Source organism: Phaethon aethereus, assembly GCF_964289735.1.
Source record: "Phaethon aethereus genome assembly, chromosome: W".
Lineage (NCBI taxonomy): Eukaryota > Metazoa > Chordata > Aves > Phaethontiformes > Phaethontidae > Phaethon > Phaethon aethereus.
In genome coordinates this window covers 7038816-7182994 of record NC_138581.1, presented here as the reverse complement: position 1 = coordinate 7182994, position 144179 = coordinate 7038816, and positions in this window count along the sequence as shown.

The window sequence follows — 144179 nt, the reverse complement described above, 5'->3', positions numbered from 1 at the left end:
CTACAAAAATATATTCTAAAACCCTTAAAAGTCGGTCTGTTGGCCATCAGTGGAGCAGGTGGTAAGTCCGATGAGGCTTTCCATCTTGAAGGTCACATGATGTCCTCCTTCTTTTTAACTCTGCAGAGCCCCAAAAATTAATAGCAACAAAGGATTTTACTCCAGTAGAAAGTAATGGTTTTAGTAGATTACACAGCAAAGAGTTTAAATTGGAAGATGAGAGCCCTGACTGAGGTGACATGTTACTGAATTAATCAAATGTGAGAGGTAGGGCATCTTCTGGTTAAAGTGTGAGATAATCAGAGTCAACATTCTGAGTCTTTGCTGCTGAATCACAAAGGCCGGGAACAGATTCTTAAGCTCTCTTTGAAAGGGATTTAATTTATGTAAGCAAATACAAACTGTATATATTCCTCAGATCCACAGGCCTCATTCTCCTACGATGATATTTGGGTATCCAAACATTTTGTTTTATACATATCCATGGAAAGTAGGACTCCATATGTTGTCAAAACTGTCTTCAAAATTTGTCTTCAATGTAATTTACTGACTTAGATTATTGACATCAAACACAAGTACAAACAGGCAGTTAATGCTTGAAAATATGGGCAAAGTTGTGGCTTTATGGGATTCACAGGGATTTCAAAACTAGTCTTTTTTTTCTCATTACCTCTGTTTCCCTAAATATAAAATAATGTTATATTTATTAATATAATTATTAAACCATTCTGTTTGAAAGGATTATGCATAATGCAAATTGTCCATTAAAATAATCACTGATATTTTGTATTTTGCAAAATAGGGTTAAGTAGGTGTTTATCAAAATTGAAACCTCTAATTTGATTATCTCTACTTTTATCTGATTGCCTGTTGTCCAGAAGGGTGACATGAAATTCCATTTAACAACTGTAAATCTATAAAGCCCTAGTCCCCTAGACAATAAGATAATTAGGGTCTCTGGTCTTCTGGTTCATTCCTTAGCCCCAGAAAAAATATGAGCTCAAATATGAGGGCCTTTTAGATAGATGTGTGTATAGTCTGTTCTTAAAATCCTCCCATGATGGAGTTTTCACAGCTTCCTCAGGCAAACTGCACCAATGTTTCCCTACCCTTACCATGAGATTTGGTTTGATTATATATATGGTCTTCATTATATATATGTGTTCAAATAATTTCATGTGTTATTTTAAATCTTTTCAACTTCAATTTATTTTATAAAGTCAGGAATCGGAAATAGGTAGATAGGTTTGGGGAAAAAAAATAAAAGAAGAATGAGAAAACCTGAATGGGAGAAATTTTAATCTATTAAAGGAATTTTCCAAGTCTCATATGATCAACTTAGTCATGGCTTTCAACTATTTAAAGGCACCAAACCTCTTCACAGTGTGCGATTTCTCCAAGTGAGTCTCTGGAGGCACATGTTTTTCTCCATTAGCTATAAGCAGAGACAGTTGGCACTGAAGATGACATTAGATGACCAAATTATATGCCTGAAGTTGCACAGACCCACCATCCCTTTCTGATCTTCAGTAAAACTGTTATTCATCTAAAGGCAGTTTTCAGTCTGTATTCTGCTGGCCTCAGAGGTTTTGACTGTCAAAGAGTATTCCCAGACTCTGGAGTTTTATTTTTTAAGCTTTTTTTTTTGGTAAAAGGTTTACCTTGTGTCACTTTGGCCTGGGCTGACTTGCATTCTTACAAACAAGTCCCAGAACAGCCTGGAAGTTTTCATGGGCAAGAAACCAAACTCAGTTGGCACTTTGCATACAGCCACTCTGTTCTCAGCAGTAAGAAACGTTCCTTGTGTGAACGTGGGCTCATCCTTGCCTGTTGGTGTCACTGTCAGACAGTACCAGAAACTTCTGATTTACCAGGACAGACATAGCCTATAGTCCATTGTTTAATTCCAAGAGTTCCAGGAAAGGCCACAGAGAAAAGTCAAGTTTGGACATTTGACATAGTAATCTATGTACATTAAATTTGGTCAGGGATCTGCACACCAGTCTGAAAAGTTTTAGGGGATTCATCTGTTGGAAAAAAATAAAAAGAAAAAACCCTGAAAACATACCCCAGTTCATTATTCTTCTCTTTCAGTCATTCCACAAGGCAGATTAAAACCCTTGCCATATGATTCAGATGGGCAATCACAGAACAGCATTCTGGGCTATAAGCACTGAATAATTTCACTGGGAACTTGCCAAAAGGCTGAAAATTATGGAATGAAAAATGGATGATGAATAAATGAATAAACAAATCTGTTTGCAGAAATTAGGGTTGATTGCTAAATGATTTGCTGCCTCACAAATGGGGCTAAATTAATCTTGAGATTTGTTCCGTAATAGAATGATTTGGCCTTTATAGCACCTGATTGAATCATGTTGAATTCGGCTGAAAGATTCTCAGCTACTTCAGTGGACTTTGAATTAGACTCATGCAACATTATTCACTGTCATATTGTCCTATGCCCTTGGAAAGAAAGTTGTCATTATTTTCACTGCACAAGTGAGGAAATTGCAATACAAACAGAGAATGGCCATGGTCATAGAAAAGGTCATTGGTACAGCTCACCGACATGAGACACAGATGGGAAATGAGAAGACAACAGTCATGCCCATAAGGTTTTATTGCTATATACACAGAAGTAATAATAATCCATAATATTCTGGGATTGATTCATTTGCTATGGGTGTGAGAAGCAGGGTTTTGAGGACAAAAAGTGAACTGTGGATTACCTACAATTTCCCATCAAAGTTGTAATTTTTCTTCAAGAGCATTTTTTTCTTCCCACAAATTAATTTTTCATCTACAGTATGAGAAAAAAAGTCATCTGACACCTGAAGTTCTGGGTAATCCTTTCCCAAACCCTCATTTTAAACCAGCAGATGACAGTTGTACTATTTCACCCAAATTCATCTGTCCTTTTAACCTGAGGGTGCCAAATAAGAAGCAAAATAGCTTTTTCTTTTAACAGATCAAACCAAAGGAAAATAGTGGTGAGAAATGGATTGTGTGCTGAGCTCACTCACTCATTTGAGGGAGGGGAGATTTATTAACTGCAGGAGTCAATAAAATTGCAGCACAATCTGAGTTTTCATTCTGAGTCCTGAAGTAACTTCTGAACTTTGGCAGAAACTTGCTGCAAACAAGTTAGCTTCTAAAGTGTTTGCTAGCTTAAACTATGGCTAAGCTAAAGCAGACATGAAAGGACTAAGGGGAATAAAACATCCCACCCCTGCATGAGAAAAACCTACCTTATTCTGCTGCTAGTGTAGAGGGTAGAGCATGGTGCCAGCTGGTGCATCCTCCTGTGAGCCTGCGGGTGAAGGTGATGGGGAGGGTGTGGGGATTTAGTTCAAACTTTAATTTTCCACTGTTGTGGAATGTCTTATGCATCCACGACCATCTCAAGCAGTGTCAGGGGCCTATGGAGGTAACTGAGTCACTCAACTCTTCAATGACTCTGCTAGCCGTTAAAGCATCAGAATACCTTTGCTTACATTCAACTTGATTTCAATGTTAATAGTTGTTCTGGAGGGAAAATCATTATCTTACATGCAGAATGGTACAGAGATAGAGTGGCCTTCTTGGAAAAACTAAATCTTCTTTTAAGAGATACACACACTTGAGAAAGGCCGGGCCGGGGGCAGAGGAAAAGGGAGACCCATCATTGGACTTACTAGTAGGACTTAAAAGATCAAAAGTATCTGAACAATAGGTCAAAGGCTTCAAACTTGTAAGCCTAAGGTTAAATATGACAGCATTTTAAATTCTCTGAAAATCAAAACTCCTATTAGGTTCCTAGTGCTAGGGAGCCAAATTTGTTGACAACTGAGCTGTGCAGGACTGGAATTAGAGTCAAACCATGGAATCATCTTAGCATGGTGTTACCATTATTTACTATCTGACAGCTCTGAAAGTAGTCCATCTTAGATGTTTATATTACACCACAATCAGTCCTTTCCTCTTCAGCTTTCAAAAAATATACATCTAAGTGTTATTCAATGGATTTTGCACCCTATTTAAAAAATCATTCTTTAGATTTTAGAATTAAGAAAATGATAAAAGAAAGGCCCATTTTCTCTCTATATTGGTACAGCTTTTTCAGTCAATGCAACTATATCCGTTTAGACCTGGCCTACATGCCTATCTTTCCCAAACTGTACAATCTAATTAAAAGCAAGACAAATGAAAAAAAAATCAAATGATGGAAAGAACAGCAGATGAGAATAAAAATTATTCAGTGGTGCAGCTGCTTAGATTTGTTATCTTCACACCTTAGAGATTCCATTAGGTTTCCAACACAGACTGCCTGGCTGCTTTTTTCACAGTCTGCTAGTGCACTAAATATCCATAGATATAAAAGTACAAAAAAAGTCTTCTAAGCCAGAGGGATTAGAACTGTAAATGTGTAAAACTCCGTGTCTGCGTATATATGTCACATCAGTTAAAAAGGAAAGTATAGTTTCTTGATTGCCTATACAAGCTCCATTTACTAAACAGCAAAAGTACCAGACATATATTTTTCAGGGAGCATTACATTGGCCAAAGGTCATGAAAACAATTTCAGAGGCAGCCTGCCCACATTAGTTTCTTGAGATCTTGATTACAAATTTATAAGAGACATACCCTAGACATTGAGAGATGGTCTCAAAGATTACTGTCCTTCCTGCCATCTGTACACTCCACTGGGAACATTAGAAACCCTGTCCATCAACCAAAATAAACAGCTCTTCTCATGAACAGGCCCAAAGAATGTCCTATAAATCATACCTGTCAAAAATGCTAGTAGCATTGCGGAAGACAGAAATCAATCCAAAACTCATTAGTTCGCCTGACAAGTGCTTAATCTTATATTGTTTAATGCCGACCTGAACAACTCAGATAGAATAGAACCATGCAAAGCAGTGGCTGGATTTTCTATTATAGAAACTTTTGCAGTGATTATAGCTTAATCTTTCTCTCAAGCCTTCTTCCTTTTCATTCTCCTTTTCTCTATACCACCTGCCAAAAGATATTGACTCCAACAGAGTTTTCTTACTTCTGAAGGGAGAGATATATCATGCTCGCCTCATTCAGTAGTGTGCAAGACTGTACATCTACATTTAGCAAATGTCTTCTAAGCAGGATAAACAAGTATGGATTGGATTATATATGGTATTGTTTGAAGAGCTTGCCAAGCAGAATGGGTATACTACTACCTTTTTATTAGATTTGTACTAAATCTTTTAATTTGCCAACATGGAATAAAGTATGAAATAATTCCTAGGTCATGTTGGATAACAAGAAAATGCAAGTACAGAAAGTAAATGTTGTAAGTCAATGTATTCTTCATCCACAGATTTGGGGAACAAGACATATTACAGTCCCACATGGAGCTCTTATTTTGTGAATCCCTTAAAATATTGGAGGAATGTGTAGTTTGGTTTCAGTGGCTTTATTCAAGTGCTTTAAATATGACAAGGGACTGTTCTTCAGCACTCAGATCTGCTGATTTGGAATAGCTTACACCCATACTGTTGGACTCCCTGGTTCTCCAAGAAAGCATGCATGCCTATTACTACTACTTCAAGGGCTGTTTAGGAGAGCCTAAATGGCAGTGACCAAAACTGTGCCCAACATGATTCCAACAGTTTTAGCAAAATATATGGTTGACTTCCAGTGTAGAGCTGAATTTACTAATATATCCTTAGTCTCACTGTTTCTCTTTAGTTTACCAGCATATGCAGAGCCATAGTATCTAAGATCACAAAAGTGAAAATACTACATCCCAATATAAGAAAACATCAAATTTTAGGAATAATGACATTATTCTGAAATGGCCTTCAAAGTGACACTAACAACATCCACATGATGTGTAAGTGGTGGTTTTATTTCTCAGTCTGCACAAAATATAAACTGAAACTTCAGAAGCCGTATCGCCTCTGGATAATGTATTATGTTGTTATGAGCTCAAGTGGTGAGTGACACGGTGCTCAGCGCTCTGATATCAGGTGGCCCTTTGAATCTATGGACATCAAAAAAGACGCAGAAATTCAAATCTGAAACAAGGAATGCATACAGCCAGTCACAAGCAAAGCTAACAGCACTGCGCAGTAACTTCCCATATAAATCCAGTGAAGAGCCAACTTGTAAGGAACATGCTCCAGTCAGGCCACAAGACACGTGTCTTGTCTGCCTTGGTGTAATCACTCTGGACTTTGAATGTCAGAGCATATGTTGTAGGGCGAAGAAGTAGCCCTGTCTTTTACTGTGCGCTTGTAAGTATTGTGCATACAGCTAAAATTGCAATCTGGAGTTACAGCAAGGATGAAATCAGCTTTTTTTTTTTCTCACATTAAAGGGTCAGTTCAATTTTTGAAGCAAGTGAACTCTTTGTCAGTGTTGTGCATCCTTGCACAACATACCTTCCCCGCATAAGTTTTGATAGGTCAATAGGTCATAGATTTTGCTGGAGTGAGTGATTAGATCCAAATCTGGAATTGTAGCTCCTACAGAGCTACAGAACAGAATTTTCTCCTGCAGAACATAATTTCTTCTCTTCTTTTAGTCTAAGTGGTCCAAGTTGTGTGAAAAGAAACGAGCTGTTACGAAGACTGATTATCTAAGCCATGTTTTAGGATGGTGAGAAGATAAATAAGTTTTCTGGAAAAGAACATGGTTTATTATTCCCAAACCCATGGGAATATTGCGTTTGGAACTGGGAAAAACAAAGAAAGGGATCTGGGTAGATTTGGGAGTCATTGAGGGGAAAACAGATGAAAGGAGATGGAGACATAAGGGAGGAGATTGGTGCAAGTGCTGGACCGGAACAGGGTGAGAAAGCATATTCAATGTTGACTTCACAGGGATTGTATCAAACGGCTAAGGGCATCCATCAGAATCTGATAGGAGATGCTCAGGAATAATTTAAAGCCTTTGTTAGTTTAGGAACAACAAATTCTGTAAATATATCCCTTGTCTGCTTTTTTATGGAGCAAAAGGAAGAGAGAGAAACAGAACAATACAATGGGATTATAAAATGCTATAGCAGCAGGAGTGAAGGAAATGGAAATAGTGGGTGGTTTCTGTGATAGGCCCAGGAGAGCATGAAAATCCTGCCTGATGATGTAGCTTCCGGATCAATGGGTGATTTTTAGTTCACTATGATTCCCCTTCTCACATGGCTTATTTTAAAGGGGAGTGGGGCAGGAAATGGCACTTCCAATTTAACAATCCTTACAGTCTTTACAGGTCTTGTACTCTCTCTCCTTTGCTCCCATCTCTATTTCTAAGTCATCTTCTCCCCCATATTCTTCAGGTTTCCTTTAGGAGCTGCTTTCCCAGGGGATCTGACCACTGGTGCCCCTAATTTCTCAGTTACTATTTCCCCAGGCTCACGTCCACCACCATCTTACAACTTGCCATTCCAAGAAAGGGTTTGTATGGGTTGCCTCCCCTTGTTTATACCCTTCCTAAGGTCCCTTGTGGCCTGCTCTTTCTTCCCTCCATGCAATCATAGAATCATAGCACGGTTTGAGTTGGAAGGGACCTTAAAGATAATCTAGTTCCAAACCCCCTGCCGTGGGCAGGGACACCTTCCACTAGAACAGGTTGCTCAAAGCCCCATCCAACCCCCTTCCAGGGATGGGGCATCCACAACTTCTCTGGGTAACCTGTCCCAGTGCTTCACCACCCTCATAGTGAAGAATTTCTTATATCAAACCTAAATCTACCCTCTTTCAGTTTAAAACCAATACTCCTTGCCCGATCACTATATGCCTTCTCTTCTACAGGCTGAACAACCCCAACTCTCTTAGCCTGTGTTCATAGGAGAGGTGCTCCAACCCATCTTCGTGGCATTCTTGTGGACTTGCTACAACAGGTTCATGTCCTTCTTATGTTGGGGGCCCCATTGCTGAACACAGTATTCCAGGTTGGGTCTCACCAGAGTGGAGTAGAGGGCAGAATCACCTCCTTCGACCTGCTGGCCATGCTGCTTTGGATGCAGCCCAGGATACAGTTGGCCTTCTGGGCTGCAAACGCACATTGTTTGTAATGTTCAACTTCTCATTACCCAACACCCCCAAGTACTTCTCCTCAGGGCTGCTCTCAATCCGTTCTCTGCCCAGCCTGTATTTGTGCTTGGGATTGTCCTGATCCATGTGCAGGACCTTGCACTTGGCCTTGTTGAACTTCATGAGGTTCTCACAGGCTGACCTCTCAAGCTTTTCAAGGTCCCTCTGGATGACATTTCTTCCCTCCAGCGTATCAACCGCACCACTCAGCTTGGTGTCAGCTGCAAACCTGCTGATGGTGCACTCAATCCCACTGTCCATATTGCTGACATAGATGTTGAACAACGATGGTCCCAATAGTGACCCTTGAGGAATGCTACTCATCACGGGTTTCCACCTGGACATTGAGCCATTGACTCCAACACTTTGAGTGCAACCATCCAGACAATTCCTCATCCACCAAGTAGTCCATCCGTTAAATCCATGTCTCTCCAATTTAGAGACAACTATGTCATGTGGGAGAGTGTCAAATGCTTTGCACAAGTCCAGGTAGATGACCATGATCATCACTCACCTTACCTCTGTCCCTTTTAATGGGGAAGTTTGCCAGGAGTTTTGGGATATTATGAACTCCCATTTACCTGGAAGGGGGCAGGGAGGGCAAGGACATGTAAATGCACATATATGTTATAGTTTCAGATAAAACAATGCCTTTTTTGTTTCAATTGTAGCTCCTTAAATAACAAATTTTCCCTGCATTTTTGGGGAGAACATCCAACTTAAGGATGGATTAAAAGCTCATATGGGTCACTGATGACAAAACTGGGAGTTTTTAGAGTAGCTAGAAAATTTGGTCTCAACTTTTGCTTCCTCTTTTTTCAGTATGCAATTTTGATAGCAACAAGAGCAAAAATAAAAAGAATAGTAGAACTTCCATCCTTGGAGATATTCAGAACTCAACTGGACAAGTCCTGTGCAACTTGATTTAATTAAGCCCCCATTTAGCATCAGGCTAGTTTAGAAAACATCCAGAGGTCCCTTCTGACCTTAATTATTATATGAATCCATGATTAGTAGCTGTTAATAGCAACGGCCCTGAAAATGAAGATTTGAAAGACGCATGGTGAATAAGATTATTATTTACTTATTATTTATCGATATGTATGTATAATGTTCTTTAAATCAGGCGATAATTTCTTTTCTCAAAGGGGAGAAGGAACTATAATTTTACTTTAAGCAGATGCCCGAATGTCATAGAAATCAATGGGATTTGAAAATGTGCCTAATGTTAGGCACATGTTACATATTTTCTGGAGTTGTAGCCTATGGTGGGGAAGCAATATTAATAACAGAAAAAGGCAGTTCCTAGAAATTAGAAAGAGATTACATCTCTCAGTACTTCACCTTGGAAAGTCTTTTACCATTCCTCAGAAAACAAGACCGTCATAATGAAAAGTCTTCCCTTGGTGACCCTTGAAATCTTATTAGTAAATGGGATCTTTCCTTCCCCAAGGGCTTTACTGACTGACAGCAATGGAGCAATTCCTGCAAGGTTCACAGGGAGGGAGCCTAAGTCTTGTGTTGTTACTTGTTTTGTGGGTAATAGGGAAAAAAAAAGTGCCTGTGGGTTTATGTCTCATGTTTCACTTTATGCTCCTCCATTTCCAACCAGATTCAAGAGATAGTCCTCTAACGCTGGAAAAACTTTAAGCATCCTGCTTTGTAATTGAAAGAGAAAATTCACATCTACTAACATTAAGCAATAATTGTTTTGTTTTTTCTAGGGAGGATTCAGTAAGATAAACACTTCACAGATAAATAAAGTTCCAGGGCTTCAGGACAAGATTTTTATTGACTTAGAAGGTACTTATCTCTTAGTTCACACCCATGTAAAAAATATAATGGCAGTAATTATGTTAAAAAATAGATCACTTTTTAAATTATTTAGAAGTGCTCTTCCAGAATTTAACAGGATGATAATTGCTCCAGCAACGTTTATGATCTGTGGGGAAAAAATTAGCCATGGGGAAAAGGAAGAACCCAACCTGTTCTTGGTATTTCTTTCTTATTTATTTATTTAGTTATTTTTATTATGGCATCTTCATTTCAAATACATGTGACATTTGGGGAAATAGACTGAATTCTGAGGACAGGAAAAGATTCAAACCCCTTGAAAATGATGGTTACACTAAAAGCCCCAGAAGAGAGAGATATCAGAGAACTGTGAGATTGAGTACCTAGATAAAACTTAAACATAACTAATACTTGTAGCTCAGAACTTCAGTATCTCAGAAAAAAGTCAGACTCCTGAATTTTTTGTTCTCATTCCAAAATAGAACAATATGTCACAGTATAAAAATTTCCATAATGTTTTTATGTATAATTAAAATATATCCTCTTCTGATTTTTTTTAGCTGCTCCATATTATCACTAATAGTGTAAAGTAAATGTTGTAACAAAGATCATGTTGTTCTTTGAACTTGCCTTCTCAAATCCAACACTCAAATGTCCTGGGAAGTACAAAACAAAATGTTTTGCTTTTATTTTTATATATCTGTGAAAAATAAAAAGTAATCCATATGGACATGTATAGATAGGGAAGAGATCAGAGGATCAAGCTCATAGACATTCCCTCAAAGGGACTAGAAAGCCTGTGAACTACCTTTTTCCCATGACATCCTTCACATTTCCCCTTTGCTTTTATGAATTGCACTTATGCTTTTATTAAACATGTTCTGAAAGGAATTTAATCAGATTATCTCAGGTTGAGGTAAATACTCAGCCCAAACTAAATTGTTTCAATTTGCTGAACATTATAAATAAATAAATAAAAATGCTGATCCTAAGTGATGTTTGCTGTTCCTATTTGATTTCATTTCTGGCCTGAAAAAATCAATTACTTCCACAGTCAAGTTTTATCCCCCCTTCTTCTCTAACTTCATACTTAGGTTAATGGACTGTTGAGTCAGAAGGGACCACTGTGTTAATGTAATCTGACTGCTTGTGTAGCACCGACCATGGGATTTCCTTGCACTAATTCCTGCCTGTACTAAAATATTTCTTTGTTAAAAAGGGGGGAAAAAAATCCAGAAAACCACCTAGTCTTAATTCAATTTTATTTGTCATTGCAAGAAGCTCATCACTACTCTGAGTAATTCCTTCCAGCCAGAACTACCTCTGTACGCAAGTAGGTGTAAGAATTTTAAAATATATGTTTATTTACTAATCAAAATAAATTGGTTTTGGATTGTGGGTTTAGTGGGTTTTTTTGGGGGGGTGCATTTTTTTGTGGTTTTTTTAATGCATCGAGCACAGGTTTGTTTAGCTGTTCTCGAGGAACATTAGCCTACTTTGCCAACTAAATCCACAGTGGAAAAAATAGTCTCTCTCCCCTAAATTCTCTCCTGAGTCTGACAATTTTAAACTTTAGTTGTTATTTTTTCTATTCTGTTTAGGTAGCAATTTTAAAGACTAGGTCTGCACAGTAAAATGCAGTTTCAGAGATAACTAAAACTGGAAGCATTGTAGCTGTCAGTTTATACATTATTTACAGCAAATTTAGCCGAGATATAGGTCTGTAGTGATGTAACTACGCTGCTTCCAGGACAGAGCATCTCCGCATGGCATTATACTATACTACATAAATGTATCATCTCCTTTAGAGACAACCTGGGCATCTCTGCATGGGGTGCTGTTGTATCAGGTAGGTAGCTCTATGCTGAGCGCTTCAGGGCAAGAACTGTCTTTTCATTATATGCATGTATGTGTAACTGCCTTTCCCTGGGGCCTCTAGGTATTGCTGTGCTAGAAATAAATTATAATAATGAATAAGTGACCTGGACACATACAGGCCAGGAATCTCTGATGTATGCAAATGGTGTTCAGTGCAAAGGGCTAACACTAAATCCAGACGATAAAGTTAACTTACAGTTCTATCCTCTGCATTTTAAATTTTATGTGAGCTTGTTATGCAGAACATTTTGCCCCACCAGCAAATAAAAGAAATGTGAAATGATAGCATCTACCTGTTTACTATTAGCAAGGGCACAAGAAAAATCCTGAATGCTCCCAGTAAGCTGTGATAGAGGAATAGTCTGACTGTAAACCCCATTGACAGAAACCAAGTAAATTATTCTGTTCCAAATAGTCAGCCATATATTTGCAAACCATCCGCTTGTGAATTTTACAGCATGCACAGCTCAGAGACATCAGCCTATAATTATGCAACATCTGAGCGTATGTAAGGGCTGGAATAAATAGCCAGCACAGTCTCAGATGGACTTCAGTGGGTCTGTGTTATTGTAGGGCTGCAGTCGTAGCAGGGAACGTGGGGTACCAAGTATGTTAGCTGGCCAAAGTCCTGTAAGTGTGATCCTCCTCCTCCTTTTTGCTCTTGATATTGGGTTGAAACATACACACCTTCAAAGCAGAGTTTACAGGTCCAGTACTAGTGTTCTGGTGTTTGAAGAAGATAATTGAATTTCATGTAATTCCTGGGAACGTTGGGTGACTACCACCAGATTTTATAAATTACAACCCAGTAGTTTCTGTTGTATGTATGGATGTTGAAAGTCCTGTGATATTTTTATAAGATCCATGAGTTTCTACAGTGTGTTGGCCTCCTCCCTACTTGTTTCTTTAAAAAAAAATCCCATTAAAGCAAAATCTCCCATTTTTTGAGTGAGCTGAACAAGAACAAAGGGAGAAGCAATAGCTATCTGCATGAATCACACATTCACCTGATAAGTGTCTGCTAGAGGTCCCCTTAGCAGTCTTCCCACAAATAATTTGTTGTTGTTTTGGGTTTTTTTTATTTGTTTGTTGTGTTGTTGGGGTTTTTTTTTTACAGACTCAAATGCATGTCAAACCATTAAGAGCTGTTTCTTCTTGTTCAGCAAACACCCAGGTCAGACTTTCATCCACCAGTCAACATTGAGGCTGCCTCTGTCCAAAGATCATCTGAGAGCATCTTTTCTTTATGTCTTTTGGGTAAGAAGCCTTTTAGTATTGATATTAATAGAAGTGGTAAATCATTCCAGTCTTTGTACTTTGCATTTCAGATCAAGGATACCACTGTGATATGAGTAATTATGGTGGTAAAAACCTTGTGTACACCAAAGAGCTCCCTACATGGGTTTACAAAAAGTGCTGCAGAAGGAAGAAAAAGCTAACAAAGATGAAGTAGAATAGAAGTCACCCTCTCTGCATATCAGAGCAATTTGCTGGTCAGGAATCACTGGCCAGTATGTTTTGTTGGGCATAAAGTATGCGGTCTCAAAGAAGCACTGTCAGGAGTTCCCTGTGTGATAGTAATACTTCCCCCATACTGATGCATTGAGCCTGTAGCAACAGGAACCATCAAAATATCCAGCAGTGTTTCAGCTGATAAAAGAAAAAAAAAAAGATGGTTAAGAAACATACTGTTATTATTCGTGTTTTGAATTCAAGTTTAATTTTAACAGTAAATATGTGAGGAGAAGTGGTCTGAGGAAATCAATCTTAGCAGTTCCATTTCCATAAAGGCTGAACTTGCACTGAAACACAGGTGTTGTGTTAAAGAGTTTTAACTTCTTTTGAAGCTGTTGGTCAGAAGTGCAATCCATATCTCTGTCAGATGGTTGGTGTTACAGTGTAGGAGATACTTTTTATACTACTTTCTGGATAATCGCTAGTCCTCTGAGTTAAAATCCACAATTTTGGCTCCAAATATCGGAGACATTTAAAAATCCATGCCTTACTAATTAACTAGGCAGGGGGAGTTCCCTAATTTGTCAGCATTCAGATATTGGAGCTAGAAAGATAAACCTGTTCTTCTAACAAACTGTAAGGTAAATTTTGGTGAATTTGGTGAACAGCTTCAAAATATTTATATCTCTGTTCTCAGTCTATCCTGTTTGCCTTAGATTGCGTGCATGTGTGTGTTCATATATATCTGTACTTTACAGGAAATGTAAAGGGTTAAAACTAGCTTGAAATCCTGACTGATGCTCGAAATCACTTTAGTAATAAATACCGATGAAACAATCATCTTATAGTGATGATTAAAGCTCCTGAGTAGCTGAAGTAGGAATCAGGGCTTTTTAAAACAATTCAGCCCCAGCGCTTTGCGTTATTATCTGAAAACATATTATTCTTCATTGCACAAAGTGTCTGTTCCTTCTGTGCTGCAGAAACTCATCCTTTAGCCTGCAAATGTGCTATTTGTGCTCTTTTACAACAGAAGCCGCTCTATAGCAGATACAGCGGGAATCACTAACGGGAAAGAGATAAGCCCAGTTCCTCTGGCGCTGTGAGAGTGGATCTCGCTATCTTCTGGTGAGACCCAGCGTGACCCAGGGTGATTTCATTTTCCATTAGAAGAAAAGTGCAAGGGATTTCTGTAGTGAGAGAATGAAGAATAATAACTTGCGTCCAAAGGATTAAAGGGGTACCAAGCAATGTATGGGGTTTGCATGGCAAGGGTTTGGGAGCGGGAGAGCTACAGGGGTGGCTGCTGTGAGAAGCTGCCAGAAGCTTCCCCCATGTCTGATGGAGCCAGTGCCAGCGGCTCCAAGATGGACCCACCGCTGGCCACAGCCGAGCCCATCGGTGATGGTGGCAGCACCTCTGGGGGAACAGAGTTAAGTTAACGGGAACAGAGACCATGTGAGAGGAGCAGCCCCGCAGCCCCCAGCCCAGAGCAGGAGGGGCAGGAGGGCTCCGGGTGCCGGAGCAGAGGGTCCCCGGCAGCCCCCGGGGAAGCCCACGGGGAGGCCGGCTGTGCCGCTGCGGCCATGGAGCTCCACGGGGGAGCAGATCTGCACCCGCACCCGGGGAGGGCCCCACGCCGGAGCAGGGGGATGCCCGAAGGAGGCCGTGACCCCGTGGGCAGCCCGCGCTGGGGCCGGCTCCTGGCAGGGCCTGTGGCCCCGTGGGGAGAGAGAGGAGCCCCGGCTGGAGCAGGTTTGCTGGCAGGACCTGGGACCCCGCGGGGGCCAGGCTGGAGCAGCCTGTTCCTGAAGGCCGGCACCCGTGGGGGACCCAGGCTGGAGCAGCTGGTGAAGAACTGCAGCCCGTGGGAAGGACTCACGCTGGAGAAGTCCATGGAGGATGGTCTCCTGTGGGAGGGACCCCAGGCTGGAGCAGGGCAGAGGGTGAGGAGTCCTCCCCCTGAGGAGGAAGGAGTGGCAGAGACAGCGTGTGATGAACTGACCACAACCCCCATTCCCCGACCCCCTGCGCCACTTGGGGGGAGCAGGGAGAGAAATCGGGAGTGAAGTTGAGCCCGGGAAGAAGGGAGGGGTGGGTGGAAGGTGGTTTAAGATTTGGTTTTGTTTCTCATTACCCTACTCTGATTTGATTGGTAATAAATTAAACTGATTTCCCCAAGTTGAGTTGGTAACTGAGTGACGATAATTGCTGGGTGATCTCTCCCTGTCCCTATCTCGACCCATGAGCTTTTCGTTCTATTCTCTCTCCCCTGCCCAGCTGAGCAGGGCAGTGATAAGGCGGCTTTGGTGGTGTCGTGGTTTAGCCCCAGCCGGCAACTAAGCCCCAGGCAGCCGCTCACTCACTCCCCCCTCCCACAGTGGGACAGGGGAGAGAATTGGCAAAAAAACTCCTGGGTTGAGATAAGCACGGTTTGATAGGACAGCAAGAGAGAAGGAAACAACAATGATAACAACAATGATAATACCAACAAAGGAATGTACAAGAACAAGTGATGCCCAATACAGCGATTGCTCACCACCCAGTGATCGACAGCCCGTCCCCGAGCAGCGATTCCCACCCCCCGGCCAACTCCAGTTTATGTACTGGGCATGACGTCGTATGGTATGGAATGTCCCTTTACCCAGCCTGGGTCAGCTGTCCTGGCTGTGTCCCCCCCCCCAGCTCCCCGTGCACCCCCAGTCTTCTCCTGGCAGCCCAGCACGAGAAGCTGGATTGTCCTTGACTGCTGAGCAACAACACAAAACATCAGCGCCTTATGAACATTTTCTCATCCCAAATCCAAAACAGCCTCACACGAGCTTCTGTGAAGAAAATTAACTCCATCCTGGCTGAAACTAAACAGGTGGGCACCTGGCATCCAGCCAGGGTCAACCCATCACAAGCAGGAACGTAGTGTGCTATGAGGAAAGTGGTAACTCCTGCATCTCCTTAGCAAAGCATCCTCTTTTCTCTCCGGCAGCTATGACTTTATGTTAGAGCTCATCAAGACCTTTAATACTGTCTGACACCAAAAATCCCTTATATTTTTCAATAAAGTTTTCTGGGTGTTTGAAATCTTTCTATAGGTAGTATGGTGGTAAAACACAACAACACCCTAACCAGAAACCTTTGAAATGAGAAAGCAAGCAAATCAGCAATTGTAGTGGACACCCAAGATTAATCACCTTCAGTGCCTTGTGGCCACAGTTTCGGAGTCAGCAAGCAGAGCAGGGTGGTGGCAGAGGAGGGAGAGGTGTGATGAGGGAGGGAGAGATCCTGATATGCACATTATCTCAGCTAGCCTAGCATGAAGCTTCCTTGACTCAGCAACCAGCCATCAGGGATTTACTTAACCCCAGGCAGCTCTTGAAAACTCAGTGGGGTTTTGTATGGTGGGAGCCTCACCCACCTTTGTCCAGCTTGAGATGTGGTTCTCTTGGCCAGTGCCTTCCAACAACAGGACCGATCTGTTCTTTTCTACCTTCAGTCCTGTGAGGTTACGTGTGTGCTATACATTAATGTACATTTCACCATACATGAAAATCTCTTTTTAATAGGGAGCTCTTATGCTGCCTGTGATAAGTCCTGTATTTTGAACACCTCCTCGAAAACATCACCGTTCAAAATGCCACAACCGAGTCCAGTCTGGTCTGTGTGGGAGGGACATGTGCAGCCCTGACTGAAGAAGCTCTTGATGCTAGGCTATAGCTAGGGAAAAGAGGTGCATTTCTGTGTGTTTACCCTCCACAAAGCCAGTGCAGGGGATCCCAGAGCAAGAGATTGGCTGGAACTCTCACTGGCAGGGAGGGAGATGGGAGCCATGAGGGACATGGTGTGGGATCCAGCTAAGTGACTCGGGTGCTCAGTCCTGAATCATGACTGTTGCACTGGAAAAAAAGGACAATTATAGATAACTCTTTAAACTCTAAAAAATAATATGCTCAAACCAGGAATCAGTCCTTCTTACCACCTAGTTCCTTGCTGTAAAGGTATTGCAGTTGAAGATGAGACAATACAGCGGATGAACAGCGGGCACTTAGCTAACAGCGAAATAATTGTGATCAGTGCGATAAGTACTGCTGAAATTACTCCTCCTTTCCCACCTCTTTCAAAGATAAAGACCTTACGATAAGAAAGCAGCTAGGAAAACTAAATTTATTTTGCTGGCTAGAAATACCTGTAATTTATTCCTGAAAAGTATAGAGATCATGCTGATACTTTAGCACAGAGTGGGGAAGGAAGAAACCCTGCTAAGATCCCCGTACATTTCTTACGTCCTCCTATGGTTTTCCTGCAGGGGCTGAAATCACAGCCTTGGTGTACAAGGGGTACAGGAGCAGTGTTGACAATGACTTTGCTTGAGACAGATTTCCACTTCCCATAGCAAAGTCAAGGGCTTTTCTGGTTTTGGGTATTTTTATTGATTTCACTCTTTTCCTCTCCTCTCTTAATAATACCTAGTTTACGCAGGACAATAACTCTAATTCCTTCTCCGCTAGCATCCTGCACACCCTCACTGCCCTCATTGTCACTCATCTTTCTTCTGGGAAGACCTTCCTGGACAGATCCATGAATTCTGTATCAAGCAATCAGACAGGTAGAAGATGTGTGTGGGAAGAGGGGTGGATTTTGTTTCAAGAGTGGCTGTTGTTAATAGTATGTGGATAAAACACTTGTTCATGATCAATAATCTCTGCTTACACTGAATAATGCAGTTTTCTGTAGAGCCCTTGGCACTAATTCTGACTGACAGATCTTCCTACCTGGAGCAATGAGTCTGAGCTGGTGTGGTCCTTCCTAGCAGAACTAGTGCAAGGCTGAGCTTCTAACACATGTACAATGCTCAGAGTGTGTGGTCTTACCTGTTTGTGGCTAGTTTAAACACTTCTCTGCTGCACCCTCAAATATAGGTGAGTAGAAAAGGTTGAGGTTTTGGGGTTGATTTTTTGTTTTTGTTGTTGTTGTTTGTTTGGTTTTATTTAGAAACAAACTTGATCTGTGGACCAAATGCCATCTTTAAATCTTTTTTTTCCGACCCTTGATTCTGGTCCAAGCATCCTTATGTGCCCTGGGGACAGCAGCACTCCTGGGGGGGCAAGAATTGGAGAAAAGTCACGTTTAAGGTTGCTCCCTACTGCATATGCACAAACCCTGACTTTCCATTTGCTAAAAAGACCTTTCTGCAAACAGAAAAGGAGTGGGAGCCTCTTATCTAAGGGAAGCTGCAGGAAGCCTCAGCAAAATGTGGCATTTGGCAACCAAAACGGAGATCACTGCAATTCCCACCAAGAAGAATGAGAGTGGGAATCACCATCTCCCGCGGGATGCAATGTGCCTGAGGGGCGAGGGGGGGCTTCGGGCAACGCCAAGCCCTCCCTTCAGCCCAGCAGCCTGCTACAAGGTAGTTTGGGGAGCAAAGTTAGCAGGGCGGCTGCCATTTGTCTTGCAGCAAGCATCAGCTTGGAAATTTCCACTCGAGCAGGCGTGGGGCCAGCAGGTGGCACTGCCAAGTAGCCCAAGACAGAGCGCGGAGCGCCGCAGGCAGCGCGGCTGCATCGCTGTGTGGGCTGCCTTCTCTCTCGGGGCTCAAACTGCTCACAAACCACAGACTTCATTATTATTATTATTCTCTTCCTGCCACCCCCCCCCCACACACACACACCTCAAGATGAAAAACGCAGTAATCCGCACGGACAGAAATGAAAAGCAAGACTGTCTGAAAATTGGGTTATTCCCCTCTTTGAATCAATGGCTGTGCAATGATAGGAAGATTTCTTTAACCCCCCAAACTGCCTTCGGGTCTCAGGTTAATCCTGAGAAAGCTACCTTTTCTTCTCTTTGTTTGGTTTGGGTTTTTCTCGCCCCACTTGAATCTGCCTCTCTACCCGCTCTCTCTGCTTGCTTCAGTCGGACAACCCAGCACAAAAAGTTTGCTTCCACCATGTGCATCAGGAATATTTTTCCCCTAGTCAGAGCTAGAGTGTTCCCTGTGCTTCTGGTTGCTTTGAGGATGTGAGACCTCAGTTTTACCCTCTGCTTTGGGCACTGAGAGCCACAGGTGTCATTATGAGACAATCTGTAGCCCCAGTACTGCTACTGGCCTGTTGTGTGACTTCATCATCTTCATTTTCCTATTTACGCTTGGGAAAAGTTTCTCTGTTCCATCTGCTCAAAGGAGAAGCAGTCTCTTACATGCCACACAGCCTAGTACCATGAAGATCTGATCTTATCTTACCTGGAGATATCACCATTTCAGTAGTAATTACTCTTCAGGTTAATCATCAACTTTCTTTTTATATATAAAGCTTGTATTTACTTTGAGACGTGGCACAGGGAAATGAGAATGCAAATAGAATACTTTTCACTTAGAAACCATGTAACATGTTTTAATTTTTTTTTTTTTTTACATTATTGTGTACACAAAGAAGTTCATCAGCTTGCTAAATAGGCTTTTAAAAAAGCACCTGTGCAACCTGTCTCTAGGCAAAACAAGCCCTGCCATCATATAATGAGATTTGCATTTGCAGAGCTGTTTGGAGCTGCGGCTCACCGGCACAGCATGCTGTCCGAGAGAGCAGCCCTGGTCTGGAGCAATGCTTTGTGCACGGAGAGGAGGTTTCCTCTCCATTCCCACGTGGAGCCTGAAGCTCCAAACCGACGGCCTGAGTTCCACGCAGGATCCCCATGTTGCCTTGGGACTGCTACATTGCAGGATTTGATGTCCTTCAAAGCCACCAAGGTTGTTTTGGCCCCACAAATGCCATGTGACAGATCACCACGATCTGAGGCTCCCAGAGCCTCTGTTACAATGGTGTGACTCCATCCCCTGATAAAGAACGGAAGTCCCAGATGCTCACTTGTGATAAATATATTGCATATGGGAAAAGGGAGGGATTAGCCTTAGATCACCAAGGCTGCTCATTCGGTGTTTATGAGCAGCAGAGGAAACATAACAGAAAGGGGTTTTCTAGAGAAAGAATAGCAGGTGTCTATGGTGCTGTGGAAGATCGCTACCCTCAGCACCAGCCTTGTCCTGTATTGAGCTACATTTATGGGACTGATTCATGGATGTATTATCCCAGTTTTACGCATTTGTTAGCTCAATAAAGAAGTCAGCCCTGGGGTGAATGGGAAAAGTTAAACTGGCGACATCTCTCAGCGAGTGGGAAATCAATGCAATGAACCACCGGCTCCTTGGCTCGGTGAAAGACCTTGAGGGTGGCAGAAAAAAAAAACCTGTTTGCATAAGGAAAGAAACTCTCAGGCTGCATTTATACAGTCTCATCCTCCTTTGATATTTTGTGGCATTTCTACGGGTCTTGCTCTGGTTAACATGTTTAAACGCACACATTTTCAAGGTTAGTTTGACATTAGCGCATTTACTGCTTAGGGCATGCGGTAGTCTAAAACGCTCGTTCGGCTCAACCCGCCCGGTGTCCCGATGTGTTGCACAGTTCACTCATCTAATCTCCCGGCAATCTGAGCCGCGGAGCGTGTTATTGCTAATAGAGCAATATTTGCACCTTCCCAGGGGAACCTGAAATCTTCAGACTGCCAAGTGCCAACGTGTGTGGCCTGAATGTTACGACACGTCAATCAAGGTCCTTTCATTAACTTCAGCGGAGTTACAGAGAGGTTTTCATCTTCTGGTCACCTGACACAACGCCTAGTCTATCGGCTTAGTTTACTTCATCCATGGTTTTCTGTTATTAGGATTAAATAAGTTTATTAGGGTTAAAACAGGTAAGCATCTACACTCTTTTCCAGTCCTGGCTGGTTTTTCCCAGAAAGTGAAGGCAATTTGGTGGGAATTCTGTCTTCTATCTCTGTTGATAGCCTCACTACAGTCTTGTTAGGAATCTTTTATTCTGGAATTTAACATGTATAGCCTTACAATTTCTGCCTGGTATAATTTCACAGTTGGGGAAACTGAGCCGCAATAAGATTAAAGGCTTTTTTTCAAAGGGAATGAATAGGTTAATAATACTAGTAGGAACAGAACAGAGAATAAAACTCTTTGTTTCCTGCTGTACCCAATTAGCAATTTCCTCTTACAGTATGAGTGGCTGTAATTAGGGAAATGGGTGGCTTTGCACAAACAAGTTATTTCCATTCAGTATTGAAAATATTGCCTAGCAGAAGTTCAGTGTCTATATAGCTTCTCAGCACTGTCCAAATATGGGTAGGAAAATAACAATTTAGGTATATACATACGCATACACTTACCAGCACTCAGTTTTAATGGAACATTAAGCTAATGCCACGTTAAGTTACAATGCACTGCTTATGGAAGCAAAAGCAGCATCTGTATAAATATCAGATGGATGTATTATGATCTGCACAATTGCAGATGGTTATGCAGTAATAGGACACTAAAAAATATTAATCACATCTTCTGAGAGTACCGTTGCTCCTATTTGTTGTCAGGGTGTGTGGCTAAGCTTGATGCGTGGCCTTTGGTACGGCTCCTTTCCAAATGTACGGCGTCATGGCAAATCATGCGGGGGGATCACTGAAAATGACCTGGGCCTTGTACAATCATACAGGTTACCCAAACTAATGCTGCTCGGGGTCTAGAAGAAGCGTGTGTAGGGACTATGGTGTGGCTTTTTGTGTCCGCTCAACAGGGGTGTGGATTAATTGCTTAATAATATCCCTAAAACTCTTTTCCTTTGTCCTGCCAGACCGAATTTCAGAAAGGGCTTCCTTCTGGAGTAGGAGTTTCCATGTGTAAAATTTTCTCTCACAGATCTGGCAGCTCTTCCGTCTGTGTCTGCACCTGTCTGAACTCATGGACGTGTCCCATGAGAGGGGGATTTATAGTTGAAATTCAGACTGACGAAGAAAAAGAGAGGCTCAAATTGCACCCACATAAAGTTCTTGTTAGAATCAGTTTGAACCTTCGTGGCGTCTTTCTTACGTTCCTATTTTCTGTCTTGAAGTACAACTTGTCTTTCGTTTTCTGCCTCTGCATTAATTCGTTTTTCATTGTTTAGCTGAGTTTTTTATCCTCACCTTCTGTCTGTCTCTCTCCTTCCTATTTCTTTTTCATCTTATGACCTACTTGACTTCCTTGTTCACTTTAGCATCCTCGTGTATGTTATCATCAGGGCTTATGGACTTCTGACTGTTCGGTGACCTGTGCCATTTTAGTGTTCCAGTTTTTCTCTACCAGATATCCAGGTGCACCCCACTGACAAATGTGTCTTTCTGCTCTGTGCTCTTCCAGAGATGAAGTGTGATAGTATCGTTCTCAGCCTTGGTAGACTGTGGCTCTTTAGACTGATGAAACAACCTGAGGTCACCATTTTGGTTCATTAGTCATGACACAAGCTGTTGGCCCTTACACTAGGCAAAGTTAGTCTGAAGCTTTGCTGAATCTGCCTATTTATAACCAAATATAAGTACTGAATGCAAGAATATGTTTCTAAGGGTAGACAGACAGGCATATACATCAGATATACTTATCCGTTATCTATATTAGTTGTATTCTGGGTAGTAAAGTAGACTTAAGAAAAAAATAAGTAAGACTGGTTCAGGTCATGTCCGTAGCTGCCCATCCTGAAGCAAATATCTCCTTATGACTTCCTCACTTCTCAGCCCACATCAGTCTCATAGCCTCACCTTCTCCACGGTTGTTAATAAAACCAAGTTCCCAAGCATATTGCGTAGGGAAAGATACCTGCTCTGAAGTTGTTGCTAAAGATGAGGTCTCAGTAAGGAGATTTCAGCCTTGCAAAGCAAATCTCAGCTCAGCACTACATGAAATCAGAAATCCAGAGTGACTTCAGCAGAAGGCCTTTCCTGATCTTTTATAGAAAGGTCTGGCAACTAGCTGCCCTGTGTTGTTTTTCTGATTTGTGTGGCTCTGGTAACATGTGATGTATCAAAATCTGAAGCTTATAATATAAATAGAGAATGGAGACAAAACCATCTCATGGGAAGATCAGGAGAAACCTAACTTTTATTACTGTTCCAGCCACTGACTTTTTCTGTGATCCTGGGAAACTTACTTTTCCTATCCACACCAGTGTTACCATCCTATAACACCGACAAAGACATTTCTCTATCATAAAACGTTACTTGAGACTTGTGCTTCAAGCAGGTGTGGTAAGAGTGTTTTTGGACACTTGGGGAATTCAGAAAACCCTGCGTGGGAAAGTATTATTTTCTTGAAGAGTGGTGGAAACTGTGTGCGTGGGGAAGGAAGGGTTAAAACCTGCTGCTTCCTTTTAGCATGATGGCAGGTACCTCAACCTCGTTGTGTGTGCGGAGCAGCCACACAGCCCAGAGTGCTTCACCACTTAGTTACTGCTCACATTTCCCTTGTTTCACAAATCACAGCCTTATAAGGCCTGGCCACAGAATACCAGCAGAACATGGTTATAATGTTTTTATTTGAAGGGGGGGAAAGGAAGAAAAAAGAGGAAGAATTAAGTGTGCTTATAGTATGCACCTTTTCTTTTTTTCTGACGCACACCAAAAATGGAAGCAAGTTATTCTCAATACTCAGAGGTTGAATAATTATGTCTGTTCCTTAAGGCAGTATTATCATATACAATGTATTTTTTCATTAAGTGTATCAGACAGAGATCAATGAATGCAGAAAAAGTCTAGAGCTTCTATAAGCCAACATGGAACAAAATACTTCAGTTTCTGGCCAAAAGGAAAAAGATAGCTTTTGTTTGGTATTCATGTCGTCTTTCCCATTTCACCAATAACATCTCAGAATTAACTTTTAGCTCGTAAAACTTTTACTGTTACAGAAAGAAAATAAATCAAAGTTACCTCATGAAGTGTCAGCAATAGAATTTATCCTGTACACAAAGACTGTACCACCGAGATGGGTACATTTGAATTATTTACATCAGTCAATATAGAAAAAATGGGCATTTCTGCAGTATAGTTCATCTGGGTTTTGTGCCTACATTTACACATGTGAAACCCAACCAGTGAGGTTGGGGACTCAACAATGAGTCCTTCTGAAAGAGCACAAACTCATGTGCGTATCTTCTAATTAACTAACTGAAAAATGACTTTCCACTGCTGGAAACATTAATTCAAGATTCATAAAGACAAAACAGATATTAGTTTTAATTCATCTATATCATTAAACATGGTGAATTATACATCTGCTATGAAAGGTCCCAAGAACAGAAACATGAAAAAAATTGTGTGTCTTTTCAACAGCTTTGCTCACAGGCCTTAGATTAATGACTAGACTAAGGAGTCATGGATCCACTGACTTCAATAGTGCAATTATAGATTCTATAAACAGGGGATGTCCTGGAGTTTGTTAAATAAATACCATATAAAAAAGAGGGTGAGGAGAAACTTTGTTGTTTGGCACAAAATATTCCCGTGAGACTCCCACTGAAATATTTCAGAGTAATTCAGGGAAAGAAGGAAAGATTGCACAAAAGTGGTTTTCCCTTGAAATGTAAACTGTCTCCCTGCAGCGCCTTGGCACTTGTAACCATTCCTGAAGTAAGAAGTAGTCTTGGGATTATTCAGCCATCACGTTTAAATAACTGGGTTAGGTAGTTTACTGTTCTCTTTTGTAGTTAGATTGAGAGCAAATGCTGCCATTTCCCAGTTTGTCAAATTTAACTTTGCTTTTGCTTTGGCTGAGGGGTCCCTTGTGAAAACGCCAGGTAGTTTATTTGCACTTCATTTGTAAAGCAGATAGATTTGGATAAATAGACACAAGTTAAAAGTGAACTGATGTGGAAGCGAGCGTGCATATTTTTCCCCACTTAAATTACATTTAACCTCTATTCACAAGACTTCAGTGGCCTGCAGATGCTCTGTTGGCACTCTGCAGCTACATTTTATGCCCTGAATAAACCCATATATTAGTGGATATTTTTCCTAGCTGGACTATATCCATGCATCCCAGTTTTCTCTATCATGACAAACTGTGCCTTCTCTGCCTTTGTCTTTTCTACCATTGTCATCTCCTCACCACACACAAAACACCTGGTTCTGCACTAACTAAAAGGCTCAGGCTGATCCCTGCTACAGTTACCTTTTATTTTCTTTCCCTGAACAGATCTGGTCATCTTGATTCTGTTGTGTGAGTACATTTGATATCTTATATAGCAAACAACATTACTGATGCTAATTGAAGGCGGTTTGGCTTGGTTAGGAATACGAAACCAAAGGAAATCAAACAAGGCTTTAAAGCCCTCCAAAAAGGCATGCTGAATGCTGAAAAGAAGTTAATGATTTTAGCACTATTGAAGGCACTCTGTTAAACAGAAAGATTTGGGCTTTTGAAACAATGGCCGGTATGTATGTGAATTAAACATCTGGAGAGAATATAAAAAAAGAAACTCATTTAGAGGGAAATGAATCCCCTATAGAAAGTGTGCTAGTCATAAGGACAGAATGTAGTCTGTAACTCATGCTGAGGAAGGGATACATTAACGCATTAATTTTAAGAGTCTTAATTTCGCTTTTATTTATATTTAAGCTTTTAATCCTCAAATAATTAGTCATTACTAGTATTTAACTACTGGTTTGCTAATTGGGTATCCCTAGATGGAACTAAAGGCAGTTAAACCCTAAAAAACTGATCATTAACTACAGTAATGATCAAATTTGCTGGGATTATTACTATTATAAACCATAATTAACAGTTTATAACAGCTATATTTTATTTTGTATTTTGTTTCCTCTAAAGAAAACATCCTGGAGTACTGCTGTGAGGCTCTCTTAAAATTTTAACTATTAGAAATATTCTGTTGAAAGCACCCATTTCCTCCAGTTACAGGGGGAAGTATTTAAATAACTAAAATAACTGTTATAGTAGGTGGTTTGTTGTTAGATGCTGGCTGACGAAAACATCAGCGATGCATTCCAGCAGTTGGGGAAAAAAAATCAACAAAACTAACAACAACCTGGAAGATGGGGAGTGAATGAAATTCTAACTCAGATTCTGTAAATTTGCAGTTAACCTTTCAAATGGGTCAAGTCCTAAACTCCTTTCATTTTTGTCCCATTTCCAACCACAAATAACCCCTCCTGTAGTTTGCCAGGAAGCTGAACCTGCTTTTAGTGCCAAACCATCAGACCTGAGGAATGGAGCTGACTTGACTCTTTTGCCAGTAGTTGCAGTGGCCTTTTCTTTGGCAGGGGTAGGACAACAGTGAGGATAATTAGCTCAATTAACTCACCCAACCAGCTAGCTAACTCATTTTTAGCTTTGAACCAAGATGGGTGCCTTTTCTCTTAAGAAAGCCTCAGTCAGAGTGTGCGCTTTCAGAAACACATGGGTAAATATTGCATTCTGTCCAGAAAATCAGACACCTACATTTGACCAGCTGAGTAGTAGCTGCCTATATTTAATTTTATACATTGACCTGATGTCCATTGATGATAATGGTAGTTTTGATACCCAAGTTTTATGCTGACAACTTTTTGTAGCTAGGTATCTACTATTTTTAGATGCTTGTATTTAAGGAATTAATCTCCCTGTGGGTGAGTGATCTGCAGACCTTCCAGGAAAGACTAGTTGATCAGTAACATCTCACCCTTTCTTATTCACTTACATGGTGTCTTGGTTTAGCCCACCTCCAGGCTAAATACTAGCTCTTGCTCTGTCCCCCTGAAAACCCCCTCTCAGCCAAGAAAGGGACACTGGGGGAGACAAGGAAAGTCATGGGTTCAAAGGGGTCGAAATAGAAACAGATTTAATAAAACAATAAAACTAATATCAATACTAAAGCAATATGAAGTACACAGAGCTACACTCAGCCCAGATAGCGGCCGCGAGCTGCGCGCTCCCAGCAGCGAACGCTGGTCGGCGAACACTGCGAGCGGCACGGCTCCCGCGCAGGGAGAGCCGGGCTCGGGAGCGGAGCCACGGGCGAGACCCTCCGGGGATGGCAGCCATGGAGGGAGAGAGAGATTCCCAGCCGGCTCCCCAGCTTACGGTGACGTTCGCGGCATGGAGTACTTCTGTTGGCCAGCCGGGGTCAGCTCCCCTGGCCTCCCTTCCTCCCAGCCTCAGCACCCGGCTGTCTCGAGACTGCTGGGGACCTTGATCTCTGTGGAAACCCGCACACCACGGCTGGCCGTGAACTAAAACAAAGTGTCTTACCCACTTGGCTCTCACAGTCTTCTCTGAAATGCGGCTTTCCCGAACAGAAAACTGATTTTATGATTCTTCCCCAGCAAAACCAGGAAACATGGTTGTATTCACAACTCAGCACCACGTGTACTATTTGTTAGTACGTCTTCCTGATGTTACTTGAATCAGTGTATTCATATTTAAATACCTCACGTTGTTGCGATTGTTATTCCTTAAATTCATCTAAAATGCTTTGACCCAAGCATCTGGACTCTTAAAAAATCTATCAGTTTCTTAACATATGCGCTTTCGTATTTTCTCCAACAAAAAAACAATTGCTGATTGAATGCCAGAGTCTTTTTGTGGCTCTCTTCTTGTTTCATGTCCCAGGCACTGTGTTCCCAGACTTTGTGATCATAAACTGGGCCCGAAAGCAAAATGTTATTATTATTTATTTTTTCCTTTATTTAGCTCCTGATTTTATTTCTTAATACAAGAGGAATTATATTCTGCTTTTCACTTCTGAGGTGTAACCTACATTAATCAGCACAGACTCAATTCCTTTATCTTATCTGAGGATGTGGATTAAGGAATCTAGACTTGCTCCATGATTAACCTTTCCTATTCCTCTCCTACTCCTCACATTTTCCTGTGTGCTTCAGCCACCAGTAAAGGTTAAATCTAAGAGCTACATGGATTTGTTTGAAGGTCCCTAGGCCCTTCAGTTGTCTGTCCACAGCTGTCTAGTTTACCCAGGACTTATCTCTGCCAACTTAGAGGTCTAACCTTAACCTAAGTCAAACTATAATTCACTTGCTTTTTCCCCAACAGTCATGTTAAGTGTAGTGGACTCCGGACTATGACAAATGTGCTCAGGCAGTACAGAAAAAAATGAGCCATGAATTGTCCTGTCACAAGTATAAAACCACCAGTTTTACTCATTAGCAGAAATCCTGAACAGAAAGAAGGGAAAATAGAGAGAACAGAGTGGGGGTTGTCTTTCTGTTGTTTTGTTTTCAAAATTACAATTTTGCTTTGCTTCTTAGTTTATTTAGGTTATGAAATATCTTAAAGTGGGATAGGCTGACAAACAGAGTAGTGAAGACTGTTTTTGTGGTGGGTGGAGTAGAGAGGGACCAGGAACAGGGATGGAAATATAATTCAAGGGATAAGCTTAAAGTATATGGGTGTCCAGGATGATTTCAAGGATGTACTCTAGGAGCTCATACTGTCTGTACAGTCTGAATTTTGACAGAAGAACTAAATAGATATATGTCCAGGAATCAGTCCTGAAATAAGAAGGTGCCAAAAATGATCCCTAAGAGACATGCAGATCTGTGGGTTTCCCTGATGTGAAAAAGGTTGCTGGAGTTCTGCTCCCATTTAATCCTCATCACTTCAGAGAAAAATAACACAACTAGTCTGGTAGGTCCATTTTCATAAATGTAGGACATGTTACAAAAGAGAAGGGTGAAAAATTAAACCCAATCAAAGATATTGCCCAGATTTTGAGGTATGTAGAGGTTGTAAGAAGCAGCTAGGGAGCACTTGTGACCAGAGCCCTAATTTTGCCAGAGAGAATTGTTAGAATAGCAAAGAATGAGGGAGTGTGGCAACCAGTGGTGTAGCAGCCAGAATAACATGGTTCAAGGAGACAGTGTAGTAGTAGACATGCCCTAAAGCGTACTATAACCTTCAGGTTGCTGAGCCATTCATATTTAAAGAATGGCTCAGCAACCACAGAACAGCCTGCAAGGAGAATTTACTGATCCATTAACTGGGGTTTACAACCAAAAATCAGCTAGTTAATTTGGGAAAATATTCGACTGTACTTTGGATAGCTAAAGTAAAGGGGTGAAAACACAAATTTGGGTTTTAGACTGGAGTCTATCTCTGACCTTAGATCATCAGTTTGTGTCACACTGATTGATGGGTGATGGTGCAGATGGCAGTAGCAGGTCCAGAAGCAGTGTGGAGGAACTGGTGAAGTACTTCAGAGAAGTTAACCCTGTCATAAGGTCATAACTGTCCAACTACAGATTTAACCTGAAATACCAGGATCAGAACTATAAACTCCAAGTACTAAACTGAAATTCATAAATATATCAACTTGTTCAGCATAAGCTGATGCAGTTGATTCAGAGAGGAGTACGCACGGTGCAGCATTGTTGTCCAATACGTTGCAAAATACCAGACCAGCTGTGGAGCACCAGCGGCGTTGGAGGTAGCTCAAACCAACTCTGCTGTCTTCCCCCTTGAGTCACTATGTTGTCCTGTGATTCACTGAGACAGCACAAAATCTATGCTGAAAACCTAGTTTGCATCAGTGTCCTGGTTTCAGCTGGGCTAGAGTTAATTTTCTTCACAGAAGCTCGTGTGAGGCTGTTTTGGATTTGGGATGAGAAAATGTTGATAAGGTGCTGATGTTTCGGGTTGTTGCTCCGCAGTCAAGGACAGTCCAGCTTCTCGTGCTGGGCTGCCAGGAGAAGGCTGGGTGTGCACGGGGAGCTGGGGGGGGGCACAGCCAGGACAGCTGACCCAGGCTGGCCAGAGGGACATTCCATACCATACGACGTCATGCTTGGTATATAAAGCTGGGACGAAGAAGAAGGAAGGGGTGGAGGGACGTTCGGAGTGATGACATCTGTCTTCCCAGGTGACCATTACGCGTGACGGAGCCCGGCTTCCCTGGAGATGGCTGAACCCCCGCCTGCCCATGGGGAGTGGGGAATGGATTCCTTGTTTTGCTTTGCTTGCGTGCGTGGCTTTTGCTTTACCTGTTAAACTGCCTTTATCTCAACCCATGAGTTTCCTCACTCTTACCCTTCTGATTCTCTCCCCTGTCCCACCGTGGGGGAGTGAGCGAGCGGCTGCGTGGGGCTGAGTTGGTGTCTGGGGCTAAACCACGACAATCAGGTAAGAATCTGCCTAACTGAACACAGAATGCAAATGCTTTTGCACTTATTTACGGTGGGACTACATCTACATGGGCAGCCCACCTGTCGCAGTGCAACCACTGATTTTTGTGGGCATGTTTCTGATTCCATAGAAACTAATAGCAAAAGCTGCATGTTTAGAGGGTAGAAGATCAGAAGCTGTGTCAGAGCACATTATTTTCCTCAATATTCCTTGGCAGTCAAAGAATTTATTGAAACAGGAGACTGTCTTAATCTAACTTTACAGAAAATTGTAGGTACCACGCACAGACTGCTGAAATATAATGTGCAGCAGTATCAGATAAGAAAAGTAGCCCAGTGCCCTAACTTTTACCGTTATGAAGGGATTTGTCAAAGTTCCCCAGGGTATCCTTGTGTTTCTCACCATGTTCCACAACAGGGAACGCTAGTGTTATAGCTATCCGTTCACGATTAGTACATAAAGGTTGTATGCTTTTAAATGCAGTTTGTATCTGTGAAATGCAAGTGTTTAAGTGAGAGAAACTGGTTAGCTCTGAGATTTTATTAAAGAGAGCTTGATGCTTGACAATAGTCTTGTGTTTACATAATTAAGACAGATGTTACCACTGCTATAGGCTCTCTGGTACATTGTTATTTTTTCTTGTGTTATCATTATATCAGTTTGGAAGATCTAGAGCTGACATTTTTTTAAACCCTAGTATACAGTCATGGCCAGGTCTGGGATTGTTGCTTTCTTATTTCACTTTTATTTTAAACCATGTCCTAGATCCTGCTGTGCACTATGAAGTTCAGGAAGAGGAAGAAAGTTCTAAATTAGGAAGGAAATAAGCAATTTATAAATTAAAAGTCCTACTGTAACACTGCAGTTTAAGGAACAGTAACTGACTACTGGGGTATTATCCCAAATGGAACATCTTTCATCATTAAATGAGTGGTTCATTTTCAGTCCAAGTCAAACCAGACTAAACATCATTGTCAGCATCAAGACTGGTTAACAGCTTTGCTAGGAAGGTCTCACTTCTACGCTCGCTTATACTGGCATGAAACTAATCTGATCCCTTCATATCAAAGGGTCATACACTCAGTGACCACGTTTTTGTCATTAGTAAACGTTTATCGTATCTAAACCCATATCAGATTCAGCAGTGAGAATTAAATAGGTTTCTAGCAAATAGCCTTGCTTTTACTGATGGAAATGGTCTTTTGGGAGCTAATAAGCTGCTGGCAAAAGATACACTTTCTCTGCTTGGGTTGTGCGTGCTTGTAAATAGAGTAGGTTGGACCTTTTTTACTAGAAATTCGTAATGAATGAGTTTGGTTTATTATGCAGCAGCAGGAGTTCATGCTCAGGGTCTCTGTCCCCAGGACTGCTCATCACAGCAGTGTCACATCAAAATTAAAGTTACGTAGAGCTAAAAGCCTCTCTGAAACGCACAAACAAAACCCCCCAGGTTTGCTTCCCCTACCTGTTTGCATTTCTGTCTCATTACTGTCCCAGAATGAAGAAGTGCAGGGAAGGATCTGACAGCAGATCTCATTGTAGCTCTGGTACCACAGCCCGTGCAGAGGGCTGAAACATTTGGAGTGTGGGGTAAGACTGTGTGCCCGAGGGCACCGCGGCCTCCTGCACAAAACAGTAAACCATGTATTTAATAAGAGCACTTTTTCCACAAGGATCCTGCAGAGCTGTGTAGAACGCCTCTTTGCTTAGCAGGACTTCTCATTATGAAAGACAATAATTGGAAATCTTATTAAGCTATTAAATGTCTACAAGGTGATCATGCTGTTGTAATCACAAATGTTCTCTGGGTAAAGATGACTGTTGGGTATCAGGCTGTCCCAGGTTATGTATGTTAACGGTTGTGTCATTAAAGGCTAATCAAAGACCGAGAAAGGATGAGAGGAGCAATTTCAGGGGAAGGAACCCTGTAACTTTGCCAGTGAAAAGGGAGCACCCAGAACCCCTCACTCCCTGAGACCATCAAAGGGTAATGAGTAGACAATTGTCCCTGGTGTGAAACCCAACAAGATGAGTCAATGGGAAAGGTCTCTCCCTGAATGCATTGCAACCCTCCCCACCCCAATTCATTGGAGCCAGGTAGATCGACACCTATAAAACACAGAAGTATACAAACAAATTGCAGTTCAGGAAATCTGTCAGCTGCAAATTGCTGGAAGGGTGGCTTTCTGCTTATCCTTTCATTCATTTTACTTTTTATAAAATGGTGGCAGGTGAAGCTATTAGCTGTTAGCTGCTGTCCCCAAAGAATCCAGCAGATGAGTTACCAGTACAGTAATAATGTAGATATGAAAACCACATAGTGTGGAGCAAGTTTTCAAAGGCTTGGAGAACATCTGATGACCTTCTCAGTGTAGACTAGCATATAGGACAGAAACAAGTGTGAGAATGTGCTGTTATGGGGAAACTGGAGGTGGAGAATAGTTCCAGATTAAGACAATTGTACTCATTTTTCTTCAATTGTGTACTTGGTTTCCAAGCTGCTATTACAGTCACCAAAGAGGTCTAGGACTTGATTAAAGTGGCTTTTACATGAACATGTAATGCAATTTGAAAACCCTCAGCATGTAAGAGCTATCTATGTAGGACAAATAGCCCTACATATGTCCTACCTTTTCAGGAGGGCAGCAATGATACATCAAAAATGACACTAGGAACCTCTGTTTTGGTAAAGACTTTGAGTTTCTAGTCCATGGAAGCTTGAACTGAAAATAGTTCAGCCCCTACAGGAAACCCTTCTTGGCAGAGCAGCTGAACCCCAAACAGATTTCTGTGTCTGTGGTGACAGTGGGAAGAATTTTACTGCCCAAACATCTCCATTTTGAACACCTTAGTGTAAGTGTTAGTGTAGCCTAATTATAATATAGCATGGACTATATTATATAGCCTTCCTGCCTCCAGCCGCTCCTCCAGAAAAGCACTGCTCCCTCATAAATCACAGCGCATGTTTGCTAGAGCCCTGGGGACGCGTGGGCTATCATAGGGTATCTGAAGTGACGCTAAGGGGCTATGTGCTGACAACAACAGGGGCTTAGACCCTAAACCTACATGTAATCTTGGGGCAGACATTTACAGGAAGATGTTTTGATCTGGGGTTAAATCCCATCCAAGCTTGCTGTTCTACCAAGTCAGGGCATAACGTGTTGGACCAACAACCAACAAAATAAAGCCTATGTGTTTGTATATGTATAGTGTTGAATGTAAAGCATTGTACCTTCGACACTGGATTAATGGTTGGACTTGATGATCTTGAAGGTCCTTTCCAACCTAGTGATTCTGTGATTCTGTGATTCTGTAAATAATAGCAGGTTAGCAGGATCTCCAAGTTCAGATCTGTTCGCTGAAGGTTTTCTTCAAATTCATACACTTTTTACAGTTATGTCAGCTGCTATGTGCTTCTGGTTTTCAGCTACAGAGAGGGTTCTGATCTAATTTGAAGGAGTAATAGAAAGAAAGTGGAGGAGCAGAGAGCGTAGTGAGCAACATGGGACCTCAGGGATTCAGTACTAACTTGGGAAAATGGATGCAATAATGTCATGCAGCTGCTCCAATAAATCAAAGCCATAAATACTCAAAATTGTGGGTTTTTTTCAGATGGTTTCAGTGAGCAGTCAGGTCATACTTGTGTTCCCCCTTTGAAAGATTGAGACCACAGGAGTCTGCAATTCAGAGCAAAACTCAGAACTGTGATCTGTTGTGTACCAAATCTCAGAAAGCCTTTACATTATGTTTTTAAAAACATTGGAGCCTAACCATATTTTTGTTATCTAGATATATTTCTCTCATATACAAAGTTTGAATTAATCCATTTATTTAAAGCTTTTCAGTGAAGATTGAAAAACTGTAATTAATTATTCTTACTGTTCTTTTTCATTTTGAGGTACATTATTCCTTGCTTCAATACTACATCATATGGGATAGTTTGATCTTGTATCGCTATTATTTAGAAAACAAGCAATTTCACACTTAAAGCCTTTAGTAAATGAGTTTTACAGGAGATGAATTGCACTGTGAATTCTTTCTCTTTATTGAATATATATAAAGACTGTGTAGACCAGCCTCCAAACAAATATATGTAAGTAAAATTTTCAAAGTTAAGCAGAGCTAGTAGCCTTATTTTTTCCTCCACTCAACCTGAATTGCAGTTGCAAAGCATTTTTACTGACAACTTTTAACTGTTTGGGAATGTGTTGATGTATTTCTCCTTTACTGAAATATAATTACTTACAAAGAAAACAGTACATATATGAACATTCATTTCAGCCAATATGATGTTCTGAAAAGAAAAAGAAAAGGAAAGGCCTTCTTGGTTTTGTTTTTCTCCCTACTCAAAATACAACTATGCAAATAAGTTTAGAGTTTTGTTTAGTCTGATTTTTCAACCTTTGACATTTTACCTAGGCAATAAAGAAACAAAGATCCAAAATATAATAAGAATTTGATGCAACTCAAACCTCTTCTCCAACTCGTCAGAAATCTCTCAAGGAAGGCTTCTCATCTTTCTCTCATAGTTGTTTGTTTGGGGTTTTTTTGTCATCTTGATCTCTCATCTGTAAATAAATATGAAATTACTTCAAAGACACTACAGCAAAAATTAAGAAGTTGGGCATATGGAGTTTTAATTGGTTGCCAGAGACAAATTGTATGCACTGTATCAGAAAGTATGGAAAAATAAAACTTCAAGATCAGCCAAGTCTGTTTAACATACATTATGCATTTATTATTATGGAAGCAATTGAGCAAGCAAGGGAAACAGAGAGAAATCAATACTGTTCACCGCTGAATAACCACAAATCATTTTATAAAAAATGCTATTCCATTTTATAAAATGGTGGCAAGTGAAGCTATTAGCTGCTCAAGTCTTTTGTTTAACTAGAAACTGTCTGACTTCTGAAAGAAAACCCAGTTTAAGGAGTATTTTGTAGATAGAGTAGTAGAAATTCTCAGCATTCATGTCTTCAATGTAAAGAGGACTGAAGGAAGGGCACCACATATGCAAAACGGGTATGCTGGTAAGGACTTTCTAAAAGCCCTATGGAGACCACCAGTGATGCTGACAGACCCTCTGCAGGTTCAGAGCCTACAGTCTGCACCTGTAGGAAGTGCAACACGTTTTTACCCCCACTTTCTGGATACCTGAATAAGATAGTATCTTCCTAAATGCTTAACCTTTGGTAGAGAGATCTCCAACTGGAGGTCTGCAGTAGACATCTTCCTCCTCCTATCCACAGATCAGGGAAACATGACACCTGCTTTCAGAGATTATTTCACTAAGTGCCCAAAAAAATAAGCACAGTTTAGGTGCCTAAATTAAATGAATTAAATCCACTGAGCATACAAATATATTAATATATGTATACATATGTGAATATGTAAAAGTAATTAAGGATGGTGAATGAGAAAATGAAAATCTGTTCCTTTCAGACAGGAGTTGTGACTGTCTCCATGCTGAAAGCTTGCTAGTGACTGTAGACAATCATCTCAGTCGCAAAATGTGGCTGCAGCTTCCTTGAAGGATCTTTCCTTCAAGGCAGCCAGCCAGGAGGGCTGGCCCTGGTGCCGTACTGACACTGGCTTTGTCTTTACCGTTGAATCCAGGCAGCTGAATGTCTTCTCCATGTGTGCACTGAGGTAGGCATCTCTGAGACATTTGTAGTACAGAAGCCAGTCAAGCTGGAGCTAAAAGATGTTGTCTCTTAAATGGCTGTGTACACAGTCTTTAGACGTGTAATAACATGTTCGTATGTGAACGGTTCAGAGACGAAATAAAATAACTGGTTAGAGTTAGGGCTGTCTGTGTTACCTGCCTGTTGATATACCTATACCTGTCGAGACAACAATAAATGGACTAAGCTTTCAAACCCCTGTAAGACTAATTCCAGTACAGTTAGCAACACCTAACTTTGTCAAAAGTCTTCTGTAACAAATATTTTGATATAAAATTTGACACAAAATTGGATATCCAACCTAGTTATTTTAATGCTTGTGTCCCATGAAAATTAACATTTGCACTGGGAGAAAGAGCAAGTATAAAATCTGGTTTTTGTTTTTTTGTTAATGGTTTTTTTTTGGTTTTTTTTTGGTTTTTTTTGATGGGGGGGCTTTTCCATGAAGAGCAAGGGAGATTTGGAGGCGAAAAGACTGTGGTTGGGAAAGAAGACCATGGTTGGGGCAGTAGGTCTATGCAAGAGATGCAATCAATAAAACAGTCAAACTACAGCATTACAAAAAACACACAAAAAAAATCCCCTCTATTATAAACCTAAGGATGTTTCAGTTTTATTTTATTTTACTTTTGTGTTTTCCACTTTCACTTTTTAGATTCTCTGTTGAAGAACAGGGAGTCCAAGCAGCAGCAATCCTAGATCAGCCCAGTGACAACTTCATATAAAAATCATGACCTAAATTTCAGTGATGGCATGACTCCCTTCAAGTATCCCAAAGCCCAATCATTTAGGAAAACCCAAAGTAATTTCATTAACTTGACTTACCTTCTTTTAACTTCTTTTAATTTACTAAAGTACTCTGAAATCCCATTATGACAGAGATCACAGCGATAAAATATTGCCTTCCCTCTGTGAGGGATATGCTGCTCTAGTCTGTTAAATAAAAATAATTCAGTCAGTGCATTGCTGAGGATTATGAATTCCATAGTGGAAAATATATATTTAGCTTAGGAAAAATAAATCCCCAAACCCTAGAGAGTCTATACTGAACCGATATGAATCGATATAAATTGAGCTTTTTGCTAGATAATCCTAACCAGGATTCCTGCCTTTGAGAGCTTTCACTCTGACATAAACAGATACAGATCTGTGGGAAAGTAAAGCAACTCACAGCTCAAACTCCCAAATAGATTTCATTGTTGCCAAGAGAATGTAACGCATGGTAGAGCAAAACTTCACAAAACACTTGATTTCAGTTACTGGGGTGGAAAAGTAATAATTCTCATTTAATGCCAATGGCTTAGAAGTCTTCCCAGCTAAAATTAATTTTGCAGTTAGCATTATGAATCAACACTCTAACAAATTCCAGTTGTATAAACCACTGGAAGAAAAGACATGGCTAATTATAATTGTTAGGGTGGAGCACCTTAGCAGCCTGCTTTCTTAAGGAGCTAAAGCAGGAACATGGCTGTAAGAGAGCTGTGGTTTTTCTAGTAATTGCTGTTTTCCAGATCTGGAAAAGTAGGTGAACTGCATTAACAGCAGGAGATTGCATCTAACCTTAGTATTCATGCCATGTGATGATGATTGCACACATCCCTGCCTTAAAGAGGTAAAAGTACAATCAAAGTGTTTAAAATTAAATTGTGTGTAGGATCTATGCCGTGACCTATGCTCAACAGGGTGAACAGGCAGCAGCCGTGCTCATCCCTGACTTGCTACTGAGTCTGGGTTTTGCTGAATGTCCTGGTTTGGAGTTTCCAGTGTCAACTAAGTCCCAGAAATGGGCCACAGGGCTTTGGAAACAGCAAAATGATGTGAATGAATTGTTTAAGGACATGCTGGTGTCTGGGCAGAAACAGAGTACTGTGTACTCTGCACCTTCACCTCCTGCTGACCTGGCATATAGCAGATGGCATGAGGAATATTGCACGCTTCTGCAACTTAAACTTGTTCCCAGTCTTTCCCAAGAAGTGGATAAATGGAATGGAGCTTAAACAAACATAAAAGATTTTCTTGTCCACAAAGAGCTTAAAACATTATTGAGAATTTTTTCTGCTACCATGCCCTATGGACACATCTGACACATTTTACTCTGTTAATAAAGTTATGACTAAAGCATAGAAATGATCATGAATAATTAAAAAGGAATCATGGCTTTTAGATGTAGTGATACTTCATGAAGTCCAGAATGACCTCCCATAACTTATGGTAGCAGCTAGTTAGCCCAACTTTACAAGGTAGTTTAGGACTTGTGTGCGTTGAAGAAGTCCAGAACAGTTATTCCGCATCTCTTATGCCTTCCTGAAATCCTTAAAGGCAGTGAAAGTGCATACTCACACTTGAGGTTCTGGAGATCCTGTTCTACCACTGTTCCTGGTTCAGTCCATTACACAGCTTAAACTGAACTGGTACTAAGGCAAAAACTTGCATTTACTAACTTCCATCATCTCCACAGAAGGAAGATGACCACTCTGGTCAATAAAGACAGTGGAGTACATTCACAAATTTCTAAAGAAGACTCATGGATTCAAATGAATTGCAATCTCATGTCCATTGACTTTACAAAAGTTTTTTTCAGGGTAGTATGTCAACAATTTTAGAGTTTTGAACTTCAATTTTGTCCTGTTATTTTGAGGGTTTGGCGGGGGGGGTGGGAAATCAGTCACGATGGAAGATACTTATTTTTCCACTCTGACTACCTTTATCTTCATTAAATAAACATCAGATTCTGAATACAACATTTAAAATGGAGTCAATATTCATTAGAAGACATGTTTTGGCTGAAATGACAGAAGAAAATGTTCAAACATTCCTATTTGCCGTAGAATCATTGATATCATTTAATCATTCCCAAAAGATTTGCTTGTGCTGCTACTGTTCTTTTCTTACTTTTTCTAGCTTTTTTTTTCTTTTTTTGTTTTTTGTTTGGTTTTCTCATTGACTCATACAAGACTGGATGAAATTTTAGCACATGAAGCTAAGGGAGCAATCCCACACTGGGAATTGCACCAGATGATCTCTCTCATGTTCTCCATCTGTTCTGTCCCTCGTAATGTACTTCTCACTGACTGGCTTCATTGACTGTCAGTATAAACTGAAGGAGTGGCACGGATGTGGGTGTATTTGTAAAAATGTTCCCATGCTTTGTCATAGCCTGTTCTCCGGTGCTCTTTTGCTATTTCATTCTATGATGAAATGATGCAGGAATTGGCTGGATGGCCGAGCCCAGAGAGTTGTGGTCAATGGCGTTAAATCCGGCTGGCGGCCGGTCACAAGCGGTGTTCCCCAGGGCCCGGTTCTGGGGCCGGTCTTGTTCAATATCTTTATAGATGATCAGGATGAGGGGATTGAGTGCTCCCTCAGTAAGTTTGCAGATGACACCAAGTTGGGTGGGAGTGTTGATCCACTTGAGGGTAGGAGGGCTCTGCAGAGGGATCTGGACAGGCTGGACCGATGGGCAGACGTCAACTGTATGAGGTTTAATAAGGCCAAGTGCCGGGTCCTGCACTTCGGCCACAACAACCCCGTGCAAGGCTACAGGCTTGGGGAGGAGTGGCTGGAGAGCTGCCCGGCGGAAAGGGACCTGGGGGTGCTGGTTGACAGCCGGCTGAACATGAGCCGGCAGTGTGCCCAGGTGGCCAAGAAGGCCAACAGTGTCCTGGCCTGTATCAGCACTAGTGTGGCCAGCAGGAGCAGGGAAGTGATCGTGCCCCTGTACTCGGCACTGGTGAGGCCGCACCTCGAATCCTGTGTTCAGTGTTGGGCCCCTCACTACGAGAAGGATGTTGAGGTGCTGGAGCGTGTCCAGAGAAGGGCAATGAAGCTGGTGAGGGGTCTGGAGAACAAGTCTGATGAGGAGCGGCTGAGGGAACTGGGCTTGTTCAGTCTGGAGAAGAGGAGGCTGAGGGGAGACCTCATCACTCTCTACAACTACCTGAAAGGGGGTTGTGGCGAGGTGGGTGTTGGCCTCTTCTCCCAAGTAACCAGCGGTAGCACAAGAGGAAATGGCCTCAAGTTGCGCCAGGGGAGGTTTAGATTGGATATTAGGAAAAATTTCTTCACTGAGAGGGTGGTCAGGCATTGGAACAGGCTGCCCAGGGAGGTGGTGGAGTCGCCATCTCTGGAAGTGTTCAAAAAACGTGTGGATGTGGCACTTCAGGACATGGTTTAGGGAACATGGTGGCGCTGGATTAGTGGTTGGACTTGATGATCTTGAAGGTCCTTTCCAACCTAGTGATTCTGTGATCCTGTGATACTGTGATTCTGTGATGCGCTAATGGCAGCCATTTCAATTTAGAAATAGCAATGAGAAAGAAAAGATGGCATCTGTGGTACTTAGCGAGGCCCTTCTACACTGCGTCAGAGCTGAAGCAGAGCTGACACTAACCACCATGAAGGCACAAGGTGTGAAGAAGTCTTTCTCTTGCCAGCAGTGAACCAACATGGTGGCTTCACCACCTTTGTCTTGCAACCAGAGGTCATGTTGGGAGTATCCCCTCCAGGCTGCTGTTAGTCCATTCAAGTTAAAAAAAGTTAATAGGAATTTGCTTCGAGGTCATACCCCAGAGTACTGTAGTCTCTAAACCTCTGCTATCACAGGGCTAATTTAAAGCTCCCTGTGTTGAAGAGCTCCAAAACCTTCTCTGCTGATGCCTCAAATCCCTGAGGATTTACTGTACCGTACTGTTAAAATCAGAAAAATGGTTTGGCTTTCTAAATTTCCATTGCCTTTTAAAAACTTTAGTTTGTTATTAGATGAAGATACAGCAAAAGAAAAGATGTTAAAGATTCCTGCAGACCTTTACAACTTTACAGGTGGAAACTGTTACCTCTGTGTACGCACATGTAGAGTTCTTCACACTTTGCAATTCTTTCTTAAACAAGAAAGGCAACTGCTGAAGGGTCTTTGGGAATTTTAAAAATTTTTTTCCCCTGTATTTTGCTCCCCACCCGTATTACCAAATCATTACAGACTGGGAAGCTGACAGAGGAGGTTATGAATTAGTTATCAAATTAACATTTTACATCTTTATACCAATTTGACTTTCACAGGAGGAAGATATTTCTGGCTATCACTTGTATTGAACTTGTAATTTTAATTTCTCAGCATGAAGAAAGAAATGATCAGATAGCTGAGCAGCAGTTTCCCATCCAAACTGTCTGTGTGAACACTGCTAAGGTTCTGCTGTACTGGAAGACACCCTGCTCTCTGCTTCATTTTGACCTTCATGTAGCACAGCTGCCCTCTGATAAAAGACACCTGTATGAGCCTGCACTGAGGGCAAGTGCTCCTTTATGCACTCTATCTGGTGACGGCGTTTCAGCAGTAGTAAGAAAAAAAGTAAAACTTCTTCCATGCCCCCAGGATATAGTGAGTTTTTAATACTGCTGTCTCTTAATTCTGGCCTATTGCATGCTCCCTAAATCTCAAACTTAACTTTGCCCAGTAGAAATGCTCAGGACATATTTATCGTGATCTCAGCTTGATGTAATACCTGATTTATGTGTTTTTGTTCAGGCTTCTCTCAATTCTGTCTCTGTTAGCTTCAATCTATCATAGTACAGCTCTGCTCTGGGTTCCCCAATAAGTTAACACTGTTAGCATTTTCTATCTGAAAGTAAAATCCATTCTTCTTCTCATTTTTTCTTTAATCTGAAAGACAGTTGATAGCTACCTTATGTAAGCATCAATCTCACTTATTTGGAGTGCAATAATCTTATCTCATTGTGCTAGTCAGCTAGTTAGAGACTTCCTCCTCACTTTCCATCTAACATTGAGTCTCCTCTTAATTTTTTTTATTCCATCTGGACTGGTATCTTGGTCTTGCTTTGCATTGTAGAGCTTTCTAGGAGTTTATGCACAGGATTACCTTGCCACAGTTGTGCATTCCTACTGTCTCCCCTGAGCAAAAAGTATGTGCAGTGGCATGCTCAGTTTTTTCAGAGTTTGTCTGGGTTGGATCAAATCCATGGAGTACTTTTTATGACTCTTAGATTAATGGAACAAAAGCTTTAGGATGATCTTTAACTCCATCTATAGCATACGACACCATTGTGCACTAATACGGTCTCCAAAATACTACAGATCACAGAATCACAGAATCACTAGGTTGGAAAGGACCTTCAAGATCATCAAGTCCAATCATTAATCCAGCACCACCATGTTCCCTAAACCATGTCCTGAAGTGCCACATCCACACGTTTTTTGAACACTTCCAGAGATGGCGACTCCACCACCTCCCTGGGCAGCCTGTTCCAATGCCTGACCACCCTCTCAGTGAAGAAATTTTTCCTAATATCCAATCTAAACCTCCCCTGGTGCAACTTGAGGCCATTTCCTCTCGTCCTATCACTAGTTACTTGGGAGAAGAGACCAACACCCTCGTCACCACAACCTCCTTTCAGGTAGTTGTAGAGAGCGATGAGGTCTCCCCTCAGCCTCCTCTTCTCCAGACTGAACAACCCCAGTTCCCTCAGCCGCTCCTCATCAGACTTGTGCTCCAGACCCCTCACCAGCTTCATTGCCCTTCTCTGGACACGCTCCAGCACCTCAACATCCTTCTCGTAGTGAGGGGCCCAAAACTGAACACAGGATTTGAGGTGCGGCCTCACCAGTGCCGAGTACAGGGGCACGATCACTTCCCTGGTCCTGCTGGCCACACTAGTGCTGATACAGGCCAGGACACTGTTGGCCTTCTTGGCCACCTGGGCACACTGCCGGCTCATGTTCAGCCGGCTGCCAACCAGCATCCCCAGGTCCTTTTCTGCCGGGCAGCTCTCCAGCCACTCCTCCCCAAGCCTGTAGCCTTGCATGGGGTTGTTGTGGCCAAAGTGCAGGACCCGGCACTTGACCTTATTAAACCTCATACAGTTGACTTCTGCCCATCAATCCAGCCTGTCCAGATCCCTCTGCAGAGCCCTCCTACCCTCAAGTGGATCAACACTCCCACCCAACTTGGTGTCATCCGCAAACTTGCTGAGGGAGTACTCGATCCCCTCATCCAGATCATCAATAAAGATATTGAACAAGACCGGCCCCAGAACCGAGCCCTGGGGAACACCGCTTGTGACCGGCCGCCAGCCGGATTTAACGCCATTCACCACAACTCTCTGGGCTCGGCCATCCAGCCAGTTCTTTACCCAGCGAAGAGTAAATCTGTCTAAGCCATAAGCCGCCAGTTTCTCCAGGAGAATGCTGTGGGAGACACTGTCAAAGGCTTTACTAAAGTCCAGGTAAACAACATCCACAACCTTTCCCTCATCCACTAGGAGGGCCACCTGGTCATAGAAGGAGATCAGGTTGGTCAAGTCAGTCCAGTGCTGTCCTTGAGCTAATCATCCCTGATCTCTCAAAATACAGAATGCATTACACAATTACAATACAGAATCTCAGATGAGGTGTTTTATTCTCATGTGTATAAGGATTTATGGTTTGCTTAGCTATCTGCATTATTTTCCACTGTGCCACATGGACTTGGTCCAGGATATGTATCAAACTTGCACAGTGCTGTAAGTGCCCCTGTGATAGGCAGAGTTTTGGCTGAACTAGACCTGAAAGTCTGTACTATGGCAGCTTGTGCTGAAGAACCACAAATATCTAGTAACGAATATTAACACCCTGTTGACAGTGGGTGGCAATTATATGATCCATTCAGTCCTTTACCCTGATCCTTACTACATGTGTAGGACAAGCTCGGATAAGGGGGGGTAAAAGAAGAAGAAGAAAAAAGAAAAAAGAAGGGAAAATAAAGCATTTAGTTCTTGAAAAAGCTACACAGCCTGCAAATCAAGTTTTGGAAGCAAAACATTGCCATCAGGAAGTAAGATCATGAAAACTTGCACCGGGAAGTCAGAAAGCAAATGCATGCTATTGCAAAGCCCTGCTGCACCCTCTATCCATCTGTTGATGGTTATCACTTAGGCAGATACGTGATGATATGAAAACTAAAAAGGGAAAGAAAGAAGTGGGATAAACTTAATCCGTCAGCTAGATGAATAGTCTAGAGAGCAGTATTTGACAAGTGTTTGTCACATAAAATGACTGTAGGTGGAAACCTAGTCCTGAAGCCAACTGGAAACCTCTTGTTGACTCCACGGTGATATACCCTATGTTCCTGTGTCAGCAAGATACCCCACCCTCCCTTATCCTCTCCCTTAGTGTAGAAAATAGTGAGGGCATGTCTGTATTGCTCAGAGAATATCTCACTCTTCATGGTAGTTCAGAGACTGATCAGTCTGTTGCGGCTGCTCACTGATGCCAGCCATGGATGTCAGTGGAAGGTGCACATCTGTCTGCAAGAAAGAGGTCTGGCACCACCAGCTTGTTACACATAGCCCACAGAGTGGCTGCCAGATGGCAGACATGGCTCGTGTCCATCCTAGTTTAGTTCTGGATGCTGGCTGGGTTCAATAATATCTGTATAGAAACTGTGCTAGGAGTGAATCTTTCATTAAGATTTAGGTGCTGGTTAAGGTGGTGACCACATCCTATGGCAGGGAAGAAATCTGTCTTTGCAAAGAAATCACATTCTTTGCAAGTATAAAAGAATGTATGTATGTCTACATTTACATATATATATTTACATACATATAAAAGAATATATGGATATATATAAGCATAAATGTGTATATATATATGTATGCTTACACCACATGTACCTCACAGATTAACTAGGAGAAAATATTTGATGTAATTCATATCTATTTCTCCTATTTCACCTCCTTCAAAGTTTATAATGTTGCAGAGTTTTGGGGGATAACCATATAAGAGGAATGGAAATAATTCTGCAGGTAACACAAATTGCTCCAGTTTCTGGTTTGCGATTAATGAGGAACAAATGTCAGAAAAGGTTTGTTTCAGATGGATGTCCAAACCTTCAAGTGGTTATTTGGAGCAAGTCCAAAAATCTGATCTGGAAAAGAGAGTTTTGTTTTTCTTTCTTTACTGCTTTGCCATCATTTTGCAGTATATGTGTATTAATATTCCCCAGCTAATGTGGGAAAAGAGCGGGAATCACTTTTAGCCCTTAGTAACAAAGACATTTACAAGGAGTTTCCACAAAGGATGTAGAAACTGTGGAAGATTTATAAATCACTGAATGAAAAATTTTCCCAGAATTCCCTTTACAAGCTTTTCATGAATTGTGTTCACTGGCAGTCCCTCATCCCACACCTCTCAAGTGGATGGCCCACAAGACAGGACTGGAGAAACAAAGTAGGACTGGTTCGTGACCACCTGAGGAACCTGAACATGCACAAGTCTATAGGACCTGATGGTCCTGAGGGAACTGGCTGATATAGTTGCCAAGCCACCTTCCATAATATTTGAAAAGTCCTGGTAGTCAGGTGAAGTCCCTGGTGACTGGAAAAAGGGAAACATTGCACCCATCTTTAAAAAGTGTGGCAAGAAGGACCCTGGGAACTACCGACCCGTCAGCCTCACCTCTGTGCCTGGGAAGATGATGGAACAGATCCTCCTAGAAGCTATGCTAAGGCATATGGAGGACAGGGAGGGGATTCGAGACAGCCAGTATGGCTTCACCAAGGCCCAGTCCTGCCTGATCAACATAGTGGCCTTCTATGATGGAGTGACGACATCAGTGGATAATGGAAGAGCACGGATGTCATCTCTTTGGATTTGTGTAAGACCTTTGACACAGTCCCCGACAACATCCTTCTCTCTCAATTGGAGAGATATGGATTTGATGGGTGGACTGTTGGGTGGATGAGGAACTGGTTGGATGGTCGCATCCAGAGGGTAGTGGTCAATGTCTCAATGTCCAGATGGAGATCAGTGATGAGTGGTGTCCCTCAGGGGTCTGTATTGAGACCAGCACTGTTTAACATCTTCATCAATGACATAGACTTTGGGATCGAGTGCACCCCCAGCAAGTTTGCAGGTGACACCAAGCTGAGTGGTGTGGTTGACACGCCTGAGGGATGGGATGGCATCCAGAGGGAGCTGGACAAGCTTGAGGAATGGGCCCGTGTGAACCTCATGAGGTTCAACAAGGCCAAGGGCAGGGTCCTGCACCTGGGTCAGGGCAAGCCTCAGGTATCAGTACAGGCTGGGGGATGAAGGGATGGAGAGCAGCCCTGCTGAGAAGGACTTGGTGCACTGGTGGATGAAAAGCTGGACATGAGCTGGCAACGTGCACTCCCAGCCCAGAAGGCCAACCATGTCCTGGGCTGCCCCCAAAGCCGTGTGGCCAGCAGGGCGAGGGAGGGGATTCTGCCCCTCTGCTCTGCTCTGGTGAGACCTCCCTGCAGTGCTGCATCCATCTCTGGAGCCCTTGGCACAGGAGAGACATGGACCTGCTGGAGCGGGGCCAGAGGAGGCCACAAAAATGATCAGAAGAGTGGAACACTTCTCCCATAAAGACAGGCTGATAGAGTTGGGGTTGTTCAGCCTGGAGAAGAGAAGGCTCAGGGGAGACCTTATTGCAGCTGCCAGTACTTAAAAGGGGCTTAGAAGAAGGATGGGGACAAACTTTTAGCAGGACTTGTTATGATAGCACAAGGGGTGATGTTTTAAACTAAAAGAGGGCAGATTCAGACTAGATCTAATGGAGAAATTTTTCACACTGAGGGTGATGAAACCCTGGCACAGGTTGCCCATAGAGGTGATAGATGCTCCATTCCTGGAAACATCCCAGGTCAGACTGGATGGGGCTCTGAGCAACCTGATCTAGTTGAAGATGTCCCTGCTCATTACAGGGATGTTGGACTAGACGACCTTTCCAACTAAACTGTTCTATGATTCTGTGAATTCCTTCATATGTGAAAAAATGTTGAAGAATTTATATTTTAAAGCTATTATTATTTTACATGTCAGTAGTCCATAAAATAGTACATAAAAAGTAAGCACCAGTAGAACAAGTTCTCACGCTGTTTGCAATTAGTTCATCTAATAAGAAATAACCTCTGCCCCAAAGAGAACACAGTTAAAGCAGAGAAGGCAGAAAAAAATGAGAGTAAGAAGAAATTATTATCTTCATCACAAATCTGAATGTCCACACTATGGAAAATTCCAGAATCCACGTTAGAGGATAAAATATTAATGTTCATTGTGGAAAGAAAAGCTATGAAGAGACTTGACATGGTAACACTGAATCTTTTTGGTGTCACATTTCCAACTGAAATGATGTTTCCAGCGTTACTGAAGCAAGTTGTTTTCTTTCACCATGTTGAACCAAATAGAAAGGTTCAAGTTTGATATTAAACACCATTTTCTTTCTGGTAAGGAGAATTTAGAATTTAGTGGTAAAAGTGTTAATAAAAATCTTATTTGCTGTTATACCACGTAACATTGAAACATACTCTAAAGTTTTTTGATAACAAGTCTTTATATTTGTGAAAGTCCTCTGCCAACTAAGCAGGTATGGGACAAGAAATCATGGGCCATGTAGTAAGACACATTCAGAGCAGATGGGATGGAATGACTTCCTGAAATCCCCTGCAGGATATTTCTAGCTTGCTGTTACTTCTAGTTTATTCCCATTGCAAAATGCAGTAATAAAATCTTTTTGACTTTTTGTTAAAGATAAAGAAGGAAATAAAAAAAGAACAGTCTAACAACATAAAAAGTAAAGCATTAAAAAATATTATATCTAATAATATCTCTGTTCCCTTTTGAAATGTCAGAACTTTTTAAAAAGAACTTCTGTCGGTTGACAGACTTCTAGATAGCAGGAAAAAAATGTAATGGAAGCCTTTTTTAGTGAGAAAGAGAAGATAAGTGATTGAGATGGGCCAAAATTTTGTTTCACCTGTTATTATTGTTAGATCATTTTTCCTTAATGATAATTGAAAAAAATAAAGAAAAGTTTAACGATGAAACAAAAGGAATAACAAAAAGAAATATGGCTTTGACACTGACACTTTGAGTGTGTGGACAGTGCTACGTAGTTTCATGGCGTTTCCCTCAGCCAGCCTGAGCCAACCTGCCACCTTTCTACGCTGTGTCTGATGCTCATGGACTTCTAAACACAAATCCTGAAGCATAAGCATTTCAATCTCACTGATGGAGTTGCTGAGTCCAGGTTGCCCAGATGCTCTGGAGAGCTTCTTGTGTTGCACTGGACAACTAAGGTTTTACATGTTATATCTGGCTGGTTATGAGCTTTGAGGCAACCTGAAGGTCTCAAGACCTCAGCTAGAAATGTGTGCCCCTCACACAAGCTTTCCCAAAGGCACAAAGACCTCGCGCATCTCTGTCAATGTCGGATTTATAGGTCATGGCTTAAGCTACGTTTGTGCTGGGGCTCACAGAATTATGGCAGAAGATGGACTCCTTGATGCAGCTTTGAAGACAAAAGGAGAAAGAAAAGAGGATAAATCAGGGAAGAGAAGGTAACTCAGAATAGTGAGTGTGACAAGAGGACTTCTTTTCTCCTGAAGATAAATGTCGTGGTTTAGCCCCAGCCGGCAACTAAGCCCCACGCAGCCGCTCACTCACTCCCCACTCCTGCAGTGGGACGGGGGAGACAATTAGAAAAAAAACCTCGTGGGTTGAGATAAACACAGTTTAATAGGACAGAAAGAAAGAAGGGAACAATAATGATAATACCAACAAAGGAATGTAGAAGAACAAGTGATGCCCAATACAGCAATTGCTCACCACCCGGCGATCGACAGCCCGTCCCCGAGCAGCGATTCCTGCCCTCTGGCCAACTCCAGTTTATGTACTGGGCATGACGTCGTATGGTATGGAATGTCCCTTTGGCCAGCCTGGGTCAGCTGTCCTGGCCGTGTCCCCCCCCAGCTCCCCATGCACCCCCAGCCTTCTCCTGGCAGCCCAGCACGAGAAGCTGGACTGTCCTTGACTGCTGAGCAACAACCCAAAACATCAGCACCTTATCAACATTTTCTCATCCCAAATCCAAAACAGCCTCACACGAGCTTCTGTGAAGAAAACCAGCTCTATCCTGGCTGAAACCAGGACAATAAATTAGCCAAAGTAGGTAGTGGTGGCAGTGTCACTGGCTCTCCTTTGACCTCGGATAAAGCAGTCTAACAGCTTCCCTCTTCCACCAGGTGAATGGAGCAAAGTGAAGGTCTCCAGAGCCTTAATTTAGACAGAATCCTCCTGTGGAGGCATTTACACACACATGTTTAAACAGATATCTTGGGTGCTTATTTTGGAATAACTGCTTGTTTAGGTAGACACATTCCTACCTCCTACCAATTTAGACAAATTGGAGCATAGTTTTGCAACATGGAAAAAAGAAGTTAAATGTTTGACATCCTTGCTGTGTTTTCTCCCAGGGCCATGGTTCTTGTGTGGTACTCCTGGAGATTTAGGGATAACGAAGCTGCAGAGAGTCATGAGAGATGAGACCCACTGAAGGAAAGACTCTGGGGTATTGCCCGTGCCTTCTTTGAGCTATCATAATGCCATAGGCTAACCTAAACAAAAATGTTTTCATTTAGTGAAGCATGAAAGAAAATTCACCCTAACAGGCACTGAAAAACTGTTTGGAATATGTAACCTTAACGTCTGGGTGAAGATCAAGCAGGAAAACTGCAGGAGAATTTGGAGCACAGCTCTGAAGCTTAAATGCATTGTCCAAACATTTAAAACATCATTTTTCTCTAGACGAATCTTTCTTTCTAAATGTGGGAATACATTCTCTGTTAGAACGTCATCTTCCTCCTTTAGAGTAAGAAAGAAGAAATAATGTGTCAGCATTATAAAAACTAGGTTGTGCTCAGCATTATCTTCCTATTCCTAGATGAGTCTGTGTACGTCAGGTTTCATTCCCAAGCCCAGTGTTGCAAAACCAGGTTTAGTCAGAAAATTCTCAGTGTGCAAGTGACACAATTTCTAAAAGAGAAAAAACAGGCGATGTGTGTGTTTATTTTTTTCAGACAAGAGGTGGTTGAGCGCTATGCCACCGGGGGCCTCCTTCCTCTAGGGTATCTAGAAAATAAGTTCACAAATGAATAGATATTAAAAAAGCAAAGAAAATTCAATGCATCAGCACATAGCAAATATTTGAACAATGAAGTGAATGAAATGCCAGATGGAGGATTTATGACACTATAAAAGATCCCCTGTGGGAACCAGTAATCTTTTATCATCCAGAGAAAGTATGGTCTTGGTTTCTGTCCACTAATAAAAGTCCAGGTTGACCTCTCAGCTTATTTATATGTGTTTTTCCAGAACATCTGGTTACTCCTATATGAACAGGAAGTAAATTCACACTCATAAAGTTGTTAACATTGATCATTAAACCCTACTTCAAAGTTAAAGAGACAAAAAGTAAATGAATTAATCTACTATATTTTCTGCTGCACCGCACAGTCCGATATATGATGCAAATCTGCCACAGATTCCCTTTTTGCCTCTGTGGCTTCCATGCCCACCACTGCTAAGGACAGATTTTTGTTGGTGGTATCGTCTCTGGTAGAGGTACCTGGGGCAAGAGCAGATGCTATGGGTATGTAAGGTGCACTCTTACTTTCCACTGCCAGACTCGGAAGAGGGAGAATAAATCCTTTATAGTAAAATACACAGTAGGACTTACATGAACTGGGACCAGCTCTGCTTTGCTTTGCTTTAAAAGAAAGTAGCAAACACTTTCTAAGAAACTGAGTAACAAAACCAAAGAAGCAAACAAACAATCAAACAAACAAAAAAACCAGAAAAAGACAAACACAAACAAAAGACAAAAAATCAAAACCTTAATCCCATCAGGAGATTCTGTCCCTTCTATTTAAAGTATTTGTGAATATAGATCCAAAGGGTTCCACTGGTCTCTCCCAGGATCGTAATTAGTGTTGTGAAACGTGTCTTTGGTACACAGCATTCATCTGAGCAAGAGACCCGCTGTCCCGAAAATTCACGGTTTCATTTACTTGCTTTTCCTACACGTTCCCATCGGCGTTGAATCCAGTCCTGGATCCCTGCTCCGAAAGAGCGCTCCGTGTCTCTGAAGAGGAGGAGAGCCACGCGGATGCCCAGCAGCTCCGGCTGCGGCTTCCAAGGCCAGGCAGCCAGCAGGTCCCGTGGCACGTCTGCTGGCCGCATGAAGGCACCTTCGATGGTTCCATATACCTCAAATATATTGTGACACTTGTCACTCCTGAGGTCTCTCTCGCTGAGTTTAACAAGAGACAAAAGTGCTTTCTGTGCCCAAAGAAAAATAGCTGTGTTTCCATTTTCAAAGCAATTCTCTCTCTCTCCCTGATGGTAGCCTTTTGAGGCTGTCTGTGCTTCTTTTTCTTGCCTCGGTTCCCCAGTATGAAACAAAAGATAATTTCCAAAGATTTTCCTGAGACTTTCTCCGTACAAAGTCACAATATCCCAGGGTAAAAATACTCTGTGTTATATATCATCATTGTTTAACCTAAAGAAATTAATAGATTATATTCTCTTCCACAGCTAAGTAAACCTTCTAAGTCTTTATCATGGAAACAACTTTGTCTTTTTTTCTGTTTTGCTTATTTGCTTTCCAGATGTTTGCTGATGGATAACATTCAGCTCAGAGTCTGATTTTATGAGAAATCGCGCTTTTTAATGCAAAGGCTAAATGTGGTCTACCAACTTCTGCGCGACTGCAGAGCTCTGATGGCACGCACAGCAAATAGTAGCTTCTTATCACTTCTGATTCTGTCATGAGGCAGAAAATTGCAGAGTTTTAGTTATTTGGTAATGCATTGGCTGTTTCCAGAATTCCAGCTGGAATGGGTAAAGCAAGTGCATCAAAACTGTCACAGAGTCATTTTGGATAACAAAGAAAAACAGAAACGTTTTTGTGTGAAAATGAGACAGTCGTACGGGAGAATATGAGCAAAATAGAGAGAACTGAGTGCAGTCTCAGCCTTAATCACTCGCTAGAGTTAGCAGAGTGACAATTATTTGCAATAGGAAGCAATACTGCATAACAAACAAAGTTTGTCACATTTCAGTGAGAATCAAAGCAAAAACCAATTCCTGAAAACATTGTGGAAGTCCATAAAGCCGTATTTATGTACTTTAGGAAAATATGCATGTGCCTCAATGTGTCATGGGTTTAAAATAAAGCACAGCCACTGCGTTTTGTGTATTTCGTGGGCACTATTTTCTCTCACTATGAAAATCTGAACTTATTGTTATTTTATTCTAAGCCTGTCCCAGCAGAATGTGTGTACAGAAACCTTCAGGACAGCGTACCACACTGACCGGTGCTTGCCCTCTGAGTTGACCAGACATAGCCGAAGGTCTCATTACGTGTTTAAGAGCTCATGTTCTAGAGGAGGCCTTGCTGAATAGACCTGCTGCCTATCCTAGCCTATGCAACACTTTTTTTTTACATCTCAGAGTAAAATCTAGCTGGCAGGTTTCGTAAAGCAAAAGGGGAACACTTAAAAAGCTTTAACAGTAAGACCTAAATAAAAGACCAATCTTTCTTGATCCTGGGGTGAGTTTCAAGTTTCTTTTTTTTTTTTTCATTATTTTCTTTTTTTTTTTTTTAAATAATATTGATATTCATTTCCGGTGAATTATTTCAAGATTAATGCAGAGACGTTATTCAGCTGCAGTTTAACATTATCGACTGTGTCATTATATGAGGCATTGCTGGTTGACCGTTACGTCTTGTTTGCAGTTTATAAAGATGCTGAACGGGATGTGAAACTCAATAATGCATCAGCAGCAAATGCAAATTTTCTGTATTTACTAGCGGGGGGAGGGAACCCACTACCAACAAACCAAAGACAAGGAAAAGATTAGGCCATGCTTTAATGGGTTTCTTTGGCAGCCTCCATCATTTTGCTTTTCCAGAACTGCCAAGCTGACAGAAACCTGCGCGGTGATGTGGCCCTCTCCAGGCTCCTGACGCCCCAGCATCGCCAGCTGCTGCCGTTGAGTCAGTGACAGGCTCTGACTTCTCTGTGAAAGCCGAAGGGCCAACTCATGGCTCCAAACCTCCCTTTTCCAGGTCACAGCTTCTTTCAGGAGTGTAAATCCTCCGCTGGGATGCGGTAGTTGATATTCCTGACAAGATCGCTGCTGCTGGGAATAAAAGACCACACTTTTTTTTTAGCAGTCGTTTTGCAAGAACAGACTTTCAAAGTACTCCGGTCTTCTCATTAACTTTGCAGATAGCAGGAGTGCTTATCTATTTCATCTCCTTTTGCTAGAAGCTTCGGTCCCCATAATCAGGAAATGGCTATGCTTTTTCATCTCACAGTATCTCCTCTTTCTGAGATAATGCGTTACAAGGGAATCAATAGAAAGTGCAGCTGTATTGCTTTCTGGTTTTTAGCTCTTCATCCCTCTAATCCATTACATTTTATTTTTTTATGATTATGAGAATTGTAAATAAATAATCGAGCCCCATGAAACAAGAACAACAATATTTTTACAGAGACTAGTACTGAGAAATACTTTGAATTCCTGAATGAACAGCAAGAAACTTCCTTAGTGTCCATAAGGAAGAAATTCACATCCAAATTTCAGCAAAGAATTTATAAATAGAGAGGAAAGCTCATGTATCATTCTCATGTAAAACATTATGCCCATATTGTATCATTTATAGAACGATGTCTGACATTTCTAGTTCGTTTCTTTCTAAAGGGATCCTCTGACCGATCCCAAACTTTGGTAGAATTTAGGGTCAAGCACCAAGGGACCATAGGTCGTAACTTCCAGATGTGCATTTGCTTTCCCGCTGCTACTCCCACAGAAACATCCTCTCACTCTGCCTATACACAGGCACACTGATTTATCATAATTTCCTTCCAAAATTGGTTCAGTCATTAATTTTCCCAATCCCCCTATAAATTGGTATATTAATAGTCAATATTATAATCATGGTGCTGGTATTAGCTGAACAATGTGTGGGGAAAGAGGATTTCTATTTAGACTTGTTTTTTATCACGCAGTCATATACCGTTGTTACAGAAGGTTTATCTAAAGCTCCTGAATCTGAAACGCATCTCAGCATAGTCTCAGTCTCATACTATTTGTTATTAGCTTAATGGATTGGAAAACAAACTTTAAAAATTTCACCTGGGTGAGTCACATGCAAGTTGAATAGTTGGGTAGAAACAAACAGTTGAAGATCAATTTGGGAGATCTACGACATTGGTTGTGTCTGCCCTCTGTAGATATTCTTGGGCTAACAGTAAGTATGAAAACATGGGCACCAGGAGCAACGTAACAACACAACTAAACTAGCTGTTCAAGCATTCACCCAGCTTTTCAGATCAATATCGAGTTTTTTCCCTCTCAAAAGGTTACAAGCGCTGGAAAGCCTACCAAAAACTCCTTACGGTTTACACTCTGCACTATTTCAGTCCAGATCAAAGAATCCTTCTTAGATGACATTAAAAATTCCATCTCAAAGAAGATTTATTTCCCAGGGAGTTTTCTGTGTTTCTCATCTTCTGACAGAAACAACATCAGACTGTTCCTATCAGCTTAAGTGTTGTTCAGATGTAAATAAAAATTAATGAAGAGGACAAAAAAAAAATTATTTTTAACGCTAAGTTTTGCAAACTATATGTTTAAATTTCAGTTGATTCTATTGGTCACATATGACTATAATATATTTTCTTTGTTACTTGTGTGATACAAATGGGCAATTTTCCAGATGGTAAAAAAGGGGGTAAAGCTCCACTGAAGTCACCAAAAGATTCAATCCAAAAAGCACTGGAAGGAAAATAACTGAATTAAGAAGGTGAGGTGGGGGTAGGGTTGGAGGGAGGGGAGATGCACTCAGTTGTAATGGGTCAAATTAGACAAGGTCTTTTGGCAGCTTTCATAAAGTGGGAAATGTATTAGTATATTGATCATGTTAGAGTATTTTTTTCCCAAAGCTAGAGTGTTTAACAAGTAGTGATGGGAAGAAAAAAGGCAGTATAGTAATCACTATGATGCCTTTTATAAGTTTTAAACTTCACCAATAGTTTTGGTTCTGCTCTAAATTTTAGAAGGAAAAAGTAACCTCTTTTGAGTAACATTTCAGTGAACATCTTATGCTTAAAGGAAGGAATGTGTTTCAAATCATGACACTGGAAGACATCATTAAATAGTATTTAAAAAAAACCCCAACCACCTTCTATATTGTTAACCTTTTTTCCTATAGAAATTCTCAAATTCTAAGCTAAGAGTAACCCTGGGAGAAATAGTGTGGGTTTTTTGTCTAGTTCAATTCTTTTTTTAGGATAGATATCTACCTGGATTCCTTTCCATGTAGCTGCAAGTTTTGTGTAGAGGAGGATGAAAGAATTATTTTATTTTAGTAACATTGTGGTCCTGTACTAAGCAATTTAAAAGAGAAAAGACCATTGTTAAAAACAGGTGAATAAAGCAAGAAATAGTGAGCCAGCTGCAGCTATTACTTCCTGCCCGTTTCCCCACTCAAATGAAAAGCAAGAGAAACAACTTTTTTTATTATTATTATTTCCCAAGGGTAAAAACCTGCAAGTAGGAAAGCTGTTTGTGAGGAAAAAAATATAAAAAATTAGGTGGGTAGTATTTATTATGAAAGAAGTAAAAAGATAACATCAGCTTTTTCCAACCTTGAGTATCTATAATGAGGCAATTAAATTACTAGGTAAATTGTAGGACAGAGTGGCAGAAGCAAGTGCATCCATCCAAGTGTGTACCCTGGGCACATCCTAACTCTCCTCTCTGTCGAAGGAAAATCTGGGTGTGCAGGCTGGAAGAAGGCTAAATGAGGGTGCCACAAGTCCTGCCAGCAGGACTGGTGTGGGTCAGGTCTGAGGTGAATGCTATGGCGAATGCATGACCTGCATGGTGGACACAGCTGGAGTCTGGTAAGATCCCTTGGGGTCTCCTTGCCCCAAGTGGTGGAACAAATTGCAAAGTTTAGGCTCATGGGGGAAAAATACAAGAAGAAAATTTGTGATAAAAATTTCTTTGGCATAGCTAGCAATGTCATGACAGTTCAACAGGTGGAAACATGTTGAGCAAACTCGAATCAAAATGTGTCATGTATTTTGAGCAGTGTGGGCAATTGTGGAAAAGCACTTTTGAACTAGGGTAGATTACCCATACACTTACATTTGCATTTGAGGATTGGGTTCACATCTTTTCCAGTTCTTGATCCTTTTATGATGAAGGCTCAAAGATATGTTCTTGACAAAGAGAAATTAAAGAATATATGCAAGGAAAATGGCTGTTCTCTTGGACTCTGCTCATGGGAACTGCAAACCGTGTAATATGAGATTTGCAAGGGACCGGACTGTGAAGAAAAGAGATTCTAGGTATTTCTCACATTAGCACATTCTGTATGTTTTTATGCAACACAAACCATCACCCTGGGCTCTGCTTCTACAGTAGAAATGATGAATTTGATTCAGGAGCCCCTTCATGAAATTCTTTAGCCAGTTTTATGCCTCAGGTCAAACTAGATAACAATTATGGTCTCAAAATTATGAGTTTATAGTCTCAATTATCATATTATGGCCTCATTATCCTCTCAAAATTATTCAAGCTTCTTAAGGGTCAGCACAAAGGTTAGGAAGGCTTTAAAAGTACATGTTAGCCACAAAGCCAGAAACTGTACTGTTAAGACAGATGTTGATCTCCTCCCTTTGCATGGGGAGAGAAATTGGGGTGCTGCAAAGTACTCTTGAAAGGGTGCAGAGGGTATCCTTATTCATTGGGTAAACTGAGAAACCTTTCACTGATGGAAAGGGGTGAACAATTGGCCTGTGAAGGACTTTCATCTGTAAGAGCCTCTATTGAAATGGACTGGTGTTTTGCTAGGAAAATAGCAATTATTATTGTAAATGCTTTCTCGTATATTTAGTGTATATATATGTATATAAGATCATTTTACTTTAGTTCTTTTAATCTTCCTGAGCTTCTTCATCTGCTGTCTGTGAAGGCCAAACAAGTTGATCTCAATCCCTTCTGCCCTCCTGTGTCAGCATTCAAGAAAATTAACAACATAGCTACAATATGACGAAAATTATGGTAGTACAGCATTGATCGATTCTGTTTTACCGACAAACCGTGATGATGATGGAACACAAACCAACCTTGACAAAACAAAAAACATCTGGTCCATAATACTTTCCCTGAAACATTAAGGCCCCTTTCTTCAAAACAGATCATAATCATTTCCCTGAGAAAGCAGTTTCAAAGAATCCATTGCACAAAACTTCTAAGTTTTTATGAGAAGAATAATTTCATGAGAAGAAACAGACAAACACTAATCCAAGATCTATCATGATTTATTTTCACTGCCATGGTGTTTGAACTATTCAAGAACCACAGCCCATTGTACTAAATAACATATTAATATGGTTTGATATTTTCAAAAATTACTAGTAATATTAAGTATCACAGCTCAGTTGTCCTAGACAGATCTGACTTTATTGATATTAGCCAGTAATATCAGAACAAAACCCATCAAAGGTGTCACAAAGCTAGAAAAACTGAATTATAAGATTATTCCCAAATCACTAATGTTTTTGAGAGACATTAACCTTGACCTATTCACACAGCCTCTTGAAGCACGCCACCCTTTCACACCTTGACTTAGTATGCTGCTGTCTGGAGCAAGGATCCTGTCTCTGTTTCTGTTTGCAAGGTCCCTGTCAAATGATCAATGCCATGCAAACAAATAAATAGAAAACCCATATTATCGCTCTATCAAGAAAAGAGATTGAGTCTCAACGTAGCTTATCAAGTGTTATACTAAGTTTTAGATCGTTTTCCTGTCTGATGTGACAGTCAATAAAATATCAAAAAATATTGCGGCTTCTGCTGTTTGTCTGGCATTGCTTTTGGCCTGCAAAAACTTGAGGTGTTTTTATTCACTACCCTGTCAATCAGTCCTTGAATGCTGAGAGATTTCTAACTTCTCCCTTGAAATGTGTCATGATGGATAGAAGATGACTGTAGGCATTCAGATGGGAAATATGAAGGTGGAATCCTCCTGTTCATCAGTGACCTAAACCAAAGAAAAAATGGGTTCATACAGAAATAAACCCATGCTCTCCTATACACTAGTAGCTTCCTTTGGCACCAACACTCTGTCGTTACGTGCTAAGGCTGCTAGTCCTCTCCAAGGAACCATAGCATGGTTTCAGCTGAGAGGGAAAGGATTTTGCAAATTTTATTTAACCGTTTAACAGAATTCTGTTTTCCTCAGCTGAATATCCCTGAGAAAATTTACTTTCTGAAAGCTAATTGATGCACATCAGGCAACTTGTGGTCACAGGCGCCACATTCATATCTTCCAGTTTAACGATAGCAGCAAATATTTCCTCTCTGAAACTCGATATCCCACTTTCAACTGTTGAATTGTCATAGAATTATAGAGTAATTTGGGTTGGAGGGGACCTTTCAAGGCCATCTAGTCCAACCCCCTGCAGTGAGCAGGGACATCTGCAACCAGAGCAGGTTGCTCAGAGCCCCGTCCAGCCTGACTTGGGATGTTCCCAGGGATGGGGCATCGACCACCTCTCCGGGCAACCTGGGACAGGGGTTCACCACCCTCAAAGTGAAAAATTGCTTCCTTAGATCTAGTCTCAATCTGCCCTCTTTTAGTTTAAAACCGTCACCCCTTGTCCTGTTGCTACAGGCCCTGCTAAAAAGTCTGTTCCCATCTTTCTCCTCAGCCCCTCTCAGCCCTGGCAGCTGCAGGAAGGTCTCCCCGGAGCCTTCTCTGCTCCAGGCTGAGCCCCCCCAGCTCTCCCAGCCTGTCCTCCCAGCAGAGGGGTTCCAGCCCTCGGAGCGTTGCTGGGGCCTCCTCTGGCCCCGCTCCAGCAGGTCCATGTCTCTCCTGTGCCGGGGGCTCCAGAGCTGGACGCAGGACGCCTTGGCACATTTTTTGCCTGGTACAGCTAACATATTCCCAAACAATTTCTGAGCACAGTGCAGGAGTTAGCACATGTGAGGGACCATGCAAAATAGGAAATTTAAATGCAGTCGCTCTCTTTCAGAGGTTAAGAAAGATCAGTATTATGGATATTGACATTTCTGTGTCAAATGGTTTCTGTGCCTGGGAGTGGTTGTGGGCACATCTGATTTATTAATATGGTTGTAGTCTTAGCTACTGAATGACCTGATTTTAGTTAGTAGTCTGAAATAAGGAGTGCCATTAAAATAACTTTACTAAGGTTAGAAAGGTAGCTGCTCTAAAACTAGGAAATATTAGAGAGAGGATTGTCCATGTTTTTCCATTACAGCCTGCTCCTGTACAGCCATTTGCACGGTTTCGGTTATCACACAATATTGATTACCCAGGATATCACCCTTCCTGATGCACAGATAAGGTTTGGTACTCAAAGTTTCTTCATCCAGCTCCAGCTGTGAAGAATTGTATTTCCTTTAGGACTCTGTCTGTACTCCTGGATGTGCCCCCAAAACAACCTGTTTTCTTATCATTTTTATAAAGGTTCTATTTGCAGCGCTACAGGCTTGGGGAGGAGTGGCTGGAGAGCTGCCCGGCGGAAAGGGACCTGGGGGTGCTGGTTGACAGCCGGCTGAACATGAGCCGGCAGTGTGCCCAGGTGGCCAAGAAGGCCAACAGTGTCCTGGCCTGTATCAACACTAGTGTGGCCAGGAGCAGGGCAGGGATCGTGCCCCTGTACTCGGCCCTGGTGAGGCTGCACCTCGAATCCTGTGTTCAGTTTTGGGCCCCTCACTACAAGAAGGACATTGAGGTGCTGGAGTGTGTCCAGAGAAGGGCAACGAAGCTGGTGAGGGGGCTGGAGCACAAGTCTTATGAGGAGTGACTGAGGGAACTGGGGTTGTTCAGTCTGGATAAGAGGAGGCTGAGGGGAGACCTTATCGCTCTCTACAACTACCTGAAAGGGGGTTGTGGTGAGGTGGGTGTTGGCCTCTTCTCCCAAGTAACTAGTGATAGGACAAGAGGAGATGGCCTCAAGTAGTGCCAAGGGAGGTTTAGATTGGATATTAGGAAAAATTCTTCACTGAGAGGGTGGTCAAGCATTGGAATAGGCTGCCCAGGGAGGTGGTGGAGTCGCCATCTCTGGAAGTGTTCAAAAAACGTGTGGGTGTGGCGCTTCAGGACATGGTTTAGGGGACATGGTGGCGCTGGATTAATGGTTGGACTTGATGATCTTGAAGGTCCTTTCCAACCTAGTGATTCTGTGACTCTGTGATTCTGTGATTCTATTGTTGTGATTCATGATTGAAATAAAAATATCCCCAAAGCCTCCAAAAACTCATCCAGAGGAGGACACCTTATGTGTAAATGCACTCTAAATAGCAAAAAATAAAAGCAATTGGAGAATGTTTCTCACAGTAAGGTCATTGGTCCCTCTTAACAATATATACTGATAGAGAAATATCTAAAATTAAGTGTAGTATCACCTTATTTATTATGAGTCTAAGGCCTTCTCTCTCAATTTTTTTTAACTGCACTCACATAGGTGAGTTCTAAATATTTTCTTCTCTGCAAAAGAATGATTTTCTCCATCCAACTATTAACATACACTTGGAAATTATTGGGGTTTAGTCATCTAAGGAGGCCTTACCTTCATCCCATTGGATTACTTGCACAAATAAGATTTCTTCATTTTAGATACTTCTCAGGACCAATCACTCCAAAATGCTGTGTGTTTTTCCTAAATTCTAAATGATCCTAAACATTATCTTATTCTTCACATACAGCCTATTACCCATCCTCTTACCTTTGCTATCTGCTCACTTCATATGACTTCTAGGAGAAAGCCATGCTCAAAATTTCTTGCATAAATCTTTAAAGTATATTAATATTTGTGTTATATTTTATTTATATAAATAATATTGTATAAATTTAATATACAATAAAGGTTAATAAATTATATAATAATTTAAAATGTCAAAATTACAAAATATGTGATAGAGTTACTATTTATTTTATGTTTATATTTAATATATTAATATTATAAATGTATATATTATAAATATATATTTATAATAGTTTATAAAAGGTGAATTTTAAAGTCAACTCTCTGTATTAGATAGGCTTGTGTGATATGGTTTTAACAGTAATACTGATATAGCAGCAGTACATGATAAATATAGTTGAGCACATTGCTTCAACATTTATTTTGTTGATGTCACTGGGTATACATATAATATACACAGAGGTGCAAAGATATATGTCATACTGCCATCAAATGAATCAGAGCATTTAATGACACAGAAAATACAGAAAGTCATAGTGTAGCTCATGGTTCATGTAATCAGGGTCATCCAGGCCCTCAAAATTGAAGATTAAGCTTTTAAAACCACCATAAATGAGTCAGAAACCTTCAATTAGATGCACTAACTTCTTCAATAACATTTGAATGAAAAGTAAGTCTCATTTAATAGTGAAATAGGGGAAAGACTGTGACTGGTGTAATATTATAATGGTGAAATATAGGAAAGATGATGACTAGTGTGGTCATTAACTGAGCACGTTGAATAGCTTAGAGAGAGAAGGCAAGGGCAATAAGAAATAGTGTCTTACCTTCCTCCAGGGCTTTCCATCAGATGATCTCAAAGTATCTTACAAAATAATATAGCAGTGGTTCGCATCACTTCTGGGAAGGATGCTGCTATTAGAGCAGCACCTGATTATCTCATTCAGTGTTTAGAGTTCTCATGACCTGACACATGGAACAACCTATTCAATGAATATTCTTAATGCTCCCTCTGGCTACCGTGCCTGCTTTGTTCCTCTCAGGATACACGTGCCTTTTTTCCCCCAAGCTTTTCTTGACAAATGTGGAAGCTATAAGCTTATATTTAAGAAAGCAAGCTGACATCCTCCCTTCACTATGTGCCCCTCGGAGAAAGAGCTGAAACGAAAACAAAAATTAACTACCGTAAAACTTGAGATGAAATAGGAGGGAGAATCACTGAGGAAAAATAAAGTGGTTATGACTTGAGTATGCAACCCTGAGCACCCAGACACAATGAATAATTCTTGGGATTTTTTAACCTCTGTTGCAAAATTCTGGTTTGTGGATAATTTTAAGTTTGTATGGGGAAATGATATAGCTGCCTGGGTAAAAAAAAAGTGATCTACAACCCTAAAGTAATCCCAAACTCAGAGCCTTGTGTGAAAATACAACCCCGGGGTAAGCTACTCATTGCAAGATTGCATTGAAATTGTATACTGCAACACCAGCTTCCTAAGTGGTATGGACAGTATCTAGATAGTATCTATCTTCAAAGAATTATTGTTTGAAAAGTAATTCAGACCATTTCATATCCTGGAGGCACCTGAAATTGGTTGGCATCCTCTTGTTGGACTGCAGGTTTCCCCAGGTACTACTATGTGTGTTGCCATATACCATATATATCAAAGCCACTCTCCATGCTATTTGAAAAGTCCTGGCAGTCAGGGGAAGTCCCTGGAGACTGGAAAAATGGAAACATTGCACCCATCTTTAAAAAGGGTAGCAAGAAGGATCCTGGGAACTACCAACCTGTCACCCTCACCTCTGTGCCTGGGAAGATCATGGAACAGATCCTCCCAGAAGCTGTGCTGAGGCACATGGAGGGCAGGGAGGTGATTTGAGACAGCCAGTATGGCTTCACCAAGGCCCAGTCCTGCCTGATCAACATAGTGGCCTTCTGTGGTGGAGTAATTACATCAGTGGAGAAGGGAAGAGCTACAGATGTCATCTCTCTGGAATTGTGTAAGGCCTTTGACACAGTCCCCGACAACATCCTTCTCTCTCAGTTGGGGAGAGGTGGATTTGATGGGTGGACTGTTGGGTGGATGAGGAATTGGTTGGATGGTTGCATCCAGAGGGTAGTGGTCAATGTCTCAATGTCCAGATGGAGATCAGTGATGAGTGGTGTCCCTCAGGGGTCCATATTGAGACCAGTACTCTTTAATATCATCAATGACATAGACATTGGGATCGAGTGCACCCCCAGCAAGTTTGCAGGTGACACCAAGCTGAGTGGTGCGGTTGACACGCCTGAGGGACGGGATGGCATCCAGAGGGACCTGGACAAGTTTGAGGAATGGGCCCGTGTGAAATTCACGAGGTTCTACAAGGCCAAGTGCAGGGCCCTGCACCTGGGTCAGAGCAAGCCTCAGGTATCAGTACAGGCTGGGGGATGAAGGGATGGAGAGCAGCCCTGCCGCGAAGGTCTTTGGGGGTCCTGGTGGATGAAAAGCTGGACACGAGCCGGCAATGTGCGCTGACAGCCCAAGAAGGCCAACCGCCTCCTGGGCTGCCCCCAAAGCCACGTGGCCAGCAGGGCGAGGGAGGGGATTCTGCCCCTCTGCTCTGCTCTGGTGAGACCCCACCTGGAGTCCTATGTCTAGCTGTGGGGCCTCCAGCATAAGAATATGGACCTGCTGGAGCGGGGCCAGAGGAGGCCCCAGCAACACTCCGAGGGCTGGAACCCCTCTGCTGGGAGGACAGGCTGGGAGAGCTGGGGGGGCTCAGCCTGGAGTAGAGAAGGCTCCGGGGAGACCTTCCTGCAGCTGCCAGGGCTGAGAGGGGTTGAGGAGAAAGGTGGGGACAGGCTTTTTAGCAGGGCCTGTAACATTAGGACAAGGGGTGATGGTTTTAAACTGAAAAAGGGTAGATTGAGACTAGGTCTAAGGAAGACATTTTTCACCCTGAAGGTGGTGAACCACAGGCCCAGACTTCCCAGAGAGGTGGTAGATGCCCCATCCCTGGAATCATTCCAGGTCAGGTTGGACAGGGCCCTGAGCAACCTGATCTAGTTGCAGATGGCCCTGCTCACTGCAGGGGGGTTGGACTAGATGACCTTTAATGGTCCCTTCCAACCCAAACTATTCTGTGATTCTATGATATACATTCAGAAGCAACCCAGTCTGAGATGGAAGCTACTTAAACTCAGCGATAATGCATATGCATAATTCTATAATTTAGAAGACATGTTCAAAGTGATAAAATACAGCTACTTTGAAACAAATTACAGCACCAGTTCTCAAGAGCTAATGTCTGGACACTAATCTAGTTTTTGCTCTAGTGTGATGGATTCTAACGTGATTGAGGAAAAAAAAGTCCTAAATACTCACAGTGTATACTTGTGTGTGTCGTTTTCCAGCAAGAAAATATGTAGGTTTATTTTCAGCGTCTTATTATTTTTTCTAACTGGGGACTGTGCAATTTTATTTCACATAGGCCAACTACATGACTAAGCATTTCCTCTTAATGAGTTTATCTTAACATTCTTACATTCTTGGTATTTCTGTATACATGTATGTAGACACTTACACCTGCTAGCACACAGCTTTGAAGATCTAAATATGGCAGTGTTACCTGTTTGCTGGTAATGTTTACAACCTAAAAATAGCAAACCAATTAATGCACAGTGCACTTGGCAGATGAGATCCAATTTTTTTCTTAAATCAGTGGTGAACTGATTAACAAGGTGGTGGACAACAGTTGCATCTAGTGTATCACTGGGTCTATGTATGGGAGCTACAGCTTGAATGACTCACTGGTTATGGCAGTTCTCCGTGACAAAGTTCTTACTAGGATGTGGGCAAACATGTTTCTTCGAGCTCCAACCTACAGCCTGGTTTAAGTGTGAAAAGGTAATGGACAGGAGGCAGCTTCATCGATTTTGAGTAAGAACAGTGTTGGAATCCAGTCTAAATGCCTTGATATTAGAGAGTGCCTATGTTTTAAACACGTATACAAAGCTCCAGTTCATGCACTAGAGAACTATTCTTAAATTACCCTGGCTGTTACTTTTTTTCTTTTTACTTCCAAAAGATAAGTATAGTCTTTCACATGTTCCACATAATTCCCAATCAATCGGTAAGTTTTCCAGGAAGAGTACTTTTTTCTCAATTGGCTACATGACAAGGTAGCCGAGAGTCATTAACACAAATTCTCCTTGTAGGGGGAAGGTTGGTACAAATGTTCTGAGATCCAAAACAGAAATAAGATGCTGAAGAAATCAATACCTAGTATTTAATGCAAACCCTTCTAATTAACCCTGAAAAAATCAATTGGGATAGGATTGGAAGGGAAGACTCTGCTCTCAAGGGGTTTTCCTCCCATGGAAACCACTGCAGGCAGAATAAAGCCTGAATAAAGAATTTTTTTTCGGGGGTGCGTTTGTTTTTTGTTTGGTTGGGTTTTTTTAGTTATGTGTCCTTGAGCAATTAAACTGATCTATATCCTGGTTTCACCTTTGTGCATGTGTTGGAGAAAAGAGACTTCCCTTCCCCACCTCCTTTCCCAAAACTAAGAGTTGGGTCATTGTCACTTCATCCTCTCTCCTAGAGAAAGAGTGTGAGAAGTATGTAAATAATAGTGACTAAAACAGTAAGGCTATATTAACTCAAACTTGTACTTAAAGCACATTTTAAGTTCCTTAAAAAGCCAGTTCTTTTTTTAAAAAGAAAGAAATGCTTAGTTGCACTTAAATGATGAGGAGGAGGGTTTGGTAGGAGCAGCACCTTGCTGAGTAAGTGGAAAGGCCAAATTCCCTGCCAGCACTTGAAGCAACTACAGAATCTGTTGAAGTTAAGGAAAGTTCCACAAAATCATCCTGCCTACTTCTGCTCTCTAAAGGAAGCAGCCTCTTGTCACCTTCTGCTTCTAGCACAGAAGAGCTCTGTCTTTTTTTTGACCCTGCTGGAGTCATCTAAGTGTGGGACATAGACCACCAAGATACAGACTTTTTTTTTTTTACTATGGTTTTCCTGAAGATCTTCAAAAATTGTGAAATTAAGGAAATTCAATAGATACTTCAATCTCCTCTGAGAAAGTTTTCTTGAATTTTAGGCCAAGGCAGGGGATTTCCTTGATGGAAGTGTAGGTTTTATTTTTGCTTTCAAAACTGACTCCCTAAGTGACTTTCATAAATCATTTTTTTGTGTTTCCTCCATTTTCCTAACTATAACATAATACTAAATTATTGGAATGAGATAGAATGAGTCCTATGAAGCCTTTGTAGTATTTCTGTTGATCCAGAGTTAGAAATGAGGATTGTTACCCTCCATATACTGCTCTGTTCCCTTTCCTGAGCTCCCATCCAAGTATTTGCCATGACCTGAAGAACAGAACATTCCTTTGAATGGAAAACAAATCTCAAAACTGCACCCTTGAAAGGGGTCCCGTCTCTCAGGATGAGATGAAATGTGTGGACCTGGGTGTGATGATGGGGAAGAGAGACACACGAAGACCTACACTTTTTTCCCAGCAGGGTTTATAGAAGGATTGGCCATGCTCTTTGTTCTGTCCTCTCACACGCAGCCAAAGAGCACTGATTATTGCCAGCTCAGTGGCAGTGCCCTTGGCAAAAGCCCAATAGAGGCATTTTGCCAAAGGCAGCTGAAAATGACTCTCCGAGGTTCCTAGCTCTGTAATATCAGCGCAGATGCTAAATTTAGCAAACTCCATTCCTCCATTCCCACCTAAACTCTCTGCTTTTGTGGCATCTACTCACACCGTGTCCTCCAAGACACTTGATGAGAAGCACTCCTGAGGAGGGGGTAATAACTGAGGTTTTTCAAGCTTCTTACTCTATTACACTCTTTACATTTACTGTACAGTTTCTCTTGGGTAAAGATGACTAAAGATAATACCGCAAACATGCATACAATTTGGGAATTATGTTCTAATTCAACATAGTCCTGGGACAAACATATTAGCTCTTGGTGTCTTACAGTAATTTTGTTACAGAATATACTAGCATCACCATGGGAAAAAAATTGTGTGAGGAGGTGGGAGACGGGCAATGCTACATGAACAAAGCTGCCAGAAGTACAGGGGGTATGGTGTTGCCAACATTGCTCTGGTAAAAATGTAAAAAGGATCTTTGAAAGAAAGAAAATATTCTGCCAATATGATCATGCTAAAGCAATACTGTGAAGAAATAAATGGGTATGGAAAGATCTATTTAAATTGTAATGACTTGAAAATCTCAAAGCTCTGTGCAACGTAATCTAAGTTCTCATCTCACTTTAGACAACTGAAGGACAGACATCTAAAATTTAGCTGTTACCTTAAAATCCCATTATAGGGGATATGATTGCAATATGGGTACCTCCAGAGGGTGATCTCACCTATCTTAAGCTCCTGGTTTAGATAAAGCATTATCTGAAGGTGCCTATACCTTTTAACTGAACCTAGGCTTACCAGACTAGAGTCTGATTTCTGATTTGAAGCTTTAGTTAATCTGGGTAAAATTAATTTCACCCTAACAACTCACATCAATTGGTCATATTTAGGCATCTGCTCACTTTTTTTTCTTTTTCTTTTTTTTTCACATGTGAACATCTGCTGCAGAGAGCTAGCAAACATGACACAGGATCTGCAGAAAACCTGCTGTTCACTGGAGCATCAGCTAGAGGCCAGGCAGGATGACAGTCATCATCCCAAACGACACTAGACATCCTTGTGTGGTAACTGAATTGAGCTTCAAGTGTCACTGTGTTTGACAGTTTTTGCATTGTGGTCATCGTATTTTCCAACAACGAGCAATGTAGTTTGCTGCCAGACAAAATGGCAAGTTTTTGCAGCTGTGTTTGACACGTGTATTTCCAAGCTTGCAAGGTGGCAGGAGGTTAAGGCCAGACTTTGAAGCATTACTTTCATACTTAGATGAAGAGTCTCTGCCCTGAGCAATTTGATAGAAAGAGAGGGGCAGATAAGCTGGACAAGCCTTCAGAGGTTAATGCTTTACTCAGCTGAATTTATGTATGGAGCTTCGGTAGTTGTGTTAGGCGGGCTGGGTAGTCCTTTTAAGGCCAGAAACTCATAGAGCTGGTGATGTGGCATCTAAATTAAGCAGACAGAGTTTCTTCTTTCAGTTCTCAGGGGCAAAAGATACTCAGTTTAGTGTCAATTTCTGTATTAACCTCTCCAGGAAGAATAGAGATGACTTCATAGGTTATATTCCTGGCTCAGTTACAGATTCAGTTTCTGATTTAGCTTCTCTGTTCTTGCAATTGCCTGTAAAGTGCATATAGATAAAAATACTTAACTATTTTCCAGGTCTGTTTTGAAGCATAATTACTACGTATTTCTTAAGAGCTTTGAGGCATTTATGAACATAAACTGAAAATGCACTCTCTCCTATCCTGCTGCTTATTAAGGGTTATTATTTTCTTATGGCTGTTTAGCTTGTTTGCTTTTCAGAATGTTGAATAATCTCCTAATAATGGCATTATAAATGAAAGACAGTCTACAGACATTCTTCAGTGACATTTACAAAGAAACTGTAACTCATGCTGTTTGAGAAAAAAATCGTGTCTTTCTTCATCAAAGACAAAAACCACATTCTGCCTCAAGGCCTGGGCTTTCTATGATAGCAAGACATTTCACATCAGCTTTTGTCCCTCAAAAAGAGTTTTGCGTTTACATGCATTCTCTCTTTTACTCCCTCTCTCCCCCTCTCTTCCTCCCCACCTCTCCGTCTCCCCTCCACTCGCTCTCCCACACACATACACACACATGTAGTTATACAAATGCATGGTCTTAGGAAATAAATCCACATATCAAGTTAAAAATAAACTTAGAGAGACACCCCCTTTTGAGTCCACCACTTGATCATCCTGTCTCACTGAGGGACTTGCAGGTGGCAAGAAAATACGGAGTTCCTATGGTCTTAGAGAGCAGGTAGCTCATAATGGGTAAATGTTGGGTTTGGCACTAAGTTAACTGTAATTATGTTAATGTGTTGTAGAAAAAGCAAACTTTGCCTTTTGTCATCAGTGGGGATCTAGAACCAGAGACTACCAAAGGCAAACAGGTAGAAGGATAACATATAAAATTAATAGGTTTAAAGGTTAAAAAATTCCTGCTCTCTTGGCTACTTGATTATCTACAGGGCAAAAAAATTAGAATACTTCAGAGCTTCCTCACAAAAAACCCTAAATCATGGTGTGATTCCAGGATTAGCTGAGTCCAGGGACCCTTCTTTATTAACGATCCCTTTCAATCAAACATAGAACTGACTTCCCTTACCCTGGTAGGAAGAAATTATTGGCCTATGGGCTGGAACATTTACAGAAAAGAGGTTGGTATCTCTTAAGAGTGACATTTAGATGCATTTTAAAAAAAAAACAAAAACAATATGTTGTTAAATCAGCCTTTTGTGTGGATGATAGGAAGTCCTTGGCATAACAGAGGCATGAAGAAGATCTGCAGCTTCATGAACATGAGTGCAGCTTTGTTATGTGAGGGAGTGTGCCTTGACGTGCCCTGGACTTTTGCTACCCTGACTGTTGTCTACAGTAATAAATTAAACATGTCAAAGATTGTTTCCAGGCAATTCACTTGTCTATACACTAAATTTTTAGGACAGTCCCTAACACATTTTTGATTTGCGTGAACAGGCACTCTCCCAAACTATTTCTGAGCATAGCACAGCACCTGCAGAAGACCAGAGCCACTTCCAAGAGGCAGTCTGAGTGCCATCACCCGTCTGACGCTGGGACAGCTCAGTAATGTACGTGCAGGTCCTCCCACGTCAATAGGCCTCAAAACTAGGGAGTGGTCTGGGATACATGCAATTTTTGACATAGATACAGTTTCAGTGTCCGGTTTGGAACTTGCTCTTTTCTAGTCCATGCTCCTGGGAATCATTTTCATGCGAGTGAGGATATGTGAAGCAGAAGGGGACTAATATGTACCTCTACTTTCCCTTTCTAAAGGATTGGGATGCTATCATAACTGGTATAGGTTGATGTATCAATGTGGTTGGGGAAGATTCACCAATATTTCAAGAGGTTCTAAATATTCAGGGTGGCAAATGGGTCAGACTCCAAAAGGAGAAGAAAGTTTCTCCAAATGTGAGCATTGTTTCTAAGTGCTGCCCAACCAATGCTGGTGTGTTGGATGGCTGATGGCAAGAAGTATCCGGTAACGTTTGACCCGCAGTAAGAGAAACTGGACTTGAAAGAGATGGTGAGGTTTCTGGAGAGACACTGTTTGCTGAAACACTGTTAGTTCAACTGAAGCAAGACTGTCTGCTGCTGAACAAATGTGTAGTATATAGCCTGAACTTAGACATGGTCAGAAGAAACCTGTTGTCCATGCTCACCTTTCCCATCTTCTTTCTTTTTTTAAATTTGACTTGTAGCTCAGCAGTGACATGAGCCAATAGATTCTTTAAACTTAGTTTCTGCAGTCAAGTGATCATCCAGTCTTCGACTCGGTTGTCTGCACTTATCACGCTGCTTCTGTCTAAAGCAGTGGAGTGACACAGGATAGCTTCATTTCCAAAGTGTGAAAACCTCAAGTACTTGGGTGAAGCCAAGATGCCTCCTATATCACACGTCAGTAATAAAACATAACTGCATTCTTTTATTATCTCTCCCGAGAGGATGTTGTGGGTAGCAGGTGTGATAGCCCATAAGTAGGTCGAGATGAAAAAAAAAACAAAACCAGCAAACACAGGGTTATTCCTTTTCTTCAAGGGCAGGAGACCAACTGATATACACTTAACTCCTCACTGTTGGAAGGCAATAAACTCAAGTTGGCAGCTACAGAAAAAAGGCTTGCTTTATTTAGCAATTTTAGAGTTCTTGGCCAATAACAAAGTGGCAGTTTCGAGACTTCTGTATGTTGCGTGCCAGAGTTGAAATTGATAGCCCAGCTCAAGTGCATCTACACCAATGCACACAGCATGGGCACCAAACAGGAGGAGCTGGAAGCCATTGTGCAGCGCGACAGCTATGATGTAGTTGCCATCACAGAAACATGGTGGGGTGCTTCTCATGACTGGAGTGCTGCAATGGATGGCTATGAGCTCTTCCGAAGAGATAGGCAGGGAAGGAGAGGCGGTGGGGTGGCTCTGTATGTTAGGGAGTGTTTTGAAACATTTGTATAGAGTTTTTGTATAGAAATCAAAGATTGTGAAGACCAAGTAGAGTGCTTGTGGGTAAGGATGAGGGGGAAGGCCAATGAGGCAGATATCTTACTGGGAGTCTGTTACAGACCACCTAACCAGGAAGAAGAGACAGATGAGACATTCTATAAGTGACTGGCAGAAGTCTCGCATTCGCTGGCCCTTGTTCTTGTGGGGGACTTCAACCTACCGGACATCTGCTGGAAGTATAACACGGCAGAGAGGAAACAATTTGGGAGGTTTCTGGAGTGTGTGGAGGATAACTTCCTGACGCAGCTGGTGAGTGAGCCCACCAGGGGAGGTGCCTTGCTGGACCTGCTGTTTACAAACAGAGAAGGACTGGTGAGAGATGTGGTGGTCGGAGGCCGTCTTGGGCTTAGCGACCATGACATGATAGAAATCTCAGTGGTGAGTGAAGTAAGGAGAGGGGTCAGCAAAACTGTTGCCATGGACTTCTGGAGGGCAGACTTTGGCCTGTTCAGGTCACTGGTTGAGAGAGTCCCTTGGGAGACAGCCCTGAAGGACAAAGGGGTCCAGGAAGGCTGGACAGTCTTCAAGAAGGAAATCTTAAAGGCACAGGAGCAGGCGGTCCCCATGTGCCGTAAGACGAGCTGGCGGGGAAGGCGACTGGCCTGGCTGAACAGGGAGCTTTTGCTGGGACTCAGGGAAAAGAGGAGAGTTTATCATCTCTGGAAGAAGGGGCAGGCAACTCACGAAGAGTACAGGGATCTAGTTAGGTCAAGCAGGGACAAAATTAGAAAGGCAAAAGCCCAGCTAGAGCTCAGTCTGGCTACAGTCATAAAGGATAATAAAAATGCTTCTACAAATATATTAACAACGAAAAGAGAGGCAAGGAGAATCTCCATCCCTTACTGGCTATGGCGGGGAACATTGTCTCCAAGGACGAGGACAAGGCTGAGGTACTTAATGCCTTCTTTGCCTCAGTCTTTAATAGCCAGTCCAGGTATCCACAGGGTATTCAGCCCCCTGAGCTGGAAGATGGGGATGGAGAGCACAGTAACCTGCCCATAATCCAGGAGGAAGCAGTTAAGGACCTGTTAAGACACCTGGACACCTACAAGTCTATGAGGCCTGATGGGATCCACCCGAGAGTACTGAGAGAGCTGGCGGAGGAGCTTGCCAAGCCACTTTCCATCATTTATCAGCAGTCCTGGTTAACAGGGGAGGTCCCAGAAGACTGGAGGCTTGCCAATGTGACACCCATCTACAGGAAGGGTCAGAAGGAGGATCCTGGGAACTACAGGCCTGTCGGCCTGACCTCTGTACCGGGGAAGATCATGGAGCGGTTGGTCTTGAGAGTGCTCACAGGGTATGTGCAGGACAACCAAGGGCTCAGGCCCAGCCAGCATGGGTTCATGAAAGGCAGGTCCTGCTTGACCAACCTGATCTCCTTCTATGACCAGGTGACCCGCTTAGTGGATGAGGAAAAGTTTGTGGATGTTGTCTACCTGGACTTTAGTAAAGCCTTTGACAGTGTCTCCCACAGCATTCTCCTGGAGAAACTGGTGGCTCGTGGCTTAGACAGGTTTACTTTTCGCTGGGTAAAGAACTGGCTGGACGGTCGAGCCCAGAGAGTTGTGGTGAACGGCGTTAAATCCAGCTGGTGGCCGGTCACAAGCGGTGTTCCCCAGGGCTCGGTTCTGGGGCTGGTCTTGTTCAATATCTTTATTGATGATCTGGATGAGGGGATCGAATGTTCCCTCAGCAAGTTTGCAGATGACACCAAGTTGGGCGGGAGTGTTGATCTGCTGGAGGGCAGGACGGCTCTGCAGAGAGATCTGGACAGGCTGGATTGATGGGCAGAGGTCAATTGTATGAGGTTTAACAAGGCCAAGTGCAGGGTCCTGCACTTCGGCCACAACAACCCCATGCAACGCTACAGGCTTGGGGAGGAGTGGCTGGAGAGTTGCCTGGCAGAAAAGGACCTGGGGGTGCTGGTTGAAAGCCGGCTGAACATGAGCCGGCAGTGTGCCCAGGTGGCCAAGAAGGCCAACAGTGTCCTGGCCTGTATCAGCAATAATGTGGCCAGCAGGAGCAGGGCAGGGATCATGCCCCTGTACTCGGCACTGGTGAGGCCGCACCTCGAATCCTGTGTTCAGTGTTGGGCCCCTCACTAAAAGAAGGATGTTGAGGTGCTGGAGCATGTCCAGAGAAGGGCAACGAAGCTGGTGAGGGGTCTGGAGCACAAGTCTTATGAGGAGCGGCTGAGGGAACTGGGGTTGTTTAGTCTGGAGAAGAGGAGGCTGAGAGGGGACCTTATCGCTCTCTACAACTACCTGAAAGGGGGTTGTGGTGAGGTGGGCGTTGGTCTCTTCTCCCAAGTAACCAGCGATAGGACGAGAGGAAATGGCCTCAAGTTGCACCAGGGGAGGTTTAGATTGGATATTAGGAAAAATTTCTTCACTGAGAGGGTGGTCAAGCATTGGAACAGGCTGCCCAGGGAGATGGTGGAGTTGCCATCTCTGGAATGTGTGTGGATGTGGCGCTTCAGGACATGGTTTAGGGGACACGGTGGCGCTGGATTAATGATTGGACTTGATGATCTTGAAGGTCCTTTCCAACCTTAGTGATTTTGTGATTCTGTGATTCTTTAGTAACAATAAAACCTTCCTCTAGCCTCCCATAAGGCTGACACTGGGAATTCCTGAGGTGTCCAGAAAGGCCACCATAAAAGTGTCTTTCCTTCCTGTAACATCTTTGAAGTAATTAAAATGCACTTTTATCAATACGCTGTGTGTCAACAGAGGACATACATCCCAGGCTGCCTTTTATGCAGGTGATATTCACTGTTTGCTGCACAGAATCCCTCTGACCTGGAGGCTGGTACCAGCATGGATGGACAGTAGTCGTGAGCCCTGGCCAGACCTCTGCGTTCCCTGGCATTGCTCACAGGATGCTAAAGAGTGGTATGTCCCAATCAGTAAACAAATGTTCCTTCACTACTATAGATTCTAAATGCCATTGGTAATTAAAACATACCATAGATGGAGTATTTTTATTTTTATTTCTAAAAAATTATTTTGCCTTTGGTTTGTGCCCAGTTTGTCTGGGCCTGTCAGCATGGACACAATCCAACTTAGTGTTTAATGATCACACTTTGTTAAGCAAAGAACATCTTGGAAATCAAATTCAAAAGTCACCGAGGTATATAAAGGTAAAAAAGGATCCAAGATACCACATTACCTGGAATCATTTCTCCACAAGGCTGGCTAAGAGAGCACTGGCATAGTTTAAATAGAGGTCCTTGGAGCAACTAAAGACATTCACCAAGGTGTATTGTGTTAGAGTTTCATTACAGCAGCTTGGACTTGTATATAGGACAGATAAAACCTTGTTTCAGGATGGCACATGTTGGTAGTTAAAGCTATGTTTCCTTTCTGTATGAATTATTGTTAACAACAACAGCAACAATATTGTATAATGCTACAACCAAAATTTTAGGCCTCCAATACTATGACTTGAACATTTGCATTTTAATTGCATAGACAGCAAGTAAATCAGATTATGTATGTAATTGAATATAATGTCTATTAGTAACAACACAGGTAAAACTATGTCTTAATTTCGTGCTGTTATACCAGGGTAAATCTCACAGCCTTTATTTAAATTCTAATTAATCCAACGATTTCCTAAAATAAATGGCCTGTGATTTTTTTTTCCTGCTAATTTTATTTAATTGTTCATATTAATTAAGAAAAAAAAGAAATTAAGCATCTGAAATTTTATTTACTTTAATATTGTAATTGTATTTTGCATGCCTTCCAGCTGATCTAAACCAGAACAATAGGGTCAAACTATGCACGGAGGAGAATAAACCATGGACAAACAGTAAAAGAAAAAAATGCATACACATGCGCACTGTAAAATAGCTTTCCAGTGAGCATCTTCCCACAGAATCATAGAAACATAGAATCTTTGGGTTTGAAGGGACCTTTAAAGGCCATCTAGTCCAGCTGCTCTGCTATCAGGAAGGACATCTTCAACCAGATCAAGCTCTCAGAGCCCCGTCCAGCCTGACCTGGGATGGGGCATCTACCACCTCTCTGGGCAACCTGGGCCAGGGTTTCACCACCCTCAAGGTGAAAAATTTCTTCCTTTGATTTAGTCTAAATCTGCCCTATTTCAGTTTAAAACCATCACCGCTTGTCCTGTCGCTACAGGCCCTGCTAAAAAGTCTGTCCCCATCTTTCTCCTCAGCCCCTCTCAGCCCTGGCAGCTGCAGGAAGGTCTCCCCGGAGCCTTCTCTGCTCCAGGCTGAGCCCCCCCAGCTCTCCCAGCCTGTCCTCCCAGCAGAGGGGTTCCAGCCCTCGGAGCGTTGCTGGGGCCTCCTCTGGCCCTGCTCCAGCAGGTCCATGTCTCTCCTGTGCCGAGGGCTCCGGAGCTGGACGCAGCCCTGCAGGGGGGTCTCCCCAGAGCGGGGCAGAGGGGCAGAATCCCCCCCCTTGCCCTGCTGGCCACATGGCTTTGGGGGCAGCCCAGGACACAGTTGGCTTCTGGGCTGGGAGCGCACATTGCTGGCTCGTGTCCAGCTTTTCATCCCCCAGAACCCCCAAGTCCCTCTCGGCAGGGCTGCTTCTGATCCCTTCATCCCCAGCCTGTGCCGATACCGGGGGTTGCCCTGACCCAGGGGCAGGACTGCCCTTGGCCTTGTTGAACCTCATGAATTTCAGATGGGCCCATTCCTCAAACTTGTCCAGGTCCCTCTGGATGGCATCTTGTTCTTCAGATGTGTCAACCACAACACTCATCTTGTCATCTGCAAACTTGCTGAGGGTGCACTTGATCCCAGTGTCTATGTCGTTGATTAAGACATTAAACAGTACTGGTCTCAATATGGACCCCTGAAGGACGCTACTCATCACTGATCTCCATCTGGAGGTTGAGCCATTGACCACTACCCTCTGAATGTGACCATCCAATCAATTCCTCATGCACTCAGCAGTCCACCCATCAAACCCATATCTCTCCAATTGAGAAGGATGTTGTTGGGGACCGTGTCAAAGGCCTTACACAAGTCCAGAGAGGTGACAACCATAGCTCCTCCCTTCTCCACTTATGTGGTCACTCCGTCACAGAGGGCCACTAGGTTGAACAGGCGGAACTTGGCCTTGGTGAAGCCATGCTGGCTGTCTCGAATCCCCTCCCTGTCCTCCATGTGTCTTAGCATAGCTTCTATGAGGATCTCTTCCATGATCTCCCCAAGCACAGAGGTGAGGCTGGATCTTCTTAGCAATTCCCTTATCTTTTCACTCACATGTCTATATTTTCTTTTAGTAGGAAGATATGTTTTCTATGTGAAATAACATCTTTAAAGTTTGTCATTAATCTTATATAGGAAGACACTCTTATGAAGCAATTTCTGACATGTTGACATCCCAATCTTTTAAAAGTAGGACACAACAGCTTTTCTACCTTCTAAGGATCAGCTTTTTTTGCAGAGCCAAAGGCAATCGATATCAGTTTCTGTATGGAGAAATAAAATCATGCAGCAGACAGTAGCTGTGATGTTACTGCTAATGTATGATGCTGTATCCCTTCAAACACTTAGAACCTGAACAAACCATTTGTATTAAATTAATTTAGGACCATCTGATGCATATGAAATACTTATTTTCTTCTGCTTTGAGCAATAGTATTTAGAAATCAAAATGTGTATGTTTATAGCAAATTAATGTAGAATTTTTCAGTGAAAGATAAAGCTTCGCCAATAAAACCAAAAAATTAACATTAAAGGAACCATTCCTGTTTCTATGATTCTTTGTCTAAGTCAACTGATAACATTATACCCTAACACTAAGCAGTAAACCTCAGTCTCTTTTTTATGTTGTAAACTCCATGGAAATATCTGAAGTGGATAGATGTAACTGTTGTCAAAAAGGCTCTGAGAAAGTCAGTCCATATGTGTTGCAGAAGTTGGTTCACTTTTGCCTTTCACTGTCTTCATGTGTTGAATGATGTATCTATAGGTTGGATGAATGAATGGAAGGAAGGAAGGAAGGAAGGAAGGAAGGAAGGAAGGAAGGAATAGTGAAATATCTGATATAGAGCTGTAGTGAATATCTATTTGTGTTTGTATGTGAAACACTCAGCTATTCTATTAATGATTAATGCTTTGAATCATAGAACAAAAGAATGATTTAGGGTGGAAGGGACCACTGGGGGTCATCTAGTCTTATCCTCTGTTCAAAGCAATTATATATGTTGTGCATAATGTATCTATCTATCTGTCCACACATACATAAAACCTTCCTCTTCCTCTCTGTCTGTTCCTCATGTGCCTGCACACAAGCACACAAACAAAGAGTTTCTAAGACCAGGAAGTGAAACAGACTTTCAGAAAAAAAAAAAACAAAACAAAACAAAAAAAAAAAAACCAAGCTATGGAAAATTAGTAAAAGCATCAAGGCATTTACCTTTAATGATTAAATATCCGGATTAGACAGCTTAGTTAGATAATGTAGCTGTTCTGTGTGCAGAGTAGGAAATACAGTGTGTTTTGCAGAGATCATCATTAAGTAAATCTTTCTGTTATATCCCTCTAAGTGAATGTATAGTTTAATATAAAAGTTCACAAAGAGAATTATATTAATTATTCATGTGGGAAATTTTTGACAATCCTTGTGGCAATGATCTTCAGAACCACCAATAAACTGCATAGGCATACATTTTAATTATGTAATCAAATACTACAGTAATTCATTTAGAAAAATGTGAATTCACTGCTTTAAATCTTGGCATTTAAATGAATATTTATAGATATTTTCCGAATGAGATTCTGTAATTCTTGCAAGCGCTGTGGTCATGATGCAACATTTACCGGGTGATGCTCGCAGCACCATGGTACCTGATCATTTGAACTAGATTACTGAACAGGCCCTTCTGGCTTTGGAATCTATTAATCCATGCATATTCTTCAACAGTGGAGGTCAGCAGCCACTCAGAATATAGAGTTTAACTGGAAATGTTAGATAAAGGCCCTTCCCCCCACCATGTCATGCTCTGGTGATCTAATATAATAGATTCATATCCAGTAATGAAGTTTTCTCCCGTGACAGTGAACTATGAAGTTATTCCACTGACTTTTAAAAAACAGAACATCAGCCTTACAAATTAGGGTGGCAGATTTGTCCCAAGTTTTATCCCCTATAGCTAGTGTTGTCTAAGAACATCAGAATTAGATTTTTCGTGCCACTTTTTAAAGTCAAATTCTCCATTCTAAGAAATGAAAAAAAAAAACCCTCTCAGTCAACCCAAAAATGACTTTTACAAAAAGCAAAATGAAAGGGTCCGTATGCTGCTGCCCTTCATCACACTGAGTGGTAAGGTTTTTTAATACTTCCTAATGCATGTCTATGCTTGAATCTGAATTTACAGACCATCTCACTGCCTGGGGGAAACGCCACCGTCACCTTTCCACGTGGATTCATGCGTATACCTGGGCATGTACAGCCCAGATGATTTAACCTTGCTATGTGCAGTCATCTCAGTGTAGCCCCTCTGTCCTTGCAGCAGTACCATGTGGTCACAGTTGAGCTGAGATTTTTCTGAGAAGAGTTTGACATTGCCCACTGAAAGGGTAATTGGGATTTTACACTCTCGGAGCTCATGTTGCCTTACTTCGGGCAGAGTAATTCAAGCCATGATCATGCTGTCAGCGTTGATATGAAAAAGCGCTGCTGGGTCGGGGTTAAAAGCAGGGGCTGTATTTGCCTAGATACACATTTCAGTGATTCACTTCAAGGGCCATATGATTTGCATCCAAACTATACATACCATCACGCAGAACAAACTGAATCTTTCTAGCGAACCTTCCAATTCTTCTGATTCCTTTCTCCACAGTAAATTGCTGATAAGTCTTTTTCCCTGTCTTTAAAAGAAGATGAGATCAAGTGCAAAAGAGAGAGAGAGAAAGAGGGAAGAAAGTTCAAGATAAGGGAAAATGGCTAAATCCAATCCCATGGCAAGAACGTCACTCGAGCTAGGTACACTTCAGGTGTTATCTATCTCCTTTTTACAATGGAAAAACTGTGACCTGGAAGAGTGTTTAAAAAAGTCACGATAATCCAATAGCAAGGCCAGCAAGAGTCACAGAGGAATTCTCTCTTACCTGGAGAATCCATTTATTCCAGTACAAAATCAAAACAGATCTGATCTAGCTGCATTTTGCACAAAATATGCACTGGTACACATAACTGAGTAGCACCAAGTAATAGTGCCTTGAAGCGGCATGAATCCACACGAGATTGCTACACTGATAGATGGAAATGCCAGTGAAGTCATAATTACAGCTATGGAAAGGAATACATTATAATTAGCAAAACTATGTGTGGCCTTCACAGCTCTGCCTCTGTTTCTGGAACTATACGTGTTTTTTAAGCAACCACATAGCTCATTAGCTACACACGCATGAGGAATTTGCATCCTTGATGTGCATCAACTAGATTTCCTAATTTATGTCCTCAAGGCCTTTAAACTTCCCCCTTAATTTATTCAGCAAATTTCACATCTTTTCGACAAGATGTATTGAATCTCAGGGCCTGGGATTTGATTGATCCCTATGTAGAGGTAATACGTTATCTTGTTGCAGCAATATCCGACAGGCGTTTATTATGGATTTTAAAAGGATAAGGAGTCTCACACAACAGCTATGAAAGTCTGCGAAATCCCTAAAGGTCATATTCAGAGAACTTTGAAACAGAAAAAGCCATTCTACTATTAAAAAATAATGATCTGTTGCAGAACAGAAAAGACCACATATGGTCTGATCCAAAGCTCACTAAATGGGATGGGAGTCAGATACTTATGAATTTATATTAACAACATAAGGAGGGCAGCAGAGGGATTCAATTATTATGCTTAATTGGTTAGGGAATATCAGAAAATGCTGTATTATATTGTATCGGGGATAGTTTTAAATAAAAGTTAAGAAAATTATATTCAAATGAGAATCAAGAGGCTAAGGAAAAGAGCATATCTGGCAAATTAGAAGACAGTGATTAGTTATTTGTGTCAGATGCTAGGGGCTATTAACCTGAGTGACCTGTTAACTTTCCATTTGAGATGGTTATATTTTGCTTAGTGAAAGTGTTACGTACTTATCAATTAGTTATGACATTTCTTTTATTCCTTTTCCTAAGATGTGGTGTAGCTTTAATCTTTTCTGTAATAATGAATAAAAAGTAAGTAAAGTCAAGCGCTTGGTATATAGAACTATATAAGTAAATGCCGTATCACCTGTAGAGGAACTGAACAAATTTGTATTGCTGAAATTTAGCCTGAATACTGTTTCTTTTCTGTGTTTTTATATTCTGAAGAGATAGCTGTATTTCAGTTATAAGTGAAATTATTGCTAGATGAGCATGTTTCTTATGCTGCTTGCTCACTGTGGGTCTCCAGATAATAAGCTTTGAACTGTGAGTTAACTAGTATTTTGGTTCACCGAGAAATTTTCAAACCATTTGAAAGTCTCTAAAATATATTTAAGAATTTCAAAGCCACTTTAAATATTCAGATGCAATGAATCCCATTCATTTCTTGATAACAAAGGTTTCAGATCTCAGCAGCATTAAGATCTCAGTATATATTCAAAACATGTTTTTAAATAATGGACTGAAATGTACATTAATTAAATCAGGGTCTTGTTTCTGCTCTACATAACTCATACTGATTTGTCGTCTCTTTTCTCATGCCTGGAATAAGTAAGGTGCCAAGAGCTTTTTAATACTGATGCTAAGGCTGAGTTGGCTGACTTTGTACTGGAACAGATGAGGAGTGCTTACACCCCATCCTCTCAATGTGGTGTGTGAGTGGAACCTCCACCTGAGCTGTAACAATACCTCTAGGTTACAGCTGGACAGAATCTAATTTAACATACCATCATGGTTCTATCTCCAGAATTACTTTGACCTGAATTTTTACCAATTAGGGGGAAAAAATCAGATTGATTAATTAATCAATTAAAATTTAAAAAATTCAATTCAATTTGGTTTGAAAGTCAATAGAACTCTTGCTCCAGTGCCTAGATTTCTGAACATATTAGCTATCTGAAATGTATACTTCTGAATTTTTGTTGTTGTTGTTAACATGCTTTACTGAGTGTGCCACAGAATACCTTAAACAACTTAAAAATCTGTTCCCTAAACTTCATTGCATTAAGCAAAGTACTTTTTGAATACAATGAGAACTTAAGTAACCTATGGTCAGCCTTGCCAACATGGTTCTTTGATGCAACATATAAATCATCCAAAGAAAGTGGAAAGGAATAACTCTATAGGCTAACCAAAAGTAGCACATAATGACTAGATCCCAGATGTTTAGATCACCTTTTTGTAGACTTTTTCCATGTTCTGCAAGTACATCCCTTGAAAATCAGTAGCACTATTCAATGACTGAGATGTACTTCAACCCAAAAACACATGAGCAGAGCAGCAGGTGGCAACTGGACAAACCTACAGTAGACTATTCAGTAAACGCATTAAAAACTCAAAAGAGATACACAAACGAGTGCTGGGCCAAAGGATTTATCCAGTAGCTAACAGAAAAAGTCACACCAGACACTTATTGAAATTCATTATTATAAAAGGGCTTATTCTCTGCATTATGTTTTGAATGCTCAGAAACATGTGGAGGAAAATTCAAATTGGGTTACTGAGCTGGTCACCACGCCACTAAATCTTTTAGTGTACGCAGTTTTATTTTTGAAGTAAGTGAGGTAAAGTCCCGCAGGGTGTGAAACAAACACAGCAGCAGCACTTCAGTTTTAATATTGTCTGACACCCAGCCCAGCTTGCCACCCGTTCCTCACAGCTGGAACACAGCTGGTCCAGAAGGAGATGCAGGTTATTCCTAGGCTGATGTAATGGTAGCTATCCCATTCATACGTCAAGGCGCTCTCTGTGATTGCTGCCAGACACGATCTCATTCAAGAAATGCTGAAAGAAGAGAGCACAGAGGCTAATCTAAAATTCTACATAGTTGGTCTCTAATGTTTAGGGAAAAGTTGAGGCCAGCTCAGTAAAATACTCCCACTGTACACGTCACCAGCTCCATAGGAGCTGGGAGTTTGATTTAAGCTGCGATTTGAACCGATTCATATAAGCTGCTTGAAGCCAATTAACACAATATAATCACAGTAGCGGTGGTAGTACTCTACCTCCAGCAATGCGTGCTGACAGCTTGCTAAAGGGTTACAGGAAGGAAGGAAACCTTGGTTTAAATTTGGGTCAACTCCTTACCATCTAGCACCTTGGGCTGTGCTTCTGCAGGGTGCAATGCTGAGGTAAGCATTCGCCTGCTTTGATGTCCGTGTTGCACAGGAATTCACAGGCGGAGGAGCTGCTAAAATAGAAAAAAAAAAAAAAGTATTAATTTATTGGGATCTTTGCACAGGGTAAAGCTCATGTGGGGAATCAAATCCCTCAGACTGTTTAGCTGCTCTCTGGCTGGTGAAGTGAGTTTGCATTGCAAGGTTCCTTGCAATGATATCTTCAGCTGGATCGGGTGAGACTCCGCAGTCCACTGCTTTTCTCAGTCCTTACATCCAGCTGGTCCATGGTCCTGTGTGACTATTATTCCACCACATGCATGACCCATCACTATATATTATCTTATGCTACATATACATTATCTCCTAACTATTTTAGCCACATCAAAAGGCTGCCCTGTGTGGCCATTCCTGCATCTGCATAAAGTTTCTGCTGCTCTCTTAGAAATGTCTTATCCAAGTACACTTTGGACAATTCTGCATCGTGAGAAGATTGCACAGGGTTGTTCATTCCTGTTTGGATGATTGTGAACCAATGCCCAAACCTGATGTTGTCTCCCCAGTCTCCCACTTCATTTAGTAACTGTTGTACCATGTTGACTACTGTACGAACAACTACAACTATTCAATGACACTGAGACTCAAAAAAAACCCCCAAAAATGCAGTGACGTCATCCCTTGATCAAGGTGAACTATTCTTTGCTCCACCTGTCCTTTTTCCTTCAATATTGACCTCGTGTTAACTGTTCTGCTGTGGAAGTCATTCCTTCTGTTGTTCAAATCTTCCTCCACCTACCTGTGAACCTCCAAGAAGATTTTTTGAATACAGCTCTTATTTGTAACATTACAATTCTGTTCCAGAGAGCTTCACTCATTCTCTTCTAGCAATCTGTGCTAGTTAAAGAAATGCAGTCCCTATAGTCTGGGCAGACAATTAACCCTGGTATCCCTAGAAACATATGGTTAGTATTCCCCTGAAGGAACCAAGAATAACTTAATTAGAAGTTCAGCCTCGGAAGTGACTGCCTAATGATAACAATGTTAATTCTTCTCTATGGTATTTCATTCAAAGTCTCTCCCAAAATAGTTTACAGAATTAAAATATATCTATATATCCCAGAGGAAAAGAGAAATTAATAGGTTTAAGTAATGACACACTGAAATGAGGTTTAAAAATAGATGAGCAAGCTGATGTGGAAAGAAATATGTAAAGAATGTTTTCACGTGGCAACGACTGGAGAAAGAGGAGCGTATGAAAATAGTTTTTTACTTCCTACTAGAGCCCAAACTTAAGAAACTGTGTTTGCAATTTGTGCAGATATTTGTTTAATTCCTAATCAAGTAATTAGGTTATATCTGTCTCCTTCAGTATCAATTTTCCTTAAGTATGAATGCCCTCCACATGTATTTGATTAGAAATGTTCTTGAAAAATGCTTTCAGTGTCATCAAATGTTAAAGAATTGTCTTGAAAACACATATTTATCCCACTTAAACTTAGCATATCAGAATATTATAAGCTGAATATCCTACATATCATGAACTGGAACAGTAAGGTAAATCTGCAAGCAGGTTAGGGTCTGAATCAGGCTAAATAATCCTTAAAGGTGGTAAGAATATTTTACTATATAGGGAGGATGGAAATGTACTATATAGGTACTTGAAGTTAAGTAGCTGAATCTGCATAAAAGTGGTCAAACATTTTCCCTAACAAATAAACCCTTCTCCCTGCATTATATGCCTAATTTAAATAACCTCTCATAGCTTAGACATTACACCTTAAGGAAATAACCACTGATAATCAAAGCAGATCTTCAAAGTACTATGCAAATTATTTGTAGAAAATGCAAACACAATAAAAAGGAACTTCCAAATCCATCTTTATCCAAGGACTTTGGTTCTGGAGATATTGGATGTTATGTGTCAGTACTTTGTGCTGAATAGTATGTTAGCTGTAATCAATAATATAATGCATATTAATATACCTTTAAATATATATTAGATGTACTGAGTGTAATTAAATCATATATGTAATTAATACAGGTAAGATGTCTCACTATCCACTTACAGATATTCTGACAGCAGGAAAGGTGATTAAACATGTTGAACATATGGAGAGGAGAGAAGGATTATGAGACGTGAAACAACCCTGAGCACTTATGCCATCCTTTTTCTCTCTGCATTAATGTCTGCCCAAATTCTGCACAATGCACAAGAAGGGGAAGAGCTGTAAATATAAGCCTGAAGCGCCAACCTTGGTGTTAGTTTACCTTACGTAAAATATTGAACACGATGTTCTTTGTCAAACTCATTGACAAACATGGATGCCATTGTGCTGCAGAAAATAACTTTTACTGCCAGGGAGGTCATAAATCAGCAAATTCTTTAATGAAAACCCAATGGACAGTCAGCCACCTAATCAGCAAGTTGGCATGCTACTTCAATTTTTGATCTTCAAATTAAATGTTGTCTATTTCACTACGTCAACACTTGCAAAAGAACCTGGGACACTCTGACATGTACCTGCACGAGGAGGAAGACAGAATGTCCTGATCTATGGTGCAGAACTGCAGTTATGTCATCTTCTAGGAGACCATTACCAGCTAGTTCCATTGAAAAATTATAAGCCAAGCACTCAGTAGCTGTGATTTTGACTTACAAATCTGCTTTTTAACTTAAAAGGCCCTTTTTCTTTGGGTTATTTAGGTGGTGGTCTGGCACAGGTCCAGGCTTTTCTCTGTACAAGGTTGAAAAACACCAACGTGAGGCTGAGATGTTGTAGCCAGCATTTGATTTCAGGAATTTCAGGGTATTGAGAGCACTATTAAGAGATCTGAATTTCATCAGCTGCAATTTGACAAAAGGTATTAAATGTTACTGTAATTCACTATGATTTGATTTTGAGGTTTATGGTACAAAGGTCCTAAAATTCTTAGGGTTAATGATACAAATGATTTGTTTTGAGACCAATACAAGGTAGTTAAATGCATGGGAACACCCGGGACTAAGTGACTTTTTTGAAGACAAGTTTGTGTTCCATTGTCACTTAGGAATTTTTCCCATCACTAAAGATCATTTGGCCAGTGCTGCTCAGTACTTGTCTAAGACACCTTCAAGGAAAGCTCTAAATGCCTCTAGGAAAAGGGGATTATTGATTCATTGTGAAATTCTGTTCAGTTCATTATTATCTGGTAACAGGCATTTAGAATCAGACCAGTAATGACTACCTTAAAAATCTAACCTAAAATCCTGTATTTGACAGTAGCCAGGAAAAAACATTCAGGAAAAGATGGTAAGAATGAAGCAACTTGTATACCCTGACAACTTCCAGAAATGTGCTCTGCAGAGAGTTCCTGACTTTGGGCTTTTATCCATTGATTTTTTATTTCATAGAACTTTTCTCTATTAATTTGTCTAATTGCAGTAGAAGCTATGCTGTCTCCCAAATGAAGAGAATAAAAATAAATTTTTCAGCTTGTCTCAACACACTAAGCAATAGCTCCAGTTTCAAAAATATTATAATTACAAACAACTGCGACAAGGGAGGAGTATTTTGTAGGAAAATGCTTTCAGGAACTGCAGAAGATCCAGATGATGTGCTGCTGTCAGGTGGTGTCTGCTCCTTTTCTTGTATAGTCTCGGGCACCATGCATCACCACCAGTTACTTAACAGACATCACCTCCCTTTACAAAGAAAGGGAGAATATTGTGCATCATGGAAGATATAATCCCACATGCATCCTGCTCTCCTTGGCACAGGAGAGACATGGACTTGCTGGAGCAGGGCCAGAGGAGGCCCCAGCAACGCTCCGAGGGCTGGAACCCCTCTGCTGGGAGGACAGGCTGGGAGAGCTGGGGGGGCTCAGCCTGGAGCAGAGAAGGCTCCGGGGAGACCTTCCCGCAGCTGCCAGGGCTGAGAGGGGCTGAGGAGAAAGATGGGGACAGGCTTTTTAGCAGGGCCTGTAGCGACAGGACAAGGGGTGATGGTTTTAAACTGAAAGAGAGTAGATTGAGACTAGATCTAAAAAAGACATTTTTCACCTTGAGGGTGGTGAAACCCTGGCCCAGGTTGCCCAGAGAGGTGGTAGATGCCCCATCCCTGGAAACATCCCAGGTCAGGCTGGACGGGGCTCTGAGCAACCTGCTCTAGTTGAAGCTGTCCCTGCTCCTTGCAGGGGGGTTGGACTAGATGGCCTTGAAAGGTCCCTTCCAAACCAAACTATTCTATGAATCTATGATTCTGTGATCTGTTTCTGGACAGTAGAAGAGAGTGAGGGCAACTAAAACATCAAAAGTATTCTTAGACTACATTATTTTTGTTTGTTTTGATAGAAATACATTTTTTAATAGAAAAGATTTTTTTTTTCCTGAGGTTGAGAATAAAAAGAAAATGTTTTTGGGTGGGATTACGTATCACAGTACAAATGTTTTTGTGAAGATAACTTATTCTGGAATTCGGCTGCCTTATGTTATGACCTCAAAAGAGACTTGTTCTGAAGTAGCCACCAGCATGGATCAACTTCTCTGTTGTTTCTGCTTTTCTTTAATTTAAATTTAATATTTTTTAAATTCAGTATCTGCCTACGGCATTAATTATTATATGTTACAGTTATAATAGGGTCTAAGTATAACAGATGAGATCATACATTTGTACAAGCATACTTGGAGAGCCCAAGTAAGAAAGAAAATATTACTTAGAAGGAGAAAACCTGGCCAATATTACAACTAGAAAGTAGGAAAAAAAATTGAATCATACTGTCTCCGCTAAGCTAACATACATAGAAAACATCTTTTACTACTCCTTTTTTTGTTGTGATTTCCTGGGATTTATAACTGTGGGAGTTTGATGAAGTTTTTAAAAAGCATTTAGGTGTCCTCCTGTAGCTGTCTAAATGAACGCTGGGCATCTAAGCTGCATGAGGATACCTGTGCAGTGTAATTCCTGCTGTTACTAGACATATGGCCAAAAATAGGTCCCTACTTTAAGGTGCGTTGCATGTCCCTCCATTGCTTCCCTCCATCCTTCCACCCATCCCTTTATCATTAAAACAACATGACAGAGAAGGAGGTTGAAAAAGTCTGGGAGCCGGTGATAAAGAAGGCCCATGCAGCTTGTTTGGAAGTGTGTCCGCGTAGATCTCCCAAAGATTGGAACATGAAAAGGTCATGTAATTTACATGGTGACGCCATTTGCATTATCTCTAGGGTGTCAGGCCAGGCTGTAAATAAGCTAAACAATGCAACTTTCCAGGCTTTGCAAAACCCCCCCCTTCAGATCTATTTTAATGGTTTCTATTCCATTGGTTTCCTCCCCACCCCTTCCCAGGGACTGTTCTACCTAATAAATTTTATGTAGTCATAGCAATGTTTGCAATTTAAAAATTTAACAGATTTGAGCCACAGCTGCACTATCCTGGGAAGCCAGACCAGCTTCGGGTAACAAGATTTATTTTCCTTGTGTGCTGCCAAGTCAACCTGAAGACAATGTTAATAGAAAAGGTCACAGACTGATAAGCTGACATGTCTCTAATTCTTTAGGACAAATCCGTGGATGGCGAATTGAAATGCTACTCCGCAGCTCCTCAGGGGCAGAGGCATTAAAGTTAAATGTTACAGATGTGAAGGAATGGCAGCAAGCATGTTTGGTTTGCAAAAGGGCTTGTGGCTGTGGTGGTAGAAATGCAGCAGACACCAGCAGAATTTATTTTCTGGGCTAAAGGATGTTTTAAGGACACACCACAGCCACCACTACGTAGAGCAGATCTACCTGCCAGGGTACAGTTAGTGGTGTGGTAAGAAAGGCACAGTTCACAGGTACAACAGGTCACTTTAAAAGACAGATCTAATTTCTCTGTTTATGCTAACATATGCTTCGCAATGTGTGGAGCAGAGGGAGTGAAAGAAAACGGACAGTTATTCTGAAGGTTTAAGGCTTCCGACTTTTCATTTGGAAGCAGGTTGCTTTTATTTAATGTTCCAAAATTCATCAATTTGAATGAAAATTCTCCTTTTGCCCTCAGTGGTAACACACTAGTAAATTGTACTAGGACAGGGAAGTGCCCAGGACCAGAACACCGTCATCTCTACTGTCAAATGGTTGGAAGAGCCCTTGGTGTAACCCACACTCTCCTAAACAATTTGTGGGTACAGTTTGCAATTTAGGACAAGCCAGCAACGATTCCCAACAAGCATTTTAGACTTCTTTGGAGAGTAAGGGAGGTTACAGGATGGAAGTGGAGGGAACTATTCCAGCTGGTCTCAGCAAGAGAACAGTCTCAGACTTGTTTAACTTATTAGTACAGACACAGAAAGTGGCACATGGACCATCCTTCTTTCTGCACCTTGCTCATCTGTAATGAAGTGTTTGCAGCTAAAGTTTGCAGAAACGGCTAAAGAAGAAACCTATGTTAGGTCTTTCTCCAGGCTGATGGAGAATGAAGGAAAAGGTAGGATTTTCTTCTTACCCCATGAAGTTCCTGTGCAGATGAATAGAAATCTGCTACATTCACCCCTTTGGTGTTGTCTTCTGCTTCAGGGGAAATTTTGGTGGTTTGAGTGCAATATACCCTTGGATGGAGGATGTAAAAATTCAACGTGAGCAAGAACAGCCTTGTCTTTTTGTGCATTGACTGAGGAGGTTAAAGAAATCTGAGATATTATTACCAGGATGAGATGACTAATTCATGTAAATACGGAGGCTGCTAATGATACCTTTGCTGTGTGACTCAGGGGAGACTAACAACATAAACTTGTCTTTTTTTTCCCTTCTTTTTTCCCCTGCTCTCAGTCTGAAAGGCTGACACATTATAAATAGAGGATAATGAAATGGTTCTACATTAATTATTTCCATTGTTTTCATGCTAAGACATCCCAGCAAAGATCACGGTCCCACTGTGCTCCATGCTGTATGAACATGTTGTAAAGGACAGACACAGCTATGGAGAATTTGCAGTAGTGGAATGGCCATGTGAAAAGAAAAATACATGCTAATATCTCATTTCCAGTATGAGCTTTCAGGGGGATAATCTATCATGTTGTATTTCCAGACATGTTGGGAATTTGCACTCATCTTTATAAATACCAGCAGATTGTTCAAATATTTGAGGACAACTCATACCATAGCACCTCCTAACCATTATGATTTAAGCTCAGCACTGTGATTCATGAGAATATTCATTGCTGTCAGCTTGCTTTCTGGCTCTCCTTGGTCACTGCAGAGGCTGTTTACAATTTCCTCGTGCATGGGACTTTCTAGGGGTGGGCAAGAGGTGTGTCACTTGGCTGTGAAATAGGGATGTTTCAGGCAGAATTGTTTTTCTTCGTCCAAAGCCTGTTATAACAGTTTAACTAAGCAAGAGAGCTTAATTTATGGGAAGCAACTCACACTACATTCAACTCAGCTGGATGGCACCGCCTGTACTGCTGCCACACTTATGCAAAATAGTCAGAATTTAACAAGCGTTAGATAAAAGCAAGCAAACAAACAAAAATCCAAAATACAGAGGGCAAACCCACCTAAAATGAGTGATTTACCTAAAACAAGTGAAGGAGCTATCTAGTTTTACATCACTTGTTTTTCACATTATTTATATACCACCATGTCTCAGGTGTCTGTTTTCTGTTTTCCGTTAATCTTGATAGCTGTTATCTAGCCAAAGGCTTCTTTAAAATCTGAGAACAACTCATGCTGTGGAGAACAGTGTCCTAGTATGTACAGCAAAAACATCAAAGCCCCAAAAAAAGAAAATGAAAAAAATACTACAGAAAGTAGAAGAAATTTCAGAAGAAATTTTATAATTATCCATCGACATCATGAAGTATTTAGATTAAATTCCATTTGGATGTAGACACACAGTAAACAAATGGGCCTCCTATGAATTTACAAGGGCGTATCAGACCAAAATCTCACCCCAAGATTTCAGTTGCAAGGGCAAATTAAAAAAGAATAGAATATTTATACTGTGGTATAAATAGATCCTTCTGTATTTGCTTTTTCTGCATCTTTACACCTTATGTGTGGTAGCTGTTGAACAGAATAGTCAGACTTTTAAATAATAATAATACCCAAAGCCATTGTTTGCATGTGATTCTTCGATTTTCAAATGAGATAGCTGCAAATCATAGCGTACTTAGCAGTCCATTACCCATTATGTTATTGTAAGACATTTGCCAGAATCTTTAATGGACACACATTGGCACAGCATCACGGTGCCCTGTATTTGTTATAAGACACCTCTGATTTCAAGAGATACTTATATGCACACAATGTAAACTTGACTGTTAATGTTCAGACTATTTTCTTCATTGCTTCTCAATTTTTTTTTTCTTCATTGCTTCAGTGTGTATAACTGCCAGGAAAGGTAAAAAACTGTTGTGGGCATCTACTGCCTTAATTTAAAAATAATAATAATTTAACGATGTGGTCATCAGCTGAAGCTATGACTCAGTTCCCATTGCTGCACTAGTGGTAGTAATTTCCTGTACTCATTTATTTATTCTACTTGCCAGGTTTTACCAAGAGGGCATTTACTTTTACTTTATACCTAGAAAAAAAGGAAGTATTTCGGTGACTTAGAAAAGGTTTAATTTGGTATATGTCAATGCATACGTATATGAAAGAGAGCAGGGTTTGTTTTTTTCTGAAATCTTACTATAACTGCAGTCTACTGTACTTTTAAACTGTCAAAAATAAAAACTGTTAGTACTGTGTAGCCACAAGAGCACAGACAGCAAAACATATCTGTATGGCAAAACCCCTGCAAATAGCTCACTGACTGATCTGTGTTCATTCAGCTGTATGCTTTACAGCTGAATTGTATGCTAGGTTGCTAATTTACATCTCACAGTGCTTAATTCTATGCAAGAAGTGTAGACCACCGCCGTGAGAAAGAGCTAAAGGTATCTTGAACAGAATGGGAGCATTATTAAGACTTTGCATGTACTTCGTAGGTTCATATGCAAGTCAGATGGCACACACAGGCACAAAACCCAACCACGAGCCCAACAGAACGGGAAGAGATGCCAATTCAGTGCCAAGGTGCACTTGCAGACCTAATTTTGCAAACACCTTTCAGGCCTTGTTTGGCTTTTTCGGCCACTTTTTGGAAACTGATTGACACTATTGTTTTCACGTGCCACAGTTTCTTGTTGAACACAAATCGGTTGCTGCTTTACATTGACCAAAATCAGAGTTTCTCTGGGACTGACCGTTTCCTCTGTGCTATTCAATATCTTTTTAAATAAAAATATATAAATATTTAAAAGTACTAATTGAGATTGCAGCTGACAAAGACAAAAAGAAGAGGACAAATAACAGAAAACAGAAAGGACACAGTATTCCTGCGGATAATCGGGGAAAAAGTTGTGTTTTAATGAGATGAAATATGTAGCTACACAGTTGGAAAAGAAAACTGTAAGCTATTTTTACTGGTTGGAAGACTTTCCCTCTTGAGCCTAAGCAGCACTCAGGATTGTGCTGAATCATCATCCGTTAAGGAGCTTCAGAGTGTCGTTTAGGGCTATGTCATTAGATTATAGAGTATTATGAAACAAACTTAAGGATATTCCATTCTGTCCGTGTTTGGTGCTGGTGCTTGCCTGGCAGTGGAATATTATGTCCCATTACAATAATTATTCATCATCATCTGAGAGATTCCTCTTTAAATGGCCTATTTTATATCAGCAAGGCTGAAAGAAAGGCTAGCGTGCATGGAAGAACCTGACCTCTGCTTTTGAAAAAAACCCTGATACTTTAACAATCTCAGATGAAGAGTGTACGCTGCATCAGCATGAAACCCAAGCTTGGCACAAGCTTGTACACACTGCCCTTATTTGTATCTGCTAATTGACTTTACGAGCTTGGTAAACTGTGGCTCTGGCAGCATCCCTGGCCCACACCTTTCCCTTTCCCATGCTGTTATCTCTTGAGCACCTGTACAGCCTGTTTAAGGCTTGAACGCCTTCAATGCTATGCTGATATACCTCCTTCTACTTCTGCAGTGCTCCTTCTTGGGTTACTCCAGGGCCCTTGTCCCTTTGCCATTTTTTTAAGCTGAATTAGATAACACAGAATTATATAGGTGGCTTTATGAATAGGCTATGCCCTATGGTGCATCCTATAGTGATTGCTGGTTGGAGAAGGAAATTCCCACTTAGAGGGAGGGTCCTACCTATCTCAAGGAAGGGGGAAAACTCAAGGTTTGGGGTTTTTTTTCTTTTCAATTTTCCTAGCATGTTCACTTCTGATGAAAGTAATCAGTACACACAGAATGTGCACAAGAATGGACTCGTGCAGGCATGAAATGGGATAGGACTGTCTATTGTTGAGTTTATCCACACTCATTTTCAACTTCCAGAAAAATTGCAGCAAAAGGAAGGATCAAGCTGGAGTTCAGGTGGAGCTGCACAAATATGAGCCTCTCAGTCAGTAAACTAAATATTCAGAATAACTTGAAACAACCTGATTACTGATTGTTATCAGAAGAAATAAAATATAACGTTCCCTGCTTTCCACCCCTTTAGCCATTGCTGACTTGATTGTGATACTGAGCCCACACATGGCTGATTGTACAAAGTCAAGGAGATTTAGGCTTGAAAATCCTGCTGCTGCTGGAACCCTAGATTGAACACTGAGCTGGGGAAACACCTCACAAGAACTTGAGGCTTGCTGCAGCACTCCTAACGGTGAGCAAAAGTAAAAAGTGGCAAACAAATTTCATCTGAACCTTAGACTTAATTTCTACTTGTTCAACAGAAATGCACAACAACGCTGTGTTCTTCCTTTACCTCCCAAAACATACATATGCTAATTATTAGGTGCATCAATGCTGCCAACTGAAAATACACAGAGATTTCTGCTGGTTTTCTTACACAGAGGTCTGCAAACTGCTGCCTTGAGAGGTTGCAGTGAGTCTCACAAGAAGCCATTACAGAAATAGCAGGCATGAAGCTATACAAAGCCTGAGGCAGCAGTTTCTCTTTAATCCCATTCTTATGATGTGGTCGTGAACCCTGGAAGCGACCCCCAATGGCCTGGGGCTGTCACCCAGGCACGTGAGGGATACCTGTACTCCGGTTTGGCCAGCCTTATTTCCTCAAGAATGATGGTGTGTCTAAAAGCTGAGAACAAATTATGTCTCATTTGTTCTGCAAGATCATGCTGGCAACCACCTTTCACAGCCCCTCTGCCTCTGTAAGCTATATATATGTCAACTGAGATATATAGGCACTGAATAAAGATATACATTTATATATATATTAAAAAATATATATACATACAGAGCAAGAACAAGAGCTCAGGCAGAGCCCTCAAAGAGCTAAGCGCCTCTTACTATTGCATGGAGGGACTAATTTAACACTAATGAGACAAGGATATCAGGAAGTATCTTGGCACAACCACTTCTGGAAACCATCTCTGCTCTTTCAAGCTTTTCTCATTGACAGGCTGCTGAGGTTTGGCTTGTGAGATTCAACATGAGATCACTCGCTGAATGGGTTCAGTGGCTGATCATAAATCACATGTATCTTGAGCCTGGAAAATGGGTGTCTGAGCAACTCTTTTTCAAGCTCCTATTGGCACACAGAGGAGACATTCAGATGTAGTTGGATGTGAACAGATTTACACAGGAACATCCTTAACACTAGGCAGTAATGTCCACTAATGGTTTGTGGGCAACATTTTATTATAAATGGCAAATCATTATTGCCTCCTTCGGTATTCGATGTAATAACATTTATCATGCTGAGTTATTTTGGTATTCATGGGGATGTCAGATGTAATTCCATAGGAATTACTGTTAGAATGAATGCCCACTAAATTACAATGGAATTAATATGAAATTAGATATTACGGTAACATTATTATCAAAAGAGGTCATCGTGATTGATGTGCTGTTCAAATGAGGATACCAAAAGGAATTACAGTCAGACCTGATTAATCCAAATCAGTTTGCAGACTCCATTTTTATGCAGATTAGAACACATTTTCAAACTGATAAATCAGCCAGAAGTACTAGTAAGGAGATGCAGACCACTGCCAATTTTTCCAAAGAGCTTCAGTTTTGTATACTGTGAAACGGGATATGTAAGAAGCCAAATTACTCCTAACACTAAATCAATTAGTGGAAAATAATTACAATTTTATCCTTGATTTAGGTGGTGGAAATTATTTTGTGACTTTTAGTTTCATGGTGGAGGAGGAAGCATTGTTATTTTGTTGTCTTTTCTGGAATAAACACAGTTGCCTAATTTCCTGTGAGCTATGATCTAGGACGTCTCTTCCAGTCGCATGTTACTATTCCTCCCCCGATGAAGTTACGAAGGGCGTAAGATCTTCTCTTTTGTTGTACACGGAGACCGGGGACAAGGACATAAGCCATCAGTCCACTGGCAGACAACTGGGATTGGCAGGTTGGACATAGACCTCCGAAGATGCTCACGCTTTTAACTCCTATTCCACTTCCTAGAGAGCATGGCACCGAACCGTTTTATGCCTCACTGTTTGTTCGGACTCAGCTCTTTGCTCCTCACGTGTCACAGCTGTCAACCCGATTTTCATTTACCAGGTGCCAATAGCACAACACCCTCTGACTGTGTCCAGCCCCTGGGTGAAAGGAGCCCTTCATCTCTGAATGAGGCTGGTGCCACACGCTAATGGAGACAGCACGCTTCTTGCCAGCTACACTTGTCCCATGGTGCACCCAACGTCAGGTGCTTGCCAGGAAACGGGAGATCAGAACCAGGGAAGCGGATACAAAAATCAGAATTATTGCTCCGCAGTTTGATCTGAGCATTTTCCCGAATACAAATAATGGATTAATTCCCCTGAATAGGAACCTTTCAAAGGTTTGGCAGGCATCATTCCCTGCTTCTCTTTGGGATGGGTCTTTTTCTTTTTTGAAACCACCTAAAGACTTTAGGTGGTTTCTTTATCTAAACTTTCTTTTCGTGGAAAGATACTAAATAAAATTACAGGAGAAAATCCTAATAGTTCAAGATCTGAAATTATAATATATGTTATAGCTCTTTCAGAAAAGAAGCATAAACGGTTGTTCCATGAAGAGCCTATGTATAACTAAAAACTGTAAGAGGGGGAGAAAAAAAAAAAAAAGAGGGATTTAACCGCAGCTTTTCATGCAGACAAATGACTCCTTTCAGCAAGGATCTGTGGCATGGAAATGAAAGAATATGCATATACTGCAAAATATACAGATGGTGGAAGACATTTTTAAGCTCCAGTTACACCAGGTGTTTTATACTTTGATTATCTTTATCTGTCCAGCACTGAATTAGGGGTTAATTACTGAGAGTAAATAGGCACTTTTAGACAAAATGCCCTATCATTGCTTTTTCAGCTGATCAGCACTGTAGCAGAGAGAAAAATGAAGTGGCTTGGGTTGGAAAAGACTGCAATATTCCCTGGGTTTTGTTCGGGATTCAGCTGCCTCATGGAACTGCAGGTCTTAAACTGAGACAACTGAGGAAATTTTCTCATTCCACGTGACTAAAACCCATTTCCAGGACAAACATCTGCACAAAGGGTTGGAAATCCCTAACGGGCAGCAGCAAGTCTCATATCTCATAGTCTAAATGACCACAGATAGGCAGGTGCTATTCCTCCCCTCTTCTTCACCACTTGGTGTAGTCCACATATAAATTATTTCTGGGACTTGCTATATTTTTAAGATGAGGTTTGGGGCTTTTTGTTTGATTGGGGATTATTTGGTGGGTTTTGGGGTTTTTTTTGTTTGTTTGTTTTTTTGTTTTGTTTTAATTCGGGGGTATTTTCTTAAGGCAAAGTTTCTATCTCCAGTTTTTTTGTTGTTGATTCCTTCATTCTGGGTTTTCTTATGAAGAGAAAAGTCTACACTGGTAGATTTGAGACAAAACTCCCATGACCTTGTCCTCGAAGAAAATAGCAGCACAATTCTTTATCCTTGTTAACGTTGCTAAAACCCACATCCTGTCTCTTTACAGAAAGCTGAATTACAGTCCTGACCAATGTACATGTGTGTAGGGCTGACTGTGCCCTGATCCGAGGACGTGTGGATTGACACGGGTGTAGGCACTGCCTGCCTGCAGCTATTCCGCCTCTGCTCTTTGCTGGCCTCCCCATAGTGTGGTAACACATAGGAACAAGATGCAACGCAGAGCAGAAGCACAGCCAGTTTGGCCGTTCACACGCAGTGATCCCTCAGCTCACCTTTCTTCTCTCTTTCTTTTTTTCGGTTGGGAAGGAACAAAGCTTTAAACACTTAAAACCAATGTTTTAAAATCCAGAAAAATAAAGCAATGCATCCCTTTGTCAAAAAGGATGAAAATACATTTTTTTTCCTCAATAATGCCAATTTTTCTCATTTCTTTTGCCGTGTTTTGTAAAGAAGCTGTAAATATCCAAGAGACATGCCTGACGCTGGCGGACACTACACAGGACCTATGGGCAACTGCATTTGTAAATCAGCAGCTGGAGGCCAGTCATGCTTCTCTAGACCAATGGCCTCCAAAGTGGGGTCCGTGCACCCCAGGAGGTGTAAAAGACAATTCATTGGGATGCATGAAGAAAATGTTTTTTGTACTGTTAATAAGAAAATAAATATTTTGAAAGCAGTGGTTATTTCATCTTTATTTCAACCTTGCTTCAATTTTTTTGGTATGTTTTTTAATGCATATGATATATAAGTATGTACTACATTTACTATATGTTCATATAGTATATATACTATGTATACTACATATACTACATATACTACATATATACATGTATATATACTGCATACATACAGTACATATACTATATATACTACATAGATACATGTACATATAGTACATAAACTATATGTAGTACATGCATATAATTTAGAAATAAATACACATATGTTGGCGATGTGCGCTCAAAAGCTTTTACCAATAGAGGTACAGAATCAAAAAATATTCGAGACCACTCTTCTACACCATCTTGAATGTCTCTGGCTGCCTATGTTTAGACAGTTTAATCATTCCATTGACCACAATGGGAAATTAAACATGTAGCTCACACACAGGCATCTGACTTCAGGCGTTTGAACTGTGGAGATTATTCTCACACCTTCTTTTCGGGTGGTTAACCATAAGATCCTGACAAAGTCTTTAATGTACTTTAAAGCAGCACCACAGTCACCTCGGTTTTGAGAGATGTTAGTGGTAGATATTCGGCTTCATTTCCATCACAGAAAAATCTTGTGGGGGTTCTTATGAGTGTGTGAAATCTGTAGGGTCCTGTTGAAAGACGTCTTGAAATGTTTATAGTCTGATTTTCGTTTGCATTGGGCATACTTTATACTTTTTGTGGTAAACCAAAATCTTTAATATATCACTATGAGATGTCTGCAAAAAATCTTTAATGTAAATGAGAATATGGACCTTGAATTTTATATAGAATTATGAAAACACAGAGTGTAATAAAAGCGTTGAACTCATACTGTAAGGTTTTTTGTTAATTAAAAAATGTTATAGTTCACTATATGTCTATAATTTCACATTGGCTGTTTACTCCAAGCAGAAACATTCTCTAAGATAGTTTCATGTATAGTTTAAGGTGTATTTTATTAATAATAAAAATAAGGTTTCAGTAAAGTAGAAAAGAATTATATTAATTTTGTAAGTGTATGTGAAGGGTGCTTTAAAAGGGATAAAATTATCCACTAAATACAGAAATGTTTAATTTGCTACTAAATCTTATGGTTTATAAACGGGATGGCTTTTGTTTGTTTTTATTAGAAAATTCTGCTATATTTTTACAGAAACCCATTAGATTTGTCCCCACTAAATTATGTATTAGATTTGTCCCCACTAAATTATTGGAAAAAAGCAATTTTCAGGAATGCTTTATAGATTATGTTCAAATATATACAGGCTTATATACAGGAAAAATAAGGCATAATTGGGATGAAAGCTATATTCCTCAATTCAATAATTTTGTAGTTTGAAATTAAGTTCTTATTTCAAATCCAGCAAATAAAAACCAGCTGTATATTCCTTCCTACAAAAATAAAGAAAGAAATAAACAGAAGTAATACCAGTCCCCAAGAATCTATAAGACCGAGGATGCCTTATTTTTGAGCTATTTATCTTTCCGTTCTTTGATCACCTCTCTGGATCATAGCAGGGGTTGGGAGCTTATTTGTAGACATTTAGTTTGTAGGAATAGCAAAAAGGAAAGCATTATTCTCTGCCCTCTGACTTATGCAAATTCCTGTCTCACAGCAGATGGGATGCATGCCCCAAAGTTTGTCAATAAAATGAAAGGAGAGAGATAAAAATTCTTATAGGTCATGCTTTTGTATTTAGCAGCACAGCAGAATTCATTCTTATTCACAACAAATCCTCTGTATAGAAAAAAACCCCAACTTTCTGAACTCCTCTGCCAATTCAAAAGGATCCATAATACACATAGCAAACACAAACTGGATTATCATTTTCCATGTTATTATTTACTGGCCAAGTCCATGAGAACTGAAAGAAAATGGTTTTTGACAAGTAAAACCCCAAAATACTACTTTAATTTGGTCATGGTTGAGAGAGAGATATATATCTCAACTGTAAGCAACTTAAAAGTAAATTTTTATATATGTTTATATATACATATGAAAGCAAATTAATCTTTTAAAATTGTTTGATCATGGCTAATGTCTCAGATCTTGAACCCTATGTCCAGCACAGTAACAGAAGTCATTAATGTCCCAAAAGCAGCACCCAGGCTCTGGTCTTACAATGTTATGAACCAAGGAAAGGTTCTTGGAGAAAAAAATGTCAGTAGGGGATGTTCCTACAGATAAATAATGAGGAGATCTTTCTCCTTCCCTCCAAGGAGGTGGCACGGTGTGCTATCCGTGTGAGCTTGTGCATGGACGAAACACTCCTGATGTACCCAGCAGGCACCTAGGACAAAATAAGATGCTTTTTTTTTTCCTTTTTTTTTTTTTTTTTCTTGGGATGCCGGGATAATCCCTGTATTCTGGGGTTGTTTGGTCCAAGCTCTATCATCAGACGTCTGTTGCACGTGACGGGGTGGAAGTCAGCGGCAGAACACAAGTAGCTCCAGGTCAACACAGGCTGGACACAGGCTTTTTATCCTTCATTCACTTTCGGTCTGTGGTGGACTTTATGATCCACTTCTAGGCCATGGCAGGTGTCTGAACTATGTTTAATGAAGCCAGAAAGAAGGTTTGCAATATATATCAATGTGTATTTCAATGTGTTCTGTGCTTTCCTTAGCATAGGTAGGCTGCACTTTTGCCACTCAGCTGCCAAATCCGACACCACGATGTGCTTAACCCTGAAGGTGACTGGATGGTGTTTTTGTGGGTTTTTGTTGTTTGGGTTTTTTTTAAATGAACATATATTTCCACTATGCCCTGAGTCTTTTCATCTTTAATAAAACAGATGACTTGCTTACCTCACCTTTCGCAAAAAAGCAAAACAAAAAAAATTTTGCAGCTACTTCTGGAGACGTTTAATCTAAACGTCTCTTCTACAAGAACTGTATTTTATTACATTTCCACAGATGATATTTTAAAAAAAAAACAGTTGTGATATTGCTTTTCGTTTATAAGGTAGTTGAAAGTCTCTCAAGTACTTGGATATTTACATTTTGAACCAAGTGAAGTAAATTGAAATGAAAAAGATTCAGAATGATTTATTAAAAAATATTATTGGGGGGGGCTTTTTTCTTGTGCTTAATCCACCTCTAATTACCAGACTGTTGCCATGTGCAACATGGAGAGCAGACTTGCAAGGCCTCCATGCGTTACTTAGAATAAGTTTGAAATAAGACTGTCAGAATAAACACGCTGTTGCTCAACAAAAGCTTAGAGCAAAACCAATGATTTTCTATACCATTTCACCAGATAATAGGTTTGACTCAAAAAGCCTGCGTGAAATTGGCTTCACTCCTACTTATCTGGAACCGGTTATTTGAATAACAAGACCAGTTTTACCAGTTAACTGTCCCTCTAGCGTGCTGGCATAGAGAAGGAAGCCCAGCTTCACCAGCTGCAATAAAGCTGGTTTTAGAAACGAAACAAAACTTCCCTGAACATGCTAATGCTGCCTCTAACACCCATCCGATCCCTTTCCCTGTTCCAGAAAATTTGTGGAAAAGAAACCAGCTCTCTGTCCCAGTGGCCTCCAAAGCGGGATGCGTGCACCCCGGGTGGTGCACAAGGCAAACCACCGGGCTACAGGGAGAGAATTTGAGGACTTTACCAGTAGATGTCTATAACTTAGAAATAAATAAGCACACATCTACTGGGGACATGTGCTCATAAATCTTTACTGATGGAGTCTGTGATTGAAAAATTTTGGAGACCGTGGTTCTATTCTGTTCTATAGACTTTGAAGTAAATTCTAAGGGAAACGTGCATTTCCACACCTGATGAAGAGCAAATTGCCTGCCTTGCTTTATGTCCATGTGTGCATGTGAACCTGTGCGTGAATGTGCGCACAGCGGTGATGAATATGGTTTATGGTAACCAATGTGTGTATTCGTCTGTGGAAAGAGCAGGTGCTTTGCACACCTGCATGGGGGTGAATAGTTAGATCTATGTAAAGAACTTACGGTTTTTGTGAACTGTGGTGAGAAAAATGCAGCTCTATTTTGGTGTTTGGAACCTAGTATCAGTTATTGGCAGGGACAAAATGCAAATACTCTCTAACTGAAGCATTTAGGCCCTTCATACCTCACAGTGTTTCAAACTGGAGCATGACTTTGAAAGATGTGTGTAAAATTTGAACAGAACATGTTGTTTAGCCTGTAATGAACTTTTCTCATTAAAATATTAATTTCACTGGTGAAATTTCTTTTCCTCTCCCGCTCTTCACGTTATCTCCCAGGCTAAAAAAATCAATTAATTTAGATGTGTAAAGTTCCACTGAGAAAGGAGAAGAAATACCATAGAGGATTCTTAAATGTCACGGGCTTTGACTGTGACCACTTTATCAAACACAGGCTGTAGAAAATGCAAGTCCCACAAATATCCACCCATCTCCACCACAACACATAGCAGAAGAGGATAGACAAGGTCATAGGTGAAGGTAAACGTCTTCTAGTGGAACTGAAAAGCACCAAGAAGAAAAGATGGGGTTACCAAAAGACTTGCATGACTTAGAATAAATTTCTGCTCAGAAGTCAAAGGGCAGGTACTTTCAAACCCAGATGCACAAATCTGAATATTGATTCAGCTTAAATAAGAACAACTGATTGAATTAATTTCAATCCTTGCATTTTTTGGTTTGCTATTACTGAAAGAGGAAAGAAGTGCTGATTGGAGAGGTCTGTTGTGTGCTATTTATATCTTTACTAAAGATTTTTCGGGAACATTTCTGGAGGTGTCCAGCTGACTTTGCAGATCTTAGTGTTTGGACATGACTTCTGAAGAGCCATGCATACTTTTTGCCCAATATCCGATGAGGTCGAGCTGCTAAACATATTGAGTGTTTACCCATTATGAGCTAAAGTTGCCCTGAAAGCAGATTTCAAACTGGTATATAGAACAGAAAGTGAGATTAAAATCCAAAACCAATCTGCTTTAAAATTATAATTAATGTCGAGAGACTAAAGAGCCTCCATAATTTCTGTCGCCTTGAACAGCTTTCCTCAGTCCACCATTCCTGTAAGGAAAAGGAATGAAGTGGATTCACAGGAAAAACAAGGCTTTTTTTCCAAGTCTGTATCTTATTTACAGGCACATGCAAATCTTTCTACAATTTATTGCACTGTGATTAAAAGTAGTCAGAAAATTCACTTCCTCTTATGGAAAATACTGATTTTTATAAGAGAAAGGAAACAAATACATTCACCAAAAAAAAGAAAATATTTTGCTTTTATAATATGACCATGATGCCATGAGTGTTTGTGTATCTTATACTTTTTTTCTCCTCCACCGCTAAGATTTGACATAAAATTTTTCCCTCCTCAAAGGAAGGAAGATATTGCATTTGACAGACCTCTTCAGATACTGTATCGTTTGGCTGGAGGACATACCAAATGCAGTATTTTAGGGTCATGAAGCTCCTGAACTTTAAGTGCATATAGCCACAGAGTACCGTTTCTGAATCAAGCATTTCTCAGGGGTGCCAAAGTATACTCCATCTTGCCGTAGTGCAAATTAGTCTGAATATCTCCAGATCTTTTCCAGTTCTGCATTTATATAATTTTATTTCTCTGGAGTTTTTCAGCAAAACCCAAACATATTAATATTAAAAAAATACCCCTACGCTTTTTTTGGAAAAAATAAAAGGGGAAAAAAGGAGGACTAGGCATTTTATACTAAAAAAAACCCAAGCAAAGAAAAAACACACCCACAAAACTTTATTTTTCAATGCTGATTTTTTTCATTAAAAAGTTAAACCTACAGACCAGAGGATACAAAGCAAACTCAAAGAGGAAAGAAAAATCTAGCAGATGGCAGCAAAAAGATCAGATAGTAATTTTCTGACACCATAATCCACTGCTGGAGAATTCATGATCAGCATTTCTGAAAGAGAGTCTTGCAAATTGCTTCAGCTCTGGTTTTATGTTTTGTCTGGTTTCCTGCCAGTCCTTAAATCATACACCAATGATGATTTAGCAATTGTGAAAGTGCAGATATGTATAGATGTAATTGCACATGTACATACATTTTTTTATAGATTTGTATATATTATATAGAATAATTTCACGTGTGTGTGTGTGTGTATTTAGATATGTATATAGAAAGTCTTATGTGATCTACTGTGAAAAACTAGAAGAGTTCCAGAGGTCAGTTGTTCTTCTTTGTAGAGAATAGTTGGTTCATCTTTTTTTGAATGTGTAAAATCTTTTTTGCTTTGCGGGTAATGGTTCTAATCCTTGTCTTCCACATCACTGTTATTCACCCTATTTCCCCAGACACGTTTAGTTAAATGGCTATCAAGAGCAGACGATTAACGTAAGGGGACAAGGGGATGAGTCAAAACATAAATCAGACAATAATGCTGTCTTCAGCAGAGGAGAGAGTATCGACCAGCATGACAGCTTCTGCAAACTAATTATCAAAGCAACATTCCAGTGTAATTGGGAAACAAGCAATATCTTTTTCCCCTTTTGCTACTTTAGTTAATGGCCATATATTAAAAGAACATGGAGAGGACAAAAATAATAATAGTAATAATCTCAAGCATGAAAGCAACCCAAACAATAACTCTATTTCACTGTCAATGGCTCTCCTTGTTTATAGCTTCCATCTGCCATGAGCAAGTGGTGCAAGAAGCTGCAATTTCTTCCACGGCCTTTTAATTCCCCTGTGTCTTCCTTCTGCCCACATTCCCCACATTTTTATTTTTATTGTAGTTTATGTGATCACAATACATTTCTGGTTGTCTATCTTTCCTTCAAGTAAGAAATATTTTATGTGCTGCCTAATTATGACAAAATAGCCCAAAGTAGCAAGAGAGGCACAGAGGGGGATTTAGAAGGTACATTTCTATGTATTTCAAGAGGAGAAATGGCCAGACAAGAGACAACGTGCTAGTGCTCCCCCATACAGGAAAAATAGCAAGTTCAAACTCTGATAGATGGCAAAAAGATTTGAGACAGTATAATAAGGTCTGGCTTCATTAGTGCCTCCTTACTAGTTTTTCCCTCAGTTCAGAGATAAGTGGATCAATGCCTGCCTCTCCTTGTTAGCCTGCTATATAGATGAGAACTAAATGGCATGTAATATATGACTGCAGATGTGGATATCCAGCGTAGATGAGGTTGTTCCAGAACAGGGTTTTAGTTCAGCAATAGGACTGGAGGATCCTGGGTTGTGGTCCCCAGCCCAAATACGTAGGAGACCTTGTCACAACTGAAACACAGCATTAAAGCTGTGAGAACAGTTAACGGGGCTATACTCACCCTTGACATCCATGTTGCATATTAGAGATCTTGTAAAAGCCCTGAATATATTTATTTCTTATTTAAATACTTCTCATGGACTTTAAACTTGGATCAATGCAGGAACTTAAACACTGAATTCCAAAATTGTGTAAATAAAAAATTTCAATGTGTGTTTCCTAAAGACTGATGGGCATGGGAGCTGCATTAGAAATGGAAGTTCAAGTTCAGGGGACACTTACACATACTCTGCTGACATCAACAGGTTCATGAACCATGTCTACAAGCGCTTCGGTAAGCGAGCAACAGAAGCATATGCACAGTTTGGCGGAGTACTGGGTTTCAGTTTAGACATGGGATTTTCCTGGGATCTATAATATTGGATCGGATTATCTACAAAGAACACCAAAGATATATCATATTTAATGGCACTGGGCCCCTGAGCATCTTGAAATTCAGAACTACCTAAACCTGAAATCATTATTCATGTGAGTAGCTATTACTCTGAATAATATCAAATGAGAATACTTGTCTTCAGAGCGAATATTTTCACCTTCTAAGCAAAATACAGGATAATTAGAATTGGTCTGGTAAATATAGCTACTCTAGCAAGAATTCTGATGGCTTAAGTTAGACAACTTCAATCTTCATGTGAGTGTATATCAGAAGTTTCATTGTCATGCTATCTCTGAATCTGCCTTTAAGCAGACATTTTCTTTTTTACAAGATAAAATGTTGCAAGTAGTAGATAGCATACAGATGAAAAAGAGTGTCTAGATTTGTTCTCAAAATTTGGGATACTTTATATTCTCAAGTCACAGTTCTAATGTTCATAAACTGAAAACTGACACAGTCCAAAGCTGTAAGAAATAATGACATGTAAGGATGCAGCTGAAGCCATGTAGCCTCAGAACGCAAATGTTCCTGTGTTTTAATTATTTTTCATGAGGAGTACTATTTTTATGACATGGCCAAAAATGTTTCCTTTCAAGCAAGCTGAAAATCTCTGATAAAAATATAATAGCCAGCTCATCAATTAGTGGAAGCTGGAGTAGCTCCACAGATGTCAACAGAATTTAACCACTTTATGCCAGTTTATACCGGTTGAAAATCTTTTCCTAAAATTAAATACAATCACTTATCATGCAGAGCAAAGAAAATAACTTCACCTCCTTTTACATATATTTATTAGAGTTTTCTAATCACACACCAGATTTAATAACAGAATAGTCACAGTTGAATATAACATCCATTCCCAAATTACGAACTATAATGCTGTATTAACATGTTTTTAAATTCAGAGGTTCTGAGAATTACATTATTTCAAGACTTTAAAAAAAAAACAAACTGATTAACTTCCTCCTAAATTAGTTAAATGAATTTTCCAGGCAATTCAGCTCAACAGAGGTAAAGATGGCTTTGTATCCATTTGCATCAAATCACTGGATTAACACCCTCAAAGCCTCTTCCCAAGAAATGTTTCTCTCACACTTGAGCTATTCATAGGCCTGGAAAACATAATCCAATATACTATAGGAATAAGCAAAAGTATGTCATCATCCCCCTTTCTCTCCACCATGATTCCTTTTGTTATTCCCCTTTTTTAAGTTCCGTAGAATTTGCTTGCTCCATATTTTACCAAAAGTTGAATTTCTGCCCTAAAAGTCATCTGGCCCTTAGCAAAAAAAAAAAAAAATGCTGTCTCTTACTGATCCACTGAACAGATGCAGCAGAGACAGCAAAAATGAAAACATTTATATCACCTTTGTGCTGCTCTAAGCTTTTCACAAAAACACCAGTGCTTGGGAGGAGATTCCTCCACAGATGTAGGACTTGGTACTGCCTTTTACTGAACTTGAGGAAATTCCCATGGGCCAAGTTGTCCAGCCTGTCAAGGCCCCTCTGAAAGTCAGCACAACTTTCTGGTGTATCAGCTACTCCTCTCAGTTTTGCATTTTCTGCAAACTTGCTGAGGGTGCAGTTCATCCCATCACCCAGGTCATTAATGAAGATGTTAAATGTTTTGACCTCAGTATCAAACCTTGGAGTACACTACTAGGGGCTGGCCTCCAGATGGAGTTTGTGCCACTGATCACAACATTCCAATCCCAGCACGCAGGCCAGTTCCCAATCTACATCAGTACCAATTTCTCTAGTCCATATTGCACTGGTTTCTTTACAAGGATATTATGGAAGACAGTGTCAAAGGCTTGCAAAAGTCAAGACAGAGAATATCTATGGCTCTCACACAGTCCACTGAGCTAGCCATTTTATCATGGAAGGCTATCAGACTGGTCAGGCATGATTTCCTTTTTGCAAATCCATGCTGACTAGAATCATAGAATCACAGAATCATTAATATTGGAAAGGACCTCTAAGATCATCAAGTCCAACTGTCAACCCAACACCACCGTGCCCACTAAACCATGTCCCAAAGTGCCGTGTCTATACGTTTTTTGAACACTTCCAGTGATGGTGACTCCATCACTTCCCTGGGCAGCCTGTTCCAATGCCTGACCACTCTCTCAGTGAAGAAATTTTTCCTAATATCCAATCTAAACCTCCCCTGGCATGGCTTGAGGCCATTTCTTCTCATCCTGTCACTGGTTACTTGGGAGAAGAGATGAACACCCACCTCACCACAACCCCCTTTCAGGTAGTTGTAGAGAGCGATAAGGTCTCCCCTCAGCCTCCTCTTCTCCAGACTGAACAAGCCCAGTTCCCTCAGCCGCTCCTCATAAGACTTGTGCTCCAGACCCCTCACCAGCTTCGTTGCCCTTCTCTGGACACACTCCAGCACCTCAACATCCTTCTTGTAGTGAGGGGCCCAACACTGAACACAGGATTCGAGGTGCGGCCTCACCAGTGCCGAGTACAGGGGCACAATCCCTGCCCGGCTCCTGCTGGCCACACTATTGCTGATACAGGCCAGGACACTGTTGGCCTTCTTGGCCACCTGGGCACACTGCTGGCTCATGTTCAGCCGGCTGTCAACCAGCACCCCCAGGTCCTTTTCCGCCGGGCAGCTCTCCAGCCACTCCTCCCCAAGCCTGTAGCCTTGCACGGGGTTGTTGTGACCCAAGTGCAGGACCCTGCACTTGGCCTTATTAAACCTCATACAATTGACCTCTGCCCATCGATCCAGCCTGTCCAGATCCCTCTGCAGAGCCCTCCTACCCTCCAGCAGATCAACACACCCACCCAACTTGGTGTCATCTGCAAACTTACTGAGGGAGCACTCGATTCCCTCATCCAGATCATTGATAAAGATATTGAACAAGACCGGCCCCAGAACTGAGCCCTGGGGAACACCACTTGTGACCGGCCGCCAGCTGGATATAACGCCTTTCACCACAACTCTCTGAGGTCCACCATCCAGCCAATTCTTTACTCATCGAAGAGTCACTACACCCAATCATCTTGTCTTTCACATGCCTAGAAATGGTTTCTGAGATTATTTGCTCCATCACCCTCCCAGGGATCAAGGTGAATCTGACCTGCCTGAAGTTCCCTGCATTGTCCTTCTTGAAGACTGAAGTGACATTTCATTTCTTCCAGTCATCAGGAACCTCTCTGATCACCATGACTTTTCAAAGATAACTGAGTGGCCTCACAGGGAACTGCGATCAGGCAGCCTGTAGCAGACACACACAATGTAACCTATGTTTGGACTGCCCACTAATCCTGGCCATAAACTCTCAGCTGGATTGTCTGTTCCTAGGCGGTGTCCCATGCATTCCCACTGCTCGCTCCCATCAAGGGTATCTCCCCCTTCTTGGTGTCCTGGCCTGTGCTTCCTAGAGAGCCTGTATCCATTCACGGCAGCACTCCAGGGTGTGAGCTATCCAACCATGTTTCTGTAATCCCAGTGAGATCATAGTCCTGCATCTGCACAGACATCTCTTGTTTTCTCTTGCTTGTTCCCAATGCAGCGTGCAGTAGTGTACAGATCCTGCAGAGACTCACCCAGTCGTGCTGATTTCCCAGAAAAGGTATGAGAAGCTTTCCCCATAATGTTATCCTGCAGGCACTTCCTTATGTGCACGTGCTTGAGGTGTATCACTTTCAGCCCTGTTCTGTTCATTTAGACATCTCCACATCACCCTGTACCATTTGCTTGCCAAGATGGTCCACCGCTTCCTCATATGACTGTGGGTCATCATCTCACCCTCTTGTTGTGTCTAGTTTAAAGTTCTCCTTACCGGCTCTGCCAGCCTGTTGAGAAAGATGTTTTTGCCCTACTTACATGTCTCTTCATAATGGTCCTCAATCCTCAAAGAAGGTCCCATCGTCATAAAAACCAATCCCAGTTGCCAACCCAGCTGCACAATCAGTTGTTGACACTCAGGATCCATCTGCTCCTCCTCAAATTCTTTCCCCTCACCAAAAGAATCAAGGAGAAAACCACCTGGACCCCCAAGCCCTTCATGATTCCCCCCAGAGTACTCTGCTGCCTCAGATGTCTCAAACTGAAGAAAAGTAACCTACAGAGGCAGTGCTTCACCCTAGACTTTAATTTTGTTACGCAATTGGAGTACGGTTTTCAAAAAGGCAGAGGAAATTTCCAGTAGGAACTGGACTCTCCTAGAATTGCTTTTGAAAAATCCAACCATACTTATTCTGTTCTGGTTTAAATGTCAGAAATTGTATGTGCCTTACTTGTAAAATTAAAGACATTATAAGCTAAAAGCTAAAACAAAGCTCTCAATACTAACCTATAAATCACACATCTGGAAGTCTTCACGTAAAGCACCTATTCCACCAGAAACATAATGAAAAGAAATATTCCTTAGTTCTTTGGTTTCCTCTGGAAAATTTGCACATGAAATCTACCAAAACTTGTATGAATTGAGATAATTTTGGAGACAATTTGGAAATGTCACCCTTAATCTGAGCTATTTCAAAGTGAAGGTAAATGAATTTTGAAGTTTCGTATGGAGGATACTCAATTATAAATTAGCTCTTTTTTTATTAAGAGGAAACAGATATGAGGCATTAATTATTAGATAATCATTAGGTCTAAATTAAGACTGAACAAAAGGAAAAAGAAAATCACAGAACGCATGAGTACTCCACACATGGGAATGGTGGTGACATATGTTTCTGGTGAAAAGCTCTGAGGTGACCTTGTCATTCACGAATGAATTAGGAGGTAGGTGATACGGGCCTTTCTGTAGATACTAAAGACTAATCCCACCAATAAATTTTACTGTTGGAGAGGAAAACACTGTGCCCAGGCAATTTAAATACACATATACATGTATGTAGATACATATATGCATGCATATGTATATACATGTACATATAAATACATGTTATGTATGTGTGTATATGTATCTTGCTTCATTGCATTTGCTGTTTTATCATTTAAAAGCAGAAAAAAATCCAAACCGTTCCTCTAAGCTATAAACAATGGCAGTAACGTATTTTTTTTATGTATATGTGGTTACACATGTACACATATATATGTATTTGTGCTTATACAAACACTCCTATGAGGGGGGTCCATCACAGGTCTCTGTGCCTCTACAGGCTCACCAGCACCAGTGCAGCCTTCTCCATACTTTCAGCCACGTGTCGTTCATTCATGCCCAGACTTGCTCAAACGCTGGTTGCTCTCTGCAAGCCTAGTGAGAAAAATGTACAGCTTAGGGCTGCCAGTACAATGAGGAAAAATGTCTCCTTAGTAACGACCTGTTCCTGCTCCCGTGGTGCTGCGATTGATTATAAAGAGAGTTGGACTTGGTTCTCAGTCCCCTCCTGGCCTTACATACACATTGATTAACGCAGAATAGACCTGTTTCCCAGCTCTACCTATTAAAATAATACCAGAGGAACGAAATCTAATCTGCCTAATGGAAAAAGTTAACCAAGAAAGAATTTTGAAGACTGCAAAGTGAATAACAATTAAAATAAAATCAAAGAAAATAATGTAGCATGTTGGTTTTTTATTCCTCTCTGTTTCATTCTTAAATAGCACATCAGCTGTCATCTCTCCTCACTCAGAAACCCTAAATCCCAAGAGAACCTGCTTACTTGAGTAAATTAATTATTTAGTGAGTGATGGATTACATGACACAGAAGTAGCTAAAAATGCCCCAAGGAGATGATGAAAGAGTAAAAACTCTGACACCATCTTTGGATGAAGAGAGCAGAAAATAGGGCAGTTGTTTCTAATCTTAGTTCCAAGTGAAGGCTGGAAAAGAAATGCTCCTTCTTAGGGCAGTCCATTGTGTACAGTAGTTACTGTATTTTGGCATTCTGCATTCAGATTGGATTTCTCCTGTATACTGTGTTCCCAGAGGGATATTATTTTTATATCGAGTAGAGTTTATCTTCTTGTGGGATCATGTTCAGGGTGTGTTGGTGACTCTGAGATTTCTTACACAGTGTTCCAAATTCTGCTCAGTTTGAAGCATGCATTCCTCAGTTTGTTTGATGAAAAAGATCAGCCAGTTATAAGCATTTACAATTCATGTGAGTTATTATGTACATCCAAGAAGGAGATTGCAAGTAAAGCTGATATTAGATTTTCTAGTTGCTTTTGCTGTTGAGTTTTGGGTGGGAAAAGGAAATATTCCCCTAAAGTACCTACATTTTTCTGCATAAATAAACCAACAAATAACACTGAACAGGTGTTCATCTGACCATATGCTATTCCAAATCACTTGGATGTCTCAAAGCTGTAAAAAAATTTAGGGTCACCACACAAAAAACAGTATTTCTGGTCAAGATGACACTTTTTTTTTTTCTTTCCCTGCAATGTCCTGCAGATTTGGCTCTGAAAGCACAAGGTGGCTGTGCCAAGAGCATGAAAAAGGATAGAAGAGCACATTGAAACAGGTCTTACCTAACTAGATCAAAGCTCAGGATTCCTCTGCGCCCCTGCACGCAGTCATATGGTGAGCTGGTAACTACCACTTGGAAGAAGAGAGTAAGCACTGAGAAACACTGATTAATAACTACTTACTTTGAAATCCCAACAGGGGACCTGATGAGGTACATCCACAGGTCCTGATGGAACTGACAGATGAAGTCATTAAGCCACTATGCTTCATATTTCAGAAGTCGTGTCAGTCTGCTGAAGTTGCCACTGACTGAAAAAGGGGAAACATAACCTCCTTTTTAAAAAGGGAAAAAAGGAAGACCCAGGGAACTACAGGTCAGTCAGTCTCACCTCTGTGCCCGGCAAGATCATGGAGCAGATCCTCCTGGAAACTATGCTAAGACACATAGAAAATGAGGAGGTGACTTGTGACAGCCAACATGGCTTCACAAAGGGCAAATAGTGCCTGACAAATTTGGTGACCTTCCATGATGAGGTCGCAGCTTTGGTGGATAAGGGAAGAGCAACTGACATCATCTACCTGGACTTGTGCCAAGCATTTGACACTGTCCCGTATGACATCCTTGTCTCTAAACTGGAGACACATGAATTTGATGGATGAACCACTCAGTGGTAAGGAATGGGCTGGATGGTCCGACTGAAAGAGTTGCGGTCAATGGCTCAACATCCAAGTGGAGACCAGTGATGAGTGGTGTTCCTCAGGGGTCAGTATTGGGACCGGTTCTGTTTAACATCTTTGTTGGCAACACGGACAGTGGGATTGAGTGCACCATCAGCAGGTTTGCAGCTGACACCAAGCTGAGTGGTGCGGTTGACACACTGGAGGGAAGGAATGTCATCCAGAGGGACCTTGAAAGGCTTGAGAGGTCAGCCAATGAGAACCTCATGAAGTTCAACAAGGCCAAGTGCAGGGTCCTGCACATGGGTCGGGACAGTCCCAAGCACAAATACAGGCTGGGTGGAGAATGAATTGAGAACATCCCTGAGGAAAAGGACTTGGGGGTGTTGGTTGATGAGAAGCTCAACATGACTCAGCAATGTGCACTTGTGTCCCAGAAGGCCAACCATATCCCAGACTGCATCAAAAGAAGCGTGACCAGCAGGTTGAGGGAGGTGATTCTGCCCCTCCACTCCGCTCTGGTGAGACCTTGGAGTCCTGCATCCAGCTCTGGGGCCCTCAGCAGAGGAGAGACATGGACCTGTTGGAGTGGGTCCAGAGGAGGCCACAAAAATGATCAGAGGGATGGAACAGCTCTGCTGTGAGGACAGGCTGAGAGAGTTGGTGTTGTTCAGCCTGGAGAAGAAAAGGCTCCGGGGAGACCTTATTGCAGCCTTCTGGTACCTGAAGGAAGCCTACAGGAAAGTTGGACAGGGAATTTTACAAGGGCATGTAGTGATAGGACAAGGTGTAATGGCTTTTAATTGAAAGAGAGTAGATTTAGACTAGACGTAAGGAAGAAATATATCACTTATGAGGATGGTGAGGCACTGGGACAGGTTGCCCAGAGAAGTTGTAGATGCCTCATCCCTGGCAGTGTTCAAGGCCAGGTTGGATGGGGTTTTGAGCAACCTGGTCTAGTTGAAGATGTCTCTGCTCCTTACAGGAGGGTTGGAACTAGATGATCTTTAAAGTCACTTCCAACCCAAACCATTTTATGATTCTATGATTCTATGATTTTACGATTCTATGATTCTATGTCTCTGAGTGGATAAAGCATCTAAGAAAATTAACAGCAGTCTTCCTGTAACTGAAAAGGTCTACCTTCGTGAGACGTGATGTGCAGGGAGGTGGGAGAGGACCTCTGGATAGAATATAAAAAGCAGTGCGGATGATACCAGTAACTTGGTTAAAAGTCTAGAAGGTACAGGACTGTTAAAGCAAAATCAGGAAGCCAGTGGCTTTTATGACTAAATTAAAATGAAATCTTAAAGGTGGGCATATGAAGGATTTATCTTAATAAAACAGATGAAAGGAAATGAGGGTCGATGACTGCTGTAAACTGCCACTGACCCAAGATCGCCAGCTGTCCTTGGCTTAGTTCCTTGAAGCACCACAAATACCCCTGGAGTCCCACTGAGACCAGAAGTTCAAAATAAAGGATCCAAAATATGGAAACTCATACTTACTACTATTGAACCCCACTTCAGAGATATCAGCACTTCCTGTGACATTAATAATGCAGAATACTGTGAACTATAGGACAGATAGAATTGGTAATGCTCTTTCTAGCAGAAAAAGCAGTTTAAATGCACTTCAGCTTAGGAAGAAGGAGATTTAACAGGAGATCTTCAGGTTTTGCCTACGACCCCCATTCCATGCCAACATCTACAATTAAATACGTTCTTTCAGGTCTGTTTAATGAGAATTAGGAGTGAATGAATATTGTCCCAAGCTAAATTAATCCATCAATAAATTGTTTGATTCTAACAGAAAAAAAGTGAATCATGACCAGGGCTCTACTCTCCAAACTGTGTTGTTATCTGTGTGTGCCTTTATGTGTAAGCTGTTTTGTTGATCCTTTCTATAGTAATTAGCTAAGTGATGATTTTGCACAGTTCATAAACTTTTCTTCACAATCAATGAACACTGTGGAAGCTTGACTCGGGAAGCTGTAGCACATGGTAGGATGCATAATGGTATTGTGTTTGTATTTATTGTCAGCAAACAAATATAACTCTAAAAAAAAAAATATTTATTTTCAAATAAAGGTTTGAATCCCAGTAGTATACCCACCTCTACCCTCTTGGTTTAAGAGCTACACAGAAAGACAGCTCTCACGAGCTGAATATGGTGGAAGAGAAGTCTGAAGTTCAGCTGTCAGACTTCATTGAGGACTTTGTGCAAGCTGTTTGCTTTTTAATTTTGAATGGCAAATTGCTTTGGGACCTTAACACATGCACACATATTTTTCTCTAAAAATTATCACTTATTCACGTTCTCTTCTCTATTTTTGTGTATAAGAAATGAAGCTAGTAAAATAAAAGGCTCAGGAGTAAGAATAACATTTTCTGCCTTAGTGAAATACTGCAACAAGATGATATCACCAGGTTAAACCCTTTTACCTTGAATTAAACATGAATAATTCAAGCCTTCAAATTATTGTTCAGCCACATAACCTTGTCTGTCAGTCAGCAAAGGCCACCCTTTCTGTCCCTGTCCAAATTTAATAGGTGTTGATTCCCCTCCTCTCCACTCTGCCTTTTCTGTCTGAGACTTAAATTTACATGGACGTGCTGCTTAGCTTTGGTGACTTGCGTCTGTGCAGGTCTCCACCTGACAAACTTTGTCTCTTCCTATTTCATCAGGAGCTATCAACAATCAAGATAGATGAAAACTTTGCTGATTGTGCATTATTGAAATAATAATGAAATGACTCGTTTGAGTTTGCTTCTTTCATGAAGAAAAAAATCCAACATAAGATTATTTGCAAGGTGTAACATCTCCAAAGGATACTAATTGTGGTCACAACATTTACAAAGAGAATATACCCTTGCTCATAAACACTTGTAAATGATTATTTGATTAGCTCTTTTAAAATACTGCTGGGCTCCAAAGAACAGTGGTGATAATTTTTCAATTTACAGTTCTTCCAGATTTAGATTCTGTACAAACTGTAAATAAGGAAAAGATATGAAAGAAATACACAAAAAGGAATTCACATCTTCAGTATCTGTATTTGTTTAGACTGAAATAAAAAATCTGAAAATCTGATGCCGTTCATATTCTTATGAACATGAACTGAAAAAAAGCAAACAAACCTCATGCCTAATGTTTGGCTCGGCTACAGCTCGCCAATCAATTTTCTTGCTTGATTTGAATATAAGATGACATAAATCTGTTTGTCTTTACATTTGTACAGCAGTTCTCATAATGAGGTCCTGGCCCACAACTGGGATTCCTGGGTGCTATTGACACAAACACAGTAAAGACCTTATCCCGGATGATCTCTGGCACATCAGAGCAAATTCGCAAGAAATCAAAGGCAACAAATCAAATCTGAACTGAATTCACGTTCTGCATTTCAGCTTTAAAACTTCTTAACAAATTTATCCTTTCTCACTTTTCTCCTCTTCCATTTATAGTGGCACAAAAAGAAGGAGGAATATGGCCAAATATGATTTCTATTATTTAATCCTTTGTCTGGATCATCAGCCTGGAAATTTCAAGGGTCATTCAGTTCATCTCATCTAGTGTAGCAACATGACTGATATATTGAAGACACCTTTAGTTTTGGTTATTCCCAAAATCAGAAGAGAAGAGAGACAGTTTACAGGTACTTTTTGTCTGCTTAGGCAACAACAAGGCCCAAATTGGCTAAATCTTAAAATATGACTCAGGTGACTTTTCCGGACCCATTTAGACCAGTTTTATACTTCCTCTGCCACTCTGCCATCTGCAATTCCTTTGCGATTGCAACCACATAGTGAGTCTGGCCCTTCAGACTCAGTGCAGTATGGCAGCAAGGCTGTCCTCAGTGGCAAGAATCACAGACTTACAGAATCATTAAGGTTGGAAAAGACCTTTAAGATCATCAAGTCCAACCATCAACTCAACACCACTGTGCCCACTAAACCATGTCCTGAAATGTCAAGTCTACATGTTTTTTGAACACTTCCAGTGATGGTGACTCCACCACCTCCCTGGGCAGCCTGCGTCAATGTTTGACCACTCTCTCAGTAAAGAAATTTTTCCTAATATCCAATCTAAACCTCTCTAAAGAGACCAACACCCACCTCACCACAACCCCCTTTCAGGCAGTTGTAGAGAGCGATAAGGTCTCCCCTCAGCCTCCTTTCCTCCAGACTAAACAACCCCAGTTCCCTCAGCCGCTCCTCGTAAGACTTGTGCTTCAGACCCCTCACCAGCTTCGTTGCCCAAGGAGTTTTTGTAGCTTCCCTTCACTGCTTTTACTGGCAAATAGAAAAGGAGAAAATCTGCATTACAAAATTCTTCATAGCTCATTTAAAGACACAAGGAAATTATTAGGCTGTAAACACATGACCTATAATAGCAGCTGTAATTTTATCAGCCTATTTGAAGCAATTCAAGTCACCAATGTGGAGGTGAGCAACGTGGGAGGGAGAATACAAAGGTGCAACACTTGGCTTGAAGTCAAATTTTGCCAAAGACAGCAGAAAATAGTAGTAAGTTTTCTTTGTTAGCTTCAAAATCTCACAGCCTAGGTAATGATGATAAGGCAGACAGTCTACAGCCTTACATTTTTAGTTTGGAACCACCATTAACATATGTCTTCTAATTATGGCTAGATGATTATTTATTTATTTATTTATTTATTGTTAATCTACACTTCAAGCAGATACAAGGTTTTAAGTTCACAGCAAAAGAGAAATAGGACAAGATTATTTTATACATGATCCTACTCAGGATACAAGCTTTTGGAGTTCCCTCTCTGTGCCTGGGGAGATCATGGAACAGATCCTCACAGAGGCTATGTTAAGGCATATGGAACACAGGGAAGTGATTCGAGACAGCCAGCATGGCTTCACGAAGGGCAAGTCCTGCCTGATCAACCTAGTGGTCTTCTATGATGGATTGACGACATCAGTGGACAATGGAAGAGCTACCAATGTCATCTATCTGGACTTGTGTAAGGCCTTTGACTCAGTCCCCCACAACATCCTTCTCTCACAATTGGAGAGATATGGATTTGATGGGTGGGCTGGTTGGTGGATAAGGAATTGATCAGATGGTCTCATCCAGAGGGTAATGGTTAATGGCTCAGTGTCATTCCTGAGGGACGGGATGCCATCCAGAGGGACCTGGACAAGTTTAAGGAATGGGCCCATGTGAACCTCATGAGGTTCAACAAGGCCATGTGCAGGGTCCTGCCCCTGGGTCAGGGCAACCCCTGGTATCAGCACAGGCTGGGGGATGAAGGGATGGACAACAGCCCTGCTGGGAAGGACTTGAGCGTCCTGGTGGATGAAAAGCTGGACACGAGCTGGCAATGTGCGCTCGCAGCCCAGAAGGCCAACCGTGTCCTGGGCTGCCCCCAAAGCCATGTGGCCAGCAGGTCGATCCTGCCCCTCTGCTCCGCTCTGGTGAGACCCCACCTGGAGTCCTATGTACAGCTCTGGAGCCCTCAGCACAGGAAAGACATGGACCTCTTGGAGCGGGGCCAGAGGAGGCCACAACAATGATCAGTGGGATGGAACACCTCCCCTGTGAGGACAGGTTGAGAGAGTTGGTGTTGTTCAGCCTGAAGAAGAGAAGGCTCTGGGGAGACCTTCTTACAGCCTTCCAAGACTTACAGAGGGCTTAGAATAAAGACGGGGACAGACTTTTTAGCAAGGCCTGTAGCAATAAGACAAGGGTAATGGTTTTAAACTAAAAGAGGGCAGATTTAGACTAGATCTAAGGGAGAAATTCTTCATGTTGAGGGTAGTGAAACCCTGGGGCACAGATTTCCCCGGGAGGTGGTAGATGCCCCATCCCTGGAAACATCCCAGGTCGAGTTGAACGGGGCTCTGAGCAACCTGCTCTAGTTGCAGATGTCCCTGCTCACTGCAGAGGGGTTGGACTAGATGGCCTTTAAAGGTTCCTTCAAACCCAAAGATTCTATGTTTCTATGTCTTTACAGATGCCTTACAGGTCTAATGCAAGCCTTCTAAACCAGGGTAAAATGGGGACCTCAAAATGTCTCCAATGATTATTTAACTCATTAAATATTCTCGCTAAAAAATTAAAACTAAAAAGTTCCATCTGATCTCAGCAATCCCACATTACTCTTGAAGCAGCTTCTCACACAGGTGTTAGAGGGCAACGTCTGGGGCCAATGGAGTAGATCATTTTACATTATTGACAGCAAACTCAGAACTTTAATATAGACATTTAAATTTATATGCATTTCTCAAAGCAGAAAAAAAATTCACACTATGTTATTGGAACTGTTGCCATGTTTCTAAAGGAAAAGAAAATGCTTAGTGTGTAACTTTGTAGATAAAACAGTGAAGATGATTGCCACGCTTAAATAATAATGAGAAAGCTTCATTTTTGGTTTCTGCATGTCATGTTAGACCTGCAGATTTAACATGAGATGCAAGAGTGAATTTTCTCTAGAGAAACAAAGCTTTCTTTGTGGTTTATCATAATACTTAAGGTATAACTAAAAGTAGACACTGTTGTCAAACAGCTGTCAAGGTGCTGGAAGCAATATCAATTAGAAATCTGGAAGGTGAATTAAGAAAACAAGAACAAAAATTGACCTGCTTGGTAAAAATTAAGAATTTTTACTTTAGGAATAGACAAGTATTCAATGGAAAAAAAACTTGATTTGCATCTAAATTTTAGAAATGATGTGGAAAAAGAAAAAAATAAAAGGAAAAAACAAAAAAGAAAAACAATAAAAGGTGAATACAAAAACTAAAAATATAAAGAAATCTGAAAGCAGAAGTAGAGAGTGGGAAAAAAGGAAAAAACAAACATATTTTATCATCTCTATGACCCAAGGAAATGACCCAAGCAAATACCACAGAACTTAACATAAAATACAGGATTGCCAAAACATTAATAGTACAGCTAATGGAAGTATGGAAAAATTTTGGTTACATGTGCAAGGATGCAAAAAGTCTAGGGTAGAAGTACACCATGAAGCCAGTGAAGCTCCACACACTAGCACGGCTACCAAAGATTCTTCTGTTTTGAGATAAAATGTCATGTTAGACCTGCAGATTTAACATGAGATGCAAGAGTGAATTTTCTCTAGAGAAACAAAGCGCACTGAAACAAGGAAAAAAGTGCCAAAATGTCAGCTCCTGAGGAACCATCACCTTTCAATTAAAAATAAAATTACGAACTTAAGACATGACCCATGAACTGGAACAATAAGCACTGGGAAATCCTGAAATCCTGCAAAGTCTCCTATCCAGTTCTAATTTTTCATTTCTAGGATTGCATTATTAGATAGTCCTTAATCTTCTACTCTTGAGTTATTTTTTTGCCCACTCCCATTGATTCATTTTGCACATTGGTGGGGTAGGACACACATTATTCCCTCAATATCCTGTTTTATTCTCCCTCATGCAACGTGCAGGCCTGGGGCTTATGTACCTCACTCCATCCAAACCCTCCATAAGTTGTCGACTCTTTATGGACTTTTCTGTGATTCTCATCTCTGTAGCATCCAAATGTCTTGCAGACATGCACGAATTCACCTCTGCAACCCCTCTGTGAGGCAGGGCAGTATTTCCCATTCTCTTTGATTCTGATACTAAGATGAGCTACTGGGTGTTATTGATGTGCAACGTGATTCAAGGGCCTGTGTCAGACTGAAAGAAATCAAAGGAGTTTCTCTGTTAACTTAATTGGGCTTTGAATTACCCTGTGTATCAAGAAATTGCCATCATTTGGTTTACATCAGCTCAGAATACATCTGGGCTGGCTACTTGAATACTAATACCATCATTTTATGATGTACAATGCTTAAGAAAATACTGTAAGTTATTTCTATAATAATAAAGCCTAATTAGCACTCTAACAAAAATCCTGAGCTGAGATGTGCTTTGAGTGAGGATCTATTCCTCAGAGGTAGTTTGCATGCAGTCACCCCGCTTTGAAGCCTAAGATAAATTACTGATCTTTCTGTTCGCTTGCTCCAGCCAGCAAATTGTTGAGTCCACCCTTATAGACACAGCCTAAAGAGACTAAACTCAGGACAGCTCCATCTAATCCCGTAAATCTGAATTGCTTGAAAGAAATGACCGCTCACAAAGTGATGCTAGATTTACTCTTTAGATATCATACAACAGCTGGAAATCATCTTACCTAACACGCACCTCTTAAAGCTGGTTGTTTAAGCTAAGCCAGGCGTCTGATTTTCCCGCAGATGGCGATGAACAGTCAGTGGAGCCTGTTGTCTTTAAGGAACCTTGAATTCAGCATGGGAATGTCTTGCCTTTCTAATTAGAGAATCTCTGGCATCTGGTCAGAGTTTAATTCGCATGTCTTAAAACAGTTAATATATAGTGGCATTCGAGCTGAGGCTAATCATCCACAGTCTGCCCATACAAACAATACAAGTAAAAAAAGTGTCACTTAATGAGCCTGAATCAAACCTCAGTTAAATCAATGTACAACACGTACAAACAACTGTCCCTGACATTAATAGGGTTACTTTGGATTTACCACTGGTGCAACAGATTGATATCTGTGCCGTTATATTGCATTAATTATGTATTGCTGTTACAATCTAATTATGTCCCCGATTGTCTTCTGGCTGTTACAAAGGTATCCGTATGACCAATCCCAATCCTCCTTGTCATCCACACTCATTAATATTAGATAATAGCAGAACATGAGGACATGAGTTTACATCACCAGAGCGGCAAATCATCTAGCCCGGACATCTGTCTTCAACACTATCCATGAATAAATGTCTAGGAACAAAGTGAGCAAGGAAAACATATTTGATGCAGAAAGGTGTCAGCAGAGCAGGAAATTCAGATAATTCCATCTGAAATAATAATATTCTGAAGTTTATATGACTATAGGATTTGGTTTTCACAGAGGAGAGATTTAAGGTGGAAATAATAGAAATAGTCCTTTTAAAATTAATTATTATTTCTTTTCTGACAGTTTGAAGAAGACCAAAATCATGGGTCTAATTTATCAAATATCTTGAACAGGAAAAGTAATAAAAGATAAAAGTAAAATTTTCAGGCTCTTTTCTTAAGCGTTTCACTTCTTCATTTCAAAATGCAGTTTCTCGCTTAAAAAACTGCCAAATCGTAAGGCTTTTAGCATATAAATTAGACATAAACTACATATATTTAGCAGGACAAAATTTCTCCTTAGGCCTGAAATTTTTACTTATTAAAAAAGAATAATCATTTGGCGTCTATCGCAAACCATTCTTTGTTATTATTAAGCCTAGCATTTTGTGGCTAGATGATGAACTGAAGGATCAGTTGCTCCCACAACTTTCCAAACAGCTGGAACACGCAAAGCCTTAGCGTCCCAAACTGACAAGTATTTGCTTCTGGTAGACAACAGGTGAGGGAGTGGTTGAGGGGACCGGACCAATAATCCCGTCCTGTAACACACCACAGGACTGTGTCTAAAGGTGAAAAAGTCAGATAAAACCCCCTGTTCCAGTGTGTCCTCTCTCAGCACCTACTGCCCAGCTCCTTGGCAGCTGCTCCATCGCTGGAGGGTGCTCGCAGGGAACTTTCACAGGATACGGGAAGAAGATATTTCGGGGAAAAGAGAATGAAGAAATGAAGAGGACAAATGAAAAAAAAAAAAAAAAGGCCTGTAAGGGGTTACAAGAATGCAAAGAGCAGAAACAACAAGTGTTAGTCTGTGCCCCTGGAGACCCACTAGCACGGAGAGTATGTGAGCAACCCCAGCAAGGGAACGCTTGGCATGGACGGGCACCGAGTCTGAAACCAGGGTCAAAGTTGCTTTCCCCAGCCTCTCTCTTCTGAAGAAAACTCAGGACGTCTATACACTTTTATGTACAAGTTATAACCTAAAATATTTAAGATACTATAAAAATATTATTAATAATATGAAGTTTCTGATGCATGCCACAAAATAAGTGCTGAAATCAGTGAAGCTGTTCTGGTATAAAGCTGTGGTACCACAGTGGTGAATAGGGCTTAGGTTTATGGGCTTTTAAGCACACCGAGGCAGGCAAATCAGAGCTGAGCAAGTTTAATGAAGTCTTTTTGTATATGTGTTTTGAAATTCAAGAGCTGGTCTTATAACTAAAAGAGCTGCCTTAATGAAAACGGGGAAGGGAAGATCAGAGGAAGATTTATTTCCTATATACTTACTGTATTTTCCAGTTATATATATTTAATTTCATAACCTCAAGAGTCATAACAGGAGCAAATATTTTGCTAGGCTAATGCATTATTAATCGTAGAATAAAGTCAGGGAACCAGACAGCATTGGCACCTTATTCCAAGACCACATGAAAAAAGCTGCACATAAGTGACAGGCAAAATAAGCAACCTGGCATCTTATTGAACACAGAACATGATGTGTTGTGAAGCCAAGAAGCAGCCCTGATTTATCCAGGGGAACTTGACATTTCCTACAGGCCAGCATTGGCTTAACATTAATTAAAGCTTTGCATGAAAGTGTTATCTCTTTTTCCCTCTATTGTTCTCATGGTCAGTAACCTATTTTTCTGAAACGCTGCACTTTGTGGATATGTATAAACCTGAATGACAGACCTGAATAGCTGACTCCAAATGTCAGAACATCTGTATGTTCTTGGTAATCAAAACAGATACTTCTCCTTTATTAATAATGGTACGCAGTTTCACGGAAGTGCATGTTAAACCTTCAGAAAGTCACTAACAGTTTGGGAAAAAGGTGAATTTTAAAGAACAAAGAAAGTAAAGATGAGAAAATATTCATAACATTTTCCCTCTCTGACAATTACTTCCTTTCCTGTCCATGAAGAGGCAGAAAAGAAAGAAGGCTCTTTCTTTTAAACATCAGTTGACAATATTATGACATTTTGCCTGTCTTTGAAATTCAAAATACAAAATTGGTCTAGCCTTGAATGAAACACATGTGCACAGCATTGCCAATGCTTCCTGCCCAAATAATTAGTACTCTTTGTACTCTGGTACCAAGGGTTAAATGGTAGCTTCATTTTTCTATGCTCATATAACAGTTAACACAATGAAGAAAAATCCTAAAAAGTGTGACTAACATTTATCTTGTCTAACTCTACCAGTTAAAACTATGTGTTTCTAGTCATAGCCCATTATTTAAACTGTCTCCACAGTCATGGGAGAGAGCAAGGTACCACTAGAGAGGAATTCATCCCATCCTAAAATAGATATTTAAGATGTGTGCGATGAATCATTCTCTGAAGAGACCTTGTTCTCTCCTTTCATTAGAGAGGAAATTTAGGTGACTACCTTAATTAAATGACTAATTTTTATGTGGCTAAAGTTAGGTGAGGTGAATCCCAGATGAAAGGAAGAACATTACAAAGATAATTACATCTTTCTTTTCTTTTCTTTTCCTTTTTTTTTTTACTTTTTTCCTTTGTAAACCTGAAAGGAAAAATTCCAAGCCTGGGATCTGCATGTACCTCTGCTGTCAGTGAAAAGGGACACGTGGCAGGCACAATGCAATGAGTACTGTAGGAAAAGAGGTATCAAGAAAAAGAAAGGAAGAAGTGTCAAAAAGGCGATGTCTATGGACCTAATAATAACCCGGGACAAGTATAAAAGTAGGCTTACACTACAAAATCCATGACGTACCTGTATTATTCAGAAATTGTTTTAGAATTCTAAATGGAAAACATTTTTGGTGGGATTCCTATCACTTAAAAACATAAATCTTGCCAAACTCTATCCCAGATTTCTCTCCTTACTTTGAGGAAGTCATCTGGGATATCTTCAGACCATCTAAATTCCAGTCAAGTCCCTGTGCGAGTCAGTACAGAAATCTCAGAGCTGCAAATACTTCATTCAGAGAGCTTGTGGAAGGTGTGAAACACAGAGTAATTTATGACCCCAGAATACAGCCCTTGTACCTTTCATGACCTAGTTTCCCCATCTGTAACATAAGCATTGTGATACTTATTTCTCTTGCAAAGTTGTTAAAAAGCTTATGTCCTAACTCACAGCTTTTTATATACCTTGTATGGAACTGATACAAAAATAAAAGTATATTATAAATTATTATCGCAATCATATTTCTGGAGCTTGCTTTCATGGAAAAGCATGAACTAATAAAGAATAAATATAAATTCATATATTGAAAAAACATAGCATTTTTTAAAAAATAACCATTTCCAGGTATCATTATAATTATCTATATATTATCTTTTGAAATAATTCACCAGCTCTCAGAAGAATGACATAAATTTCTTTGTGATTGGACAGGAATTGATAAAATATAAGGCTTTCAGCTGTCAGCATCTTATTCATCCTGCAGGTTTATTCATATAATATTTATACAAGATTACAGAAAATTAACAAACATTACTTCACGGCAGTAGAACGATATCATGATTGGTGAAGAGCTGGAAGGAAAAAGGAAAGGATTATTTTCTCCCATAATTATTCTGAGAAAATAGGATTGGTATGAATACAGTCAGGTAAGGCATTTTATTCCAAGACACAGAAAATTTGTTTTCTTGCAGTGACTGAGTGACTGCTGGAGTCAACCTCATCTCTAGTTGCCACCTATGTATATTTGAAGAAATGAAATCTGGCCCCGAGAGTCACATTCTTCTGTGTAGAGATGGAGACCCGCAGACGAACAATGAACTGAGTTTTAGCATCCATATTCAGGTAAAAGAAAAAGTGGCATTTGTTAAAATACGGTTCTGTTTCTGCGTTGTCTTAAAGCGTGAGATACGCAAAGTGTTAATGTGCAGGTTTTCTGAGAGAAAAACATCCACAAGGATGACAGGAGAACATCTCAAAAAGACATAATGATGTGTGTACTAGGAGCTGGTCAGATGAAGAAATGGATCCCTGTCACTAATGTCTGTATGAACAAAGAGGGAGCCGCAGTCCCTTCTGCCGAGCGTTTATGATCTTCCCATCTATCTCACTGAGTTATGAGCACCCTTCAAGAGAAAAGCTATATATCTGTGAATGTTTTTGGAAACAATAATTTAAGCAAGTCTGGAAGTACAAGTCTGACATTTGACATTTGACTGATTTTCTTTCTCACTAGACTTTGTGCTCAGCTTAAGGGTCTCATGTGCCCTCATTTACATCCCTGTTCTCAAGTCTTATGCACTTTTCCCAGGCTTGTCACATACCTTTAATTTTTACTTATTCTTATTGTTAATTTTGCCCATGCAAGTCTTTTTCCCTGTCATGACACCTAGGGAATTTCCAATCTCTCGGGCATCTCCACTCTCTACATGTTCCCAGTCCGTATTTAGGGGACGGAAAGTGACAGTTTGAAGAAGCATATTTAAGGATCTCTAAGAACATAAAGGTGTAAGACTAGCTATAATGAGTAAAAAAGGTCCTTCTAATGTCTCCAACAGCAGTTAAAACTGGATGCCAATGAGAAAGTGCAATGCCAGAGCAAACATTTATGATTCCACCTCTAATCTCTCTCCCAGCTTCTTACTAACGGAGGATAATTTTTTTTTTTTTTTTGGAGACAGGGGTGTTTTCCATGCATTTATTGCATGGAATTGATGGGTTTTCTTCTTCCAAACTTATCCAGTCTCCTCTTGATCCCTCATCAGCTTTTAATATCTGCAATATCCCAGGGAAAGGAGTTCCACAGCTGAATTTCTCTGCTTATACCTAGAAAATCCTGGGAAGAAACATGCGCTAGTAGTACACTGGAGTTGCAATACATGACTAATAACTATTCTTGTAAATGGGGCAAATCTGGATCAAATACGTAGTATCATGTAGTGGCAGCAGAGAAGACCTTGCTGGTAAATCTGTGCTTGATCCCCGACCGAGGCCTGAATTTTCTTGTCACGTAGCTGAATGTGTGTGAAGCTCCAGGCTGCCTCCCGGGTTGGACCTGCTTTGGCAGCACACATTGCTGTCTGACCAAACATCCCTCCTTCAAGTTTGTTGGAGAGCGCTTTCCTCTCCTCTTCTTTCTTGTACGTGGAAAAGTACATGTAAAAGAAGACAAGAAATGAGCACTGTCTTGTTTTATAATGTCTCATCTGTTTTGTAGCAATGTGAGGAAATGACTCCACTCCGTAGTGCTCTCTTAAACCGGCACCTTTCTAGTAACCATGAGCAAAAATAATTCTCCAAGCATAGACTGAGTTCCCCATGCATCTGCTCTTGCTTTTTGAATGTGCAAGGTCTCAAAGTGCCTTTTTTGCTCTGGAGAAAAGCCATGATCCCCAAATTATAGACATCAGAAGGATTATCCTTAAAATAGAAGAAATAATGAACCAGCCAGGCTAACATGGAACCTGTAAGAGCTAGCAAATGTAAAATAAAATGTCTGCAAAATAACCTTATGATTTTTTAGTCAAAGGATCAGACTCACTTGGAATTATCCCATTAATGCACATTTACAGGGCAAGAGGCCTGCAAATATACATGCCAAGGGAAAATTAGAGCTATGAAAGTATCTAACACACAGTGAAGAATGGGGGGGGGGGAGGCTCTCTGATGAGGGAGCTGGAGCAGAAAAAAAGAAAAACTGTCTTGGTTTTAAGGTGACGTTTCTTGTCACCCTTTTCCCTCCCTCCCCTGACTGAATGCAACCACTAATTGTGTGAATCGAGCAGTTGCTATGGCTAAATTGGACAGGAACCTCAGGAGGTCAAAGCATTCCTGCTTGTTAAAGCTACTGACATGTTTTACGGTTTTACAAAATGTCAGAGTCCATCAAGCTGTATCTTTGCTGCTGAGGATCCTGTCTCTTGTAAAACACTCACGGCCGCCTTATGAAACTTTCAGGTAAAACCTCAAATCTACAACTGAGTCAAAGATTCCGCCTCCTCTTCTCACTTCCTTTTACATTTTTGCTTACAAGCTTGTCGTGAGCCTGTGGAAGTTTCTTTTCCCTTTTACTATGTCCATTTTTTATTTTTTTTCCAGGCAGAACTGTAGGTTCAGAGAACTTGAGTGACAGCAAGCTCTGTTGCTTTCCTACCATTGCAATATCTCAAACTGGCGGAAAGGGGCAATTAAAGTAACCGCTCGGGTTTAACAATTGGCATTCAGCATCTGCTGTGCATCTATGGCCATGCACAGCTGTCTTCCTTCCAAGGGAAATGCAGAAGTGTGTAGTATCTGGAATCCCAATGAACTGAGTTCCCTCTGAAGCATGCTGCGATGGCAACTTCATTTCATTCTGCTTTTTACAGCTCCAAGACAGCACTGCTCAGAGCAGGATTCATACAACAGAAAGACTAGAGAGGTATTTCAAGCACTGTCCTAAATAATGAACTCCCTAATCCACGGCATAACACAACCAGTTCTCTGGGTTTTTGTCATCCAGTAATAGCTGCAACATTTTGTCATAAAAAACCTCTGTGTTTTTCTGGAAACATAGTTAATATACCAGTTTTCTTATGGTGCATCATGCTAGGTTTACATAGAATCACAGGATAGTTTGGGTTGCAAGGGACCTTTCAAGGCCATCTAGTCCAACCCCTCTGCAGTGAGCAGGGACATCTGCAACCAGAGCAGGTTGCTCAGAGCCCCGTCCAGCCTGACCTGGGATGTTCCCAGGGATGGGGCATCGACCACCTCTCTGATAACCTCACTACCATCACGGTAAAGAATTTCTTCCTTATATCGAATGTAAATCTCCCCTCTTTTAGTTTTAAACCACTGCTCCCTGTCCTGTCACTACAGGCCCTGATAAGAAGTCTGTCCCCATCTTTCTTGTAAGCCCACTTAAAGTACTGGCAGCTGCAACAAGGTCTCCCTGGAGCCTTCTCTTCTCCAGGCAGAACAACCCCAACTCTCTCAGCCTGTCCTCACAGGAGACATGTTCCATCCCTCTGATCATAATATGAAATTTCATTTTCGAGATGCTTGTATTTTTTTGCAGAAGAACCTTTTTTTTGTCTTAGTAAGCCTGGAAGTTGACATCCTTCATTATTTGCATTTCTTCATATTTGTTTTAGAAATATTTTTTTTTTTTCCTGGAGCATGAACTAGGACCCATTTAACAAATGTCATAATAACACATCATTAAAAATGTCCTCACTACCACCTCACAACTTCAGTTAACCAAGGATCCAAAAAGGCTCGGTAGGTAGTATCTTGATACTATTACTGTGAGGAAGGTATTATCATCTCCATTCTGATAATGCAAAAATAAGAAAGGAGGAATGCTTTGCTGCACTTTCTCACCAAATCTGGTGAAGAAGATGGAGAATAAGAAACAAGGTTTATTTTTTCCTGCCCTGCATGTGATTTCACCTCTTTCATGCCTACCATTGGGACGGAGATTAGTGTATATTTTCAGGAAGAACATAACATGACCTTCAATTTGTTCTAGCTTTTGAGTCTGGGTGCACTGAATGTTATGAAAACAAGTGCTGAGTCCTTTTCTATGAGATGGACTTCTTACTAAAATTTGTTCTGTGGAAGAAGCTCAGAACCCCACTCTGGCAAGGGTTTCATTGCTCTGAGTGTTAAACAAGAACGAGCACAAGAACTCTAATATCCCTGCCATGAAGAGCAAGACCCTAGAAATTAGGTGAGTGTGCTACTGTGTCCCAGGACCTATGTCTACACTAGAAATCTAAACAGGACTTGAATACTGTGCTGTATTCAACTGTGTTTAAGTTATAGTAGTTAATTCCTAGCATGCTTCCTGCATGGTTTTAACCCATGACAACTTATCCCAGTCTCCTAGATACTCAGAAACATGTGTGGCATGACAAAACAATGTTCCCAGTGGGCAGCAAGAATCAGACCACGTGGATCGGGGGGAAAAACGGATTTAGCAACACAGGTGCAAGCTGCTGCAAAGTTGGGGAGCCTTGAGAGTGGGATCCAGTATTGGGTAGTAGAGATGCAGGTAGTGTCCAACTATCCAAGCAAGCTCCAAGGGTGCACCAGGTTGATAAAATTAAAGGATACCTTTTCACCCATCACATCACATTTAGGGGTAATTGGTAGTGAAAGGATCAATGTTTCCCCAGAAGAATATCCTTAACATGGTGACCTTTGAGAAACTCCAGTGAGCAGTGACTGAGGAAGAGCTACGGAACGAATATCCTGTCACATCATTCTCCAAACAGAGGGTGTATTTTTCAATATTTGTTGAGTCACACTGCCTGGGAGATTGAAAAGAATATACACCATTATTATTTTTAAGCTGACCATGTGCATGGTATATCTGTTTTTAGAAATAAGATCACAAGACATGACAGAACACATGCAAAAATATATCTGTAAGAGTGGGGTTTTTGCGTGCGTGTGTGGTAATCATAATCAGTCACACTGTATTTCTGCCTTGGGGTACACAAGCTGAAAGAAAGGTTGAGAACCACTGTTATAGATAATCCCCTGTAATGATTTTCCTTTCTTCAGGACAATCTTGACAACAGCACCTTGCCCTAGGAAAATTTTCTTTGATCCATTTTGTGACTGAAATACAAATTCCTTATTTTTCATTTGCCTCTTTTCAAATTAATGATCCCTGCAATAAGGATGCCCTGCCCAGGATTGGTTTCTCCAAACCGATTAAAAGAAATAACAAAGCTAAAACTCAGGACTGGGAATTAGGTTGGAAAGGTGGGAGGGCGCTTGGTCTTTATTTGCTTTTCTTTCTGTTTTTTTGAGGATGCTGTCATGTCCTGTTACACAGATCACCTATTAGATATTATTTCACTTTTCAAGGATATAGGCAATCAGCATTGTTAGCAGTAGAGGAGATCTGAGGGGTTTTAAGAGATTATGCTTCATTATGGAGACAATTTGCATGAAAAAAATTGTGCAAAGTGCTGTATGAACGTGCATACAGAAAGCAAGCTGTCAGCAGATCTCTGTGGCCTGGTAAAGTTACCTACAGTACAGTAAAAAATGTCTTTGTTAAATATGTCTTTTGGTAAAAAATTTTGTAGCTGTGTTAAAGGATCTGATAAATCCGTCCACTGCTGATATAGCTACACAAAAGTCAGACTGGTTGCACGTGTTAAACAACTGAATTCCAAATGAGTATCTGAAATATCTGCCTTGAGATGCTCAGTAACATTCAAGATTTTTGCATATGTATGACATTAACACAGAATTGCAGGAGACACAGGCTTCTCTGGAGGGGCAGCAGGAGAAAAGTGAATATTTCACTTGCTTAAAATGGCAGCACACATCTCTGTTTAGGCAATGAATCCCTCCCTTTATTGCCTGGGTATAGTTTTCCATGCCTTTGCCTTTCTGCATTCTTTTGTCTTAAAAACATAAATATAAAAGAATTTAAGTGACCCCACCTGGAGTCCTGCATCCAGCTCTGGAGCCCTCGGCACAGGAGAGACATGGACCTGCTGGAGCGGGGCCAGAGGAGGCCCCAGCAACGCTCCGAGGGCTGGAATCCCTCTGCTGGGAGGACAGGCTGGGAGAGCTGGGGGGGCTCAGCCTGGAGCAGAGAAGGCTCCGGGGAGACCTTCCTGCAGCTGCCAGGGCTGAGAGGGGCTGAGGAGAAAGATGGGGACAGGCTTTTTAGCAGGGCCTGTAGCGACAGGACAAGGGGTGATGGTTTTAAACTAAAAGAGGGCAGATTTAGACTAGAGATAAGGAAGACATTTTTCACCTTGAGGGTGGTGAACCCCTGGCTCAGGTTGTCCAGAGAGGTGGTAGATGCCCCATCCCTGGAAACATCCCAGGTCGGGTTGGACGGGGCTCTGAGCAATCTGCTCGAGTTGCAGATGTCCCTGCTCATGGCAAGGGGTTGGACCAGATGGCCTTGAAAAGTCCCTTCCAACCCAAACTATTCTATGATTCTAAAAAAAAAACAAACCCCCCCAAAAAAACAAAACCACACCCAACCACAAGATTTTACTAGTTTTGAGCTGTGTTTTCCTGGATTTTTTTTCCTCCTTTTCCTCAAAGAGGGGAAGCTGATCAAGAATCCAGGATCATCACTGTGAGGACTCTAGGACTTCTTGTTTGACTACCTCTGTCCCTCAAATCCTCTCAAAATCCATGCTGTAACTAAAAATGAGGACAAATATTACTTAACTGTATCCTTTCCAAGTTCCTATTTCTTCACCTACAATTTTCCTTTAGCAAAAACAACAGGACAGAACATCTGGAAATGTATATCTGAATTCCCACAATGGCTGAGGCTGTAAAGATCACTGGAGACCATCTAGTCCAAACCTCTGCTCAAGCATGGTCAGCTAAAGCAGGTTGCTCAGGACGGCATCCAGTCGGGTTTTGAGGTTTTGAATAGTTTTAAGGATGAGACTCCACAACCTCCCTGAGGTTTAGGGAGTGTTTGACCACCCTCATTGTTACGGGGGGAAAAAAAAAAAAATCTATTTTCTTACATTTAACTACAATTTCCTGTGTTTCATTTTGCCCCTTTTGCCCCTCTTCCTGTCACTGGGCACCACTGAGAAGAATCTGCATCCATATTCTTTGCTCCCCCCACATGCCCCACCAGATATTTATACACATGGATAAGATCCCCCAGAGCCTCCCTTTCTCCAGGCTGAACAGGCCCAGCTCTGCAACCTCTCCTCATACATCAGGTGCTCCAGTCTCTTCATCATCTCTGTGGGCTTTCACTGGACTTGGTCCAATGTATGCATTACCCCAACACAATACTCAACACAGCACCCCAGGTGTGCCTCACCAGCGTTGAGCAGAGAGGATGGATCACCTGCCTCGATCCGCTGGCAATGCTGTGCCTAATACAGCCCCAAGAGGCTGTTTGTTTTCTTTTGCCACAAGGGCATGTTGCTGGCTCATGGTCACCTTGTTGTCCACCAGGACCCCCAGGGACTTCTCTGCCAAGCCGCTTTCCAGCTGGTTGTCTCCCAGCTTGAGCTGGTGTCTTGAGTTATTCCTCCCCAAATGCAGGGCTTCATACTTCCTTTTGCTGAACTTCATGAGGTTTCCATGGGTCCAATTCTCCAGCCTGCTGAGGTCCCTCTGAAGAGCGGAGCAACCCTCGTGAAATGTAATGCTGTATGCTCAATAGTGTATCCACGCACCAACGGCCTTGGACAGAAAATCTGTGAATTAACTAAATTCAAACTGTTACTGTTACTATTATTAGCATTGTTGTTATTTTTTCTTCTACTTGCAATAAGCCAGTAATAACTCAATACAAATCATCACTTGACACTTGAATGCAACAACAGTAAAAAAAAATAGTGTAACAGTGTTTGGGACCAAATGAATCTCTATCCTGAATTGTAGGAGAAGAAAAGTGATGAACTTCAAGCCCTTCCTGCTCTTCTGCTACTACAATTTTTTCACCAACCACTTGACCATTCTGAATACTAGAAAATCTGTTTCTTAAATAATCACAGTGATTTCCTGATTCTAAAGTAAGAAAAAAATAAACTTGTATTATTATTCCTTTGGAATAATAATAATAATAATATTCTTGAGAGGGATGGTACCTTGAGAGGGATGGTACCAGGGGATAACCTCCATTGTTACAGGAAACAAAGTTAGGTGCTTGGCATCTTCATTGACTCTGGAGTGACAAGAACATACAGAAATAAAATCACCTCTTGCAGGTTAACAGCTGTCAGTTTTTCCCCCCCAACTAGGAGACATTAATACCAGATTTAATTATTAATAATTGTTACCATATATTTCTAAATTTTAAATCACCATTTCCTTCTAGAACAAGATACCCTTCAATGTGGTAGATGCTGTCTTTGGCTTCACCAGAGCATGTCAACCTTTAACTAGAGGACAGTGTATTGAGAAGCTTGTTCACTTTCCATGCTCAATTAATCTTAAGTCTCTCTTTGGAGCACGTGTTACAAAATGTGTCAAACATGCAACGGTTTTCTGATGTGGATTCCAGCTTATTCAACATCTAAGTGGGGTCATCAAACATATTTTATCAATATTTTCATTGGTTATCACCATCTAATTGTTATTATTTTGCTGACTTTGGTCAGGCTAAATTCAAACTCCACTCTATATGGAAGAAAATGAACGACTAGTCTTGCAAATATGATATTGCTGTTTTACTACATAGCTGGAGTAAATGCAACTTCCATGAAGGTTTACAGTTTATTGCTACAGCAAGAAAGTCAGCAATGCAATTAACTAACTTTTAATTTTTTAAGCCCTTTCTTCCAGTTCCTGGCTTTGCAAATTAAAATAAGCTTGCACCAATATTAAATTTTGGTACATTTACTGCCTTAAATGAGGAAAAAAGTAGAGAAAGCAAAGCAATTTCATGTGGTAAACAACTTAAATGACTATTGCCCAGGGCTGCCAAATAAGTGTGCAGAGCATAGTGACGATTTGCTGGTTTTGTAATATTTTGTTTAGAAAAAAGAACATTATGTTGATATTTCAAGTAGCAAGGAATTAAGTCATCATGGAAGCTATGGCACTGATTTCTTATTTTCTTATCCTCCCAAAATAACCGACACAGACTAGTCTGAGGGAAGACTGATCTTTAGGAAGTAAGGCTGACAACATTAGAGTATTGAGCTAGCATCCCCATAAAGGAGATGAACCAAGTCTATATCCCAGGAGGCATTTAAGCTTAAATTGCTGCTGACAGCATCATTATTGAATTACTTATTCATGTGATGGTAGCAAATTAGAAGCAGGGTTCATGTCACTGGGTAGCTATCCATGGTTAAAATACATGCCTACATGCAGATTTTTGCTCCAAATCTTAGAGGTGTTTCATGTAAACGACGCCTGAGTCAGCTCACTCTTCCTTTGCTTTCAGCAGAGCTGTTGGGACGGGTAAAAATCCATCCATACAGAGCTGTTGGCCAACAGGTTTTACATTTAGCTGAAGACATAAACAGGACACGTGAGCAGGCATTAGAATCAGAGGGCTGTTAAATGATAAACCAGATAATTTAGCAAAGCAAAGCTGGTTCTGAGCATCTGAAAAGGTCAAGACTTTATGATCCTTATCCATGTCTCCTAGTGTGGAAGGAGGCGTCTCCTTAAAAAGCTCAGCTGCTTTGCCTTTCCTTTTATTCTTGGAGGCATCACTCTACAACCATTAGAAAACACCGAAACAAAATATTAAAAAAAAATTCCCACTGTGTCACTGTGAACTATCAATCATTCAGGTCTGCTATATGCACAAGGGGTGGAGATTCGTGTTTATATTTTTTTCTGTCCTTTCATCATGAAGCCGAAGTACAGTAGATTTTGTAACTAAGCTGATAAGCTTTAAAGAAGAATTTGTACAGCTGAAATGATAAACTATATAGCACAAATGGAAGTCAGGCTGAAACCCAAAAACTAGTAAATGGAGCTGAAGGAGTAATGTTCATGCACACATTAAAAGGGAAAATTCTCAGATGAAGTCAAGCAGATCGGAGAGACGAGGATAACAGATCTAGGACCGTAATGTTGCTGAGACTTTTGTTGTCACAGCAGTCTTGACAACAGACAGTCAAGGACTGCGTGATTTATAAATGAAGAGTTCAAACCTCTTTTTCAATAATCCTTTGACTAGGACAGGCAGTTTGACTTGGAAGAGACTTGCAGCTTGAGAGAGCACCTGGAAGTGCTTGTCTGAAAGATGAGACTTTTCCTACAGAAAACAGAAAATTATGCCTTTTACAAGTCCTTGGGAATAACGGAATGCTTCAACTCAAGTCACGAGGGAAGTAAGAATAGAACAGAATATTTTCAGTTGGAAAGGATCTACAACGATCATCTAGTCCAACTGCCTGATAGGTTCAGGGCTGACCAAAAGTTAAAGCATGTTAAGGGCATTATCCAAATGCCTTTTAAACACTGACAGGCTTGGAACACCGACCACCCCTCTAGGAAGACTGTTCTAGTTTTTGACCGCCCTCTCAGTAAAAAAATGCCTCCTAATGCCTAGTCTAAACCTCCCCTGGTGCAGCTGTGAAAGGTACCTGACCAGGAGACTGCTGAAATAGATTTTGATATTCAGGCACAGAAGCAGGGTCTTGGCAACAGGTTGTACTCCCTTTCTTGATGCCCATTCCGTCTCCCCTACCGCAGCTCTGGTTATTCCTCCAGCTTTTCTTCCAATACTCAAGCCCCAGGAAAGTTTTCACTCTATACGGCAACTGGGAGTGTACAAGCAGCACATCCTGCTGTTCCCAGTCCCTTCCCACAAGAAGTGACAACAGGATATAGGAATTGCCATCATGAGATGCAGCGTGAACATCATGCCTCTTTATACGACCGAGTGCAAGGAAATGGCCACATTTATGGGAGGAGATGTTTCAATGCCTGCTTGCCCCTCTTTGATTATAGTTCGGCCATGAGTGTCCCAATTTCTAACAAGTTACCCTCTGTTATTTCACTAGAAGCCTTTATTGAAGGTCTTTTAATTTCACACAACGCAAGTGTAACATGGCAAGAGATAGTCCCTGCTTTGCAGAATTTACTATTGACTAGACATAGGGCAGAAATGATCTCAGTGGCACGTAGATGTGGCAAGGACTTGAACCCAATTTCCAAAATCTCAGTCTATTTACTAGGTAGGCACGTCATTCCTTGTAGGAAGTGTCACTTTCCCTGTTATGGCAATGCAGCTGTCTACAGGAGGCTATCTGACCGCCTTCAAGAGTTTTGGTGATTCATTAGCCACTCAGATCCCAAAGAGCCAAGGAGGTCAAAGCTTTAACTGTGTGACAGATTAGTTTACAAAAAAACCCAAAAACAAAACCAAAAACCACACAAACTTGGAAGTGCTCAGATAGGAAAAGCTACAGCACTACAGAGTTTAGTTGTTAGATGATGCTTCAGACATCCCATACCAGGAATTGTATTAATCCCATCTCCCCCCAGGAGGCATTTCACATCCAGCCTCTCTTGCAGAGTACACAGAATTGAACAGGGTGCTGGGGGAAGTAACCAGAGCACTAACAAACACACCCCCCTCCTGGTCATTCTGTACTTCTTGGTGTGAGAAGGGGAAATATGAGTTACTGTGAACCTCTGGGATGGTACCATGAGTGAAGGTGGCACTGCATACATGTGGACTCTGATGTTCTGCTTCTCCCCAGCTGATCTCTGGACTTTAGGAGGAAGAAGTCATCCTTATACCGCCTCAACAAGAAACAGACAGAGGCGCTTAATGAGGATAAAGGGCTTATTAAATGCATTTTCATTGGAAGAGTGATTAAAAAGTGTTAAATTTTAACAAGGTGGAGGGAATCACAAACTCACGGAGGAAAAATCAGCATGAAGTTTCTCAACTACAATTGAAAGTCATACACGCACATTCCTCTCTCACCATAACTGATGCAGGGTTTATCCCTCCAAAAGTTGTTCAAAAATTAAATTTTGAAGAAGTGGAATAAATTGAGAGAGAGGCAGACAGAGATGCTTTGATTTCTTTGTTCCCTTCCCATAAATATTAATGCACTTCCTAGGTGCTGCCATTGTGACATGCGGTGGACGGGGGCAGGACGTGTGCTTGCCTGGCGCTCAGCCCCGCTGCATACGGATGAGCGCTTTCAGAAAGGCTGCAGGTGAAACGCACCCACAAAGGGAAATTATAGCTGCCCCTTGTCAAATGCAGCAACATGGGCCAATAATAGCTGCTTACTCCGTCAGTGGGTAACGCAGTCATCGTGTCAGAGACCTGCTCAATGGTGGTGTAGTGTTAGAGGGAAAAAGGTAATGCAGGTTGCCCGAGAAAGCGTGAAACTGGCAGTTTATCACTTATATTCCTCCCCACCTAGACTTCAGAAATGTTTCCCTTCTATCACTCCAGTCCCTTTACAACTTTCTATCCACAGCCTTTGTCATTCCCATCAGAAAAAAAGGAGTACAGGCTATGTAACAGACTGAAAAATGCATCAATATTAATAAATTGTCATGTGTAAAAGCATAGATTTAGCTTTACTTGCAAGAAACAAAGGAAAGGGAAACGAATACCTGAAAAAATTTCAGACCTTATGATTTCTATAGGTATTGTTATTTGTATGATGACACCATGGGAAGTTTTAAGTCATGAATGAATTGTGGTAGCTACTTTATAAACAAAAGACAAATGGCAATCTTGCCCTTGAGAATCTGAAGTGTAACAAGTAAAAGGAAATAAAAAGAGACTGATAAATGGGCTTTCACTAGGAAGCTCTGAGACAATGTGGGTTTACGTGAAAATACAATGGACTGCTCAACTCTGCATCCTAGTATCACAAACAGTTCCATACTACAACTGTTTCATCGCCATTCTTTAAGAAAAAAAAAATACCACTTTCAACATTTCTTGGTAAGTGGTCACGTTAACTTAAAGGGAATTTGTTTTGGCTTTATAGGTATTAGAGAATCAGTCTAGCTTTGTCATGTAACTAAACCAAGTAATAGTTTTTCTGGAGATAGGTAATGCAACTGGACAAATCATCTCATCTCAAGCTTGATGAATTGTATCCTAGAAACACCCCTATTGTCTTTCTACTAACTATAGAGGGAGAGTAGATGTTTAGACAAAACTTCTTCTTATGGCTAAAATTAGGTTAAATGAATCCTATCTGACTAGAATAAAAATTATTACTCTGGAAAGATCTTGTATGAAGACATGGAAGTTAATTCACCCATTAGGAAAGGGATCATTCCTCTAAGAGCTAACCAGGTATCTGGATTTCCATCCATGTGTCAGATCCATTTATTATAACAGAGTGATCTCCTGTCTCCTAACAAGAAAAGATTCTTAACAAATTGCTCTCCCCTGTAGCCAAGCATATGTCTCAAAACATTTTTTTTCCATTAATTCATCTAATAATTTAAAATACCTGATCAAAATGCTTAATCTGGCATCTGTTTCCTTCCTGTCAGCAAATGGAGGGAGACAGACCAATGGGTACTTCAGATCATAGAAAGCTACCATGCATATTGAACCCTACCTTCTCAGGTACACGTTTTGATCACGTTTCAAGTACGTTTAAGTATAAACTGAATTTAAAACCTGGACAACCTCAGATAAAATGAATTCAAAGTCAATGACTTATGATCAGTCTTTTTTTCCTACTTAAATATGAGATCACATAATAAATTGTTTGCTCAAACCTTTTGACAAATTTATTTAAAAATACATGAAGCAACCAATTTGTATGAGAACTGGAAACCTTAAATTTTGGACGTATTTTCCTTCAGGTGCTGATTAAAGATATTTTCTTCAAAGTTAATAGGATCTTTAAAGTTACAGCATAATAGCAGCACCAAATACACAATCGTTTCATAATTACTGAGTGCTAAATACAAAACCTTTGTAAATGCTCTGTTTGGATCCACACAGCAACATTATTTCAGTTGAGTTTATACCAAGCTTTGAGGTAACATTTGGATATATATGCAACAAAATGAAGAAGTAAGAGGAAGGATCTGGCATGTTTCAGTGTGTAGCTGCCCAGGGAAAAAAAAAAAATCATTCCTTCAGATCTTGCACGTCTCTCAGATCCATTCCAGAATATTAACATATGAACAAATGATTATGAATAAATCAGTGGTGCAACACAAAAATGAGCATTTCTCATACAAGCTGAAGTGTGTCTAGCCTACACGATTGAATAGCTGATCAACAAAAAAGTTGGGGGAGGGGCCTTCACTCCTCTAGGACCTCCCATATAGTCATTTATTAAGAAAAAAATGCTTTTCCAAGAGCTCATAACCCATAACATCTCTATTTGAAGTATCACTGGATTTCATTTGATTTGATTTGATCTGTCTAACCTCAAAATATAAGGGTTTTGATTGATGCTTTCTGCCTCCTCCTCAGTCATCCCAACTTAACAGCTAATAATATATTAAAGAAGATCAGAGCCCCTTTTCCTGCACTTCTTCCTCACACTGTTTTAGCACTTTTAACTTTGGAATACTTCAAATGTCACAAGGGATTCAGAAATTGTCCTAATTCTACTGATATTTCTTTATTGAGGTTGCAATTTTTAAAGCCGCCTTTTTTCCTGTTACAAAGTCCATGTTTTATTAAATTTAGTAAGGATTAGACGTGATCAACTAAAAGCAAAATTGAAACTGCTCTGAATATTTTATGATTAATAAACTACTTCTAAGTAAACAGTTCACCCACCTGCATATCAGAAATGAGCAGTCACTGTGGTGCTACTGGAATTAGGTAACAGCATTAGTAATGGTCACCAGAAGGAGTTAATATAGCTGGATCTTACAGTTCTGGGACTAATAAGCACCTAATGGTTTAGGTATCTTCTTCCTCATTATTAATGTCTACCAAGACCAAGCCAGCAATTTTTCATCTCTGAAGGCACATACATCATTCCACCAAACTCTGAGTGAAAAATCCTTCCTTCTCATTTGTAGCAATTGAGGTCTATGAGCAGAATCACTAGGAATTTATAAGATAGCTCACAGGATTAATTTCTTCCATGCCTGGAAAAACTTTAGGCTTCTACCATGAGCTATATAAGGCCTGAGAAGATTTGTCCCATCCAGTAATGACATGTAATATTGAAAGCATAAGATTTAATTTCAAAGAATAAGACAATTACCAGCACTGAATAACCACTTAACTCATACATACAAAGCAGAAGGGAAATTAGGTTGCAAAATGTGCTTTAAGGTCTATGAGGTTAAAGATTAACCATACCTGTGAGCCAACGCCCACAGAGCTTCTTTCTTTTTGAGAAAATAAGTTCTCTGTCATGGCCCCGACACATTCATTGTGCATGATGGCATGAGTCCATCTACTTGAGTTCTAAAGTGCTATAACCTTTTATAACCTGTCTCAGTTCCAGGATCAAATTTTGTTATTTTTTTACCTAAAACTTCCTCATCTTGCTGTGGTATTCTGTAAATACCTTTCAGTATTCAACCTGTTTGATATCAAGTAGTCAACTCCTCTGGAAATGTCCATTTCATGAATAGAAATATCTACAAATATTTAGAAAAGAAGTAGGAAAAACATAGCAATGCCTTCATGCCTAACGAAAAAAAAGGTAATAAATAAAATAATAACAAGCTTACAAGATAAGGCTCAAAGCAAAAAAATTAGAAGACAAAGAAAGGATCTTTGTGCGATTATTAGATCAGAAAAAGATAGATAAATAAAAAGGCAGTCTTTACACTGTGTGATGTCCTCTGTGTCACATCTGCTACCTACCTGTTTGACAGTCTAGGCCTGTATAAGTTTTCATAAAAAATAGTTTTGCTCCTCAGCTTCACCAAGTTATTTGCTGTTTCATCCTCTGTAATTCACACCAGACTTGTTCTTCTGTTGCCCCTCAAGATATGAGTGGAGATGAAAACATGTACATCTCCAGTATTCCCCAGACAATATTATGCTGCAGTTGGTGTACAATGAGAAAATGAGAAGTTTCTCCGTGATTCTCCTCTTTGTTGTTGATGAGTAATAGAGGCAAAAATTTGGAAACAGTGTCTCTGGACAGCTTCTTTTCTTTACAGAAAAAATTACAGATTACAGAAGTAGAGGCTATTCTGAAACCCAAGGAAGTAAATTAAGAGATTCATTGACTTCAACAGCTTTGGAGCAAAACATAATGAATGTAGGTTTATCTCACTATCTGATGGAGAGCCTCAGATCAATCAAAATTGCAGCTGCTCAAGAGGGGAAAACTATTTGTAAATAAATGGTTCACTGATTAGGTATGATACTATCCCCAAAGCATTTAACTACTCAATTGACAGTCTACAGAACTGATTATAAAGTGGCAAATTTTCATGGTGAGTAACTCAGGGAAACACAATCTCTATCCCTCACAAATATATTCTAGAAAACCAATTCCATAGATGTGATAACATACCAAAATATACAAGCAGGAAAAACTTCTATCTGGCCTTTCTTACTATATCATCCGAGTGCTTTACAAGCCTTAATAAATTTATCCTCATAGTGACCCTGAGGCAACAGCTACATGAACAAAGTTGCCCAAGACAAGGAACCTCTAGGCAAAAGCCTGGAGGAAAATGCTGCAGGCAATCGCATGCCTGTGTGATCAGCTGTCCAGACAAGAAAATATTCTGCCCCAGGAAGAACCGACCATGGAACAGAACTGGGGAATGTCCTCGATCAGGTTAGATTTCCTGGGCTATGTGGTTCCAGATTTTCCTTTCTTCCTTCTGACACTTGGGTTTTTCCTGGGTTTTCTCATGTCCGTTTCAGAAGTGGTAAAAATTTTGAAACTGTACACTGCAATTTTTGATGCTGTCCTTCTGAGAGCTAGATCTAATAAAATAGTTCATGGAGTTATTACGAATATCGGTTTGTAGTGCTGAAGCCCAGTAAATACAGTACTGCTACTAAGAGGCTTGTACTGAGTTTGCAGGGCCTCAGGATCAAGGCTTGTCAGGCTCGCGTTGTCCGAATTTGTGTTCACTTGCCCGGGACTTTCTTAGCTACTTGAGCTGAACCAGAGAGTTTTCTAACAACGGGTCACTGGCTAATTTGTTTTACTTTATATTTCTATGGTACAATGGTAATTTTTAAGTAGATAGATGCAAAAGTCTATTTTGTTCATACTGAGACTCTTTCTGTAGTATTATTCCTTTCTGTTATAATCACATCTGTACCGCTAATAATTTGAATTTGACTGTTAAGATTTCAGTTCAACCAACAATAAATTCCTGGATTTATACATCAGATGCTTTCCTTTTCCCTAAACAAAGACTGAGGGTAACTGGTTCAAGTTTGCATACGATGCAAAACAAACAACGTAACAGTTGTCCTGGGCCTTCTGGTGACAGGCACTGTGCAGCTCAGAAGAGCAAGAAGTTCTCTGCCCAGAAGTTCACAAGGGTAGAGGATTACTACAGGCAACTCTGTACCTCAAAAAGCAAAGAGGCACAGTATCAGAAATACAGCCAGTGAATGAAACGGATTTAGCAGAGGATAAATACTCTTGCTGTGCATTAGGTAACCTCTGTACTAATGTGGTGCAAAGGACAATTTGATGTTTTGTGCCTGCATCTACTTAGGCTTCTAAGTGAAGAAATCATTGATCAGCCTTAAAAGCAATTATATCAGTCTGCTGATATTTTTTTTAAATTTTATTAACTTTTTTGGCAAACATGCCCAGGGGGAATTTTAGACAGATTTGCACCTCCTCAGAATCCAGCCTCTTATCTCCTTCTTCCACTGATACCTAGGAAACTTTCCTTCCCATGTAAAGGGTTAGTACTTTTTAGAAGTGCCAGGGATTAGGATTCATAGATGACATTTAAACATCCTACCAGTTCGTTCTTCCTCCTTTTCCAGAGCAGATTGCTTAATGAACTTAGAGGAATTAAGTATCTCCCATTCTTATACAACTCTGACACAGATCTGTAAATGGTGCAAGATAGTCAGTGCTGCAGGGCCAGCACAACTCTACCTGTTAAGCTTCAATAGATTTAACAATCCATCTTCTTCCTGTCTTGCTCATTCCCTATCAGCCATCACATACTGATCTTCCACTGTCAGCTCATGCATATTCCAGCAACTCCCCAGAAACCACACATTAAATAGTTTCTCTTTTTGCAGTCATTTATTTGTAGATTAGCCTCTCTAAAGAAATAAAGACCATCTCATTGTCCTCATTTAAATGGATTCTCAAGGCCAACTGATCACATTTTCTTCCAATTTGTAAGGCTATCTTCAATAGTATTGTTCTTTTATATTGTCCTCCTGCTTTATAAAGTGCATGAATGCTGGGAATTTTGCTTAAACGATTTGTTAACACCTCAAGTACAAAAGGAAATGAGAGCAGAAAACCTTTGCCAATCTCAGTATATATAAATTCCACACTGTACACAAAGATAAAGCGATGCTGTGCCAAATTTTTAAAGGGAATAGAAAGCTTTCTGCTCTAAATATAGTAAGTCTAGGCACAAATTAAAAACAAAGGCAAAGATCAAAGATGCTGACAAATTTCAGCAACACTCTTGTATCACCACACCAGAGATGCGCTGGACACCACGTTTCTCTACAGGCTCTTTCAGTTCCAGTGCCTAGGGAGTGTACCAGGTTTAGCTGGGCTAGACTTTCACTAGAAAAGTCCTCAAAGGGTTAAGAAGGAATCCGTATGAACCTTCATGAATAAAAAGAGTTTATCACTGCAAAATACATCGGGTTCTAATAAAGAGTACAACTGTAAAAATGCTAAAAAAAGAATCTGCGAGTCAGTGGGAAGAGGTGTTTGTGTTAACTATGATGTTTCTTAAAATTTTTACATAGCCTGAGAAACTTTTAGGTGGCGTAGTCTGTTGAATACTTCTCTGGGATATTATAAATGTGCAATGAAAGACACTGGGGCTTACCACTAATACCATCATATGTATAATACATCGAAGCTTTCTTGTTAAGGATTCTTTATAGTACATTTCAAAATTCCTTTTCCAAGATGATTTAAAAGCATTATGATACAAAGTCAGTCTCATAAAATTCTATAAGTGTTCATGCTAAGCCTTTTTTACTGCTACTGAACATCAATATGCCTTATTTGAATATAACTCCAGAAAATTATTTGTGCTTTTAAAATTGCAGACAGACTGTTCAACGTAGGAATGATTTCCTGTGTGTATCTAGAGCAATTGCTACATGTGGATTTGACTCACCTCCTTGCCTGATACTAAAGAATGAATTAGCGTGGCATGACTTTCACTAAAATCCCCAGGCTCAACTGACTGTCCCTAACCTTCCAGAAACTGCCTGTGCAATTCACATGGATCTAACCTTATTATAAACCATTAACTTAGGTATTGATACCAGAAAAAGGGACATAGCATAGCTCATTTGACACTAAAAGCCACAGTTCATCAGCTAGGGGAATTTCTGGCAGCAGACCCGATGAGTTACGTGCTAGCTGATCTCCTGTTGCCTTTCCCCAAGCTATTTCAAATTGCAATATGTTCTACCTTTACAAACTGCACAGCAGCTCTAGCAGAGCTCAAATGCAAAACCATCTTAAGACGTGTACTTCCCTCCCCTCATGAGATAACTACTGGGGAGATTATTATGGTGACTAAGGAGAAAGTAAGCATGTATGGTAGTTGATGATTGTCAGGAAAAATACAAACATGTTTGAATTCATATGAACAACCAGAAACCAATATTCACAAGTAATATATATATTTAGTGCTTCAAAAGGTCTGTTTTCCCAGAAGAGAGGAAAGTTATAAGCAATACTGTTTGGAGGAAAAAAATAAACAGGAAACCTAAATGGCATGTAGGACTTCCTTCATGATAGCTTAGTTCTGTATTGTGCCATAACCACTGAGCAGAACAGCTATCCTTGGAAGCTCAGTGGCAGAAAAAGGGAGCAATTAGAAGAAAGATCTGTATAACACAGAAGTATCATAATCTAGGTGAGCAGCGTGAACTAGATCGTAATTCAGACTAGAACTAGTAGGCATCTCTTACATAGCGTTTCAGCACAGCACCGATTTTCCCCATTACTGAAGTAGCGAAGTAGCCCCATTAGATTTGCATGCAATGAATCCCACACTTCAGTATCAAAAAAAAAAAAAGAGCTAGCAATAAAATGGAAAGATGACAGCTAGCTTCAGGTAAACTGCATTTTAAGTTTGTTATTGTTGCACAAGTTTGCTAACCTGATTGGATGCCCCAATCTAGTGTTTTCAGGGAAAAAAAAAGAATTTACTGTAAGAAAGAATTCAGGTTCATCAGCAGCCAATTAAAATCTGTTTCTTTCTTCCCAGCAGGGATACAAACAGCTGTGTTATCAACATAGAGGACAGAATAATCTGTTAATATTTTTGGCACACTTTAGTGGGGTATCCATAAAGATCTCTTAATAAGGCATTTGAAATCACAGGGAAATGTTTCCCAACAAAATGAATTATTTATTTACTTAAATTTCCCCTCTTACCCATTACCTTTCGGACCCACTGCTGCATTCTTCATCTAACTGAAAGAAATCATGCATGAAATAGTATTCTATTTAGTTTAATGGTTAACAGAACCTGAATGGCTACATACCGTGCATTAGCTTACTTCTGAAAG